Source organism: Scomber japonicus, chromosome 21 (genome assembly GCF_027409825.1).
Source record: "Scomber japonicus isolate fScoJap1 chromosome 21, fScoJap1.pri, whole genome shotgun sequence".
NCBI lineage: Eukaryota > Metazoa > Chordata > Actinopteri > Scombriformes > Scombridae > Scomber > Scomber japonicus.
Window position 1 is genome coordinate 17707082 of NC_070598.1, and position 135146 is coordinate 17842227.

Here is a 135146-nt window from a genome sequence, read left to right on the forward strand (position 1 = left end):
CGTCGTGTTTCACTGTGTACGACAACACAATAAGTGCTCAGAAGTGTGTGAAATGGAAGCAAAGTGTGTAATAGTTGGCATACTTTTCTGTGATGTATAACTTAACTGACACTTGTGGTGAATCTCACTCCGTCTGCCACTCCAAACAGGGATGGACCACAGTTCTCGGACTTGTAACGCTCCCAAGGGTGTTGTGGGAGTTATATGCCTTGTAAATACCTTAGACTTAGTTTCTTCAACTTCTTGAGGGTATCTGAATTTTGTTAAAAGCAGACCCTGCGGCTGGAAACTGTGCTGTACAGTATACTATGCAGTGGAAAAGTGTGGCACAGAGCACTTTGAATTATTCTTTTGAAAGATGTTGGTGGTGAATTTGACCAAAGCCTTTCAAATTTAAGGGACACTTTTCTGAACATAAATCAACTAAGACGGCACCATCTGTTCACTCAGTATTGGGATCAGAGGTAAAAAAGCAACAAAACCTGTTGTTAAACCTGGCCTGGTGCCAGACGTATTTATATCTTATTTATGTTGTTATTACGCATAATGGCCTGAACGGGCAAAATCTATAAATTATCCAGAGGCCTCTGATTCTTCAGCATTAAGCTAACTATCGATAAATTGGGTTGAGATGATGTGACATGGAATAAACTTTCCATTTTCTGATGATGAGACAACAATAAAGCTGTAAACTGTCACAACATTCCTATCTGCATGTTTGGACGCACTGAAGGGCTTGTTTTTCTGTATTTCCTCAGAAGCTTATAGTTACTCAATACCTCTCTTAGATGACCAGTCTCTGCTGTAAAGAGAATAGACGGGTACAAACAAACTACAGTAGAAGTTTGAACGGTGACTTGTATAACCAGGCACATATTTTTTTTGTCAGGACTCGATATGTGGAGGTTATTTCCGTGTTATTTTGGCTGAATGTTAATTGATGCTGGAGAAAGGGCCCGATGATTACGCTCTGTGAGGATTGAACGGCAGCTGAAGAGGGCCCCCGGAGCTCCAGATTAACTCCTTCGACTCCTCCTCAAGCAGGCCACAAAAATGTATACAGTAGTTTATTTACTGTATTTGCCGATTTTACATGTGGCACAAGCTAAATCACGATAGAAAATTATGCTTCAAAAAAATCTGATTGTATGCTGGTGTGCTCGGGTCATTTTTTCCCTCAAGGTTTCGTGTGTGCATGAGGAAGCGGGGGTTGTTTAATTTGGACTCTGAGATTAAGGATAATTAAAGGAATTATGAAGAACACTTCCCTTTACTGACCGCTTCTTCCTCTGTCAGATGTTGGTAGTTTTTTTTTCTTCCCTGTATGTTGCACTCGACAAGTCCTAACACTTATACACTGATGATTATTATCACTATGATTAACTTGGCTCGAGTAATATTATGTCTGACTACACTGAAGATCTGTTCAGTGATGAGTGTGATGCAGTTAACTCTATAGCCTGATTTAATGTAAAATAAAACTGGTTAAATGATATGACTGTTGTGTTTTTTTTTTATAGTTCTTTTACGATGAATCATGTGAGCTGGAGCATGAAAATGAACCTTTATGTATTGTTCATGTCCTGACTGATCACGTTATCTTCTCATTAGTCTCTAGTCTTAATTGTTAATGAAGTGTTCAGACAGAGTGTTATCTTTAGGTTTAACCCTTTTTGTTATGGAGAAAAAAACATTCACAATCACATCATATTATGGTCCAGTGTTACATAAAGCAGAACACAATGACCAAAATGACTTCAGTATTTACATAATTGTGTATCAGGTGCACCATTTCTTTTGTATATTCTGGGTCACTTAAGAAAAATAATACTGAAAGCCAAAAGAGTATAATTAGCAGTGTTTTTATTGCTTTCAAATGTAAAAATGGGTCAACTGTGACCTGAATACTGTATAAGAGTTAAAGCAAGAAAGAAATCTGTATTTATCTATCAAACCAGGAAGAAACAGAAAATGAATGATAACTGGATTTATATATCAGTCTTTCTAGTCTTCTGACCTCTCAAAGCACTTTACACTACATGCCAACATTCCCCCATTCACACATACTCACACAGCCTACAGGAGTCATTTGGGGTTCGGTATCTTGCTTAAGGACACATCAACATGTGAACTGGAGGAGCCGGGGATGAAATCGCAGATCTTCCTATCAGTGTAAGACCTGCTCTACCTCTGAGCCACAGCTGGGAAGACAAAACAGGAAGAAGACTATGTAATAAAAAGAAGAGCAAATAAAGCAAGCTTGTAAATTGCTTTACTTGTTAAACACACACTTATTGAATATTGCATACATACTTTATATTAGTAATATGTATAGTAATTCATCACATGGATAGTAGTAGTATCACAGCACACATTGCAGTTAAATCAGTACAAAATATTTTTCACTTACCAGAAATAACTTACCTATAGTCATATACTTCTCAAAGAACTACTGAGCTCACACTCACACTATACAGCACATTGCTTTTCACAAGATTTCTACTCTGCTCTAGACTGTATGTTCCAAATACATACAAGCATTTCTAGCTGTATAACTTCAGCTGTTTCCTCTATTCTTATAGTAGATATTTTGAATGTGAAAATGATGTAACACTGAAGCTGCAGTCTGACCATATCTGAGTGTGAAGTGCCGATTGTTCTCTCTGATGTGTTTGTAAAGCCCCCTCATTCTGTGATCTGCCACCTGGTCTGGAGATGAAGCTCTCCAAGAAGTACACAATCTATGATAACATAAGAATTAAAACTAAAAATACAACTGAGATATTCAACACTTCTCTTATCGAGCATGTGTATTAAGACTGAACATGTTAGTATGGTCAAATTAAAATGAAGTTTCTAGCTGAGGATAAATGTAAATGTAATACAGAGGGTGCAGCTGTGGATCAGATGGCAGATGACGCACTATGTGAAAGGCAGCTCATAAGAACGTACTGTACCTTTTACTGTCACATGGAGAGAGGTTATCACAGTGGTCTTAGTGAAGTGTGTGTGTGGCTGGCACTGCACCAGCCAAAAAAAAAGTGATCATGTAACAAATGAACAAATTTGAAAAAAACAATATCCAGGCATCACTAAGCTGACTAACCAGAATAATCTTTATGTTACCAATCTGTTTAGGGACAGGGCCTTCATAAAGACTATTTGCATAAGAAAGAGGAAGAAAAAGGTCAAGAGAGAGAGACAGAGAACAACATGTCCCGACAAAATCGAGTAGATAACTGAGCAGCTGATTGATGATGAGAAAAAATGAAATGTCAAGACACAAGATGATTATTCTTTTGTGAAAATAAAGATGTAAGATGAAATGGCTTGTGAGAAATACATACACAATACTTACAGTAGAAGAAAAGACAGACAGTCACATTACATGAAATACAGAATGCTCATTGATTAGAGCTAAAGCAGAACAGTCCAGTGCCTCATGCTTCTTAAGTTACATTCAGAATTTTTGAGCAACTAAAATGCAAAGATCAGACCAGTAAAGTTTGAATGAAGGTCTAAAGAAAACCTTTACCTTGGTCTCATGTCCATCTGCTCACATACTGATCAGTTATCACTGTGTTTATTGTGCTCATCCACAGACTAAGAGATCTGCTTTGAGTCACCTCTGACCTGTTTTCCCTACGTATTGTCTTTAGTTTATTTGTACAGACCAGTATGAATTATAATAATAAATAATAAAGGCTACAAGTCTTTTGTCAAAATCATATAATTAGCATGAACTGCAACCTGTATATTCTTGTATCTGACAGTGTAAATACAGAGCAGTGATCAGGCACACACTGTATGGTCAGGGCACGTGTTGTTCGTACTTAATGTACAGATCCAAATGTACTACTCAAGCTGTCCAACTAAATCAAAGACTGGCACTCAGCGGGAATGTCAGCGAGTTATCTTTGTCCTCAAGGACAAAGGAAAGTAGACAACGACGAGCAGAAAAGAAGGATCGGGTTACGCCTCATCGTCACGCTGAAGGATGCCAACAGCGATACACCACTCAACACGTCTGGACAAGATCAAACACGTTGCACTGGATGTCAAGTTCATTTGTCATTGCAACTATAAAAACTTTTTAAAAATATATTTTTTTATTTATCAATTAAATTATGTTTATTAACTTGTTTGTACTCATTTATCTGTTTGTTATGTTTGGTTCTATTATGTTTTATTCATTCAACCATATCTGGATGAAGGGATCACCTTGGATTGGACTCTGGTGAAGGGGGTGGGGGGGTGGAGGGGGGGGGGTCCTGATCTTCGCTAAGCCCCTCTCCAAATAGAAAGCTGCTCCTCAGACCCAGTTGGACAGGGGAGTGTAATGTGAGTGCAACAGTGCTCACAGAAATCACACAAGAGGAGAAGGGGAAAAAAGATTTAGAAAATAAAATAAAACAAGCAACAAACAAAATAAATAAAAAAGAAAGGAGAAAAAGAAGGAAATATAAATCAACAAAAAAATATACAATTCTGCACTGTCCCAGCTGTCCTGACCTGACCTGCCCCAGATCCACCTCAACACCTCTTTGTCCTCTTTGTGCAATAATTAGCGTTTTACCGATTGGGGACATGCCTAGTGTCTATCCCTGAAAATGAATGAACCTAATCCTAACCTTAACCATATCAATTTAATGCCTAAAACAAACCCTTACCCTAAACTGAACTTAAACCCAAATCTAACCTTAAAACCAGGTCTTAAGCCTTAGATTGCTCTTTGAAGTTGTGGAGACCAACATGCAAAATGTCCTCACAACACAGAAAATGTCTTCACAATGCTGGTTTTCAACAGAAATCAGTTCTCTGAAAGACAGAAATGCGTGCGCCGTGCACACAGAAACACACACACACACACACACACACACACACACACACACACACACACATACACACACACGCACACACACACGCACACACACACACACACACACACATACACACACTTACACACACACACACACACACGCACACATGCACACACGTACAACAATATAACATTTGTGTTGTTCTTGTTATTGTTGCAACTGTTTTTTTGGGTTTCTCCCTCCAGTCTTGTGTTGTGTCATACAGTATGTTTCTTCATGTTGGTCACTTTTATTGCACCATAATAAAATTAAATAAAATAGTGTGTAAAAAAACAATATAACTACAGTATAATGTGACTTTAAAAGTACATTGAATTCATGTATCATGTAACTCGTTTACGTAAAATATCACACTGTTAAAGTACAGCATATAACAACAATGATCAGATCATAAAAGCACAATTTTCATTCAATTTCATTAGCTGACATTACTGTAATAACTACTTAGCTTATTTTAGACAGTAATCATAGGACCCTGAAAGTGCTCCTGAAAACAGGTTGACATTTATCATGTTGGTGGTTGGTTGTTAACTTTTTGAACTGTTAAACCTGTCTTCTCCTATCGTACCTGTTTGTGACTGGGGAGCTAGATCAGGAATTGTTATAGATGCTGGCCCATACAGTTCTGTGATACACTGTTTGTGTGAATGAGCTCTACAAATACTGTAAACCTGACAAATAGTACAAGATTTAAAAATATTATAGAAAAGTAAGTTTATTAATATATATTGGAGGTGATTCTGAGCCTAATGCTTCCGGGGGTCTCCAGTCTGCACAGTGTGGAGTTAAAGAGAAGGTCTCAGGCTGCACAAAGACGTATAGAGAGGGCCAGTACCTGATGGCTCAAAACTGAGCTGTGGGCCTCTACTAACCCCCTATTTCTCCCATATATTAGTTATTACTCTGGGAATATAACCTAAAAAATGCACTATATAAGCACAGGACATTCTGAAGTAATAAAGACTACATTAACTCTGGATCCCTATACAAAATGGGATTAAAACTGGCAATCCAGTTTTAATCCAATACAGTATGATGTATCCCTCAAAGTCCTGAAACATGATCATTTTGACAGATGAGCTTACATCTTTTTTTTGGCCCTACCTTAAATGTCATATACAATCTAATATACTGTATGTGTTTAAATTGTAGTGATAATCATTACAGTTATCACCAATAAATTCTTTTGGTTGTATTCAAATCTGTATTCTCATCTTTAAATCACACAGAGAGTGATACGTTTTTAGCTAATTAAACATTTTAAATGGTATAATTACCAGTAATAAGTTTTTAGCTAATTAAACATTTTAAATGGTATAATTGCCAGTAATAAGAGATCTAGGGTGTACATAACTTTAAGTGGGGACTTTCTCTCTTGAGGAGAAAGTACATATTGACAAGCAAACCCACTTTAAATCAACAGCTGCTCCCTCCCAAACATATTCATGTACAGGCATGTGTAAGACTGACTGCAGAGAGACGAGCAAACAGCTGAGATCTGAGATGAGGACATAGTAAAGGAAGTGACCTCAAATCCCACTAGGTCAAAGTTAAACTCAAGGTGTGAATTTTTGCCTCTCCAAGAGATTCTCAAGTGGCGTATTAAGGTCTTGCAAAGAGATCTTTTTACTGATGCTCCAATTAGCACCTTGTTACTTGTCACTTTCCTTGAGCTGCGAAACCTCGACAGCTATCTTAACCTTTAAGGAAGGTGGTACTGGCGGGGTTAAGAAGATCAAAACCCTTCGACTCAACACTTTGTTAAACATGCGTTCTTCTTCAGCTGACTTTCTCTTGCCTCTGTTTGACGGATGTCTTTACATCTGGTTCAGTTTGGTTTTAGTATTATAGAAAATTACCTTTTCCTTAATTACTGCTGTTTTATTAATGACTACCAACGTTATTGTATATTTATGTGAGTGATCTTTAATGTGGGACCAGACAAAACAATATTTGGTAAAATATCTTTTACTATAAATATTTTACACATAATAACTGCTTTGAATAATAATCGGTAAGCACTTTTATTAAACTGAATAAACACTTAAGTAGCACCACTTCGTACATCACCATCTTAGGCCAGTTGAGACAGTTGCTCCTCCACATTTTGACTATAAATGTTTATTTATGTCCAAGCACCTGCTGTAGAACAATGAGAGGGCAAGGTCTGGCAATCAAACAAGCCTCACAAGTGTCATAAGAAATATTTCACAGGTTTATCTTTGTTCTCAAGGATAGACAAAAGGAACAGTTGACAGGATGGGTTCACTGTAGCTATTAGTCTCACGAGTGACAATGCATCATTGTGACCTTTTTGTCAGCAGGAGACAGGTGGATGTGCTGATATGTTCCATACCTTTGTGTTTCAAGAATTTGGTCAACAGAAAATATTTCACAAGACATACCTCAAGTTTTCGTGCAAACAAACTCAACAATCTCCCAAACAATGGTGTGTCCATATTCTTTTAAGGCCATATGGGCTAAAATAGAACAAAGGCTCAGAAATGTACATTGTTGACCTGGTGTCATCACACCATATGGTTCTCCTTATTGGGAGCGTGAGAACAAATGGTTATGATGTGAATGTGCTCCATGTCTTCCTTATAAGTCAAAGATGTAAACACCTCCACCTCTGAAATATCATACAGATCATCTGCTGGAAGATCTGAATAATTAATTTCTCTGCCTTGTAGGGTTGGACAACATCCTTTATAAAGGAAGCTGGAGGCCTGAGACACAGCATGTTACCAGCCAGACTGAGGGTGAGTACTGTGGAGGAGAATCTTTGTAGATTATTATATCCTATATTAATTCTATTGGTTTAACAGTACATATTGTGAGATTGTGAAGATTGGATGATAGTATTTTTTCTCTATAATCTGCAACAGGTAAATTACATCGGCTTGTGAAAGGGGTGAAAACAAAGGTAAAATTACATTGACAATCAATGTGGTTTAAATATAAATTATCATTTAACTGACAGCACAAAAAATGAATTGTAAATTATATTTTGTAAGCTTTCTATGAGGTTGTTCTTTTTACTGCACAGCTTTCAAGATGTCAGGTGACGCCCTCATGGCGGAGTTTGGGTCAGCAGCTCCCTTTCTCAGAAAGTCAGATAAGGAGCGTCTGGAGGCCCAGACACGACCCTTCGACATGAAGAGAATGTGCTTTGTACCCGATCCTGAGGTGGAGTACGTTAAAGCACAAATCACCAGCAGAGATGGCGACAAAGTCACCGTTGAGACTGAGTTTGCGAAAGTAAGTCAGGCAACCACGTACTGTGTAATGAAGGGAAAGTGATGATGTCACAGCAATCAAACAAAGTGGTTAGCTTATACTTATCTGACTTTCCTGTTTTAAACCCTTACAGACTGTTACCCATAAGGAGATAGACATCCACCCTCAGAACCCGCCAAAGTTTGATAAAATTGAGGACATGGCGATGTTCACCTTCCTCCATGAACCTGCTGTGCTGTTCAACCTCAAAGAGCGTTATGCAGCATGGATGATCTACGTGAGTGATGACCACAAGTCTTCTGATCTCTCCAGTGCCCGAAACCTTCAGTCCAATAACGAGGACATCTTTTATTTATCTTTGTCAACAGACCTACTCAGGGCTGTTCTGTGTGACTGTCAACCCCTACAAGTGGCTGCCAGTGTACGATCAGGTGGTGGTCAATGCCTACAGAGGAAAGAAGAGGACTGAAGCTCCTCCTCACATCTTCTCCATCTCTGACAATGCTTACCAATACATGCTGTCAGGTACGTTCACCTCATTGTGCACTTTGCTTTTTGGAGCGTGATGTTCTCTTTGACATTGTCTAAACATTTAAAGAAAAAAAAAAACTAATACTGTATTGTCTTAAATCCTGCAGACAGAGAAAACCAGTCTGTCCTTATTACGTGAGTTATTCACAAAAATCATATCTGTTTCTATTCTGAAGAACAATGATGCATTTTTTTTTTTTTACGAATATCTTCATGTTTACATATTCAGTGGTTTTCATTTGCAGTGGAGAATCTGGAGCAGGAAAGACTGTGAACACCAAGAGAGTCATCCAGTACTTTGCCAGCATTGCAGCAGTTGGTGGCAAGAAGGATGCTGCTCAGGAGAAAAAGGTTGGTTTATGTGTTCATTATGATAAACATAATAAATGGTGTTTTAATAGTTGGGCTTAAAGTTTGCATCCATTAAATCCACAGGGCACCCTGGAGGATCAAATCATCCAGGCTAACCCTGCTCTGGAGGCTTTTGGAAATGCCAAAACCATCAGAAATGACAACTCCTCCAGATTTGTAAGTGTCCTCATTAGACATGCAGAGACATAACGATTTTATATTCACAACATCTTACCAACATTTTTTTAATTACAGGGTAAATTCATTCGAATTCATTTTGGAGTCAGTGGCAAACTGTCTTCAGCTGATATTGAAACTTGTAAGTACACAGTACATAAATAATTGAATGTTAGGAAAAGTTCTTACAGGACAAGAACATACATCCAGGGAATGAACTCCAATACTCTGCAATATTAGTATTTCATGTATACTACTAATTTCAATTGTGTGCAATATACATATAATATACATATATATTTATTTCACTTTAATCTGTGCAATAAGAATATCATCTCTGGTATATTACCATTCAATACCAATATTACTCTTGTAAATAATGTAAATAATGTCACACACTTGTTATTTATTCTTCTTTATTGTTTTTCATATTGCTGCTCTTCTATTTTACTGTTCACATGCTGCTGTAATAATGCAAATTTCCCCATTGTGGGACTAATAAAGGAATATTTTATATCTTAATACCAATATGCTCTATGTTTTTTAGATCTGCTGGAGAAATCTCGAGTCACTTATCAGCTCAAGGCTGAGAGAGACTATCACATCTTCTACCAGATTCTGTCCCAAAAGAAACCAGAGCTGCTGGGTGAGAATCAATCATCCATTCATGTGTTCAAAGTAGACAGAAGACATGATGTTGAAAGAAATGTCATGTTTTACAATTAAATATATTTTATTTTTCAGAGATGCTGCTTATAACAACCAACCCCTATGACTACAGTTACATCTCCCAAGGAGAGATTTCTGTTCAATCAATTAATGATGCTGATGAGTTAATGGCAACTGATGTAAGGAATACATCAAATATTGAGGTAACCTACACTGTCACAGGCCCATGAATTCTAATAAAAAATGTGATCTATTAAAGGATGCTTTCGATGTCCTGGGCTTCACTCAAGAGGAGAAAAACGCCATTTACAAACTGACTGGATCCATCATGCACTTTGGAAACATGAAGTTTAAGCAGAAGCAGAGGGAGGAGCAGGCAGAGGCTGATGGCACTGAGGGTAAGTAAAGCTTCCAAATCTTTATCACTCTTAAAACTTTATAGTCATAAACTCTCTGAAAACTTTGTTGTATTGTTGCAGATATGGACAAGATTGCATATCTGATGGGCTTGAACTCTGCTGACGTGCTGAAGGGCCTGTGTCACCCAAGGGTCAAAGTCGGAAATGAGTGGGTCACCAAAGGTCAGAGTGTTCAGCAGGTGAGTCTTCTTACAAAGGGCTGTCAATGCAAATACATACTTAAGTAAGGCATAGTGCAAAAAAAATAAAATGTAATTTTTACATAACATTGTTTTTATTTAAAAAAAAAAAAAAAAGGTATACAACTCCATTGGTGCACTGTCCAAGTCAGTGTATGAGAAAATGTTCTTGTGGATGGTGGTGAGAATCAACCAATCTCTGGACACCAAGCAACCCCGCCAGTACTTCATCGGTGTGCTGGACATTGCTGGATTTGAGATCTTTGATGTGAGTGTCAGAGATAAATGACCACGCTGTATGAAATCAACTGTATCTTTAAAAGAATGAACAGTGAAACAAGAAAACTATTGTTTTCTCTCTCAAATGTTTCGTCAAACATACAGTTCAACACTTTCGAGCAACTGTGCATCAACTACACTAATGAGAAGCTGCAGCAGTTCTTCAACCACCATATGTTCGTACTGGAGCAAGAAGAGTACAAGAAAGAGGGCATTGTGTGGGAGTTCATTGACTTTGGTATGGACTTGGCAGCCTGCATTGAACTAATTGAGAAGGTTGGTGTTTTCAAACTTGCACATACTAGAAATTCTATTATTGTCTACTATACAATACGATATGATACAATATGATACGATATGATACTATACTATGTCCCTTTAGCCCATGGGCATCATGTCCATCCTTGAAGAGGAGTGCATGTTCCCCAAAGCCAGCGATGCAACATTCAAAGCCAAGTTGTATGACAACCATCTGGGTAAAAGTAACAACTTCCAGAAGCCCAGGATTGTTAAGGGGAGACCAGAGGCTCATTTCTCCCTGGTTCACTATGCTGGTACTGTTGATTACAACATCTCTAACTGGCTGGAGAAGAACAAAGACCCACTGAATGAGACAGTGGTTGGGCTCTTCCAGAAATCAACTCTGAAGGTGTTGTCCAATCTTTTCGCTAATTACGCTGGAGCAGATTCAGGTAAATTCATATATATAATATAACATTCTATTTAAGGGAACATAATATGCTTTTAGTTTGTCTGTGATTTATTTACTATTTACGATAATTCTGGAGGTCCATGTAATTTGAGATGAACTTATGTAAAAATTCTCTACTTTCTATCTCTACTTCCTCATCAAACTGATGTCAGCTTGTCTGTGCATGCTCTGCAACCTTTTTTGCTAAAGTTTTTGCTAAGGTTGTTTCATGGGTTGTTGTGTTGTCACTGCCCTATTTCATATTGGATTTCTAAAATATAGACTTGAAAATGTGTGAAATATGTTTTGCCTTAAAACATTTAAAATATGTTGAACATCATGATTCATCTGAATATGAATGATTAATGATGAACACTGGAAATCTTAAAATTACATACAGCCCAGGAAGGTGGCGGTAAGGGAGGCAAGGGAGGTGGAAAGAAGAAAGGTTCTTCCTTCCAGACTGTGTCTGCATTGCATAGGGTGAATGAACTTTACATTTTTTAAAAAAAATTCAAAGAGTGATAGGTCAAGACCCCATGGAGTTTGATGAATATCCTTTTACTCATACAGGAGAATCTGAACAAACTGATGACCAACCTCAGGTCAACTCACCCCCACTTTGTCCGCTGCCTCATCCCCAATGAGACTAAGACTCCTGGGGCGATGGAGAATCCTCTGGTCATGCACCAGCTGCGTTGTAACGGTGTGCTGGAAGGCATCAGGATCTGCAGGAAGGGATTCCCCAACAGGATCCAGTATGGAGACTTCAAACAAAGGCAAGAAATGTAGCCTCTCATAGTGATGATTAAGTAGAATGCATATGCACATTCATTCACTAATTGTAATGATACTATTGTATCATTTCAGATATCGCATTCTGAATCCCAATGTTATCCCAGAGGGCCAGTTCATGGACAACAAGAAAGCTGCAGAAAAACTGCTGGGCTCTCTGGACATTGACCATGAGCAGTATAAGCTGGGACACACAAAGGTTGGTTCTGTCATTACATAAACTAATATGAACAATGTTGAAAGCAGGTTTTTTTCTAGGGGGAAGTTACAAATTCTTTCAATACTAGGTGTTCTTCAAAGCTGGTCTGCTGGGTGTTCTTGAGGAGATGCGAGATGATCGTCTTGCTCTCATTATCACTGGAATTCAAGCGAGAGCCAGAGGATTACTTGCCAGAGTTGAGTTCCAGAAAATTGTTGAGCGCAGGTAGGAAAACAGTTGATTGATGAATGTTATTCACATAAATTGAGAGGCAAAAATTTACATTTAAGTCATGAATTGATTTCCACTCCCAGGGACGCCTTACTGGTGATCCAGTGGAACGTGCGTGCCTTCATGGGTGTCAAGAATTGGCCTTGGATGAAGATGTACTTCAAGATCAAACCTTTACTGAAATCAGCAGAGACTGAGAAGGAGATGGCAAACATGAAGGAGGAGTTCTTAAAGCTCAAAGAGGCTTATGCTAAATCTGAAGCCCGCAGGAAAGAGCTGGAAGAAAAGATGGTCACCCTTCTCCAAGAGAAGAATGACCTGCAGCTCCAAGTCCAATCTGTAAGATCAGTCTTTCAGTTCACCCAAATATTACACAGATTTATTCTAGTGTAACAATTTACAATATTATTTTTGGAATTGTTCTTTAGGAACAAGACAATCTTACAGATGCAGAGGAGCGCTGTGAGGGTCTGATCAAAAGTAAGATCCAGCTTGAGGCCAAATCCAAGGAGCTGACAGAGAGACTAGAAGATGAAGAGGAGATGAATGCAGAGCTGACTGCCAAGAAGAGAAAGCTGGAGGACGAGTGCTCAGAACTCAAGAAAGACATTGATGATCTGGAGCTGACTCTGGCTAAAGTGGAAAAGGAGAAGCATGCCACTGAGAACAAGGTAAGAAATTATTTTGACTTATGTTGACAGAACATCTTTTTAACCAGGTAAGTTATGCTAACTAAACAAAACAATATTCTAGGTTAAGAACATGACTGAAGAGATGGCAGCTTTGGATGAAATCATCGCTAAGCTGACTAAGGAGAAGAAAGCTCTTCAGGAGGCTCATCAGCAAACGCTGGACGATCTGCAGGGTGAGGAGGACAAAGTCAACACTCTGACCAAAGCCAAAACCAAGCTGGAGCAGCAAGTTGATGATGTGAGAATACATTTATATATATTCACCAGAATATAGAAATAATAAGTTCAAAGTCTATAGTATTTTAGTAAATCTGTTTTTTATGATTTAAAACAGCTGGAAGGTTCTCTAGAACAAGAGAAGAAGGTCAGGATGGATCTTGAGAGAGCGAAGAGGAAGCTTGAGGGAGATCTGAAGTTAAGTCAGGAAAGCATAATGGACCTGGAAAATGACAAGCAGCAACTTGAAGAGAAGCTGAAGAAGTAAGTCTTTGGGAAGAATGGGAAGAATACATTTCCCCAAAGGACAACTTGCTAAAGATATATATTTTTCTTGACAGGAAGGACTTTGAGATTAGCCAACTTCTCAGCAAGATTGAAGATGAACAAGCACTTGAGGCTCAACTTCAGAAGAAACTTAAGGAACTACAGGTATAACATTAAAACATGGCTGTCACATTGCTACTTCAAATGATCAAACTTATTTCTTAAACTCTTAACATACTTTCACATCTTAGGCTCGTATTGAAGAGCTGGAGGAAGAACTGGAGGCAGAGCGAGCTGCCCGAGCCAAGGTGGAGAAACAGAGGGCCGATTTGTCCAGAGAACTGGAGGAAATCAGTGAGAGGCTGGAGGAGGCTGGAGGAGCCACCGCTGCCCAGATTGAGATGAACAAGAAGAGAGAGGCTGAGTTTCAGAAGATGCGCAGAGACCTTGAAGAGGCCACACTGCAGCATGAAGCCACTGCTGCTGCACTGAGGAAGAAGAATGCAGACAGCGTGGCTGACCTGGGAGAGCAGATTGACAACCTGCAAAGAGTCAAACAGAAGCTGGAGAAAGAGAAGAGCGAGCTCAGATTGGAACTGGATGATGTGGTCTCCAACATGGAGCAGGTTTCCAAGTCCAAAGTGAGTATGACCAACAAAGGAACCCTGAATACTAAAAAGTATGCTGAAGTTTTAGGGATACCTTCATGGGATGTCCATGTGTTCAGAACTAATTACACATAACTAAAAGAGTGAAGATATTAAACATTATACCTGATAAAGATCAACATGTTAGTTTTGACACTGTAAACTTGCTAGCATGACGACTGCAGCATTAAGCTCAAAGCCTCACAAAGCAAATGTGTTTTATTTTCAGACAAACCTGGAGAAGATGTGTCGCACTCTTGAAGATCAATTGAGTGAATTGAGGACTAAAACTGATGAAAGTCAGCGCATCATCAATGATTTTACCATGCAGAAAGCAAAGCTTCAAACTGAAAATGGTAGGACACATCCTTAAATCTTTGAGATTGAATATATTACATTTTAAATGGTAGAATAATTTAAATCTTTCTTAACAAAAGGTGAGCTTTCGAGGCAGATGGAGGAGAAAGACTCTATGGTCTCCCAGCTGACCAGAGGGAAGCAGTCTTACACTCAGCAGATTGAAGACCTCAAGAGACAGCTAGAGGAAGAAGTCAAGGTATCTAAAATGGGCATAAATGCAGTATCCAGTTAGACTTTGGGTTAATTAGACAGTATCTTCAGTATCACAGCTTGTGTCTTTGCCTTCTAGGCTAAGAATGCACTTGCCCATGCAGTGCAGTCTGCTCGCCATGACTGTGATTTGTTAAGAGAGCAGTTTGAAGAAGAACAGGAGGCTAAAGCTGAGCTCCAACGTAGCATGTCCAAGGCCAACTCTGAAGTGGCTCAGTGGAGAACAAAGTACGAAACTGATGCCATCCAGAGGACGGAGGAGCTGGAAGAAGCAAAGTAAGAACCGTTGTGTGTCCTATTTGACTCTGATGACATGATTTTGAGGGTAACTGAGAATGAATGTAATATGTCAAATAGGAAGAAACTGGCCCAGCGTCTGCAGGATGCTGAGGAAGCTGTGGAAGCTGTTAATGCTAAATGTTCCTCCCTGGAGAAAACCAAACACAGGCTTCAGGGTGAGATTGAGGATCTCATGGTGGATGTAGAGAGATCCAATTCTGCTGCTGCAGCCCTGGACAAGAAACAAAGAAACTTTGACAAGGTAATTAACAGAGAATGACAGAATCAAGATTTTTAGGTATATTTAAAGTTTACAGCATAATTTAATATACAATTTAATCAGGTCCTTGCCGAGTGGAAGCAGAAGTATGAGGAGTCCCAGACTGAGCTGGAAAGTGCCCAGAAAGATGCTCGTTCTCTCAGCACTGAGCTCTTCAAACTGAAGAACTCATATGAAGAATCTCTGGATCATCTGGAGACAATGAAACGAGAAAACAAGAATCTCCAAGGTCGGAAGACACAATTAAAATATGATTGATCTTTTAACATAAATAGGGATAAGGAATGGTAAAATGAATCTATTGTCTGAACAGAGGAAATTTCTGACCTGACTGAGCAACTTGGTGAGGGAGGGAAGAGCATCCATGAGCTGGAGAAGATCCGTAAACAGTTGGAGCAGGAGAAGGCTGAGATACAAACTGCTCTGGAGGAAGCTGAGGTGAAAAATGTTGAATGTCTTCTTATCTATATGCCTATTTGTGATTCTTTTAAACAAGTGCTTAAGCTATAATGCTTTAAAAGAAAAATGATTTGCTGTTTTTAACAGGGTTCCCTTGAACATGAGGAAGGTAAGATCCTTAGAGCTCAGCTTGAGTACAACCAGGTGAAGGCTGACATAGAGCGTAAACTGGCAGAAAAGGATGAGGAGATGGAGCAGTCCAAGCGTAACAATCAGAGAGTGGTGGACGGTCTGCAGAGCTCACTGGAGGCTGAGACTCGCAGCAGAAATGAGGCTCTCAGGGTGAAGAAGAAGATGGAGGGAGACCTCAATGAGATGGAAATTCAACTGAGCCAGGCCAACAGGCAGGCAGCAGAGGCTCAGAAGCAGCTCAAGGGACTCCACAGTCATCTAAAGGTAGTACAAAGTCTTACGTTGATGGTAGCATTATAGGTGTTTTCTTTGTCCTTGTCCTGAATTTAATTTAATTAATTTGGTTGTTTCTTGACAGGACTCCCAGCTGCAGCTGGATGAAGCTCTCCGTGGCGGTGATGATCTGAAGGAGAACATCGCCATTGTGGAGAGACGTAACAATCTGCTGCAGGCTGAACTGGATGAGCTGAGGTCTCTGGTGGAGCAGACTGAGAGAGGTCGTAAACTGGCTGAGCAGGAACTGCTGGATGTCAGTGAGAGGGTTCAGCTGCTGCATTCTCAGGTATGTCTAAAGCTGTGACCACTATATGCTATTAATGCTGTTAATATTGAATACTAATGAATCCTCAATGATGATCTTTGTAGAACACCAGCCTGCTGAACCAGAAGAAGAAGCTGGAGGGAGACACATCCCAGCTTCAGAATGAGGTGGAGGAAGCTGTGCAGGAGTGCAGAAATGCTGAGGAAAAGGCAAAGAAGGCCATTACTGATGCTGCCATGATGGCAGAGGAACTGAAGAAGGAGCAGGACACCAGCGCTCACCTGGAACGCATGAAGAAGAACATGGAACAAACCATTAAAGACTTGCAACACCGTCTGGACGAAGCTGAGCAAATCGCCATGAAGGGTGGCAAGAAGCAAGTGCAGAAGCTGGAGTCCAGAGTAAGAGAGACCTATTTTTTCAGATGTTGTTAAGATACTTTATTTAGTTTCTGTGACACTGTGATCTTGTTTGTTTTTGTACTGCAGGTGAGGGAGCTAGAAGCTGAAGTGGAATCTGAGCAAAGGAAGAGTGGTGACTCTGTGAAGGGAGTCCGTAAATATGAGAGACGCATCAAGGAGCTTACTTATCAGGTCTATTATAAACATGTGCTCTCCACATTCAAATTAATTCTGTGTCATATATAAAAAGCAATGCATGACCCTGCCTATTAAACCCTGTTCAGACTGAAGAGGATCGTAAGAATCTGTCCCGCCTGCAGGACCTGGTAGACAAACTGCAGTTGAAAGTCAAATCTTACAAGAGATCTTCAGAAGAGGCTGTAAGTACAGGTGTATTTTGATATTAGATGTGCAAAGCGCCCGCCCCTTCTTTTAAAAATAAATAATCAAATTGAATGATTTAACAGGAGGAACAAGCTAACGGCTATATGACCAAGCTCCGTAAACTGCAACATGAACTGGATGAGTCAGAGGAAAGAGCTGACATTGCTGAGTCGCAGGTCAACAAGATGAAAACCAAAAGCCGTGATGCTTCATCCAAGGTCAGTGATGACAGCAATTTCAGTCATATTTCCATGTTTTTTCTTTAACTTTGTGTAATTGCAGTAATGCTTTGCTTTGTATATAGTAATCATATTGTAAATTAATTGACTGCAACCTAATGGTTTTCATTCATTGTCTCCTATACAGAAGGGGCTTGAAGGTGAATGAAGCTCTTGGCTGGAACCTTCAAAGACTCAAAGCTAAAACATATTAAAAATATGTAAACAAAATAAAGAGTGATGCATATCAAAAATCCAAACCTGTGTCGTGTTTTTCATATATCCTCATGTTTTGCTGGCAGATACAACAGTCCAAGCAAGTCAGGCGAACTTGAAATTTTAATTTGCCCAAGGATGTGAGGTTGAATGTTTTGTCCCTGTGTATGAGATCTACACCAGACAGCAACCCAACAGAGTGCTTGCTGGGAAAGGTTTCATGTCCTCATGACCCAGAAGAGAAAATAAATAGGTACTGACCAAGTGGATAACTCTGGGCTGGAAAAGTGAAGCCAAAATGATTTAAACCTGCTTTCTCTCTAATGGCCAGCAGGGGCAACTCCACTGGTTGCAAAAATAAGTCAGATTGTTCTGAAGTTTATGAGAAAATGACACTAAATCTCACTTGCCATGGGTCATAAACTGTAAAAAAAATGTTTTTGCCATTTTAAAGAAAACTATCTAAATTTGTTTACGTGATAATGCAGTTGTTGAGAGTGCCATTCACAGTGTTGTTGTCAAATCAACACATAGTATAGAAAATGGCAGCACCGGTAAGAGCCACTAGATGGAGACACAGCAACAACACACACAGAAATGTTTTACACTAAGATAAGTGACCCAATTTACAGACTTCATAGTGTCACATAATGGCAAGCTATAAAAGAATATACAAGTAGGCTATGCACTTTTCAGGTACTTTTACAATGATAATTCTAAGATTAATACAAATCTTATGAATTCTAAAAAACAAATATCAGATGATTATAAAATGATGAAAACACTGATGCATTAAAAAGAAAAGCAAAACAAAATGTGTATTATTTTCCCCGGAGAGATTGCATTAGGTACGTGAATTTAAAAAAAGATAATTTGCCATAAATGTGCTCGTTTGTTGTGGTGCTGATCAGTGATGAATTTAGGTCTGAAGACCTGTAACTTGGAGGGTCCAAACATCTACCAGCATCTCATGACATGAAGCATATTATATTATTCTGTATATAAATAATAAATACAGGACAAATCAAAACCCATTGAATTTGACAAGTCAAATACTATACATATTGTGTTTCTACCAATATCAACAGAAATGCATTTTATTCACCAATGAAAAAACTGCATTAAAGACTAATTTGAAATTTACTGAATGCAATGTACCTCTGAAAATATCCACATCCACACCCGTGACATTAATTATCACCAAACACATTGATTGACTATGATGACTTACCTTTCAACACACATTGCCAGATGGACAAACTAATTTCCAGGGTGTTTTTACATGTGGCATTAACCTCATCACACAAGAGTATAAGCTAGGTGATGAGTGTACATGTCATAGTGAGATAGCGTTCAGATCAGAGAATCTTATGGGGTCTCTTTTAAAAGTGATAAAACAAGCTGTAATTCCACATAAATGCATCTCACTGCATTGCTGTGACAGAGGGACACTCAGTGTCAGTAGGTTCAGAGATATGTCTCCCCTCTGCACACCTTAGACTTTAAGATTCCTTCATCTTTGCAGGATCAGTCTGATAATTGCTACTGTTCATATCCCTCGGTCAAGTCTTAGACTGTGGACAAAAAACCACAGCAGGAGAGACGTGACGAGTGTAAGGCAGCTGAGAATGAAACTCTCAACATGGATTGGTATGTTCCACCCTGGTAGCAAAACAATGCCCTCAAGGTTAGAACAGCATTTAGAGTAAGGTGTGGAGCTGTGATAGTTGAGTGATGAGGAGTGCAGGGTAAAGTGGTCAATAGATTGTCATACTTTCTTGGGTCATATTGGACCACATTATCACCTTGCAGAAAGACAGCACACTTTTGACAGCTCTCTTCAGCAAAGCAATGTTGGACAACTTCACCTCTCACACTGTTATCACCTCTTTCTTGGTGCCCCATCCTGCAGTGCTGATGAGATATTAGTGAGCCCTCAACTCACTCATAATTATCAACATTTGATTGAGAAAACATTAAATTAATCTAATTTATCTGTCCATGATTTCAGACCTTGTCCTTCTCCTGTCAACCAATTGTCCTCATTATGTTCCTACCTTTACCAGTCACCTGACCTTGCACCTGCACCTCATTATCCCATTGTCCAAAGAGTTTATACTAGACCTGCACAGTAGCCTTGTCATTTGTCACACTGCTATGTCTCCTAGTCATAGCAATTGCTTGAATCTGCCTGACCGAATAGTGATTTTGAACTATGCTAGTTTTATTTTTAGTCTTCTCCTTCCTGCCTTACCTGTTATACCTGCTGACAAAATAAACTCTTTTAATGTTCATGCTCTTTAAGTCTGCTTTTGGGCCAAGAGCAATATTTCCTCACCCACCCTTCCTCTTACTGTCACTATTGCCAGAAAAGTAATACTACAACTTTTGGTTGGATTCCTAATGTAACTGTGGCTATTACAATTGTTTCAAGTACCTATGGAACCCTTTAACTACTGCTAAAACCTCCATATGTAAGTCTGGCTTTTCTTTTTCCTGCTTGCTCCTTTCTGATCAATTATGGCTTTTGTGTCAGTTTTCTTTGGTCTTACTGTCTGGCCCTCTTACATTCTGTACATTTCTCTCTTACATTCCTTACATTTTTCCTGTCTTTTCTTACTTTTGTCCTCTCTTCTCTATTCCTGCGTTTCTGTCACTCATATAGTCATATGCATAGCTTCCACCCTGTGCCTATTGTTCTTTATCTGTCATTTTAGTTTTTCCTCTTTGCTTTTCCCTCTAATTTCCTCTAGCGCTTTTAGAGGACATACATTGATTAAATTGCAGCCTGTTTAGCCACTGCTGGTTGAAGGGCTCTTGCTCAATACTGGACCATTTTCAAAAAACATTGAACCCATTAGTCACTTAGACATAAAATGTGGGAGAACATGGTCTAGATTGAAAAAGACAGAAGTTTCTCTTTATGCAACAACTCTGTTGTAATCTACAAACTCCTGCCCATAACTACTGTATATTCTGTTGATGCACCAGGCCATTCAAGCTCACTTGTTTGACAGTTTATGCAACATCCACCTCCACATCCTCCGCCAACTCTACATGTTTCTCCACCCACCCTTCTCTCTCTTTTTTTCTCAGCTCTCCAACGTCATCTGCTTTCTTCTTCCGTCCTATTCCAAACAATCCACCTGTATGTACTTCATATGTGTGTTACATGCAGTGAACAGAAGCATCATTTGAATGACACGAGGATTCCTAGGTGAACAAGACAACATCAAAAGCTAACCCTTCAAACCGCTGTGCTGGACTGCTGGGCCTGCAGGGAAAGCTGAGTGTTGAAAGGGTCTTGTTATGCAATTCAAAGGTCTTGGAGGAGCAGATGCCATCTCTAACTACGTCTGAGATACATTAACACTTTGTAGGTGGCCTTGCACTTTGTATGGTGCAGAAATACTCTTGACAGGTGACACGATCCTTGTGGTGACTGCAGACACTTGTGAATTCCAACAATCCAATTATCACTTCTGAAAATATACAATATATAAAGATAAATGGGATTTTAATATAAAGTATATCTTTTCATTTTTTTCTCTACCAAACAATTTCTTATATATAGGACTGTAAAATCACCCTCTTCCCTTTCTCGTTTCTTTGTCTTTAAATTACATTTTCATATTACTGTGAATGGCTTTTATTCGATATCAGTTGAAAAACAGGGTCCAAACAGCTAGAATCATGTGTTCTGGAGGCAAGTGATCCTGGATTTACATTGTCAAAATATGACATTAGATTAAGTTTAGATGAGCTCAAGAACAAGTTAACAACAACAATAACTCAAGATAGCTAACTTAAGAGCTGTTGACACGATCAGTTGGTTTCACCTTTGAGTCTAAATGAAGATGGCATGACCACACAAGGTTGAAGGTGGAGGATTGTCAGACCAGATCATATGTGCAAAGGTCTTGGAGGAGTTCACACTTTGTTAAGAACCCCCTTTCTCAAATTATCACCTCACAGCAATCTGTACATTTTCTTTATACAATTAGTACTTGTGACAGGTAATTTGGTCTCATATGACACTTAACAGAAGAGGAAGTAATTAACCTAGACTCTTAAATATTGTGTAAGTTCACATTTAGTGGCAAAAGAAAGTTAAATAGAGACTGTTCATACTGCTTAGGGGGACAAATGACAAGCCAGATGAGTGTGGAGAGCTTACTTTCACTTAAGGTCAGAAAAAAGAATCCCAAAACAATTTCACAGATATATCTTTGTCCTCAAGGGTAAACCGAAGGAAACAATGTGAGGCCAACAATATGGAGTGTGGAGTTACAGTATGAAGTGGCAGTTTGTTTTAGTGGCAGTATATATGGCTGTGACCTCGCCTTGCTTAGGAACAGCTGCAGCTGTGATGATGTCCACACTCAACTTTCATCCTTATGTCCTGTCAACAGCAAAACATGGACACAAAAAACATATTAAATAAGTGGAAAATTGAAAGCCCACAGCATGTGAAGACTCATTTTTTAAAGTCCTTGTTATTGTAGGAATTTTCAGTAGGTGTGTTGCGATCACCTACTGAACTGACTATTGAAAAGGTGGTCAGAACTGCCTGGCACCAAAGTTTCTCCTGAGAGGAAATTGGTGTCCTGTATTTACTGTAGAAGCAGCATTGTTTTGTAACTGTGGTTTTGAATTTTGTGTGAGATGTGCTTGGGGAGTATGTGAGTGTGAGCCAGAGCCAGTAAGTGTGACGGTTGGCAGCTCTCACTGAAATCTAAGTTTGATATAATGTGTCACTGTGCCTTTGCAATCCATCTCAGTGTGCCAAAGACATTTGTAGTGGCTCTATGAACAGTCATGTGGTAATCTCCGAGCTCAAGGACAAAAGCAAGGAAACAATGTGCCATAAACACCTCTCAGTCCTCTGTGGTTTGTTTTCAAGACATTGTGTTAGTGAACCTTTTGGCTGACTTCTACTGGGAGTCTATAAATGGAAGAATAATAGATGCAGAACCGAGACTATACAGTAGGTAGCAAATATAATAAAACAAAGTGTTATTCTATTATCCATCTGAGAGTCAGGAGATCACTAAAGTCACTTGAATACATCTCCTGGGAATCATGAATATGTATGTAATGTATTCATCTTATAAGCAACATGTATATCTATAGCAAATGTTATAGCAATTCATGCGAAATATAAATATTTTACTCAGAACCACAAACCTCCTGGTGGTGTCAGAGGATCACCAGAGTGAGTTGGACTCATCCTCTGGAGACCAAATTGATGACATTTTATCCAGTAGTAGCTTTTTGTCCCTCTCTCAATCTCCAAAGACACTAGATCTGACTTTACCATACTAAAACTCAATGGCATCTTTCCTTGAAGTGGTAGTTCAGCAATTTGCGAAATAAGCTAAGCTAACCGACTTCCTATTCTTCCTGCTTCTTCCTATTTAACTGAAAAGAAAGTGAACAACTGTACAGTATTACCCAAAAAGTCAAACTAAGATCACCCTCAAAGCTTCCATGTGAGACATTAAACAACTGTTTACACAGGCTGTGTTCTCTGGTGATGAGTAAACTGATAATCTTCTTAATCATCAATAAATATTGACCTCTATCCAATTCAGCTTTTTAAACTCAACATGGCACACATACACATACATAATACAACTATGACCCAAAATATGCCTGTTGGTCCATCCGGCCATGACTGTTGAATCACTAGAACAGTACACCAAGGTCCCTGTCGTATGTAGAGAAGACAATGAAGCTTGATCATAAGTGTTGACGGCAGAAGGACACAAGACAGCTGGGAATGCCTCAGCACCCCCCTTGATGTAATGAGGAATGGTATGTTGGGTGCAGACAACCGACTGTCAACCCACAAGGTCATGGCGAATGTGTGAATTTGTTAAAGTCAAAGGGCTCATATGCTTCTTAAGAAGGTCTTCAGAAGGTCCACTCAATAAACACGTTGTTTAAGGATCTCATCTGTTAACTCGACAGCTATTAGACCTATTGACCCTCTACTATTAATAATGTATACATGCAGGAGATGATAACTGCTCTGTATGCACTAAATGTATTTACTGACAGTATGGAGGCTGAAACCTTTGAAAGCAGGCAGCTGTCACACACCATCTTTTATTATAAATGGAAAGAGGGTGGCTGAGATCCACTGGGAGGCAAACACAGACCAGATGAAGCAATTCAAGTGAAAAATTAACAAGTTTATCTTTGTCCTCCAGGATAATAGAAGACAGACAATGCTATTGTCTGTAGACACACAAGCAGTGCTTTCTGTTGTGGTGACAGACCACAATACGGACCACTAGACCACCAAATGTTTAAAATTGATCAACCTACATAATAAAATGCATTAGAAATTGCTGATAAACATTTACACAATAACTAAGTGGTTATGGTAATGACTAACTTTTATCCCTATTACGTATACATATGTGTTAACTATTACCACTTTACTTCCTTCTGTTTCACTCCTTTTGTTTATATATATATATATATATATTTTTTTTTTTAAATATATATATATATATATTTTAAGTGTGGCCTTTCAGTGGCATCTTCTGTATGAAACTGCTATATAAATTAAGTGTATTACTATTATTTCATATGACCAATTATTATATTAGTAAAACATATTTCTGTAGTTTGATGCCTTTTAAGTCACTCAAAGGACAACACTAAAATAGATGCTGATCTAAGACCAGCTCATAAGTTTCAATTGCACTGACCAATGGTTATATGGGACTTTTTATTGTCCACACCTTTATCTCCAAATACAGATGTTCCATTTTTTGATTAGGGTCCCTTGTTTTCTTTCTCTTTCCATATAGGGAGACTGTGTGTTGAGGCACTGCCTTCTGGCTGTGTATAAAAAGGGGCTCAGACAGGGGAGTGAAGATAGGCACACAACACCTGCAGGTAAGTACACATACATTTTATGCATTTAGCTGTTACATTGTGTAATAGAGACAAAGCTGGTTAGCTTTTTATCTTTTCTGTCTTCTATCAGTGAACCACCACATCAAATCAGTCTGAGGGGAGAGGAAGAGTAAACAGGTAATTGTCTCCATCCTGTTTGTTTTTTTTAAAGAAAATGAACATACTCAAAACAATTGTGGGACTTTGTTTGTTTTGTTTGTCTGCTGGTAGTTCCTAGAATATAAGCGTACTTAAATTAAAAAGATATGATATCCTGATAAGTTGATATGCACTGTAAAATAGTGGTTACAGTAGTTAATAGGTGACTCATAAACTTACAACATACTAGCACATAAACAAAACAAGTGGTACTCCAAAGAATATAAAATGAAAATGCTTTGAAATCACATCCTTGGTTCACAGCTTTCAAGATGTCAGGTGACGCCCTCATGGCGGAGTTTGGGACAGCAGCTCCCTTTCTGAGAAAGTCAGATAAGGAGCGTCTGGAGGCCCAGACACGACCCTTCGACATGAAGAGGATGTGCTTTGTACCCGACCCTGAGGTGGAGTACGTTAAAGCACAAATCACCAGCAGAGATGGCGACAAAGTCACCGTTGAGACTGAGTTTGGGAAAGTAAGTCAGGCAACCACATGTACTGTGTAATGAAGGGAAAGTGATGATGTCACAGCAATCAAACAAAGTGGTTAGCTTATACTTATCTGACTTTCCTGTTTTAAACCCTTACAGACTGCTACCCATAAGGAGATAGACATCCACCCTCAGAACCCGCCAAAGTTTGATAAAATTGAGGACATGGCGATGTTCACCTTCCTCCATGAACCTGCTGTGCTGTTCAACCTCAAAGAGCGTTATGCAGCATGGATGATCTACGTGAGTGATGACCACAAGTCTTCTGATCTCTCCAGTGCCCGAAACCTTCAGTCCAATAACGAGGACATCTTTTATTTATCTTTGTCAACAGACCTACTCAGGGCTGTTCTGTGTGACTGTCAACCCCTACAAGTGGCTGCCAGTGTACGATCAGTCGGTGGTCAATGCCTACAGAGGAAAGAAGAGGAGTGAAGCTCCTCCTCACATCTTCTCCATCTCTGACAATGCTTACCAATACATGCTGTCAGGTACGTTCACCTCATTGTGCACTTTGCTTTTTGGAGCGTGATGTTCTCTTTGACATTGTCTAAACGTTTAAATAAAAAAAATAATAATACTGTATTGTCTTAAATCCTGCAGACAGAGAAAACCAGTCTGTCCTTATTACGTGAGTTATTCACAAAAATCATATCTGTTTCTATTCTGAAGAACAATGATGCATTTTTTTTTTATTTTTTTTTACAAATATCTTCATGTTTACATATTCAGTGGTTTTCATTTGCAGTGGAGAATCTGGAGCAGGAAAGACTGTGAACACCAAGAGAGTCATCCAGTACTTTGCCAGCATTGCAGCAGCTGGTGGCAAGAAGGATGCTGCTCAGGAGAAAAAGGTTGGTTTATGTGTTCATTATAATAAACATAATAAATGGTGTTTTAATAGTTGGGCTTAAAGGTTGCATCCATTAAATCCACAGGGCACCCTGGAGGATCAAATCATCCAGGCTAACCCTGCTCTGGAGGCTTTTGGAAACGCCAAAACCATCAGAAATGACAACTCCTCCAGATTTGTAAGTGTCCTAATTACTCCATTTATTAAAGATGAAGACTTTGATTTTTCTGTATTATTCAGTAACACCTACATATGTTCTGCATGTCAGTGTTTATACTTCAAATTACAAAACAGTTCACAGTTCAATCAGGGCATTAGGGGCATTATGGGTATTATAATATGAGAGATATTTCAAAATAGCAGTTAGTGGTTCAATATAATTGTCCTTTTCTTGCCTGTTAAAGGGTAAATTCATTCGAATCCACTTTGGAGTGAGTGGGAAGTTGGCCTCTGCTGATATTGAGACATGTAAGTAGTTTGTGACATGTACTTCAATACTGTTGGTCTTGAGCTATTTTCACACATCACATCATGATTTGTTTATCAACCTAAGGTTGGCATGTCAATGTGTTTCAGTGTTTTAATAAAGTACCTAACTAACAGGTTGTAAGATAAAGTCATGTGGTAATGATTTTCAGATCTTCTGGAGAAATCTCGTGTCACTTATCAGCTCAAGGCTGAGAGAGACTACCACATCTTCTACCAGATTTTATCCCAAAAGAAACCAGAACTGCTTGGTGGGTGCTGATCAAAACATGGATTCGATCTGACCCTGAAGAAACACCATAGACACATATTAAATTTCTTCTTCTTCTTTTTTTTGGACAGAGATGCTGTTAATCACAAGCAACCCCTATGACTACTGCTTCATCTCCCAAGGAGAGATCAGCGTAACTTCCATCGATGATGGTGACGAGCTGATGGCTACTGATGTAAGTTAAGCAGAGAAGTTGTTACAAATTCTACAAATATATTTTTCATTACTGACTCAAATTTAATTTGGTCATTTAAGGATGCTTTTGATGTCCTGGGCTTCATCCAAGAGGAGAAGAATGGCATTTACAAGTTGACTGGTGCCATCATGCATTTCGGAAACATGAGATTCAAACAGAAGCAGAGGGAGGAGCAGGCAGAGGCTGATGGCACAGAGGGTAAAGGATTACGACAAGAAAATACAGTTTTAGTTTCTTAACTAAAACTGTATGACTATCGCCATCTTAAACACAAAACAATATAGTAAATTCTTCTTCTTAACAAAATCCTTCCACAGACACAGACAAAGTTGCATATCTGATGGGCTTGAACTCTGCTGACCTCATCAAGGGCCTCTGTCACCCAAGAGTGAAAGTAGGCAACGAGTGGGTCACCAAGGGTCAGAGTGTGCAGCAGGTAAATTTCAAAAGTGTTGCTGCATTTAAACCTTGTGGGAGTTCAGAATATAAACTACTTTATTCATGATTATCTAGGTGTACTACTCCATTGGTGCACTGTCCAAGTCAGTGTATGAGAAAATGTTCTTGTGGATGGTGGTGAGAATCAACCAATCTCTGGAAACCAAGCAACCCCGCCAGTACTTCATTGGTGTGCTGGACATTGCTGGATTTGAGATCTTTGATGTGAGTATAAAAAGTTTTATTCACTTGTGTGTATATAAAATATATTTTGTCTAACTTATTGTATTGCATCGTTTTTGCTTATTCCTCTCTTTATTTATTACCTGCTGTAAAGCACTTTGGTACACCAAAAGGACTGTTGTAAAGGGCTGTATAAATAAAGTACATTTACATTTACATTTACATGCTCTTCCTAGTATAACACCTTCGAGCAACTGTGCATCAACTACACTAATGAGAAGCTGCAGCAGTTCTTCAACCACCATATGTTTGTGCTGGAGCAAGAAGAGTACAAGAAAGAGGGCATTGTGTGGGAGTTCATTGACTTTGGTATGGACTTGGCAGCCTGCATTGAACTAATTGAGAAGGTTGGTGTTTTCAAACTTGCACATACTAGAAATTCTATTATTTTCTACTATACAATACGTTACGACACTATACTATGTCCCTTTAGCCCATGGGCATCATGTCCATCCTTGAAGAGGAGTGCATGTTCCCCAAAGCCAGCGATGCAACATTCAAAGCCAAGTTGTATGACAATCATCTGGGTAAAAGTGCCAACTTCCAGAAGCCCAGGATTGTTAAGGGGAAACCAGAGGCTCATTTCTCCCTGGTTCACTATGCTGGTACTGTTGATTACAACATCTCTAACTGGCTGGTGAAGAACAAAGACCCACTGAATGAGACAGTGGTTGGGCTCTTCCAGAAGTCAACTCTGAAGTTACTGTGTACACTGTTCGCGGGATATGCTGGTGCTGATTCAGGTAAAGGATATTGGGCCATTGTCATTGAATTTTCCATGATTATGCATATAAATGTTTCAGAAAATGTTATGTCATGTATATGTCTATAACTTCCACACAGCCCAGGAGGGGGGTGGAAAAAAGAAGAAAGGTTCCTCCTTCCAGACTGTCTCTGCCCTGCACAGGGTAAATTTAAATTGTGTCTTTTAGAGCCATATTCATCTGTTTTGGGAAAGAGATTAAACCCAGAACACATAAGTTGTGAAATCATACAGGAGGTATATGGAATTCATATAATTGACTGTCTACATTTACAGGAGAATCTGAACAAACTGATGACCAACCTCAGGTCAACTCACCCCCACTTTGTCCGCTGCCTCATCCCCAATGAGACTAAGACTCCTGGGGCGATGGAGAATCCTCTGGTCATGCACCAGCTGCGCTGTAACGGTGTGCTGGAAGGCATCAGGATCTGCAGGAAGGGATTCCCCAACAGGGTCCAGTATGGAGACTTCAAACAAAGGCAAGAAATGTAGCCTCTCATACTGATGATTAAGTAGAATGCATATGCACATTCATTCACTAATTGTAATGATACTATTGTATCGTTTCAGATATCGCATTCTGAACCCCAATGCTATCCCAGAGGGCCAGTTCATGGACAACAAGAAAGCTGCAGAAAAACTGCTGGGCTCTCTGGACATTGACCATGAGCAGTATAAGCTGGGACACACAAAGGTTGGTTCTGTCATTACATAAACTAATATAAACAGTGTTGAAAGATGAAAGCAGCCCTTTTTCTAGGGGGAAGTTAAAAACGTTTCTTTCAATACTAGGTGTTCTTCAAGGCTGGTCTGCTGGGTGTTCTTGAGGAGATGCGAGATGATCGTCTTGCTCTCATTATCACTGGACTTCAAGCACGATCCAGAGGATTACTTGCCAGAGTTGAGTTCCAGAAAATTGTTGAGCGCAGGTAGGAAAACAGTCATTGATGGATATTATTAACATAAATTGAGAGGTAAAAATTTACATTTAAGTCATGAATTGATTTCCACTCCCAGGGACGCCTTACTGGTGATCCAGTGGAACGTGCGTGCCTTCATGGGTGTCAAGAATTGGCCTTGGATGAAGATGTACTTCAAGATCAAACCTTTGCTGAAATCAGCAGAGACTGAGAAGGAGATGGCAAACATGAAGGAGGAGTTCTTAAAGCTCAAAGAGGCTTATGCTAAATCTGAAGCCCGCAGGAAAGAGCTGGAAGAAAAGATGGTCACCCTTGTCCAAGAGAAGAATGACCTGACGCTCCAAGTCCAATCTGTAAGATCAGTCTTTCAGTTCACCCAAATATTACACCGATTTATTCTAGTGTAATGATTTCCAATATCATTTTTTGGACTATCTTTAGGAACAAGACAATCTTACAGATGCAGAGGAGCGCTGTGAGGGTCTGATCAAAAGTAAGATCCAGCTTGAGGCCAAATCCAAGGAGCTGACAGAGAGACTAGAAGATGAAGAGGAGATGAATGCAGAGCTGACTTCCAAGAAGAGAAAGCTGGAGGATGAGTGCTCAGAACTCAAGAAAGACATTGATGATCTGGAGCTGACTCTGGCTAAAGTGGAAAAGGAGAAGCATGCCACTGAGAACAAGGTAAGAAATTATTTTGACTTGTGTTGATCAAACATATTTTGACCAGGTAAGTTATGCTAACTAAACAATATTTTAGGTTAAAAACCTGACTGAAGAGATGGCAGCTTTGGATGAAATCATTGCTAAGCTGACTAAGGAGAAGAAAGCTCTTCAGGAGGCTCATCAGCAAACGCTGGACGATCTGCAGAGTGAGGAGGACAAAGTCAACACTCTGACCAAGGCCAAAACCAAGCTGGAGCAGCAAGTTGATGATGTTAGTATGCCTTAATGTTATTTCTAACTAAATTTCAAGCAGTGGAGTCCAATGTTGTAAAGTAAATGTTTGGAATGCTTTGTTTGTTAGCTTGAAGGATCATTGGAACAAGAGAAGAAAGTAAGGATGGATCTGGAAAGAGCAAAGAGAAAACTGGAGGGGGACTTGAAGTTAACCCAAGAAAATGTAATGGATCTAGAAAATGACAAGCAGCAGCTGGAGGAAAAACTCAAAAAGTAGGCTAACATTTTGTATAAAGAAAAAATACTAGGTACAATATCGATGATGCTTTAACAACTGTTTACTGAGGTGAACCATTTTATCATTTAAATGTAGGAAAGACTTTGAAATCAGCCAGCAACTGAGTAAGATTGAAGACGAACAGGCCATGGGTGCTCAACTACAGAAAAAACTGAAGGAGTTACAGGTAAATGCACAAACTTAAACTTGTTATATCTCCATAATGTGAATGTGAATTCCTACTTAAAATTCATAATCCTATGATGAATTTGTCAAGGCCCGCATTGAAGAGCTGGAGGAAGAACTGGAGGCTGAGCGAGCTGCTCGAGCCAAGGTGGAGAAGCAGAGGGCCGATTTGTCCAGAGAACTGGAGGAGATCAGTGAGAGGTTGGAGGAGGCTGGAGGAGCCACCGCTGCCCAGATTGAGATGAACAAGAAGAGAGAGGCTGAGTTTCAGAAGATGCGCAGAGACCTTGAAGAGGCCACACTGCAGCATGAAGCCACTGCTGCTGCACTGAGGAAGAAGAATGCAGACAGCGTGGCTGACCTGGGCGAGCAGATTGACAACCTGCAAAGAGTCAAACAGAAGCTGGAGAAAGAGAAGAGCGAGCTCAGATTGGAACTGGATGATGTGGTCTCCAACATGGAGCAGGTTTCCAAGTCCAAAGTGAGTATGACCAACAAAGGAACCCTGAATACTAAAAAGTATGCTGAAGTTTTAGGGATACCTTCATGGGATGTCCATGTGTTCAGAACTAATTACACATAACTAAAAGAGTGAAGATATTAAACATTATACCTGATAAAGATCAACATGTTAGTATTGACACTGTAAACTTGCTAGCATGATGACTGCAGCATTAAGCTCAAAGCCTCACAAAGCAAATGTGTTTTATTTTCAGACAAATCTGGAGAAGATGTGTCGCACTCTTGAAGATCAAATGAGTGAATTGAGGACTAAAACTGATGAAAGCCAGCGCATCATCAATGATTTTACCATGCAGAAGGCAAAGCTTCAAACTGAGAATGGTAGGACCCGTCCTTAAACTTGCAGTGCGGAACTTTTACATATAAATGAATGTCTACTACATTCAAGCCCTTGCCAAATTACAGTAGTTCACACAATACTGTTATTCCCACACTGGCTATTTGGTTGTTAATGGTGCAGCTCATCTAGACTTTCCAAATGTTATAGGACTGAATAGATCAAATTCTAATAGTGAAATTTGCCATTTAGTAGGGGTTATGTGACACATAAAACAATGAATCCTCCATTTTAAAGCATCGACAGTAGGTTACAGCTAGTTGGGTACTGGCAATTGGACATGTCACAACAGAAAAACATCAGTTAACACTCTCGCACTCCAGCTTTAATTATGTGAGAATATATTTGCAATGTTTAAAATGGGAGGATAATTTCAATCTTTCTTAACAAAAGGTGAGCTTTCCAGGCAGATGGAGGAGAAAGACTCTTTGGTTTCCCAGCTGACCAGAGGGAAGCAGTCTTACACTCAGCAGGTTGAAGACCTCAAGAGGCAGCTAGAGGAGGAAGTCAAGGTATCTAAAATGAGTGCAAATGTATCCAGTGAGACATTAGGTTAATTTGATGGTATATTCATTACAGCTTGTGTCTTCACCTTCTAGGCTAAGAATGCACTTGCCCATGCAGTGCAGTCTTCTCGCCATGACTGTGATTTATTAAGAGAGCAGTTTGAGGAGGAACAGGAGGCCAAAGCTGAACTCCAACGCAGCATGTCCAAGGCCAACACTGAAGTGGCTCAGTGGAGAACAAAGTATGAAACTGATGCCATTCAGAGGACGGAGGAGCTGGAAGACGCAAAGTAAGGATTCAGTGAGATGTACCTAAACTATCCCCCATATTTCAGAAAGTTATATTACCATCGTTAACAAGACCCATCTTGAGACAGGACATGCCATGATATTCCCATTTTGTCCATAAGGAAATTAATTGATGTGTTCCTTTTTTTTGCTGCCAGGAAAAAACTTGCCCAACGCTTGCAGGATGCTGAAGAAGCTGTTGAAGCAGCTAATGCTAAATGTTCCTCCCTGGAGAAAACAAAACACAGGCTTCAGAGTGAGATTGAGGATCTCATGGTGGACGTGGAGAGATCCAATGCTGCTGCTGCAGCCCTGGATAAAAGACAAAGAAACTTTGACAAGGTAATTAACAGAGAATGACATAATCAAAATCCAGATATGTATCCACGAGAATAGAATAAAGGTCTGAATGTTTCAAGATGCCTAGGTATTTGTAAGGTTTATAATATATTCAATATACAATTTAACCAGGTCCTTGCTGAGTGGAAGCAGAAGTATGAGGAGTCCCAGACTGAGCTGGAAAGTGCCCAGAAAGAGGCTCGTTCTCTCAGCACTGAGCTCTTCAAACTGAAGAACTCATATGAAGAATCTCTGGATCATCTGGAGACCATGAAACGAGAAAACAAGAATCTCCAAGGTAGGAAGACACAATTAAAATATGATCGATCTTTTAACATAAATAGGGATAAAGAACGGTAAAATGAATCTATTGTCTGAACAGAGGAAATTTCTGACCTGACTGAGCAACTTGGTGAGGGAGGGAAGAGCATCCATGAGCTGGAGAAGAGCCGCAAACAGTTGGAGCAGGAGAAGGCTGAGATACAAACTGCTCTGGAGGAAGCTGAGGTGAGAAATGTTGAATGTCTTTTTATTTATATGCCTATTTGTGATTCTTTAAAAAAAGTGCTTAAGCTATAAAGCTTTAATGCTGTTTTTAACAGGGTTCCCTTGAACATGAGGAAGGTAAGATCCTTAGAGCTCAGCTTGAGTTCAACCAGGTGAAGGCTGACATCGAGCGCAAAATGGCAGAAAAGGATGAGGAGATGGAGCAGTCCAAGCGTAACCAGCAAAGAGTGGTGGACACTTTGCAGAGCTCCCTGGAGGCCGAGACTCGCAGCAGAAATGAGGCTCTCAGGGTGAAGAAGAAGATGGAGGGAGATCTCAATGAGATGGAGATTCAACTGAGCCAGGCCAACAGGCAGGCAGCAGAGGCTCAGAAGCAGCTCAAGGGACTCCACACTCATCTAAAGGTAGTACAGAGTCTTAAAGTGCATGATAGCATGATTTTGATTTTTTTGGGGCCCCTGTTATTAGCTAAAGAATTTGGTTGTTTCTTGACAGGACTCCCAGCTGCAGCTGGATGAAGCTCTCCGTGCCAGTGATGATCTGAAGGAGAACATCGCCATTGTGGAGAGACGTAACAATCTGCTGCAGGCTGAACTGGATGAGCTGAGGTCTCTGGTGGAGCAGACTGAGAGAGGTCGTAAACTGGCTGAGCAGGAACTGCTGGATGTCAGTGAGAGAGTTCAGCTACTGCATTCTCAGGTATGTCCAAAGCTGTGACCACTATATGCTATTAATGCTGTTAATATTGAATACTAATGAATCCTTAATGGTGATCTTTGTAGAACACCAGCCTGCTGAACCAGAAGAAGAAGCTGGAGGGAGACACATCCCAGCTTCAGAATGAGGTGGAGGAAGCTGTGCAGGAGTGCAGAAATGCTGAGGAAAAGGCAAAGAAGGCCATTACTGATGCTGCCATGATGGCAGAGGAACTGAAGAAGGAGCAGGACACCAGCGCTCACCTGGAACGCATGAAGAAGAACATGGAACAAACCATCAAAGACCTGCAACACCGTCTGGACGAAGCTGAGCAAATTGCCATGAAGGGTGGCAAGAAGCAGATCCAGAAGCTGGAGTCCAGGGTAAATACTTCTTATTTCCACTGAGTTACGATAAATAATTCATAGCCTTTAACAAACTTAAACATAAAAGCTTCGTCCTTAACTATTTTTCTGAAGGTGCGAGAGTTGGAAAATGAGGTGGAGATGGAGCAGAAGAAAAGCAGTGACTCTGTGAAAGGAATACGCAAGTATGAGAGACGCATCAAAGAGCTCACATACCAGGTATACTTTATAAGCACCATGACTCTGATAAACATCCATTAAAAGATGAAAGATTATTTTTGAACAAGCAAATATGAATTGTGTATTAATTTAACAGACGGAGGAGGACAAGAAGAATCTGAACCGCCTGCAGGACCTGGTGGATAAACTCCAACTGAAAGTCAAATCATACAAGCGGTCTTCAGAGGAGGCTGTAAGCTGAAACACTGCACCTTATTTTACCAAAATATACTCCATTTGCCTTTTGAATCAGTTCTTACCTACAGCCACATATTAAACACTAATTTTTATGTTTTAGGAGGAACAGTCCAATGGACATCTTGGCAAATTACGCAAGTTACAGCATGAGCTTGATGAAGCAGAGGAGAGGGCCGACATTGCAGAGTCCCAGGTCAACAAGATGAGAGCTAAGAGCCGTGACAGTGGCGCTAAGGTAATCAATCATAAAAGAATAGTATGAAATTGAGTGTGCACTGACACAGTGTTGCAATGCAATGCAAAGTATGTAACTTTAATGATTTTGCAGGAATAAAAAATACTTATCTCTAATTTTCTCATTGTACAGAAATCTCACGATGAAGAGTGAAGCCTCTAACGGGATCTTCATGAGTAGAGTGTAGTATCTTAGATTATTAATTCCCCGTGCAACATGAGTGGAACAGAGAATAAATGAGTTTTAAAATGCAGCACTGTGATCATGTCTCCTGTATTTTACACATTCAAACCTGGAGGACAGCCTGCAAAGATTTAAAAAGTGTTAAACAGACCAAAAAGCAATAAACAGCTGACACCACAAAGAAAGCAGAAGTCGGCACTGTGTGATATTAACTGTAAATTAAGACACATGCAACACCTGCTAACAGTAAAAACAGGACTGAATTATATCTGAGATGCTTTTAATGTTTCATCATTACAAGAGTGGAAGAGCTCCAACCTTTGCTCCTTGTCTGTGAAAGACAGTGCCCTGCACGGCTGGGCTGGTAGCTTGAACAGCTGATTACACAGCTGAGAATGAGCACCACCAACAGAAGCTTAAACTCAAAACAGCAGCACATGGATAGTTGAGACATATTAGAATTCCTGTAGTGTACTGTAAAAGCCTTTCAGATGCTGGTGAAGTGTAAATGACACTGGCATTATTTCTCATACTACAAACATAGACTATATATGTTGTACACCAGGTCACTACACATCATTTTCTATTCAGAAGTAAGTAAGAAAAAGAAACTTATATATAAAACCAGGCCACTGATCTATTACCAGTTGCCACAAATCAAAAAAGACCAAGACAATATAAAATATAACAGCAGATATAACTGAATAGCATGATATTTATCTTGTATATCAGTTGCATATCCTCGATTCTTCATTATCTTCCTAACTGAAACCATTAGAGGGCAGTATTATCTGGCACACTGTAAAGCAGTTGAGCACTAATGAATTGTCAAAGGATTTAAATTATTGTGAGTGGGTTTATAAAGGAAAACAGGAATAATAATGGAACGAAGGGGAAAAGAATTGCTTGGGGTTTCATGGTAACTTTTTAATGTCATATTAGTTTTTTCATGCTTTAAAGGGATTACAAGTGAGGGAAAAACAATTTAGTAAGAATACATTTGTAAAGACATACAGAATTATATTATCATTAACTTTTTACTGAATAAATAAATGCAATACCTGATGAATTAAGTTTATGGATGTCACCAATATCACATAAATACAAAGTAACAACTTGCTCTATGTGAAAAATGCCTTGAAAAAACTGTGATTAGCCCTATATAAATAAAAAATGGAATTGCATTAAATTAATACAATGGATTAAAGTCAGAAGTTAACCATAAGTTTTCTTATTTTATCTCAACAGCAAACGCTCCAATTTATGGTTTTACTTACCTTATTATACAATTTCAGAAGTCTGAAATATTGAGATGAGATCGTGCTTTAAATCAGAGTCCAAAGCAGATGTTCTTATTTGGTAACCTCTTTTGTTTCACTTTAAACAAACCCACTGGTGATGTACCTTGCACAGAACAAGTATGCACAAAACAGTCACCTAACCATGATCATGCTAAGTGATGCAACTCCCCACCAGAAGGCCAGAAAAGTTTAGTGAAAGCTGCTGTCGTCTGCATTTCTGGCTTTTATACTGCAGTGCCTGTGGTAAGAATGCAACATGTATTGAGATACAGAGAATAAAGACCTCTTAAATTTTGTAAAGTAGGTATTTTGAGGAAACACTATAAATAAAAATGCTAAAAATGTATGTTAAAACGGTTCCAATCTTATTATGTAGAATACAAATGTTGGCATGCAAGTCCATAGCAATGTTTTAAAATTATGGGTTTGGATGTGTTATTGCTGTAATTGGGAAAATAACATGTAGATTGTACATAAGAAAAACAGTTTTCAGTGTGATTTGCAAATAGCCTATTGCAGCCCTTAAGTATGGGCTTTCACAAAAAGTCTCTTTGCCACCTGTATACTTAGTTTACTGGCATTAAAAAGGCTTTAATCAGAGAACGCAGGGTGTCCTTTGTGAGACCATTGACTGGAGGAGGTTTAAGTGTTGTGCTGTTGCGGTGCGACGAGTGCTGCTAATGATGACATAAGATGGAAAAACAGATTCAAAGTCAGTGCTCTGAAAAATATGACATATGGTGTAAAGCAGCTATTCATTCCCACACAATGTCATGACTAACAGCACAAAGCTGATTATATTGTCTCAGTGGGAATGTCTCTCTGGTAAATATCCTAAAAAGAACAGAATGTTAAAGACAAAAACATACACATACAATATGCTCCACATATTTCATGACTCCATACACCCAGTTTAATGGATGTTTTATCTAACCATCACCAAAACACTTTATCTGTTGCCATAACTGAGAAACAAAAGGGAACACCCACTTGAATAATGTGAAACTTTTGAACAGCCCCACCTACACCAGACACTATTTGAAGTAGATAGTACTCTGAAGCGTTGTGATTAAAACAGTCAATCAAAAGCTAGCTCCAGACTGAAATGTGGCATCAAGCCAATACTCAACATACCTTTTCACTTATGACATGTAAATACTGTGATGGGAAACACTGTAATTAAATGACACTATGAGAAATGACAGAGTAATATGACATCAAGCAGTCAAAGCTGGGTGTAGCCAAGATTTCTAGCCCATTTGGTACATTGCTGAAGAAAAACCCCCCACTAATTTAACATAAATATTAATAAAAAAGAAACATGAGTTCTTGATGAAAATATTACATTTATTTATAAAATAGATATATTAAGAATTTAAGTTGACACTGTGCAAATATTTAGGGTAGCAAATAAGATCAGGCACTGTATAGAGCACTTTATGTTTGATAATAAATGTTAATTATGACATAAAATATTTTATCCCATCACGACAACATTGCCTGTTAAAAACAAGTGACTAAAAAAATGAACTGCTTAATGCTTACAACATTTATCACTATAAAGTAAAATCTTCAAACTTAGAACACAATTGCTCAAATTACCTCAGCACTTATTGTTAAATAGCAGTATGAAATGGAAAAACCTAAAGATAAGCGAAAATGTCAAAAACCAGAACTTACACAGTAGTTTGATCATTGAAACAACTACACATATGTACATCCGTCACTGATGCCATGCAACTGTCCAAAGTACAAGCGCTGAACATCCATTATTTATCCCTAAATAGCATACACATACACTTTACTGTACATACATACATTATAATATCATGCTTACTCAATGAATGTCTTTTTAACATGACAGTAACCACCAAATTAAAAAACGTATCATGCCGATAAATAACTGTCCCCATCAACCTCAGGTCTCCTTTGGTGACAATGAGAGAAAACAAAAATAGGGGACAAGCAGAGGCCACTTTACACAATGGATTATAGGCCATCTTTCTTCTTCTCTCCTATGTTCTTCTCCTTTGTCTAAATAATAAAGTTCAAGGATCAGAAAGACTTAAGAGAAGGAGCAATTGTTTTTCTGCTTTCACAATTCTGTCTCTTTTTCATCGTCTTCACCTGCTTCTAAGTAATATTCATCATCTGTTGTCGTGTCTGAGCCACTGTCTGAAGACTCCTCAAAGGTACTGAGGTTGGAGATGTAACCCCTGGAGGGCAAGCGACCTCTGGAGGACTGATTCTCCTGTGGGGGTGCTGATGAGCTGAGCAAGGGGAGGGGAGGGGAGGAATTGCTAGGTTTGGATATGCGTCTGGACACTGGTGACAGAGGAGGTGTTGGAGGTGGGGTTGGGGGACCGTCTGTATCCCATGCAAAGTAACAAGTATTCATCTTAGGACTCCAGGCTAGGGGGGATAGCTTTGAAGTTGTAGCACTTACAGGTGGAGAAGCGGAAGCCTCTGAGCTCCAATTTGCCAAGCGCCTGGTCAGTGATCGAGGAAGAGATCTCGATCTCATTTTACCAGGGTTACTAGAGAAATATGGCATTTGACAGTCACTGGTGGGTCCACAATCATATTCTGTTGTCCAATCAGGAGTAGAAAAACCATGATCAAAGTCCCTGCCAGTTCCTCCACAAGCCAAGGCAGATTCAGAGAGGTCACCCACACTCATGAACCTGGATCCAGTGGAGATGCGTCCTGGCCCTGAGGGTCGACTGGAGAGAACCGAACTCACAGAAAATGACCGCCCAGGCTCAATACCATACTTTAAGTCTGCATAGGAGGATGACAAGTGTTCCTTGTCTGGTCCTGGACCTACACTTGGAGGGCCTGTGGATGCTCGGCTTCTCCTTGATCCCCTCAGGCTGATCCCCTCTCCTGGCTCACGTGGTGAGGAAGATTCTCTGCGACGCTGCAACTTTGGGCTGTAGAAGACACTGTCGTCTGTTACCTCAGGTGAAGAAAATGGGGAGAGAGGGGAAAGTGAGGCGAAGGGAGAGAAGGGGCTCCTAAGGCTAGATGTGGATTTCATGCACTGAGCAGAATGCCCATCAGAGGGGTTAGAACTCCTACCAGGACTGGGATCTCTACAAGAGAGAAATTGGTTTGATGTTTGTTGTTTATGATCTGTCTTGTCGTACGTGTTTAAGTCAAACTGGTGAGTTGTGGGACTATGGATTGTCAAATGAGCTTGAGTTTTATTTTCAGACGTGTGTTCTGCATAAGCATTTTGATCTTCTTGGTCAGTTTCTGGAGTTAATTTGTCTGACCAAATGGAGAACTCATCTTCTGCCATTGTGTTTCCTATAGCCACAGATGGTATGAGAGTATATCTGTTTTGTGTCCATCTGTTCTCTTCTGTTCCCTTCTCATTTTTCTGCAGCACTTCCTCTCTCTCCTGCTCTTGCTCCTCTAGGGTTTTATCACTGTTGCTGATGTCCTTCATCCCACTGACAGGAGGTGTTTGGGAGCCCCGCTTCCATTTCCATGGAAATAAAGCATCATCATCAGACCGTTTAGTACTGAATGTTTGTCTCAGTTTGTTAAGGACCTGGTCCATTCTTTTATTAGTCTTGTTGGCCCTTTCCGAGTCTGACCTTGACAAACTGGAATTTGGTGTGCTGACACTTTTCTTCAGTACAAAACGGCTTCTCTTTGGGCTTTGTTCATTATTGCTCTCCACTGAAAAAAACCTGCTTTTACTCTCTTTCATTCTTCTGTTGCAGCGTTCGTCATCCAGAGACTGGCTCTCTGTTGAGCTGCTACCACTGGAGCTCTGGTTTGAATGACTGCATGGTTCACCTGCTGCTCCTTTACTCTGAGATGTGTGTGACTGTTGACTTAACTTGGTCTCCACAGACATTGGTGTGTTTACATTATGTTGCAAAGATACAGGTCCTGTGTTCTTTTGTGCAGCTGTATCTACTTTAGATTTAATGCTGTAAACCAGTGTCTCAGTTACACATGTTGAGTTGTATGCCTCATCATCCTGCAGAGACTTTGAGCTGATATGAACTCTGTTGTCAACAAGTAATATCTGGCCATTCTGGTGATCTTGGCTAATATTCTTGGAATGATTATTATTAACTTGACCTCTTTGTGAAACACCACACACCGAGCTCTCTTGCATAGCAATTTTGCTTTGAGGCAAGGACAAGGACAATGGCTGGGGTGAGTTGATAGGTGACGGGGTCAGTTCGGACAAAGGTATGGTCATATCTGCCGCTGGGTCGGTACGTAACAGAGGATGTGGGGGGTTATTTGACTGAGAGGGTCGTTGGAAGAGGGGTGATCTGGGTATTATATTCTTAGTTTCTCCTTGTGTTGACCTGGTAGACTTGAGAGTGGAATAAGGAGGGGAGCTGTACCGAAGCAAATAACCAGTTGAAAAGTCAGGAGGGAGGGAAAGAGGTGCAGGGAAACGGCACTGGGCTGTGCCAGACTCCACTGATTGCGTCCGCTCCTGTCTGGACAAAGCTGATTCTCTTCTTCCCTGGTCAAAAGTCATAGTGTCATTAGATCTTTGCTTGGTTCTTTCTCGCTCTCTGGATGTTAAATCAGAGTCCGATGATAAAGATCGATACTTCTCTCCTCTTCTAACCTCTATGTTAGAGGTTTTGGGTGTAGGATTGCAAAGCTGAGATGTATTTGTGGATGAACTGCTTGATCTTAGAAAGGAGAAGATAGATGGAGCCCTAATGCTTCGTGGAGATAGAGAGCTTGTTGGAGATGGATCTGGCTTCTCCAATGAGACAGGCTCAGAATGCTGCTGATCCACCGAATCCTCCCATGTTACTCGTCTCGCTCTCTTTCCCTCTGTCCGGGGGCTCTGTTTCTTAGGGTCACTTTCTAGGCTGCTAGAGATTGTCCTCCCTTCCTTAGTGTTGGAGGTTTCTGAGTAGATGGGGCTGGTTATGACTGGGGTGGCAGGGGGGGTTAGGAGAGGGGAGATGGTGATAGTGGTAGGAGAAGATGTGGCAGGAGTGATGGGAGGAGTAAGAAGGGATGGGTTGGGGGCAGTTTTGGCTTCAGGACGGCTACTGGTGGATACGCGGCTGTAGTTTGTTTTTGAGATAGTATCGACTGTGGGAATAGAACTAGATGCAGTTTTAGAGTGGAAAGGCTTGGGGATGGGGGCATAGTTTCTTTCAAAGCCAAGAGGTGAGGTGGCTGTTTGGAATTTATGTGTTTGTGAAGGAGAGATATTGTATGATGATGCATTTTGCATGTTGGTCTGAGAACAAACTGGGCTGGGATGGGATTGGAAAGAGGCACTGGTTCTAGTATTTTGGGTCAGGGGGAGACCATAGACAAATTTAGATGTAATAGTTTCACTGTTGAGAACATCAGTGGTCTCAAGAGAGAGAGATTGTTTGGTAAACTTTTGAGAGTCCCTGTTGTGAGAAGATACGGGGTTGTTGTTGGTTTTGAGTGGACAATGATTATTTTTGTATTTGATGCTGCTCTCAGTGGGTGTATTTGAGCTCTTGAGATTTAGCAAAGTAGGTGGTAATTCAGTTACATGTGCTGTAAATGAACTGTTGCTTACATCATGCTTGCTGAGATCTTTAGAGTGAATCACTGTTGTTTGCATGGCAGCTCTGTTAATTTTAGTACTGGGCGAAACATCAGGAAAACTATGTGGCTTCTGTAGTTCCCTGTTTAAATTGAAGCCATACTGCTGTTTGACAAGCCTGTCTGATTCATGGTCAAGTGGAAACGCAGTATTTCTTTGTTTGAGGTGGTGTGTTCCCCCTTGTGTCTTCATAACAAGGTTCATGTTACCTTTGCAAACTGACTCTGTTGTGTTGTTGTTTTCTCTGTTATTAGGCATTTGACTACTACATATTTGGTTGTCATTTGGACTTTGAGAGGCAAAGTCACTATTATCATTACAGGGTGGCACTAAGATTGGGTTTGGCTTGTTTTTGATGTTGGTTGTATTATTGAGGGTTGGAGGAGTACTGCCTTCTGGGGTAACTTGTTTCCACCAGCAAGTGGAGGTCAGGGTGGTCGTAGAACGAGATTTTAGGAGGGCAGAGGAGTCATATGGGGAATGTCCAGATGAAGACACTGAGCACTCTGTGAACATATTTGTACTTTTGTCTAAACCCCTCAAGCTCTGATGCCTTTCTGATGGTCCTCTACTTGGAAATGCCTGTTTGGAACATGAAAGACTGGACTGTGTCTTAATTATTGTTGGATGTTGTTGGGCATAGGGTGCTTCTCTTTCTTTGTAATTGGAAGATGGTGGGGAAAAGATAGGGCCAGTTTCAGTTGTCCTGTAAGACATGGATGACGTTGAGTGGAGGGGCTTAACCCTGTCTTGCTCATTATTATTAAGAAATGTTTGAGAGAGGTGTGTAGTAAACTGTTTTCCATCCCGATCATTGCTCAGAGGTGCAGGGCTTATCCCAGAGACGGTGGGGTTTGGATTAGAGCTCCTGCTATTGGAGTTGAATCTTCTTAGTGACAGAAGAAGACTACTGGTTGTTGGTTTTGAGCTTAAAGATGACAGTCCGCCTTGATGACCAGTTTGTAGACTCCTCTTTTGTTCGTTTGGATGAAGGGAGATGGGCGATACAGAGGATGCAGTTGTGGCTACGGGGCTCAATGCACCTGCATCTGTTCTTCTGTTGATCATCCTTCCAGAGTTTACATCCAAAGAGACAGAGTGAACCATTTTCCTCTTGGATTCATAGTCCAAGCTTACAGGACCACTCTTAGATGACCAGCCCACTGTGTTACTCCGGGTGCCAGGAAAAGGGACCCTTAGTTGGGCGTGGGATCCATCTGTGTACATCCTCTCCACACCATGTTGGTTTTGAGTCCCCTGAAAGCGTTCACGGGAACGGTTTGACTCAATGTTTGTCACATCTTGTAAACTCCCATGGGCTTCCAAATTCCCAGTCCCCTCAAATCTTTTGGTTCGTCGTAAACGGCCACTCCATTGTGGTGCAAGAACTGTTACCACAGTGGAAGACAACATGTTTACATTATGGTCCGACAGTTCCTCAAAATCAGTTTGGTTCTCAAGTCTCGTATAGTCCTTTATATCTAACTCAAATGATCCAGACCCAGTCCTTCTTGGTTGTGATGCACAAAGGGTTGTGCACAAGCCATTGTGTTCAAATAGTTCAAGGTCACTATTTGAGAGACTAGGAGTTATACTCAAGTCCCTGGTAGTTTCCAATCTATTAAAAACAATTGTGATAAAGTCTTCTTCCTTCTTGGCTGGAAATTGTGTCTTCTCTGGTAATGGAGAGTCACTGGCTACACCTACAAAGATGTCTGGTGGTGACGTTTGTTCATTAACCTGTAAAGAAAAGATGAATTAGTACAGATAACCAGATGTTGCATTGCACATAATTTGCAAATGTCAAAACAAGTGCTATTTATATTTTTCATAATTTGATATGGAAATAATGTTTTTAATTTACTTCAGCATATTTCTGAATTAATTTCGCCATCAAACACTTTATATGACTAGATTTCTATAGCCCAGATACTGAACAAGAGAATAACATAATTTAATCCTCCTCCGCTTCTCTCTCTTTTTCTCATACACACAGACATGCTCCTCTCAACCTCTCTCAACTTGAGCTTATCATACTGTATCATACCAATGCAAAATTCTTTGCATTGCAAAGTAAAATGCTTACTGGAATTTACAGCAAGTATGTAACGGTGGCCTGCTATGTAATTTCCAAACTGTGTGCTGGAACAAGCCTGAGTTTTGCTGCAGCTTCTGTTCCCATTGTGTAGCTATTTAAGAGATTCAGGCCTTGACAAACAGGTTATTTTGACAGACATGATTTCCAAGGACACATACACCCTGCCCCTTCTTTCTCTGACAACAGTAATCAATCTCAGATGCTTCCAAGAGTACGTAATGTACTACTTCATGCAGTTGTCAAAGGTTTCAGTAGCTTTGAACTTTATAGTATATCAAGTACAGTACTGTAAATTTGAATGGATTGGGATTATTTTGGTTTAATTTGCTTAAAATGTACAATTTAACATTTGTATTAGAGTTTTCAAAGTAAACCAGTATCTCATTTACATTATGATCACGGCGGATCCATACCTGAGAGCTGCTGTTCTCAGTCTCAGGCCTCTGTGGTTCAGTTAAACTGGTAGAACAGGAGAGAGGGGGAACATAAAAACATTACAGATAATAGTCAGGATAACACCTGTTGCTTAATTGTAGATAGTACATACTGTACAGTATGCATGCATTGGTTACCCTACAAAGGAACTAGAAGATTAACATCAACAAGGGTTACACAAATGTATCAGTTTTCTGGTTCACCAGTCAGCTCTTGGACTTCAGTCATACACCTCTGATATTATGGATATGACTACTGGGGTGCTTTATTGATTACATATTTGTTAAATAAAACAGGGTTGTACAAACATGTTTTCTGATAGTTATTGCTGTGCGTGTTATGCACAGCAAAAGTAAAAGTAAAATATGACAAAACAGTTAATTATCTAGGTTACATGTACAGGTTTGCTTTTGTTACACATTTAATGTTTGTGGGAACAGAGAATGTTCTCCCTGTGATATGTGATGAACTCTCCACTCATAATATGCACAGAAATGAAAATAAACAGTTTCATTGTTGAGATAAACCACAGTCAAATGTATTGCATTATCACAGCAATAAAACTTGATAGTGCAGGTAAATGGTGTGTTATGTCTGGTCTCGCAAAAGATGCATTCCATATGATTCCTGCTTTCCTGACATGTTTTGGTGTGAAACATTTGAGGGATCAGATGTCAACATTTGCCACAGCAATGCTGATCAACAAGACTTTCAGCATTCCTATCCTCTTTCTTTACTCAAGTTTTCTCAGTCACACCTCATACACATAGAAAAGCATTAGAAAATGGCAGCACATGGATCATGCACATACTGTACACACACAGTGCAAGATGTCTATATAAGGTCATGTTCAATGTTAAAAAAAGACAGCAGGTGAGCAGCAGGTGAGCAGCAGGTGAGTAGCAGGCAGTTTAAGGTGTGTGTCCAACCACTGAGGCCAGTTTGATCAATGGCCTCTATTGACAAGCCTATTTTAATCTCTGGGATACATTGCATCACACACAGGAATGCAAAAGCTTGAAGGGAAAATGTGCTCACTCACCACACACATGTCAAAACCAATCCTGATCATATCAAATTATACAAGGAAGTGGCAGCAACTCACAAATTCACATGTATTTCTCACTTAAGGAAGTACTGTAAAAAATAAATTGAAAAATCAGTCATTAACGGGTAAATGATTTGTGAGAGTTTATGACTCATTAACCGTGAGAAGGTGAAATAAAACTTCCTCAAATGGTGGTAAAAGATTCTTATCTTTATGAACTGGATTCCAAGGCGTGATGTATGTCATTCAAACTGATAATTGCAAGTTAACAAATATATACACTGTCAAGACACATGCTAACATACAACCCTCATAACATAATCAAGTCATACTCTTACGGGGTCACATCATTGGGCGCCCTTGCTTGTTTATACAAGCAACTGACTCTTCCAGACAGTATGTCACAGGGTGAAGTATACAGACAAGGTTCAGTGGTTCAGTTACTGTTTGACTAAATGTTGGAAGAGACGTGTGATTTAAGCGGCCCTGAGCATGGTGCTGCCAGACGTTCCTATTCCAGGCCTTAGAAACAACTCCTAACATGTTGTTCTCTGCAGCGAACTATGACACAAATATATAGAGAGAACAGCTCATTTTTGAGTAAGTACAGGTAATGGCGAGACTCATCAACAGGCTGCAAAAAAATATATCACATAACTGACAAATCAGGCCAGCAGTAGTATAGAGCAGGAGGTTGAATTATGGATTAGGACAAACAGTATTTAACCTTTACATACTGTTGAGGGTCAAATCCAACCATCCTTTTTCTTTTTCCATTTGAGAGCTGTTAAAAACATCTTATACACATATATGGACTTTTCCTAATGTGACCCACAGTATACAAAAATTGAAATAAAATGATTCTTTTTTTGTGTGCGCCTGATACACATTTTTATATATGCAAATGTACAAGTCTGATTTGTGTTCATTAAAAAAAAACTACAAAAAAAAAAATCAGCATTAAAAGATGTTGTATTCATCACATTCTATAAAATGTTCTCCTGGACCATAAAATAGTGATTGTGAATGTCTTGTTTTAACATAAGATTAATCAAACTTTTATTAATGACTGATGGGGAATTTATGAATTTGAATCAGTATACAGACTAATTATGAATCAAAATGTTAACAGTATGTGAAGGTTAAATCAACTGTAAATAGGTCAACATGTACTTCACTTGATTTGTTTCCTGGACAAAAAACTTCCTGGCTTTATTCCTTTCCTTGCTCACCTCTGTGGATTGTCAAGGCACGCATTGCTGGAGAGTTTCACAAAGACAGTGGAGGTCAATCTGGGTCTAATATGCTGCTGGATCTGAATCTTCGAGTCATCACATTGAACGGCCTCTTCTTTTCTTCGTTCACATATTAGTGCTGCAATAGATTCAGAATAGTTGATTGATTTCTGGCCACTGCTGCAAATCATCTTAATGTGTGCAGACATATTTCTTAGTATCTTAAATGTTGCGTGCAGCATGTTACGTAAGATGTGTGAGTGTTTTACCTTTGTGTGTTTCCTCCTGTCTTTTGGCCCACGGGTGAGAGTGCTGCCAAGTTGTGGTTTCATGACTCTCCTTCCTGCAAAGATAAGTAAATTAATAGACAGAAACTATGAGGACTGATTAATCATTTAGGTCTCTTAAAAAGCTAAAGATTGACTCGTGCCAGCCTCTCATATTTAAGGATGTCCCACATATCTGTATTCTATATCAGTGTACATGTGCATTGAATAGATTTTGATTTTTAACAGTTGGTTGGGTAAAAGAAAACAACTTAATTTGTCAGCTTGGACTCAAGGCCACTTGTAATCAGTGATTTTCCTTCTTTTGAGATTTTATAGATTTAATGATAATTGAAAAAAAAGATGAATCATTGTAACTTGTTTCTACCCAGGGAGGGTTTTTTTTTTAACAGCCTAAACCCTGACAGCGGCCCAGGTCAACCACAGTCTTGTAGCACCAGCTGCTGTACAGTCCCTATGGTGCATCTGGGAGAATTAGTGCCTCGAGGCAGGACCTATCAACAGCGTTAATGCTGTGGTAGATTTGTGGTAGATGGGGTTAACAGGGGTCTCGCTGTAGATACCTACAGCATATCTTTTGATTTATAGCTCTGTTTTTTTCACCTGCTGATATCAATCACAACACTAGACAGATATCTATCTATATCATGCTTTTCCTCTAATTGTTTTCCCCAAATACCCTCTATGTATATTTACAAGCTACTTTTCAGATCACTGTTGTATGCTTCAACATTTATAAATAGCTATATAAAATAACAGTATAAGCTCTACCATGACAACATTAAAATATTTCTTACAGTCACATGATATATGATGAACATACTCTAATTGGCCCATTTTGAATAATGAGTATTTTTAGTTCTGATGGTTTAAATACATTTTGCTTGTTGCGGTCAATTCTTGTGTACTTCAAGTAAGATTTTTAATACAGGACTTTTCATTGTAATGACGTACTTTTCATTGTGGTATTACTACTGTTACTTTGCTCTGTAGTCTTCATAGTTACACTGTTAAAGCACCTAACAATTATATAATGTATATAAATTCTTTTTTATCATCAAACTGGTGACCTTCAGTCCCAAGTAAAGCTGCAACTAAAAATCATCTTTATTATAAAACAGCCGATAAATTAATTTGTCCATAAAATGTTAGAAAATAGTGAAAAAGATTACATGTGCCATTCTCTTATAGTCTCATTTCTTGTAGACGGTAAACTAAAATGAATGCAATCAGAGGAAAATGCAACAATCATGCCTCCCTAATGTAATAAGTTCCACAGTGCTGGACTGATAAGCAATGGTTATGTAACATTCCAACGCTGCTCACTCCACACTTTCGCTTACAACGAGAGTACAGAGCTAACACACCCACTCACACAGCCACTAAAACATGCATATGCTCATTTACTGTTGCAACCCAATGCTGAACCCACGCCAGTGTGCCAACTGCCGAGCATGACAACACAACAGAGATGAGGCGGTTATCTAAATATATATATGTACGTGCCACTGCAAACTTTGTTCAATAAACAAAACAAATTAAATGACAGCAATTATCTTTGACAGGTCGGTCCAGTATCACTTTCTCGTTTATTATTTCAATTCAGCAGATTTTGTGAAGACAGAAAACACTGCTCATGAGTCAGAGGCTTTTACATAACCTGAAGCATTTCATGAAATCAAAAAGTAAAGCATTTTGATTTTTGTCTCCCAACCGTTCTTAATAACAAGAAGTATCATGCACAACACTATCTCTCCTTATCCGCCTTGCCCTCAGGATCTACTCATTATTACGCTAATATAAAAGCCTGACATGACATGACATGACATGAGGGGAAAGCAGGTATCAGAGAAGGGAGGAAGATTTTATGTTATTCAACAGCTATTCCAGTGCCAAGTCTAACATGCCTTCTATGATGATACTGGGTGTTTTTGATCCTAACTTTCCCACAGGCAAGAGGAGTGTGTCATGTCCCATAATATCATTACTAATAAACCTGTATGAAGTCATTTTAGGATAGTTTAACCAGTAAAACCATGCGTGGCTTGTAATGGTGGAGCATGATTTATCTTACAGCAATTGTTGGGACTGAGTACCTTATCTTTCATACAATCTACTTCCTGTACTGCTGATGTGCGGCTAAGAAGTAGCAATTAGTAGAGTCGAGAGTCGATCGACAGAAAATTAATTAGCTATAATCCTGATGGTCAAATAATAGTTTTTGTCAATATTTAAGCCAATATACCAGAAGTTGATGGTTTCAGTTTCTCAAATGTGGAGATTTGATGCTTTGTCTTTGTCATACATGATAGTAAACTTAATATTTGATCAACCCCCCCCCCCCACCCAAAAAAAAAAGAAAAAATAATTCACTAGTATTGCAGACAAAGAAAACCAGCAAATATTCACAAAATGGAAATTACCATTAAACATTAAAACAAAAACATTATGAGTATTTTTCTGAATCCAGCTGCTTCATAGATAAATACCACATACTGAATATTCTTGTGCAATTATTTCATTATTTATTGATAGATTACTTTCTTGAGAATAATAAACACCTATCAGAATTTCTCTGAGCTGAGGTGAACATAGTCAACAGATACTCAGGTTACTGTCAAAAACACACAACAAAACAGCAACTATTCATACTTGAGAACCTGATACCAGTGAATTTTGGGGCACATTTGCTTAGAAAATCACTTAAAGGCTTAATCGATTATCAGTATTGTTGGAAATTAATTTTCTGCCCATCAACTAATCGACTAATTGCTTCAGCTCTTTTTATTTGTTTTTATCAAACCCCAATTTTTACTCTTTCAAATAAGCTGAGCTACTCCACAAACTTTCCAGGTGCCTCCAAGTAACTCTAGGAAGGAAGGGAATCTGGACTAGAATAACATATCTGATCTATAACAATTTAATTAATGGATTTATTTCAGTGAAGCAAAAATAAAAACACAATTCCGAACATTCTCTGGTCCCAGCTTATGAAATAAGAGGATGTGCTGCTTTTCTTATTATAAAATGACCATCTTTGGATTCTTCACTGAGTCATTCAAAACAAACAATTTGTCACTGTCATCTTGGACTCAAGGAGATTGTGATGGTATTTTTCATTTTTTCAGTTTATTTGATAATAATAATTTTGGAGGAAAGAAATCTGTTTTATATGACTGCTTTTTAAAATGTGTCAGAAATTGAAGATCATAGGTAAGTACAAATTTAGTTGAAGTTGATTGTTATTTAAAAAATTCAATACTGAGAGTAAAATCCATATAATTCCACTTGATCTATACAGAGGCATCATACCTCTAATCCTGTGTTGACGAACATAATCAAACTGTTACCTTCAGTCTGTCTTGCGGCCGTGTAACATGCACGTTATCTGGCCTGAGTGAACGCTGTCTCAGTTTGTTTTGATGGTTTGAAAGCGGATGACTAATTGTTATCTTTGAAAGCCTCTTTGGGCTTCAGTATTGTGTGCAGAGTGTCTCATGCAAGCATGTTGGTGTATTCTTTACTTGAGGTCAGCCTGACTGTGGGTGTGTATTTGCCAGCTAATACTTACATAACCACAAGGATCTAGCCTCAACTAAGTGTGGGCGTGTACCCAACGCTGACAAACGAGGCCTAATGTTCCAACAGAAAATGATTTACACTTGTAACTTCTGTTCAAGATTCATCCAAAGAAAACTTAATGACTTCGCAATGTATACATGAGCGGTAACTAAAGGTGACAATGACAGTTTGAGACTTGTTCATTCAGTGTCTGTCAGACTTCCAGGAGAGCTGTTTATCTTTTAACCTATACATTAGATAAGTATACAGAAGATAGCTTTAGTAGGTATTAACAGGAGGATGTGCAGATAATCAACAGAGGTAGAGCTCCGGACATGCACAGACAGCAGCTTTGTGTACCAAATGTGGGCCTGGATGTGCATGTATGAGCTTGTCTGTTAAACCACTTAATCAAAATACAACTTCAATCTGATGATACCAGTTTAATGTAAGAGTGAACATTTACTCACACCAACAGGTTCAGGTATCTAAGTTACATGGATAGTGAATCGAATAGAGAACCCAGTCCACACCTACATAGAGAACCCAGTCCACACCTACATTCGAATTAGGACAGAGCAATAAATATTATATTGATACTGTGATATGAGATTAGATATTGTCTTAGATATGTTGGATATCACAATATGATGATATGGCATAAGTGTAGTCTTTTCCTAGGTTTAAAGGCTGCATTACAATAAAGTGATGTAATTATCTAAGCTTACAAGACTGTTTCTATTAATTGCCATTACACACTTAGGCTAGTCATTATATCCACATGATGATTACTTATCAGTAATCTCATTGTGTAATAGTGAAAGCACCAACAGTCATATTACAATATTGTTGCAATAGGCCTATTGAAATCGAGGTATTTGGTCAAAAAAATCGAGATATTTGATTTGATCCATATCACCCAGGCCTTGTTTGACATGTTCTTCTGACCATAAGGAATAGTTTAAAACCACAATTAACTTTCACTCAGGAGCAATAAATCAGTCTTTAAACTTGAAAGCAATAATTATTTGACTTTTATGGTTTTAATGATCAATATCATTCAAATATTAAGCATATTGACCAGCTCTGGTTGAAAGCCTGCTCTGGTATTTCCTATAGCTACTCAGCCTCTGAAAGGTAACAATCCTCACTGGCGCTACTTTTCATGAGTTGGGGAAAAGCCCACGTCTTACCAGACCTGGTTAAAAAATCGATTAACTTCCGCAAACCACGACCTATTAAAACAAGCCTTACACGAATCATTTTAATAGACACGACCAGAATGTATGTAAACACGTCCAATAAAACATATTTTAATCAAATATTTACTTTTATTCAAGTTATTCCCGTCTCCTTCAGCTGTCAAATACATTTTGGTGACCAGACCCCAGCTGTGAACCACATTTAAAATGCCAAATAACTGGAATATCTCAATGCCGAATTGCATTAAACTAAGTCATGAATGGTGAGCTGTTTTGGTTTTGCTATTCAACATGTAGAAGTTTCCAAACAAGCGTTGTTACTTTAAACACGCACATTTTTAAGTGGAGTCCGGCGCGGCTTTCCTCCCCTTCGTCAGATAAGTTTCCAGCAAGCGAATTAATGCATGAAAAGTGCTCGGCGACACTCACCAGCTCGATACAAAGTGTGACAAATATAGAATAATTACAAACAACGGTAGAAATGGGTGTTAAAGTGTGTTTGAACGTACCTTGCAGTCTGTGTCGGTTCTGCTTGTGCTGTGCTGTCCAGAGGCGTAGCTGTCTCTCCTCCTACAACTGAGAGCTCCTCCAACTCTCCTGCGTCATTTGTTGACATCCTATTTTAACCAGTTCAGTAAGCCTTCAACTTTCATGCTGTCGAGAAAATGCATCTTTAAAAATGTGGTGCGGAATTTAGACCCATTGAGCTGTAAACCAGCCGAGTAGTATGCGTCCGTGGTAATGTCACTGTCGAGGTCAAAGTTCAACACCGCCTGTCTGTCACACAGGTGAGCAGCAGGACAAGTGTGACCAATATGCTGCTGACTGTCTCTTTCTAGAGAAATGTCTCTTTTACTACTCCCTTCTTGGGAAATAGGATACAGTTCAGCTTCTCCTGCTGTTGCTTCTGACACATTCATTTTGTTTATGATCTTTCAAACACAGCTGTAAAAGAATGATATTCTGTTATGCGCAGAGGTACAATAATGCCCTGCTGGCTCATAATTAGTAAGTAATACGTTTTTCACAGTTGTTTTCTTAATAAATCACAAGTTCCACAATGTTCTAATGCAGAAAACTACAACTGAGTGAAATTATTTTAAGTAATCATGAACACTAAGTTCAGGTAGAGTAAACTGTGGTCTCAGGTGCCTGCAGATGTTTTTTAATTCTCCCTCAACCCTATATTCAGCAGTGCATGCAGTTCATCTGGTGGCTTTTATCTTTTCTGTCATCTAAAAACTTTTTTTAAAATTAAGATGGAAGGTCATATGTGTTTTGGTTGGCATGGTTAATTATGCTTATTAATTTACATAGATTCATGTTTTTATTTTGAGTGGAGTGGAGAAACACAGAAGGTAACTCTGCTTGTGTTCCTAAGAACAAAGACCACATGTCAGTAGTTTTCTCTTTTACTTTATGAAACAGCATAAACAACATTTTGTTTTGTTTTTTGTCCATTAGTCATCCACACCCTGGCTGGAACAGCTTTGGCTGGGTTTCCACAGGAAGAACAGCGCCCTCTTCCTGTTTTGACTGACTGTTTCAAACTTTTCAGGCATGAAGAAGGGATTTAAGTTCTTCTGGTGGTACGGTTTCACTGAAAATACTGCATAATCATAGGTATCAATCTCACTATAGGAATAAAACGTGGTTCTGCCCTAAAACAGTGCGAGAGATATTATACAAGAACTTAACAATGGGTTTTATAATTGGTCACAAGGTCTCTCTGTTCACATTGCAGCAATGAGGTCAAACAACTGAACAGGTCAGTGAGGAAATCAAAGCTGTGGGAGGAATGATTTGAAATGGGATGCTGGAAAACACTCACCTTTCCTATTACCACTCTCTAAGTATTTACCAGAAGTATTTCTCAATACTCCTACACTGTAGAGCAGTTTATTGTACAAACAGTATGACATGGGGCAAAGGCAAAATGCATTTATCCTAAAAAAGAACACCAATTTAACAAATAAATTCACAGTTACCAACTTTGCTAAAAAGTATATTGATCCACTTTGTAGACTGTAAGTTTTGTTTTTAAAAAATCAGATGCAGAGGTCTGAAATGATTCCCACTCATATTATATTCATATAATATAAAGCTATTCTGTAGTAATATCAGCCTGCAGTTTAATTAAACTTTCAAACACTTTGTCTATTTAATATGTAACTAATAACAGCCGTATAACAACCAGCTAATAAGTTAGAGAGAAACTGCTTTTTTTTTCTTTTTTTTTTTTACAGCCAGAGGCTCACAATTTAAAATACACTCAATCTTTGTATTTTATTCTTCATCTCTGTAGTTGATGTATAGAGATGAGACAAATGCATTTATTCATATCCAATGTTGGATTCATGTAGGCAAGGGATTTTCAGAGTCTGAGGTGTCTTTCCCTCGGAGAAAGCTTTGAGATGTCCCCTCAGCCTCCTTTTACTTGCTTAGTTTTGCTCAATTCCTGGATGGCTCATGATTATGTTATTTGATCCCACGAACAGCCAACAACTGAGCCTAACATTTATTTTTGGCCATTTATTAGTTTCTGACACTGGAAACTGGGAAAACAGTAAAATTCCCCAAAACTTCTGTATCTCTGAACATCTCTTTAACCAAATCACACATGTTTAGGCTATTCAGTGTAGTCTTCTTTTGATGACAAATGCAATATTGTATTTTTTCTCCACTTCCATTGACTGGACCTCCCCTGAAAGTGTTTCGAGCCCCCTGAGGAGGGTCGCCTCATACTTGAAATAACCCCCTCTAATGTAGACTTAGCTGACCGAGGTGCAATGCGAAATAATACCAGCAGAGGTCAGTATATCTTTACGGAAGACCTTTGGGATGAAAAACTGGTTCAGTCTTACAAATGAATGATACCTTCAGTACACAATAATTATTACACTATAATTGTGACGATATTGTAAAAAAAAAAAAAAAAAAAAAAAAAAAAATAAGGTAAAGACTTTGGTTCTATATTTATATGTTTACATATTCATTATAACATTGACAGACACGGTCAAAAAGAAGAAAACGCAGTTGTGGCCAATTATATTATTGCTGGATTCACATTATGCCTCTTTTGAACATATTTTATATGTCTGAGAATTTAATGGATTTTGCCAAGTTATTCTGAAAAGATATTCCAGTATCAGTGCTTTGAAGGAACTCTATCATGGTCCTCCTCCTCTCCCTCCTCTCACTCTTCTCCCTCCTCCTCCTCCTCCTCCTCCTCCCACAGAGGATGCAGGACGGTGTGAGTGGTCCTGAGCTCTGACTCCTGACGGCAGAGAAGTGGCCACGACCATCAGACAGGAATCACGCTCCGGGATTCGATTTCTTTTCTTTCTGGCGTTTCCCACCAAAATCCTTCACAGTTTGTTTTGCCTCGTGACAGCATGACGGGACTCAAAGTTGCACATTTGGGATAATTACAATAATGGTTCGCTTTAAATGTCCATTTCCACGGAGCTGCAGCTGAGGTTTCATTCAAAGTCGGACTGGATTTTTTAAGCGTGATGGATACAAATGAGTTCGCAGTACTGAAACTTTTTGTTGTTGGGATTTTGGGTGAGTATTATTGTCTTTTCTTTTTTTAAATTACAGAACACGTGTGGTTGACTGAAACCTTGCCCTACAATACCCACCTCCATCACCTATGCTGTCTGTGTGCGGTCATTATTGCCAGAAATGTCACAGCATTACACTGAAAACTACAACCCATGTTTCAGCTGGCTTTCCCACTATAGTCAGACATCATGCTACTCTATTAGTGCGCCCATAGGCTATTACTGTACATCCACCTTCGAGAATTACATGCAGTGCCTCTTTATCTCAAATGCACTTTGCTGTTCACACATTATGTGTCCCTCAGCACTGCCTGAGTGTGTCAGGATGCAAAGTGCACGTAATGAGCATGGTTAAAAAGCATCAGGAACATCAATCACATCTCATAGAGCATGCACTGAATGGAGAATATACCACAGCATCATGCCCCAGTGGACAGACCTGACCCATATATTGTGGCCAATGGGAATTTCTGGATCTGGCTCATTAACTGGTGGTGCAAGGGTGAAATCATGTATGAAATGATGTTTCATGGTGGAAGGTTGTAACTGATGGATTCATATACACACACACACACACACCAGTGTAATTGTTGTCATGATTTAGATGCTCCTAAGGGGGTATTCTAAGCTATAATCATTGTCAGGTGGAGGTAGTAGTAGTAGCACTATCAGAAAAGTAAGCGGTATTGCAGGCAGTGATAAAGAGGAATACAGATATTTATTTGGTTTGTGGTGCAGTGACTTTGTTAAGGAGCTGGGTAAGTGGACTAAGAGCTTTTTGAAAGCAGTTGCTGAGCTGATTCTGCTGACTGTGATTGAAATTACCTGGCCTCCTCCCATGTGCATACATGAGCCAGGTGATATGGGATTTCAATTTCAAGGTCTGTGGCTCAGTAAAACTTCAAAAGTCAGGCTCATAGAGGCAGAGTGTTGCTGTTTTCCTTGAGTCTCCACAGGGGTTAACGTGCCCAATTTGACTCAGGTGCAGAAAGATAAATGGCAGAAGCAGGGGTCCAATACAAAGAGTTAAGCTTACCACAGACAGGAGGATGTAGTCTATGTTTGGCCAAGACCTTCAGCCCGGACTCCCCTCTCTGTCTGGATCTCTGCCATGCTGTGGCCCTCGCAGTGCTGTATGGTCAAACAAAAAACTAGCGTCAAGATGAGTCTTTTCTGACTTGAAGCAGAGCTGTATGTCAATTCTAGTGTAATAGAAAAGGGGGACTGATCACAATGATGTGTGATCAAACATACTCTCATCAATGTTTTGTACATCCAAAAATGATAAATGCTATGATTTCACTGCAGCTGCCTCTATCAAATTGGTGCTGATATTCCCATGCTGTGATGCCCTGTAAAGACATGCAGCAGTAGTTTCCTGTGATAACTCTTGTCTAGACTCAAAGATTTTCCCATTAAGGGCCCTACTGGGAGGAAGAAAGTTCATGGCCAGATGCAGCGTTTTCAAAGAAAACCAGAACATAATGCAGTAAAATCACATTGAGTCACCCTGATTTGTTACTCTTAAAGCCAGTTTGGTTGATGCAGCAGAAACTAGAGTACAAGGTCCCCATCTGTACCACAGAAAAAGAGTGATTCCCACTGACTGCGAAGCATCTGCTTACCCCAATAAACAGCTATTCATACACTCTCACAGCAAGGGAAAAATGCCTTGGGGTTCTTCTGTTCCACTGCCATCTGAAAAAAGCACTGTTGTGAAAAAAAATGTTTTTAAGCTATTCTTGTAATATGTTATTCACAGAGCTGTGGGGAGATTTCAGCGTGTTGAGCTCTTTTCAGTCCATGAGACTGATGTCCATATGCTGGGCTGTTTTTTTTTTTAACCACATTGCTGTTGATATGCACGGTGGGGTTTATCACCTGCACATTCCAGGAATTAAATACGTTTCAAGTAATTAAGACAAGTAAGTTTTAAAATGCTAAAATAAAGGAAGACAAAAGGGACTATTTGCATTTTGAACAAATCCTCACGTTTAAGTTTACATTTGTGTCCTCATAGTTTGGATTTTTCAACCCAGATCCAGATCCAAGATCCAAAATTAAAAATGTCATGTGGAGAGGTGACATTTTTGAGAGACCTCAGTTTCTTGCTGCTTGAGCTTGATGCTAAAGCACATTCTCTGGTCTTCTCTGTATCTCCAAACATAAAAAGAACAGCTCAATATCATGAGAATATGTGAGAATCAGCATATACTGCAGGTTGTCATGCCAGGCTTGTCAAGCATGAGAGGCTGCTGGTGATTGGATGTCAACATCTCTCTCATACCTAAAGGAGTGAACATCTAGAGTTCATGCTTAGTGTAATAAAGCCAGTGGTTGCTGTTCCCCCAGGCATAGTTATGTTTCAGCCCTCTCTAAAGCCCAACTGCGGTGAGAGTATTTTAAGAGCATTATTAATCTTTCAGGGGCCTGTTAAAGATTCATGCACCAGAAGGGGCTTGAACTTTGTCTCTTTGCTCATCCTGCTCATATCAAAGTCTAAAATGCTGAGGTCCTGCTGACTCCAAGTCACTGTGCAGAGTACTGAGTGCGTTTCTGACTAAGCACCAGATGGTCAACAGATTGCAGAGGTGTTTTAAGCTTTATAGATGCTTCTATTAGCTCAGTGCTTATCTAATATGCCAAACATTAACTGGAGTCAGCTTCTCAAATATGACTATTTGCTGTTTCTTTTAGAGTCCTGTGACAGTAAACTGAGTATATTTGGGGCTGTTTGTTGGACAAAATAAGCAATTTACAATTTGTCAGCTTGACTCAGAAATTGTGATGGAAAGTGTCACATTTTTTTTGCCTTTATAGACCGAAGGATCACTTTATTACTGGAGAAAATAATCACCAAAATGAATCAATGAAAAGGTAATGAAAATAACTAATTATTCACAGCCTTACAACAAACTGTACAAGCACATCAAAAAAATCTCAGGAAGCAGCAAGAGGACAGATCAATTTGCGGGAGCCATCATATACTGGTCCTAGCTTCTCAAAGGAGCAGCAAGAGGGCAGAGTTGGAGCAGGATGGCAGCAAGTTGTCTCTTTCTATCAGAATATAGAGGTTCTGACAAAAGGTTGCTGACATTGTCCAATTTCCAATCACAGGACAGAATAAGTGGTATTGAGCACTATTAATCAGAATGTTTAATTGAATGTGTAACTCAAATGATGTCTGACGACTGACTGTAATTAATGATAGACGTTAGGCTGAAATTTGTTAATGATGACACCGTTCACAGAAGATAAAACATTTATAGCTGTGTGGCCAAAAAGTAATTTCCCAGTTCAAATGAGAACAGCAGACAAATCTTAATGAGCTGAAACTGTCAGGTGAGTTAAATAAACACTTTGGTATCCTTCTCATTTTATCAGTCTGTCTGTGGCTGTAATCCACTGTGCTCTGTTTGAATCATTTGTTGCTCCATACTTAAGCGTGCTGAGAACATTTAATTAACGCTCAGGGTGGTTTTTATACCTTGCCCTTTACTTTTACATTCAGAACCAGACCCTGCACTCACGTAGAAATTAAGAGGAAAGTCTTTTGTTAACATTTCTTCCTCACAGAAATAGTTTGCTATGGTCTGGTGTCAAAACATTACAGGGATGATTCATAAAGCTCTTGGGCAAGTTTTATGATCTTACAGTAGAGTGCTCAGTTCTTCTTGGATATAAATGACTTGTGTGGTACATGTTAGCTTGGCCCTGGGACTGGAGGCGGGGGAGGCAGTTAGTTCCTACCAAAACTTTCAGTAACTAAGTTGTTAGGAGATCTTGCTGCCCACCCACTGATACGCCTGTATTCAGTTGGTTTAGTTGAGATTTGGAGGTTTGTATGAACCCAGTGGCTTCAAACTGTAGGTTTGTTAAACCACAGTGTCTTGTTTTCTATTTCTACATGTGTTAAATAGAAGATTTGACCTGCAGGTTTGGAGGCTTTAAGAGTTATTTAAAAGCACATTTTCTGCTGAGGAGTTGATAAACTAGCCCAACACATTTAGTTTTATGGTTCAGCAGTCAGACAGTGTATTTATTCTCACATACTGTGGATCTACTATATCTCCTGGGTGATACAAGTTGAGGCACCAGCTGATAAACTTGAGACAGAATTTGATTTGTTTGTTTGTTTTAAATCAATAGAGTAAGAAAAAAGAGCAAAGAGACCTCCACAGAGGGGCTCTGCCAGTGTTTTTACAGCGCTGTCTCGTATTGGCCCCTAACAGCAATGTCAGCAGAGGTCTTAAATTCATTAATACCCCTTTAACACTCCTCTTTGTCCTCACAGCCTCTGACTCAGTGTTGCAATTTGAATTTGTAATTCTGTCAGATTGTCTCTGGGTTTTCTCCACATCACTAAAACGTTCCCTCTTTTCCCTCCACTGCTGTCTCTTCTCCTCCGCTCCTTTGTCTCACAGACAGGCAAATGAACAGCTTGTTGGCAGTGTCCTGAGTATCTCAGAGGCAGAGGTCTTTGGCACTGTCACTGGTCAGACAGCTGACAGGAATATAGCCAGATTTTGCTCAATTCCTTATTTGCAATCTGTCTCTAAAGGAAAAGGGCTTTAGGTCAATCTGAATTTGTACATTCGTTTGTTGTAATTCTTGCAGGATTAGACACCACTGAATATATTTTTACAGAAACTTGGAAATGAAACATCTCACCACTGATCCACTGCATGGCTTATATCACATTTGCTGGAGGAGGATATTACATGTGAACAGATTTGTCCATCTGTTCACAATACATAACCTTAACCTCCACTGCCTGATAATTTATCTGTTGATTTGTCCATCCATCACATCCCTGATGAGATTTTTTAGCGTTGGAGTTGATAATGCATTCCAGTGCTGTGCTCTGGTTTTTATCACACAGATTGTACCACAGACTATAATTAATGGGCAGAACAAGTTGACATATTTATCATTGATTGGCTGTGTGGGGCAGTGCATCATCAATGTTTCAGCAAGTTCGGACATTGAAGGACAAGTGGAGAAATGCATGTGTCCGTTTCAGTAAAGGAAGGTTGAGAATGGAAGTAAATGAATCACAGTATCCATTTCAGCATCAACACTCATTGAGACCACAGGATGTCAGGAATCCTGCATTTGTCATTGGTCCAAGTTGGAATTCAAACAGCTTATTTATCTAGGAAGAAAACGCCTATTTAAACTGAACTCCTGTCTTTACAGCTTTGTATTTTTCTGTGTAACTATGCAACTGTCACTGCTGTCTGAGGCATTTGGTGTTTTTCTAAAAGCCTACATAAAGTGGATAATTAATGCCTGCCATGATGTTATTCCAAACAACAAATGTTTGGGTTTTGTTGGATGCAAGTGTTCCAGTGGAGCTTGCTTTTGTGGTTTGTCAAAGGGGGGATAAAACAGAGTGGCTTCAGGCTGTTGTGGCTTTTATGTTTTAGGATTGAACACTTTGAGTTGAGGAGAAGTGAATGGGGAATACTGATGAAAGCCTGAATTGCACTGCCTCTATAATGCTGTTTTTCCAGTTGATTATCTTTGCTAACGAAGAATAATTGGAAATGCATAAAGTCCACTGAATCTGCCAATTCGCTGTATTATAACCGCATCCATGTTCCTTATCTATCACAAACAGCCTGCACTGTGAATCTGTATGAGCACTCAAACGTTCACGCCTGTATGCATAGACCTTTACACTAAAATTAGTGCTAAAAAATATGTTTTAGTGACTCGATTTCATTTAGATACTCCACGACAAACAAAATGTTTATGAGATTCTTTACTGCTGCAGCTTCAGTGCTCCCAAACAAGGTATGGTGGCTCATAGACAGATGGATTTGCTCCACAGGGGCCTATTCCACTGAAGCCTGCCTGTAATTTTCCTCTCCACATGGTCGATGGACTGCATTTATATAGAGATGTTATCCCCAGAGCCACACAAAGCCCTTAGCAGTACCTCTCATTCACCTACAGCATGCTGTCAACCCACCTACCTAGCAATCATCAGGTGACCCGCTGGACCACCTGAGCTGCTGTCGCACCATATGCATACAAATAGTGTAATAGGTTTTTAAAAAAATCTCTCCGGAAAGTCCCTCGTCATGGATTCTCTCTTCACTGCCACTGGCATTTTATTTCTGTCTGTCTCCGTCATGGTCATCCACTACTCCTCCTCTCCTCCTCCCCCTCTTCCTGCTTTTGTTTGCCAAGTACCCAGAGTTCCCCACATCTGTGTCATTCTCCAGTCTCTTCTTCCTCTCTCTCCTTCTTGACCCCTAGATTCCCCTACATGGAAGTCTCCACTTCGTTAGAAACAGGCTAAAAACTGACTTCCACTCAGACCTGAGGGAAAGGTAGCTCTCCTGTAATTGAAAAGGTGACACTCTTCTTCACTGTGATTAAATTTAGTCCTTGAGAGTCGATTGAAAGAGAATCAGCGGAAAGATGCACTTAACTATACCAACATAACGTTTGACTGGACTTTAATATACAATATTCACCATTCTCACTTTTCCGAACTTCAGAGTGGCTTTTTCTCCCAATCGCTCTCTTGTTCAGTCTCCTCCACTGCAGTTCTGAATTAATTTCGGTTCGCTTCACCTGGCACATCAGCTGGTAGGTGAATAATAAACACTCAGCAGTCAATCTCTGTGGCCTTTTCTCACTGTGAATCCCATAGGCTTATTTTTATGGGGACTGTGCGAGAACAGAAGCTGATCACATTTCCATTTTTGGTTTTCTCATCTACAGTGAGAAGTGATTGCTTTTGTCCATGCTTTGGTTGATTGATTGCTTTGGTGTCGATGGTTGACTGAGGAGAAATTAACATGTAGAAATAAAGACGCTCACAGGCATTGACAGATGACAAAACCAGCTTCAAAATTACATTTCCTAATCTTTAAATTTTTCATATTTGTTCGATACGAGCTTGTCAATGTTCTTGAAAATGTGTCAAATTAGAATTAACCAGGCAGATTGCTGTAGCACCGCAAAAAGAACATTATTGCTCCCTTTCATTTGCCATCCTCTGGAAATTAGTATTCAAGTGATAAATTAAGATTTGGATCCTGACTACAAAAAAGATTTCTCAGAAACTTCAGGAGTAGTTAGAAGGACAAAGAGTCTGAGACACAAAGAAAAGACGACTTTGTGATCTACTATTTTTCCTATCTGATCCAAGAATTTGCACCAGTATGTTTTCAGTCACCTCTACGCTAAAAATAAAGGTTCCTTTCGAGAGTGAGAGAGTAGAGAGAACAGTAGAAAAATAATGTAGCAGTATTTGCAGTGAATGTATAGTATCTATAGTTTACGATAGATGATATGAGTCCTTACAATCACTTAAAGCTGCAAAATAACAAACACTCAGAGTCCCCTGCAGCTCTATGGAGTATTTGAGCATATCATTGTTTCAGTTTTCCAGCCACAACAGGTTAATTGTTTTTAACCCACATTATTCTACCAGTGTACTTAAGCTTTCATTTAGTAGCTAAAGAGCCAGGTATTTCATTTGAGAGTTTGTTTCCCTCAAGAGACCAAACAGAGCTAAAAAGAGTGTGAATATTCAACTTAATTTCATCAGGTGTCCACAAATACAACTCAATGTGAATGCTATTGCTGAGTCTGCTGGATGTGTAAATTGGTAACTGTTTGCTAACACAATCTCCATTCAGGCACTGCAGCAGTTATTGTTTACAGTTCAATGTGCTGCCCCCAAATGGTCCAAAATGAATAAATGTTGCTTTAAATGTAAATGCATACATCTTGCTGTTAATACTTATCATTAAAAAAAAGTCTGATATCAACTTTCGATATAAAGGTGTATCGTGAGGAAAAACAGTCTGTAAATCCCTAAAAGAAGTCACTGCTTTTTTTAGTCGGGGTCACTGAAGAGTTTTATTACCCATAGTAAAGGCAGCTTTAGAGGCTTTTCAACCCAAAGGAAATATATCAAAGAAACACAATTCAAAGAAAATACATTTTGCGGAATAACAGTGAAAATCTTGCAATATCTGGGTAACAAAAGAAGAAATGTGAGATACTGAACTGGGACACAAAATGTAATCAGTGGTTTCAGTACTAAGATAATGGAACTTCGAAATCTTATGTTTGTTGAGCTAATAATTATAAATGGGTTTGTGCAGGAACCATAAATACAATATATCTTCAGTAATAGCTTATCATTATTTGAAATGCTGACCAATGTTTTAGACTAAGGGCATTAACACTGGGCAGAACTCTGCACTCGAGTCAATGCAAGATTTAGTTTCATTTGCTGTTGTAAAGAGAACTGTACAAATGATCACAAATAGATCAGGCACCGGAAATTTAATAAGAATTATGTTACATATTGTTACCCAAAAATTTGTTTTTTCCTCTCTTCTTTTCTCAGATAAACTAACAACAACATGTAACATTGCACCTTATGTGACCCTGACAGGTCAGTGTTTCTATCACAACAACATCCTCTCCTTCTTGTTCTGTCAGATTAGGGCTCCACACTCGCCAGTTATGTTTGCACTCAGCTTCAAGGTCATTCACTTTCCTGTCAGAGAGGTCTGTTGATGATTGGGATGACTGACAGTCTGTATCTGCCTGTCTGTCATACAGTTAGTGGAGGTCAAACTGCTGAAGTGCTTGTATAATCAATGCTATGGCTTCTATCTTCTTTATAGGGCATCACAGTGGCTCAGTGGTTAGCACCGGTGCCTCACAGCAAGAGGGAAGTGGACCGTCCCAGATCCTTTCTGTGTGGAGTTTGCATATTGTTCTATTCTGGTGTCCTCCCACCATCAAAGACATGTATGTTAGGTTAATACTCTGTCAGTGCCCCTGATCACTAGCACTGGCAAGAAGAACTGCCGTTTGAACATGGGTGCCCACTGCTCCTAGTGTAGAGGATGTGTCAAATGCAGAGGAGAAATCTAACTTCAACATATGTGGGTGCTGAGACATGACAATAAGGACATCTTTGATTTTGAATGAACAAATGGCAACATCCTATAGCAGGAAGAATATGCAAAACAGTTGTGCTAACAATGTGTTTAATACTACTGGTCACCTGATTTAGTTTATTCTGCCAGGGTTTATTCAGGGTTCACAACTAATTTAACAATGATAGCGTTGGATACATGTGAACCTTGAAGCAGTTACTTGACATTCATTTTAACTCTGCCTCTGCTTGTCTTAGTAAAAAGATCTTCCAGAGGATGAGTTAAAATATTCCTTAAAAGCAGGCCCTCCCTTAACTCCCTGTCTGCGTCACTGACCTCAGTCTGATAACCTCAGTCATTGTTTGACGAGCTGTGAATTCCCCTGGATCTGGTAGGAGAAAGAATACCAAAGTAGTCCATCCTTGGAAAAGCTGAATACGTTTTCTCTTGCTAAAAGATATTTAGATGACATTTCACCTTTCTTTTGTGTGACCTAAAAGGCATTATTTCAAGTCTTCAAATTTATGATTATAGATTTTTATGATTCTGATTTCTACAAAAATCTGAAAGTCAATACCTCACAAACCTCACAAACCTACTCTAAAATAAGGTGTCCATCCTGTTCCTTCCTTCCTGGCTTCAGACTCGCTTAGATGTCATCTGCATTGCTGAAATACAAACAAAACAAATGTTTCCCTTGGAGGCTTGTGTTCCCATTGATCTAGCTTGCCTCAGTTGTTTTTCTGCAGATGGTGAACACAGGGGACATCGTGGCTTAAAAACCCAAAAAAATAACATCTTCAAAGTAACTTGAAGGTGCAGAGGAAGGTCAGTATTTTATTCATGAAAGCTGACTGGCATTTGAAGATGAAATTGAGTTTGAAATGTGTTGAAACATGCAGTGTTTAGATTAGTCTCACATGTTCTCAGTCCTCACTGTGGTCGCATGTTCTGTAACACAGTGTTACCACAGCTGAGACACTCAACTGCTGAAAATGCTGTGAAGCTGATTTGTCTACGGCTTTTGACATAGTTAACCATGTCCACTTGGTTAATAAACTCTGCAATGTCGACTCATCTAGGCAAGCTGTAAAGTGGTTTGCCATCTGTCAGCTAGAGCTCAATGCGTTCAGGTGGTTAAGTGTTCCCCAGGGTCCCTTACTAGGTTCATTGCTACTTTCCATATATGTAATTCATATTCATATTTGTGATAAAGTATCTAATAGTTCTGATGATACTGTTATATATATGGCTTCACAAACCCTTGTACTCAGTGTGCCTTTGTTGTTATTCAGTCCTGTTTATATTATTATCTCATTTATATCACATGGAGCTGTAATGATAAGTCGATCGAAAGAAAATGTATTGGCTTTTTAGTACTTTTTCCTATTTTGATTATCGATTCATTGTCATTGTTCAGCTAAAAATACCAATTATTTGATGGTTCCATGTTTTTAAATGTGGGAATTTTCTGAATACTGTCAGTGTTACAATATAGTAAATTGAATATTATGGGATTTTGGACTGTTTGGATGAAACAAGAAATACAATATGTGCCGGTCAGTTTTCACTGTTTTGTTTCATACTGTATAAACACAATTTTTCAATGGGCTGATTCCTCCTTAGCTGTGTACATACATGGCCAGAAGTCAAAATTAGTATGGCCTGCATTCTCACAATGTTCTATAGATGGCTGTTTCCCAAGTTAGGATGAGTTAGACGAAAAATCTTCTTAAATAAGCTGCCACTATCTTCTTGAAGGATGTACAGAAGGGGAAATTGTCAGAGCTAATAACTGCCGGTGAATTCAAGTATGTAAGTTTCAAAAGACATGTAAAAATGACACCATTCGTCAACATGTTTGGTTTTAAATGTAAGGTTTTTATGTGTTTATGTTCATATTCATTTATGTATCTTTACAGCATATTTGCATTTTATTCTGATCATTTCTTTCAACATGAAAGCAACATTATCTGTCTGTAAAGAATAACTGACTGTTGGTTTATTCTGATGTTTAGAAAGCCAACTTCAGTTTTCTCTTCCTGTCTTCCTCACTCTTTCTGACCAACTGTATGTCCACCCTCTTCTCTCTTTTTTAATCGTTTTATCCATCTGCTTCTAAAAATCCCATCTAACTTTACTCAGGGGCTTCTGTGTAGAAAGACTGTGATAGAACACCTCCGATGGTGCAGCAGGAAAAGGAAGACACAAAAGGCCATTTGAGTTATTTCTCTTGTTAATTTTTTATTGCTGTAGGCAGAGATACACAGACAGACAAGACCTCCTTCATATCCTGTTTGGGACACAGTATTCCATTTTGCCTTGTGTTTAAACGAACAAAAGTATAATCAAATTAAACATGTAGCTGGCAGAGAAATGCAAAAAGCTTTCCTCCCTAATTAAATCTTACTATTACTTCTATCCCTCTTCTGAATCGCTCACTATAACTCACTACCTTCCTGTCCCTATAATGATGGGGAGGAAGGTAGAGGCTGTTACACAAGCCCTACTACTTCTGTGTGTGCTTCAGATCCATTTGGCCACTGCTGGCAATTCATCTACTTTCTTTCATTTTCCATTTCCTCTCATCTATATTCATCTTGCCAGAGCCTAAAAGGCACAGGATGACAGTGTGACAGCGTGCCAACTGATCCTCGGGCTGTCATGCTGTCCGTTCGCATGTAACTCTGACAAACACCTTGATTTAATTCACTTCTTGTTTCAAATAGCTCAGCTTGGCCCGTATAATTTACAGATTTAATGCTGTTTTAATGTAGCGATACGGCTATATTTCAGCTGACTCGACATTTCTATTTGAGTTCAGAAGGGTATGTTGGATTAAAGCTTCTCCTTATCCACTCATAAATTTGAAAAAGTGTGGGCGGTAATGGCATTACAACTGCTTAACGATTATTGCTTATAGGTACCAGCATTATGCTCCAGTGGAAGTTGTTTTTTTGTGGATTATTTATGGAGGCTTATCATTGCAGCCTGTTAGTGTCTTGCTAATTATAAACTCCTACATGCAGAGAATCTAATGAGTATCCTGCAGTATGGGTAATTCCCTCCTTTATACATTGAGGAACAAAATGAGACTTAATTATGCTGGTTATAATATGTCTGTGTTTTTCTGTGTTTGTGTCACTTATTATGCTATAGATAGCAGTTTTAGTTTATGTTCACATTAAAGTCTCCTTTGGACAAGACTTGCACAATTTTATTCAAAGACTAGAATTACATAAGCAATGAAATGTTAATTTGCCTGCATGATACTCTGCTTGCACTATGATGTTTAAGCCAGTTTCCCTTTTGAAAATGATAATTGATCTGATTACATCATGAAAAGCTGGGCTTGATTCAAGACAAACTCTAAGCCACGGTGGACAGGAAGGGCTTCATTTGAATAACTGTATGTGTGTGTCTGTATGTGTGGGACTTGTCTGTTGTTTCTCAGCAATAGTGGTCATAGCCCTTTGAACCTCAGTGAAGATGAACCTAAGCACTTCAGTGGTTCTTAAACTTTCTCACATCAAGCCCCACTAAACTGACACAAGTTAGGCCACTGACCCCCATGTGATAAGATTTTTGCTTTTATAACAGAAAGTGTATGAAACCCACAACAAAAATAGTAATATGTTCTATCATTGTGTTGCTTCTGGATTATAGTGAAAATAAATGATGCCTTAAGGACCCCTGGGTGTCAGGCAACCCCACATTGAGAACCACTAGGCTAGATGACTGAACAAATAGGAAAGCAACTGTCTGCATTTGATTGATGAGAGAACTAATGATTCAGCTTTCTATAGTACTAGAGATTAAATTGATGAGAGGTTGTGAATGAATTAATGAGAAACAAATTACCGGTTAGGACTTTAATTATCTGAAAACTGAAAATACTCCATGAAGCTCGTTAGTCATGTGTCTTGTGCCTCTTGTCGCAGCTCATTTGAAAACAGTTTTACCGAGAGCTACGGCAAATGGGCAGTCATGGCTTCAGTAAAGTGCAAAGACATTGCAACAACTCACAGTCTATAAGGTATTTGTGATAGCAGACACAGCGACAGACAAATTGTATTGCTGCTATTCATCCTCACAGTGGAGGAAAGATAAGAGGTGCTGTTGGAAGGCTGTTATTCGCAATTTGGTGGTGATTGTCCTGCTGTTATACTTGAGGTTTAGGGGCTCTGTGTTTATATGGACCAGATAAACAGATGCTGTACACATACACATGCTCTATGCACTTTAAAGCTACACGTATCAATACTTGTATTATATTATATTATTGTATTGTATTATATTAAATCAGTTGTATTTCCAGGTCTGTATTTATATACTTAACTGGAATATCTTTGCATTTCTTTTACAGTTCAAAAATATATTACATTTATACTGTCCCTTTGACTGTAACAAAGATGGAAATTGTGAGAGCTCCCTCAAACATCTCAATCACCCCCTGGTCTCAGTATAGGTCATAAATCCTGCCTCCTCCACATTAGTAGGACGTGAGCTAAACTAAAAAATAAAAGTTAATGATATAAAAATGAATCATGACGCCATGATTGTCAACTGTGACAGCTGCTCTCAAACCTCCACCAGGCAGTGTCCTGTGGGCCGTCATCTCGACTGTACTGCATAGAGTGTGGCTCCAAACATCACAAAAGCAGGATGGCAGCTCCTAGAAAAGAGATATTTTTTGCTTTGTATTTATATACAGCCATAGTTACACAAATATATTTATATATTTTTATATGTACTGGCTATTTATGTAACCCCTCAGTTCAGCTTTTACATACATTCACCTCAAGTGTTGGACCGTTGACCATGTTTAACACAGACATCTAGCAACATAACAGAAAATCACAAAAATCATGATATGTCCACTTTAGCAATGGATTAAATAACGATAATGATGATGTAATGATAAAGGTGTTTCCTGTAGTGACCAACAAACAGAACTATCACATTATCACTGTATGCTACCTGTGTAATATCCAATCATATATAGACAAAGTTAGCAACCAAAACAGATCTAAAAGGAGAGTGAATACTGGGTCAGGTGGTTAGAAATACAACTCCAAATGGATGCAGTGTTGCTCTGGATTTGTAATGTTTGCAAATGTTTGCTAATGCGCTTGCCTTAATAGTTTACATAACGCCACTGTGGTGTTTCCAGCCTTCTTCAGCGTTCTACTATCCAAATAATCATTTAATGCTGCTTTAAGAAGTTGGTTCAGTTCCCTGACCTGGTATTTTCTCTGCTATCTAAATCCAACATGGGTTATTTATTTGGCAAACTGTCACACACCGGGATGAGAGAGTTACCATAAGAGCAAGCTGCTATAATTTATACTCTGGCATGAATAGCTGTTAAACTGAAACAAAGCGCTCACACTCTCCCTGTATTCTCCCCAGTTCATAAAACGGGTAGAGTGAATTTCGTTTCAGAGCCCCCCCCCCCCCTCTTGCTGTCGCACAGAGCTCTTAGGGGAGTCCTGCAGCTAGATTGTTGTTACAGGTTATTTTCATCAGTTCCTCCCTCCTGCTTGTGTCTATTAATAACTAAAAAGACAAACAGTTTTGTACCACAGCTCTTTAGCAGGACTATTTGTCAACAACCTGTGAGAATCATACCCGAACAGTATAAATTTAATGTTAGTGAACTTGTTAAAGAAGCGTCAAGTGAAGAATGAACAGAACTAGGAATGCAATGATCAGATATTCACATTTCTGAATTTCTTTATTTCTTTTTATATTTGTTCAATTTATTCTCTGTACAGAATTTGCACAAATTATTTTAATGAAACCACCAAGAACACTCTGGGAACGGGCATTGTACTTTTAGATGATTTTCACATGCAAATGAGACAATTAGCCTATCACATAAAGAGCAAGACTTGAATTTGTTAATCTAACTGTTAATCTGTTTGGTAACTTGGTCGTGTAGTGTGATCATAAATCAGTAATGCAAGGCCAGTATCTCATCAAAATGTTAATTAAAAGAAATGAAATCAGTGACTACCACCTGTTTCTAGCCTACAGCTACACTGGTTGTGTATGTGTATTTGTAAGATATTGATCTCATTCCATCATTACTGTGATTATTATAAAAGATTTCAATAAAGATCCTAATTATCTAGCTTTTCCACTCTGCAGTTATTAAAAAACCGTAAGAAATATGTTGCACTGAATGACCTTTCAGTGATTTATCAGCAACCTGCTTCTTTCTATTGCTCGGTTTACTTGAAACAGTAACATTTTATCAGCTGTTGCACCCACATTATAGCACATAAAACGTCTTTACATAAGCTTTCTTTCACAATATTGTTGAAAGCTCCTACAGAGAACATGCTATTGTAAGTAGTTTGTTATCAAAGAGTGCAAATGGGATATTTGCTTTGTGCTGGGGCTTATGTGCTCGAGATGTATTGATGTTGGACGATATACATGAGATGTTATTTTTGGACTCGCCTGCATGAGGGAGAAATTAAATGCAAGAGGAGACCTGTGGGAACGGGAGGGCTGAAAGCCAAGTTTAGAAGCCAGAGATGGAGAACTTTCAAAGGGTGCAATTTTTAGGAGTGCTTTGTGATTTGCTGTATTAATTCGCAGACACAAAGGACACACGTTTTTGTGCTCTGGCTGCTCAGAGCATCTTAAGAAATTGTGAGAAACGATTTTCTGTCTGTGTGTACGTCTTTATGAATCTCTAATTCCCTTTGAAGAGAGGACAGGAAGTGGATTTAATACCTTGAGATAACCGTTCTGGGGAAAAATGAGTGTGGCTTTGACTTTATGACCTGTTCTTTGCTTGGGGATTCTTAGGCAGCGCCCTTAGCTGTCTCTCGATCTGGTCTAATAAAGCTGAGGTTGACTAGGTTGTCACTCTCTGAGCCCCTTTGTCCTGAAAAAGCTTGTCTCAGGATTCTGTGTCATCTTTTATTAGAAAAATATTTAATAGAAAAGCTTTTACTATATCTTTTATTTTTGTCAGTAAGGCAGGTTGAGGAATATGCTGCGATGCCAAAACATAACTGAACACGGAACATCACAGAATGACGTCTAACAGAATTTGATGGAGCTTTTTTCCTTTAAAGTATTAATCTAATTCAACTATATTTATAATTTGAGCACTTTTTTCCCTTTCTCTGACACTTTGCAGACTTTGGATCAATGAAAAGGAAAGTGTTCATCACACTCCTCAGAGTCCTCTTCATACTAGAAATATATTTCATCCCCTTTTAAAACTGAACTGACCTGAACTTTAAATGATGGAGTGTATTATGCCTCCTGAAAGGAAGCATATCATTTTTATGTAGTTAATCATTGCTTTGACCCGTCATTTGTTCTGTGGCGTTAAAATTGTGTAAAAAAAATCCATCCGATATTGAGTCCAAGATCTTAATAAAAGAGGGTGCGGTTGATTTGGCAGTAACTGGTGCGACTTTTTGAACTGAAGAAAACATTAACCAATGTTTTGTGTATTTCTTCGTCTTCCAATTTTTTGCAAGAAAGCAAAGTAGCATCCCAAAATGTCATACTATGTATTAAAGAATCTGCAGAATTGCCCCCCCCCCCACAAAAAAAAATCTTAATTTATTCTTGACAGGTTGAAACACCATCAAAGTACATCTGAAATTAAACTAGATGGTTCTAGGTATAATATCTAAAGTCCCCTCCAAAATATGTTTTTCTACTTGCTCCTACAGCTGAATGTTTGAGCGTCACTGTGCAGGATGATGAATGTGCAGAGTTTGACACTAGAAGGTTGTTTTCACATTGTGCTGAAAGTGGAAAGTTTCTCTGTGCTCATTGGAAAACCAATTTCAAGCTTTGGGCTTTACAAGCAGGATTTGGGACATCACAAATAGTCTTGAAGCCATTCGTGGTCCAATATTCAACTTACACAAGAGCGATGTGGAAACTTGAAGCCTGCAGTGCACATCAGTACGCTAGAAGTAGAAGACGTCTTGTATCAAACAGTTGAACTTTTATAATGAACAAAATTTGCATATTCATAGATTCTGGAAATTTTCATCAGGGAAAAGGAGCAGATGTCATTTTAATTTAGATTTTAATGTAACTTTTTTTTGTAGGAAAAACACATCAGACACACATTATTGTTTGAAGCAGACTATTTTTGCGTGTCTTAATTCATGTCTGGAGGGGATCGTTAAGATGAATACACTGGATTAAAAGTTTTCATCATGAAACAAACAATCCACTTCAAAACATCCCATATTTTCAAAGAGGGAAGTCTCTAAATTTAGCAGGCTAACTTGGTAACAGTGTTTGTCCTGCGGGGCGTCTTTCAAACTGATTATCTGCTTTGTAAGTGGGACTTCAGAGGGAGGTACACCTTTCCTGTGCAGCAGCATTTTAGCTTTGGTCATTGGTGAAACTCAGCTGTTCATTCGTACCGCTCAGCTGACCAAAAAAAGAAAGCTCTGTGCTTGAGTTCAGATCAGAGTTCAGGGTAGAGAACTTGAATTAAATGTTTATATGATGGATGTATTTTTATATAGAGGAATATCACTGGGATATACTTCTCTTCACATGCCATTTTTCATTCGGTTTCCCTCTCGCTGTTTTTATTTGTTTTTTCTTCCTCTCAACTTTGAGAAATACACTGAAAGAATAAAAGAAATAAGAAAAATGGAAGCATGGAGAAAATTGCAAAAACATAGTGCATGTCACAAATAATGGATTTCCCAGTTACCCCTCCCACCCATTTCCATCATGATAATGCACATACAAATGGATTATATAAACAAAGACACGATTATCCTGCTTACCTCTGATGCATCAGCAATAATCTGCTGACACCAATCAAAATAACATTCAGGTCTGTATGGCTGTTGTTCTCCTTGGCTGTTGGCTCTGCTCATATGCAAAAATGATATATATGGTTCAGAAAGCATTAGTACTGTATAGAACTGGGCACCTCTGTGGGGTTTTCCACTGTAGTACATTTTACCACAAACATGAGTGTTATTTTCATGTTTTGTACTGGAGAACAAACCGTTGATGAGGATTATTTTAACATTAAAAATTCAGAATACAAAGGTAAATTGGCCTTTTTGTTACCGTGTCTCTTTTATAATGGCAGTCTATGGGGAAGATGCTTTTTCACTGCAATACTATGAGTGGCTATGAGTGATGTTTTGAGCAATGGGTGTCCCCCCACCTTTAACCGCCATTTATTTATTTAATCAGTCATTTTTTCCCTCTCTACATTTGTGCATATGAGGTATTAGCATTCAGTGAAGTCAAAAATCAGCCCTGACATCCATGAACAGCATGTTACAATCCCGGAAGGGATTAGGGGATGACAAGCTGGGAGGGCTAAAGGTCAGAGAAATATGGAGCTGATGTGTGCATTAGAAAATGAAATTACTTGTTGTCATCCCAAATGTATCCAGCCATCTATCCGCTCTAACTGTCTTCCTTTATTTCTTTCTTTGCAGTCAATGCATGGATGATGAGAGGACTGTCAGGTAAGCATATCCGTAAATCCATTCCTTCCTTTGATATAAAAAAAGATTAAGTTTGAGACTCCTTGCTGCAGAAAAATATCAACAGAAGAATTAGATTGTTGAAATGAGACATTTCCAGTTTTTCAAAAACAAAGTGGATGGAAAACAAAATCACAACGGACAGCATGAAAATAAAAGTCACAGCTCTATGACAGAACATGATTGGAAAAAAGAAAAATGTCAAAATAATAAAAAGCATGCGGTATGCAGGCCATGAATAATGCAATAATACAAGTAAGACATTCATGAATCTTTGTCCTGTTTAATTTCAGCTACTCATTGCATGAATGTTTATTAGAGGTTACACACACAGAACAGGACACATGACCTATAAACGCTCCATTTTCTTCTTCTTTCTGTTCTCTTTAGCCACCGACACTTTCAACACAGAGCCCACTCCCCCCCGGCCCAGGAGAGCCTGCAATGAATCCCGTCTGCAGTGGGAGTTGGAGGTCTGTGGTGAAGACTTCAAGCGGGACATGGCTCACGTAGATCCACAGTACTGGTGTAACCTCACACACTTCATCAGGTACGACCATGTGTGGAGGTTTTACACTGACTGCATATTCATATTTAAGGGGTATCAATCTACTCATCATACTGGTTGCAAGAGAGCAGTCACTCACACACACACACACACACACACACACACACACACACACACACACACACACACACACACACACACAGACTCAATTCAGTTATAATCACATTTTGACGGATTTATCGCTGACTAACCTGATTTTGTATATTTCCAAAATGGATTATCAGCCATGACATACACTCCTACTCTTGCTTTATGTTAAGGAGATTTCAGGGCAACATAGGGAATAGCAGGGAATAGCTGTACCTATTTGCTTGTTTTTTTTAAATAGATGTTGGTGTCCTTTCCTAATAAATTAAATGCTTTTGGACTACAAAATTGGCCTGCAGCAGAGAAAAGCATCTCTTCCCCCTCAAAGTCCATAAATTCACCCTGCTGGCCCAAAATGATGTGTTGATGTCGAGAACGGTGGGGAGTCTCCTTCGCACACAGGATGTGACAAATCTTAAGAATAAACTTAAAACTCTCCTTACATTAGATGTCGAGTGCAGCTTTAATTTGACAGTGATGGAAGAGTAACCAAGTTATTAGGAAACTTCCCTTGAAGGAGTTTTTACGAGTTTTTACAGGTCACAATTAGTCATTTTGTTTAAGAACCTGTGGAAATCTGTGTAAGATAAAACACATCTGGACACTGAAAAGCACCCCACATTTTTAAGCTCTTATCTTCACCACTACTCTCCAGTAGTGTTGTCTTCCTGTCTAAGTGCTCTATATTTGTAGTTTTAGTTAAGAGGTTGTCAATCCTGCACTGTTGCTCTTTCTCACACACACTTGGATTGATAGAAAGGCTGTACTGTATTTCGTCTCAGTCTCCCGCAGCTGCTGTAATGACTGTGTGTGGGAGAACAGATGGAGGTTTGCTCCCCTAAACCCGAGCTGTTTCCAAGAGGCATCCGAGCCCCGACCACCCATCTATATCTATCTTTATCTAGCTTTTCACCTCATTCCTTCCTCTCAGCTTTGGCCCCTCACGTTCATCTTGTTTTTTGCCCCTTTAGTTTAACTGTAAAGCCAGTAGGGGAGGGAGACTGTGAGACTGGTTTCTTGCGCAATAACATGCACATGGGAGATAAAATCAACATCAATACGATCATATGAGTCACAGATTTCAGGAAAATATCCAAAAATTCTGGGAAGAGGAATCTCCAGTGTTACCCATCGGTCATATGCTCTCTCTGTTTTTCTTCTTCTTTCTAACTGATATTTGTCTCCAGGGTTAGGGTTAACACACAGTTTCACACAGATAAAATGAGCCACATCAAGAGTAACCTTTGCAACCCAACATGAGCCACATGAAGCCAGATGTTTGACTTTAGGCGCGATGACAGTCAGGGGAAACATCTGAGCTGCTAATGAATGCCTTTGATTTCCATTTACACAATAATTGACTGACATCTGTTGGTCAGTGGTGAGACCAATTCACTGTTATATATATGACCGTCAAGACTCATGTAAGATACTTCAGTCTTGAGTCCTAAAAATGTAGTAACCTATTCATGTTCTAAAGAGTCTTAAACAAGCTGTAAAGTTTTTTTCATCACTTTTAATGCAAAAAAGAAAAAGAAAAAGTAAGCACAACTGCATCGATGGCCAGTTCAATCAGGAGAGACATGTGAATTAATTAAATTATTTATTTACAGATAATATTGATTAATATTATGATTGATTAAGTATTGTCAAAAGTCTTTGGCGCTTAGACTCTACAGGGAGACTTCAGTCTGATCTGGGCTGATAAGGCTGATGAGGTTGATGCACTGATGAATCTGCACAAAGACTGGACGGTGATGGGAAGGTGGTGGTGGTGGTGGTGGTGGGGGGGGTGATAGGCTAACAATGAATGTGTTGTTGGTTAGATGTGACCAGCTGATGTGAACAGCTGATGCCTTACTTCACACCCAGCGGAATGACAGCAAAGAAATAATGAGTGAGCACATGTGTGGGATGGGAATGACCAATGGTTTGAAAATTCAAACTACAGATCTGAGCCTCTATTTGATTTAAGTCAAATTATTATTTGAAAACTATAATCAGTTATTTCTGATATATTCCACAAACAAAAACACTCTTGATTCCAGCTTGTCAAATATGAGGATTTGCTGCTGTTCTTCTTTTATATTGTTCTAAATAATGACTTCATTGACAAAAGTAATCATTAGGTACAGCTAGACAAAGTATTACTTCATTGGTGGAATGTTTGTTAGATTTGTTACTGTTGGAAATACACAGGATAAAAACACTTTGATAGAAAAAAACAACATCAAACTTTAGAGCCTTTGTACCAGAAATTATAGCATGAACAGTTTCTACTGAAAAACATGTGAAAACAAGAGCTACTGTTAACAACATAACAAAACAAATCATATAGTGTAGCTATGAGTGGGAACTTATCATTTACTCTACAACAGACATCCTTTATTTCAGACTGTATCAGTGCAGTGCAGTGTAGTCAGATGTCCATGTCTTTTCCCTCAGTCCCTCTACATTTACTGTATACTGTAAGATAATGTCACCTAAAATGTATTCAGATAGATCTACTGTAATATTTGTCTACTTTGTCTTTGAATATGATAATTAACTCTTTTAAATCTCTGTTGAGCCCAAATCAACTCACGAGTCACTGCAGTCAAACTCTGTAACTCTTTTTATTAACTGTTGTCAAGTCATGTCTGAAGTCACGAAATTTGTGACAGGACTCTGTTCGGAGTCCGAGTCAGATGACTTGAGGGCAGTGCTCTGCTGGCTGCACTCAGTGTCATAACCTCGTGGGATCGAGTGAGTTTCACAAGAGGAAACGACTTCAGCCAGCAGCAGGCAGTTTGGTTGTGTGTTTAATGAACAGGTGTACAAATGTGGTCCAGTAGTGTCTCTCTCTCACCGTGAGAAGCAAACATAGTTGTATCTTCTTTTCCATCCCTGCTGCTTTTAGAAGAAACCGCTTAACACAGGACTGTCCATCGTGACTATAAATAGTCAAGAGATCCTTTCATGTGCTGGCTCACTTGTTTTCGTCTGTACCTGAAGTGCAGGATGGGTGGTGTAATGTCCGGTCTCTGTTTATTTCACATTTACTTCATTAACCAGCAATACTTATAAAAAACTGCAATATATGGAGAGGATATGGACATAGAGAGTTTTATAGATAAACTACAATTTCTACATTTTGAGCATTTCAAATATGTACAGTGTGTGTATCCATTCATTATTTATTATATAATTGGTAGACATTAAAGTTTATAATATTCTGTCTTGTTTTGTGAGTAGATCAGATTGTAAAAAGTGCAAAATATCCCAAATGTCACCCAGATTTCCCAGAAGATGTGGCTACTGATGAAGCAAGATAACAGTGATAATGTGATACATCTTGTAAAAAGCATGTTTTATCATCTAGAATCATTAGAATTCAACCTATTTTAAGTTTGAAAGATACAGAAAGCATTTGACATGCTTTTATCTCGTCATGCCTGGATTACTCTAACAGCCTCTTAACATGCCTACCTAGAAAAATGTAGAGCAGCTTCCGGCAGTACAGAAGTCAGCTACCAGGCTGGCCATAGTAAACAAGTTTGACCACATGGTCCTGGCTTTACACTGGCTTCCTGTACTTTTTTGAATTGATTTCAAGGTTCTTTTATTACTTACAAGGCACTAAATGGTCTGACTCATTGTATCTCAGATCTTTTATCCCCCATACTGTATGTACGACCCTGCTTGCACTTTGATATCCTCAGGCCTTTTGTCTGTTCCAGACCCTCAGCTGAAGACTAACAGGCACAGAGCCCCGAGGCTCTGGAGCAGCCTGCCTGAAGACATAAGGCAGGCAGTTACAACTTTTAAATCTAAGCTCAAACCGTACTTTTATCACACCACCTTCCCTGATTTCACCTGATTCTAGTTTTTATTTTTATAGTTTTATAGGTTTTACTATTTCAATTTTTATGTGTCTTTTTTGGACTTTTGTTCTGTTATTGCTGTGTTAATGTGAAACACTGTGTAAGTTGCTATATAAGTTATCATTGTTATCATCATTATTATTATTATTATTATTATTATTATGTCCCTTTGTGGACTAAACAACAACAAATATGTCAAAATTACCATGACTACCTTCCTAAGAGCTCTGCCTGCATGAGTCCACATTTTCATTAGACAAATGATTCATTAGTTGTGCAATACTTAATTTACAAGACTGCAAAGGATACACTGAGTTTCTGCTTAACAGTTTACTTTGGAGCCTGGAGGAGGACGATAAGAAGGCGAGAGCAAATGAGAGAAAGGAAAAGAGGGAGAGCGAAGGCACAAGAGGGACCAGAGTGTGGTGAGAAGGATCAGGCTTGGAGAGTGAGGGGCCTCATGTTTAAACAAGCTGTGACCCCTGCAGAGCTTCCTCTATTTGACAAATGAGCCGTGCCTCCCTGCAGTGATAGCTGCTGGCCAAACATTCAGTCAACATGACTGTTATTGTTTGGAATGAGGCGGTACGAGCTTGTTGGATCACACGGCGAAGGGTATAGACCAACCACTAAGCTGTAGGCCTTGTTCCAGTGTGCCTATGCATGCATTTACACACTTCAATCATTTACCTCTAATAACATATTGATTTCCTGCCCTGAGTGGTTTACTGCTCCAGGAGCAGCCGGCCTTGATGTTATGTACAAAGAAACAGTGGAGCTGGTTTATCTGGCCAGTTTAATCAAATATATTCACTGTTTGGAATTATGTCCAGCATCTGTGTTGACCAGATGCTGCTCCGATGTCATCAGAGCATTTTCCTGTGGCATTTAATGGCACCTAACTGATCATTTAGATGACAGAAAGGCCTCATTTAAATGGATTATGTGGTCCACACAACTGGCAAGAGACTGTTAACTGCAACTGTTAGTGTGCCATCCATGGAGAGAGAGGACAGTCAGCATGTACAATCACTAGACCAACTGAGTAAATTGTTAGAATATTATTGTTTATTGATTATTGATTGACCTTCATGCAAGTCAGGTATTGGGGAGTACTAAAACATATGTGAATAAAGTTGAGATGCCTTGTGGGTAATGTAGGCACCAGGTTTAACAAGCAGGAAGAATGCATAGTCCGGCTGCCTCGGTTTTGATCCTTTTATCAGAACTGTTACATGAGTGCAATGCTAAATGCTATCAGCGGTAGATGATTTGTTCATTTTTTAATAGGGGGGATGGCCAAATGTGAAGGTTAACTGACTATATTATCATATAGTCCTAGTCTAAGTCTTGATATTATAATTGTGATCATAATCTTGATATAATAGAACTGCTGTTAGGCTAAATACATATTTTGTGTAGGCCTGTTCTTTTACTAGATGTGGACAATAAGCATCTTAATAATAGGTACTGAGGGAAGTTTTACTTATTGGCAAATACTAAAAAAGACACAAATGTTTTGCTATCAGCAGCTATAGTACACAACTATCATGTCTGTCTGCACTCAGAAACATTTACTTATGTGTATGTGTGTGTACACGGGGATTAAATTGACTGTGAACTGTCAAGCTATTTTTCACTCTCCCAGCTGATTGATTGCATTCAGTGGACAGTTTGAAAACCTGTTAACTGCTGTTTGTACATCTGGGAAACAACTTCAAAAGTCCCTGTAGTCCTACATGCTGCATTTTGATCACTTCTGCCTGAAAGCTGTTACATGCATCTCAAACATTGCCTCCACTGTCCCTGTCAGTTTTTCAAATCATTGCCATAAAGAAAGATGAACTCTGACTTTAAATTGATGAATAGCTTAATAAGTTAAACATGAATTTTACTTCTAAGGATCCTTATTTGATTTGCTTAGAACAAACTATTAACTTACAGCTATAAAAATCTCTGGTTGATAGTTTAAGTTTAGATGGCTTTTTCCTTCTCCCTGCATCTCCCTTTATTTATCTAAAATGCATTAGTGCAGAACTCTTTTTTCAGCTTCCACACTAACATATGAGCTTCCGCTGGTTTAATAATATAATGTTGCTGAGCTCAGACTTGACAGGAAGCTTTTCTCAGCAAAACACTTTTCTTATCACTGGCATCTGGTGCCTTTTTGCCCTGTATGCACTACACTATATATATACATCTATATATGCAGCATACACACATACACATACACATAAACACACACACACACACACACACACACACACACACACAATATCCCCTATAGACAGCCGCAGGGTTTATTTGATTTGGAGCACTTAAGCAAAGGTCTTTCAAAACAATGGCTACCACTTGACGTCAAAGGGTAACTTATATGTACTGTACAGGGCAATGGGTTAGGATGGTCCAATATATTGGTTGCCATAATGGCCTCTAACAGCTGGTAATGGTCACTGTTGACTAAAAGTGTGGTGAATACTAACAGCAGTGTACGTAATGTTCTAGATGTTATCTTGTGATTTAGAGATGGATTGTCAACACAAATGTTTATGTGTGTGTGGTTTTCTTCAGTTTTAACAATACGCTCACAACAGGCAGTGTGTTGTGGACTATTCTGGCCTCTGTTTCACCCCTCAGGCTACTACAGTACATGCTTCCCTCACCATCTGATTGGAACCATCTCTGCATGTTTCTTTCTGGGAGAAAGACAGTCGACAATGTTATTATAAATAGGACTGCATCTTCAAATTGCCTGTTTTATTCAACCAACTGTCCAAAACCCATAGATATTCAAATTTAAATGATATAAAACACAGCAGAGGAGTAAATTGTCACACTTGATAAGCTGAAACCAAAATAGCAGCCAATTAAGTCTTTCAGATTAGACTAGTTGTTTTAGCTTTGTTCATAATGGTCTTCACTTAAATTAACATTACAATTGAAATAAAGGGTAACAGTGAAGGGCTCTTTGTAGTACAAATACAAATACCACATTAGCTTTCATTAGTCTCTTGTGATTTTAAGTGGGGTTAGTGCATTCATAACAGAGCAGTGTGCAATGCATTTATAATTATTTTGTTTTGCCATCATTGTTATTTTCATGTCATCATAATGTGCAATGTGGGCCTCCCTCAGTGCTGTTAATGAGGGCAGAGGATCAAACTAGCAACCTCCCAGTAAGCGGCCCACTTCTCACTATGTTGACATCTTCACCCATCATGTTGTTGTCATCCACTGAACAAAAACATGCATTTTAGGAACTGTGCCTTCTCTGTAGTTTGAATATCTCAGATTGTCACAGTCCAGAGCTTCACTATGATGTAAACAGCATACTTCATATTCTGATTTGGAGCCAGTGTTAGCAGATTTGGAGACAATTTGACAGTTGCTCAATTCCCTGTTTGTCTGATGAGAATACCAATAGTTAGTGGATATATGTGAAAAGAAACTGGACCTGGAAGATTTAGGATTCAGGGTGGAGAAAGAGGGATTAGGGCTGGCTGAATGGATTCATCAAAGCAGAGCTCTAAGCCTGAAAAGCTCCATTAAGGCTCTGAACAGCCCTGAATGCCTGTTGCGACAGAAGACAGTAGTGGTCCAAAAAAGCGAGTAAAGGGCGCTATATAGCAAGTCACAATGATGGATTACTTGCAAACCTCTTATAAGAGCTACTAGATGACTTATACAAGCTAAACCATAGGAGGGTTTTAATGACTATGTGCCTTTCAAAGAGCCCACTGAAGGAAAAGTAAGGTAATTATTAGTCTCAATAGATGGGAAACTGCCATTTATCTTTCACGATATGCATCTTTCACGATATGCATAATAGGTAGTTGAACATTTTGAACCGTGTCCATGTTCTGGAAAGTGTGCTGACACTGATGAATAGCGAGATAGTAAATGAGATAAAAAGCTGAACATTTGACCCCAGGAAAAACTCTTCTAAAAAAGGAGTTAGAGATGATTTTCTTTTAATCCTGTCTTCTTCTCCCTTCTGTCTTTTTCCCCAGTGAGTATCACATCTTCACCCACTGCACAGAGTCAAAGTCCCACAGTGTCGACTGCTATTGGCCGAACCCGTTGGTGGAGAGCTTCATCATCCGCATACACAAGCACTTTTTCTCCAACTGCACCATGGATCAGGTGGTATGGGTGGATCCGCCGGACGAGACGCTAACCATCCTCATCCTCGTCCCTGTTTTTCTTACCTTGGCCATGATCGCCCTGGTGGTCTGGTGCAGTAAGAGGAGTGACATCCTGGCCTAGGAGGAAAGGAAGATTAAAGAGGATGAAGGAAGAGGGGAGAAGAGCTCAACTTCTCTACTAAAACAATACTGTACTCAATGAAGGAGTGTACAGAGGTTTTGGGAGATTGTTTCAGTTGGTCAAAATAATCCACAAATGGCAATACAAATCACCTACATGTCCTGTGAAAACCATACAGCTAGTCTCTAGTAATATAAAGTAGTACTTTTTAATTTAATATATTACATTTCCCCTGTTTCCAGTCTTTATGCTAAGCTAAGATAATTGGCTTCTAGCTGTAGGTTTATATTTAGCATACACATATGAGAGGTTTTGAGCTTCTAATCTACCTCTTGGCAAGAAGTCAAGTGGGTGTATTTTCAATATGTTTTTTTCCTGGTGAAAATGTTTTATTTGCCTGAAGCCACGGGGAGGAATATGTGCATCCAGGGCTTTATGTGTATCTATAAATACCAGAGAGAATGATTCAACCTAAGACAGAGGATTATGGTGGTTTGAGAATGTCACTTATCGGGTAACTTGACCAGCTGTACAGTGGACCTCCAAATCTCGGTGCATTCTTTAAAGCTCATGGATCCGGACCGTTGACCTCGAAGATTCTTGTCGGAGCACTGTATTGTCGCTGAAGGCCAAAGTATCCACCAAGCATCAGAGGCAGTGACTGAACTCTAAACTGATGGGAAATAGGGACTCCCAGAGCACGCTATTTGTTAAATATTTTAACATAATACTGTATGATGGCTTGGAAGGATAAAAAAGAAGCCAAATTTGGACAAAATATTGATTCTGTTGAGTTACTGAATGGACAGATGCCACTGGAAAGGATACACTGGTGTGTAACCCAAAGACAAGGCAACACTATGATTATTATATTTTGGGACGTGAATTTCTTGTGTGACTACCTGAGCCCCAAGGGACTGTTTTCTAACAGTGTAACTTATCAAATACTGTTGAATAAAATACTGTTAATACTCACAAAGAAGGATTCTCAATGGAAAAAAACATGAACTAAGCGACATTGAGACCTCACAATGTACAGTTATCCTTCTCTGTCTGTGCTGTCTACTGTATCTGCATTGCCTCTCCTGTCTTATTCAGACCAGTGGGAAATATACACTGATGCTTTGAAATTAATTCCTTTGAGGAAAGCCTTTAATGTACGCACTTCATTGGTTCTTTGTACCGCTGTCCTCACCAGCCACAAGGCAAACACAACTGAGCACTGCTTTTTTAAATTTTCATCCAAAGCATTAGATATCTTTCTGTTTGTCAGCACTCATTGCGCACAACGTGTCCCTCGCTATGGAAAATGAAACTCAGCAAAACATACCTTGATTAAATCTCAAGTCTCTCTGAGAATAATGGGTTGCTCTTTTTCATTATTATGCGAACAAAGAAAACACAGAAAACACTTTCCAACACATCTTTAAATTGATATGCAGTGGATTGTAGCTCATATCGTGAATCTTTTGAGTCGTCTTCAATCTGTTGTCTTCAGTTTCTTTGATTCATTGTCTGCCAAAAACTGCAGAGCAGCTTTTAGTCAATTATCATTTGCTTAAAGTGTTAATCTTGCTTAGGACTTGTAAACCACTTAAATTACAGGAAACACCAGAGAAAATACAAACCAAGGCAGACAGCCAGAATCGGGTTAGGTGCTCTCTTCAGCAAATTTGAAAATCACACAGTTAAATCACTGCATTAAATAATTATGACATTCTCTTTGGAATATTGTTATATTCACTGTAAACAAGGCTCTTCGTCTTGATACATTGCTCTCTGGAGTGATATAAAAGCTACCAACCAAATTTTAAATAATTTAAGATTACTATGCCTAGCAACTTTAGAGGAGACATATTCTTTGTGTGGTTTTCTGTAATTTATATACTGTTTTGATGTCAGATATCAAAAATTGAGGTTAATATATCTAGACATGCTCCTTACAAATCAAAAGTTGAGGCTTTAACCTGCTCTAGATGCTTGGTTTGCAGTATTATTATTTTTGCCTTTCTGACAAGCTGACGTCAGCTTGTCACACATACATGGTCGTTTGTCCTGTATAGCCTTGGTTGCTAAGGTTGTTGCTATATGTTTTCCATGTGTTGATCACGTTGTTGACTCTCATATTTCAGACCTGATTTTGGCTCAAACATGTACAGATGTATTTGAGGAGGTGACATTTTGAATAAAGAAAAAGTAGTGAAATATTACTACTATAGTTTGTTTCATGGTTTGTTGATGAGGTGTCCCAAACTGCTGGAAGTCTACAGAGGGGCGGCTTCTTGAAGTTAACTAATCACAACAGAGTGGGCTCATGAGGAGGGGCACCTTTAAAGAGACAGGCCTGTTTCAGACAGAGGCTGGACTGAGGGGATGCATAAAGAGCCAGTATAGGATAAATAAGTACATTTTAAGCCATAAATCATGCAGAGATATTTTAGTAGATACCCAGATTATAAATATAGACCTGTAAATGTGGATGTTGTGTCCCCTTTAAGGACCAAGAATAACCCTTCCCATTGCTTTGCCTCTGAAGACTTTAGACGTGACTCCCTAGGGAGTAATTCCAGTATATTGTTCTCCTCTCAACGACCTCATGAAGTGAATGAAGCATGCTGTCTGATTAAAAACCTCTCTTGAAGTCATTAAAAACAACCTCTCACACGCTCCGCATTCAATAAGTCTCATGAATCATCACAAGGTCTACAGGTGTTTCCTCCCATGGAACAAATCCGCTCGGAGTTCACCCGCTCTCAAGTTGTCCCGAAACTGCTCCACCCATCTGAGTGACTGAGTGGTCCCTTCTTACAAATAAAACCTGCCTGCTTATCTAATTCCTCTTCTTAATTCCTGTCATCTGTCATCTGAGAGGTGTGTAAATATGTGTGTGTGTATATAACCGACCATCCATCACTGTCATAAGGAAATGCAATCACCACCGCCCTACATCGTCATATCCTGAAGAGGCAGTGTAAATGTATAATTAGAAAATCTGCTTGCTCAATTTTTTACTGCACATACTAATTAAGGTCACAATCAAACTCAATGCTAGAACGGTGCTCACTGTCCCAGTTTGCTATCCCTAAATATGGTTCCATCTTAACACTGTTACTGAATATACAAAGGGAACTGGAGAACAGACCTTGTTACAGAAAAACTGGCACAGATACACAAAGGTGCTGACACATCCAGTCTCTGATCTAACCAATCTACACTGTGCTATAGGGGCGTGAAATTAAGCTTTTCTCAACTCCATTAAGCCATATATCAAACTCCATGGGCAGCAACAAATGCACATCTAAAGTGACATGGTGACACTGCTGTATATGATGAAAAGTGTCACATTTACTGATCTGTAAAACATCTATAATTAGTATTTTTTGTGATAACAATGTATGAAAAAGTGAAACACAGTTTGGAAGAGATAGCTTGTTAACTCAGCAACTGAAGTCCTGCAAGGTGTCCTTAAGTCACCAAGCCTCCAGCACTGCCTATTTCACAAGGACAGAGAGATGGATTTTGTTGTGCCACTTTCTGCCTTGGTGTAACAGAGCCATTGGAAGGCAACACAAGGAAAATATCCATTCAGTATGTTGGCATGATTAAAGAATTGCTGAATTAGCTGTTACCAGTTCATTTTTGCGATGTCCACCCATCGATATACACACAACTATCACTGCAGTACTTTGATGTGAAAGAAAAATATGATTCCCAGGCATGTTATAGAGTTATAGAGTTATAGGGAGTATATTTTTAGAAATGATTTCTGAGCAGTTTTAGATATGTTCATTTGAAATTCACATCAGAAAATGTGGGAAATTTAAGTCACTCTGGATCTAACAGTATGTGTATGATGTGTTTGGTGACAGAAAAAGGAGCTTTTACACAGGTTGTGCTTCAAGTCTCACTAAAAATATCAGACTATTAACCAAATGATATATAGCAAGAAATAATATAAGTATATTTCTAAAAAATGACAAAATATTCCTATAGTGTGTAAGCTTGAATCATACGCTTGATGACTCTGTTTGTTTGTTTCAATCTAAGTCCTGCCTGTGCTTTTCTCCTGTCCTTCCATGATGTGGAACACAGAGAGCGAACAACTTCTTTCACGCTCCACAGAAAATGTTCTCTTGGGAAATGCGTTGTTATTCTTAAGTCATGACACCTCAGAACACTGCGGTCCTGGGAGAGTTTACTCAGGCAAGTGTGTCTGTGCATGCATTCAAACTCAGTCATTATTCCTTTATTAAGACAACAGTTTTATCTCAAACTATACAAACATCCAGACAGTTGAATCCGTGACAGATCTCCTACGTGTCTGTTTAAACCTTTGAAACAATACAAGAAAACCTGGCCATGCAATTTCAAATCTTATCATTGCATCGTGTAAATAAACTCAGAGTCTAACAAAGCAGTCATCACTGTCAGTGGGTGACGGTCAATGATGTTGACATTGTTTGTCGACACTCAGTCTAATCTTCCAGTGGCTGGACTGTGAGGACCAAAGCTGGAAACGACAAAATCAATGACCACAAAACAATCGCAGCATCATTACTGACTACCTAAACAAACAAATGATGAGATATCAGGGAATATTTATTCCATCTGAAACTCTCCAGGAAATGGCAAGTGTGTTTTTGTTTCTAAGAGGCAAAACAACAGAGTTTAGAGACACAAACATAGGAGACAATAGTTCACTATACGGTGAGGCGAGATGTCGCAGTGCAGTTGCTCTCAAGGATGGCTTTTCACAACGCCTCCATGGCCAGCATCTTGGAGGCAGGAAGGATATTAAAGCTTTTTCCCAGAGTTGACAGAAGAATACAGGGAAGTGGGTTGACCCAGTGATTTTGACCAAAAGCAGTGCAGGAAGTGCGAGAGTGCCATGCTTCCATGCAGAGCTGCAGTGTTGTGACTGGTGAATTGCTGGCAAAGCACAAAGAGCTAACACTCAACTGCAACTTTTCAAGGTTGATTTCTGGCATTGTATTCTTGTTATTTTTTAAGCTACATTTTTGGCATCTTTACTTACTTAACAGTGTATGGCACGGTATGGATTTGGAATATGTGCAATGGAGGGCCAACAGTCTGCAGATTTCCCTTCCAGCCAATCACCTCAGCAGGTGATTTCAAGGATGAGTTGCTCTTCTCAGTCTGAAGGAGCACTAATCAGTGAATTCAGCTGGTGAAGCCTCTGGCTGGAAGAAAAGCCTGCAGACTGTTGGCCACTTATTGCACATGATTGCCTTATCTCTGTTATATAATATCTGATTAAAATTTTAAAATGAGGTAAGACAAAGAGGCCTGATTTCAGACATAACCACACTATGACTGATGTTTAAATATGTATTTAATCTAACTCTATCACACATGCACAAACACACTTGCAGCCCAGGGATGCATTCGTGTATGTGTATTTCTCTTGTGCAAATATTTTTCAAAGTAATGCATGTTCACAGTCTTCTCACTGGCTCTGCAGAGTATATTAAGAAATTATATTAGTATATAATATGATATATCAAAATAATGAAGTCATCATAGGCCATATGAGGAGAGACTCCTCTCTAGGAAATAAAAAGTTAATGCTGTTCTGAAAATTACTAATAATAATAACTTTATATAATTATAGCTCATACCAGGAATTCATCACTTCTTATTGTTATATTATAACAAAGCATGTGATGTTTGAGTGTTGCACACAATATATCGGAAAGATGTTTTAATGGGACACACATGTTTTGGTTTTGTACCCTGCTCTGTTGTCCTTCCTGATCCCAGCATACACTCATGCTGCAATCACGCTTTCAAAAATGGTTCTATTTATGATCTAATGTACACAGTGTGACTGATCTCTATAGAGGTCAAGTGGTATGTTTAGGTTTTGTGATTAATGGTAAAATTCTTGAGCAGGTCGTGCATGTCTGGAGGCCCAAGAGCGGACAGAAGACTCAGAGAGAGCTTTTCCTTCACACACACAAAACACACATAGGGTCTGTACTGTTGTACACACTCTGTGGTCTTTCCACATTTGTAAGGACATTGTAATGACTTGCTGAAATTCAATGAGGGCTTAAATGTTACATATCGAAACTTAACCACAGCCAAAACCATTACTAAGCTTGCATGATGGCCATCAGTGGGCCTGCTAAAAAAGTCAGTTCTCACAAGTAGCTGAACTAGACCTCACACAAACACATACATATATACACACACACTTTCCCACAGTAAAAAGCTCTGAAGCACATGACCCAAACAGGACATCCTCCCAATCTTTCACCCTCTAAAGTTCCCACTCTCCCCCTCCTCCACCCCCATAAACCACTCTTTCCCAGTTTTTAACTTTTTTGTGTGTTACTCTGACAGTTGAATGAGCTCACTGTGCTTTCTTACAGTAACATCACCTCCACCATGGCAGATTATTTAAGGTTTCCTGCAAGTCATTTTCTTTGATTTAGCTTGGAGACTTTCCAGGAACATTGGAAAGAATTTCTACCTGAATTCTGCAAACTCACTACATTCGCTTACGAGAAATCATAATGAGGAGGTCAGGTTGGGTCCTGTGTCTCATGTCTTGTTACCGTAGATTTAGTTTATCAAAACACGTGGTTAAAGGATAAGTTCCCTAAGTTTTTCAAGTCTGTCTCTTGAAACAGTACGCAAGTTCCCAAATGAACACAGACTCATGTTTTTCTTGCTGTAACCGTACCCCCTGTTCATACTGGCACATTAAGATCCCTTCATAATGCATTTTCAGTGCAAGTGATAGGGGATAAAATACACAATCGTCTGTCTGTGCAAAAATGTATTGAAGAATTTATCTGAAGCTACAGAAATATGAAGCTTCAGCTGTCCAAATTAGTCAAATCAATTTAACATCTTTCAAAGTTAGTGCCAGAGGAAAACACTGACACGAATAGGGGACTTTTACTATAAAGACTGTAATGGTGTAAGACATCCACTTTATTTGACTGATTCAGACAGCTGAAAATGATCTTCAGATAAATACATACTTTAAATATATTGTTGCTCAAAATGACGACTGTGGATTTGGTCCATAATCATGTGGGTGGGATGTTCTAATCCCCAAAAGTAATTAGGGTTCTTCCTCTGGGGACCGGGGATATTTGTGAAACATTTCGAAACAATTCATCAAATACTTGTTGAGACATTTCAATCTGGACCAAAAAAGTAGACTGCCTGCCATCTCTACAGCCCACACTGCTACTGTAGCATGGCTAAAACATTCATTGTGCCTTATCTGCCTGAACCAAATACTGTGGTAAAACAAAGAAAATATGTTGACAGTGAGCTTACAGCTTCTTGTAGAAAGGATTTGCCACTGCTCAAACATTGTAGACTACTGTAGCCACCTTCTTCAAATGAATCACGACAGATATTTCACTTTCTCCTGTGCTGTTCAGCTGAATGTGGAAGGTAGAAAAATGGTTATGTGCTTTTTAAATATGTATTGTTTAAGTCATTTTCATGGCTTAAAACTGACAAACATCACTAAATATTTGATTATGTTACTCAACTCCAGTTCAATTAACATTGTTGTAATGCATGCGGTATAGTTATAATAAAGAGAGAGATAATTGGGAGGGGGCTATCAATCTGTAAACTAATGTCAGTGTTATTTCCTTGTCTAGCTGGATAAGGCTAACACAGTGACATCCAGACTATTATTATCATCTACTATGATTGGGTTAGCTGATAATACACTTGAGAAATAAGTAAGAGTTCCCAGTTCCCGTTTGAATTGTCCTCGAATTGGGCCACACCACACTGATCATTCATTGACAGGTTGGACGGCTGCCACAGAGTGCTGTAACTTCACTTACTGCATAATGCTTCAGTTTTCAGTGAGGTTTTGTAGTTACTGCAATTTTTACGGTAGAGCAAGACTGAATTTAGACTATTTGTCACAAGATAGAAGAGACATTTAAAATCTTTATTTCAGTCATTAATCAGTTCTGACCAAAAATGTAGTTACTGTGATTTGGCATTTGCAGAGCAGTGTACTTGTTCCTCATCACCCAGTGTTGACATGTCCTTTTTATCCCTCTATAATCCTCTTTCCTGCCTTCACCTTTCTCATATTTTTCTTCCCCCTCTCCCCTACCTCCCCCGCCTCCTCCTCCTCCTTCTCCTTTTCCCCAGTGATCCGTTTGCCCTGGTCTGTCCAACTCCCTCCTTGCTGGCCAGATCACCATGCAGCTGGACTGTGTCACACACGCACACACGCACACACACACACACACACACACACACACACATACACACACACACACACACACACACACACACACACACACGCACAGTATGCTCAATCCGAGAAGCCATTACTAAACTCATTTGTGCCTCGAGATGAGCACAGACATCTTTGCAATAGTGTGTTTGCCACAAGTTGGGGTCCACTTTTGGACTTTATCCAAACTTTTGCAACATCTTGCATCAGTTTTCCAACAGCATCATTAACATGCTCTGGGGACTTCTTCCAGCAGTTTGTCTGGCTCTATTTCAACATTTATTCTTTACAACATCTTCTTTTTAAACTTGCTTTCGATTTTGCTGTTCTCACTTTTTATTCATTATCCCCCACAGAAAAGATGTGAAGGAGTTTGATAAAGTAACTCTTTATATATATATAAACCTTTTTGCTCTGCAGGAACCCATAATGTGTATTGACTAAGTTTCAGATGAATATTATAATGACTGCATCATTTACTGTTTTGTTTCTGCATCCCATTAACGCAGAAAGCAAAGTCTGCATGCATGTTAATGTAAAAGCTGAATTTGTAAATCCCAATCTGTCAAAATGAGATGAGATGAAGTTTAGTTTGAATGATTCCTTCTTTAAAAGTGGGTCATCACAGATGTAGGAATCGGAAGTGGATGGGGGGGGGGGGGGGGCATCAGAGAGAAGATGCTAAAGACAAATACACCGAGCTTATGCAGACTTCCTGTCAGTTTGAGAGAAAACTGTATTAAATCCTCTCATGACAGATTTACAGTCTGTCAGATGTTTGGAGTTTGCCAAAGCGTGAGCAAGTGTCCATCTTGTCACTCCTTTGCCGTGTTGATGTGACACCATAATCGCTCAGCTGAGAATATATCCTGCTTTTATAGTTGCTGTTGGGTAGTTGCTTTAGTAGGAAGAAGTTCCCTGGTGCATGGGAATGGTTGGATATTAGTGCATAAATTTACATAGCAGAGGCACCGTTATGCATTGTTACCTTTCGCTATTAAATTTACTGCAAGACTTGCATCTGTCTGTCAAATCTTCATGCAGGGATGGCAGCTTATGGAAATATAAGATAAGGGTTTTTTATAGAATCACTTATACAACTTACTTTCCCCCAAAAATACATATAAGGAAGAATGAAGATATTTCACTTTGTCTGCTAAGTTAGCCAAAATATAATGATCACAGAACGCTCAGAACTACAGGATCACTACAAGAAAAATAAGTAAGTAAGATGACTGGTGACATAAAAGTTGTCAGTAGGAAGCGTTTAATCTTTTTTTTTTAAATGGAGAAGCATCAGTGCAGTGTTTGTAACCTCAGAAGTCAGTTTCACTTTTCCGGTGACGCGTTTGTGCCTTGTCGTATTTTGGGTGTTGCATCCTGCTGCTGCGAGTACAAAAGTGGATTCAAAGGAGCCTTTTTCTAAAAGCAGAGTTCCCTTCAGCTCTGTTTTCCTGTTTACACCCATTCTCACACTTGTACACGCATGCTCCCTCTCTCTCTCTCTCTCTCTCTCTCTCTCTCTCTCTCTCACACACACTCACACGTTATCATTTTCAGCTTGAATAAAATAAAAATAAATCTCATGTGCATTCACACTAATCCGTCATACAGTTTATACTGTGTTACGTACTTTCTGTATTACACAGCCTACATGTCATTTTGCCTACTGTGACCTCCCACAATGCGCCAGTAAACCAGATGAACTGTCTCCAAACAGGATTTCCCATGACATCATAAGCGCCTGTATCTCCTGTTGTATGGAGCTTTATTAATTACACACGATGCGGATTCAAAAGTCACATTCAAAAGTCACATTTATTAGCACGTTGCTAAATAAGTAATTCATTCATGCACACACACACACACACACACACACACACACATTTACCTTTCTTCATCTGGCTTTAGGACAGACTGGATCAGAGGCGGAAGACAGAAATAGTATCTGAGGGAGGACATGGATTCAGACGAGTCATGCTGAACCCAGGAAAATAATCCCATTGCACCACATAAGGCTGTTACTTCCAGCTTTGAGGAGGGGTTTTCTCAGTTGAGGAGAAACTTTAAGAAGATTGCTTCAGTCTTTGTTACATAACCTCCCAGTGAAGGATGGGGTTGAACAGGTAAAAATAGAAAGTGAAGGCTGAGGATGAAAACCCCGGAGAGTCCTTTTTAACATTTTTATCAATGTTCTCTTACAATTTACCACCAAGGTGTACTTCTTGAGGTTGTTTACATAGAAAAGGGGAATCACAGAGAGTCGGTGTTCCAAGATCTAAAGATGAAATTCTTTCCTCTGATCAAAAGGCTTTTTTGCCCCCTGAACAATCTGTTTCTTCCAGTATCACATAGAAATAGCTGGATTAGTTATCCTGTCATGATAGATGTAATTATTGTGCAATTTTTTGTGTTACAATGCTCAATGCTGTTTATTCACAGACACACAGAAAACATAAAAAAAAATCTTTGCCCACATTTTTCCTCGTCGATGGATTTTTTTGTTAATAAAGTTTGAATGTTGAATGCTGCTGCTGCTGCAAATATAAAATGCATCACGCGTTATGGCAGAATTATGTGCCGACATAGCTGACAGCAGTCCTTTGAGGACATTAAATGTCAAAGCTTTTATGATTTGATTCATTCTTGCAACATCATTTATATATAATAGTTATGTTTTTTCTTATTCTAGGACCAGAACTGCAAAAAATGACAGTTCATAGATGTGCAAGGGACTTTTTAAAAATAAATGATTTAGTAAGTGAAGTCTAGTGGAGCACAGGGCAAACCACATCATCATCATCATATATGGAGTCTGACGTTAAGGTGAGGATTCAAAGAAAACTACACGTCCAACTGTCACTTCTCTGGGTGCTGCCTGTCTAATTACTGTCCAATAAAAACCTCATTAAACGCCTGTTACCAAGCAACCAGAGCAGTTATAGAGTGAAACAGTCACTATATGATGTTAAATACCACTTAGTGTCTGCGTGTGTGTATGTGTGTGTGTGTGTGTGTATGTGTGTGTGTGTGAGTGTAAGTGTGTGTAAGTGCGCTCAGAAAGCTCTTCAAACGTGTATTTAAAACGTGTTTTGCAGAATGAACCAGCAGCAGTTGTGAAGCAAAAATTATTTTCTTCTACTTGAAAGATTTTTCATACACAAACAAAGGTTTTCTTTCCATCCACTTGGCACATTAAATGAAAATGCGTTGTAGTTGAAATCAAAGCGAAAAAGTGCACTCAAACTTAAATAAAACAGACTGTCTGTTCTGTTGCTTTTAGATGTAATAGGGCTTTGTGCGTATGTGTGTGTGTGTGTGTGTGTGTGCATGTATCAGTGTCATCATGAGTTAAAATCAATGCAAGCAGCACCCTATGGCGTTTTCATTTAGTATCTTTATAAAGGCTTTAAGGGCTGCTTTGACAGACAGTCTGCTATGCTTACCATGTGTCACACACACAGAACAGGTTGCCATGACCTCCGAGAACTCACAGTATACAAAAACACATGCAAAACACAGTCTATATGATGAAAACATTGTGCTGTGAATGCACGTGAGAGCAGGTAGAACATCAGCTGGAGGTGTGCATACCGTATCAGCCTGGTGAGAGTGAAGGAGTGAAACCCCCCAGGAACACTGGTTCCATTTCTCCCACAGACCAACACATCCCCCGACCCCTCAGGGAGTCTGTCTGTATAACTGGCAACCCTTTCTATTGAGCCATCAACGCCGGGAGGAGGAGATACAATCGAATGTCACATAGGGCGAAGTTGTGGAAGGTGAATCTGTCCCTCCAGGATATCTCAAATGCCATGGCGGAAATTGAAATTCAACACATTCCTGTAGTAGAAGTGTACTTGTTAAAATATTCCCACAGTGGTTTGCATGGAAAAACACTGGTATGTAGTACATTTGTTTCTGTATGCATAAAACAGTTAATGTTTTGATGTGATTTGTTTTACAATATAGTGTGTTTTCTTATATTAGGTGCAGAGGGAATAATAAATCTGTGGGTTTTATATCTAATGTTCTCTGTTGGGAAGATTTTTTTAATAGAAATGTCTTCGTGCACTAGCTGAGTGTTTCTGTGTCTATTAGAGGAAGCAGAAATAAGTAATTAGGTTTTTTAATATCTTAGTAAAACATGTTTTTCAAACTATGCAGGATTTTTAAACAAGGTGGAGCAAGATGTTAAAATATTCCTTAAGTATTTTTGGAAAAACCTGTACTACTGTATGTCAACAGCTGCCATCACACACCATAATTTAGACCACCACTGTGACCTGAAACAAAATAGGTTACTGAATATGTCTATTTGTAAATTAATCGTTTAAATTAAATCATGTCAGTTTCAGTTCAGGGGCCACAATAGTGAGTGGAGTCCTCTTTGCTTGAAGAGTTGTCAGTCAGACAGAAATCCATCTCTGAGAGCTGTCATTCACCATGGCAACCGACGTCCCACTGCAACTTAGTTTGAGTGACATGCAGGACACATGGTCGTGGGTTTTGCAGGTAATGGTATTGATTGATTGGATACTGAGAGGATTACTGTGAAAATCCTCAGGGGTGCTCCCATGGCCAACAAATGCATTGACATGTGTGTGTGTGTGTGTGTGTGTGTGTGTGTGTGTGTGTGTGTGTGTGTGTGTGTGTGTGTGTGTGTGTGTGTGTGTTGGGATGAGGCTTGTTCAATTGGAGACCAAAGCCATGTCTATGCAATCTCCCTAAAAGTGACCATGCGTGTGTGTGTGTGTGTGTGTATGTGTGTGTGTGTTTGTTTGTGTGTGTGTGTGTGTGTGTGTGTGTGTGTAGACATTCAGGCATCATATCAGATGCACGTCCACACCTGCAAAGCAATCCCTAACATTTCTTGGACATTATTCCATTAAATGATCAAAACAAAGACATCAAAGTAATCCATTCAAGATCATCATTGTCACTTTATGCTAAATCATCCACTGTTACTCAGCAAAGTAAATGCTAAAGTGGTTGCAAGGAGCCAGTAATACAAAATAATTGAACACATGGACGATTTCGTAATGGAAGATATCATGGGTTGTTATGGATGATGGTTGTTGGCAGAGAGCCACATCCCCTTTTATTTTTTGTCTCAACAGCTGGGATCCTTTCTCGTTCTCCTTCACTGTGTGGTTGCATTAGTCAACATCTGTGAGAGAAAAAGACAGAAAGTACTCAACACTGTTTTGCAGACAGGTCAAGGACTGTGGACTGAGCTGCTGACCTTAAATATTTCTGAAAATACAAATACATACAAAAACAATTATAATACAAATGAAATTAGGGTACAAATAACATATCTACACAAAAAACATCAATTAAATATGTGGTTCTTTATCCCATAGCTGCTCCAATGGTGTACATTTGCATCATGTATTTTCCCACTGAACAAAACCTGACAGCTAAATGGCTTTACAGTGTTCATGACAAAGACATATCTATTTTCCCTCTCTGACACAGTGTGACGGCTAGGCCAGCACCTTGAATTATTGAGCAAACTCAGAGAAGACAACAAGCAGTAAAACTGTAAATCTGGACCATCTTTATTTGTCAACACTGTAAAATTAATTGTAAAAATAATTACACATCAAGGAATGAGTGACAATGACAGATAATACCCATGTCTCACAATCAGGAGATTTATCTACATTCTTTCGCTTCCAGCTCCTCCATTTGCCCTTGAAACAAAAGGTACCCTTACTGTAAACACTATTTTCAAATTATGTAAATTGCCTGATATATATTTTTCTTTTTCTTGCCCCCCAGAGCCTCAATAAATGTCTGCCACCTCAACATCTGGTGTTGTTGTATTTAATCGATCTCAGCATGTAAATGTATTTTCTCGGCTGTGTTCCTGCAATTAACATGAATACATCTGAGACCCATAATTGAACATAGTCACTTAGTTCTGCGATGAGTCACATTTGAGTGGCAGTATCTGAAAGACGTTTGTGATCTCTTCCTCCGTGGCCTCTAAATCCGTTTCATTGGTGTTTTTGTTTTTTTTTTTTACGTGCAGTTTTAAGGACGTATCATTGCTTCCATGAATCCACTTTCTGATGCCAACAGAACGATTTATGAAGCTTTTAGGAAGCTGCTTTAATCTCATTTAGTTTTGTACCGTGCAGTAATGTAAAGATGTGCATAAACAATGAGCAGCTTGGAAATCTTCACATGGATTCACAAGGCTGCACGATCAACCTTCAAGTGTGAATTCATTTACATGCTGACATTCAGAGTCAGGTTAGTTTGTATCAGAGCTACTTACAGTCTGCGTATTTCTGAGAAACATATAAAACATCTGTACCATCACTTAGCCTCACTGCATGGGCTGAGCACTATGACAGTGGCCTTGAGCTGCTTTCAACAATGACAGAAAATGGAAAGCTTCTTGCCCTCGCTTTGCCTTTCACGTCATAACAGACCTTAGACACCACAAACTGCTTTTATGGACAAGGTTCAGCATAAAATCCTCTTTATCGTGTTGGGAACAGGAAATAAGAGTGGAAAAATACAGCTGAAAGCCAGCAACATACTGTTGGATAAACACAGCTTCCTTTTGCCAGCATGTTGATTGGACTCTCCTCGTCCATTTGAGTAATAATGTCTGAAGGCATGACGCAGATCTTGTGAGGGCCAGAAGTCGCTGCTGCCATTGACCTCTTGTTGGTTATCTTTCATCCCTGTTTTAAGGTCCATTTATCATTTTAAAACTCAACAAGCAAGTAGATTGGTAAACACTGCTGTAGTAAAAGTATGTGTTGAAGAAACTGATTCAACAGGATTTCTGCTTCCTTTTTCACGATGTTGGTCCTGGTGAGTTATCTGGAAAGGAGTAAGCGACAACTGCTCCTGACATAACTACAGATTCCCATATTCTTCATACTTTTCAGCAAAGCAGTTTTATTTGATTTGTGTATTTTATTTACAATAAGCATACATTTTAGCATTTCATATCAGCACTGACAACATTCAAAGAGCTTCTATCTTGGCAAAAGGATGCTCTGTGGATGATTTACTGTAGGAAGGATTTGGATTTAGGATTTGCTCACTCCAATTCCCACTGTTTTATCTCAGTCATGTTAGAAATGAAAATCCATGTGCAACAAATATGTAGGAAAACTTTTATGGGGAAGACTATTTGTTGAGGAAAAATAATATTTCTTGCTCGTAATGTGCTGACATATAATGATAAGGTATGTGCTTTCATTTTATCTTGTATTTTAGCAGGAAAATGGTGCAAAATAATCAGTTTAGACGTATTTTGGCAGGTCTGAAGATTAGAAAAAGTTGAATGAGCTCAGCTACTACATTCTTACTCTTCTTCCCTCTCATTCGTATGTTTATACTTCATATTTGCTTCCTGTTTTAAATTCAGTGTAACACACCTTGTCTTCTAATCAGCACATACCGTTTTCCTGCCTGACATTCTTCTGAGCCAATTAGCTGCTGTGAAATTTGCTCCCTCCTGCTTCTAACACCACACCAGAAATTTTAAATGACGTGAATGATAGTATCAGAAAACAGTAAGGATGTGTATGTTTTTCCTGCTAGATCCCTCCCATCTTCATATCTTCTCTTTCCCTTTTTTTTACATCTAATCTCCAGTGCAAGTGTATTATTTGTTGTTGCACATCATCACATTTTTCCCATCAAGATTTTTTTCCCCCACTGCAGTCACTCCAGTGTTTCTCAAATAGAGATAGATTGCTTTTAAGATTAAGCATTATTTTTTTCAGAGGCCATATATAAGGCTACATTGATACATGGAAGGCTGAAACTCACAAATGTCCAGCTGTGTTTGGGCTGGAAATGGCTAAACACCAGCCCTCCTTCTTGGTAGCAGACAGATCCCTTGAATGTATCCCCATTCATTAAGAAACTTGACACTTTAAAACCAGGTGTAGATACTGTTGAAGTTTAACATAAGATCATTTATTAAATCACCCCTTTTCCACAAAGCTGGAGCCAGTGCTGGTTCAGAGCTAATCCAAGCACCTCTTATTACCTCCACCGGTAAGGAGCCACGCAATTGCGTCACTTTGAAGCACTTCCATGATTCACCAGTGAGAGGCAGCAACATGGCGCAAGGCATCTAGTCTGCTGGAAACAAAAAAGAAGAAGAAGAAGAAGAAGAAGAAGGCAGCTCTGGCAAAAAAAGAGATAAAAATAGTACTTTTAATCAACAAATCTTTAACCCTCTGTAAATGCCACGCTAGTCAGCTACTGAACGTTAGCCCAGCTAGGCAGCTAGTCCCCAGTCCGCTGACATAATCGGTTCTTGCTTTAGACCCGCAAAGAGTTGGTGCTTGCTCTGGCTCCTGTTCTGAGGCTCAGGGCTGGAGCTTTGGCGGTATAAAAGCAAAGAACCGGTGCTTAGACAGGCTCTGGCTCTGAACCAGCACCAGCTCCAGCTCGGTGGAAAAGGGGTATTGTCTATAAATAATAGTGTGTGGATGTCAGAGTCAGTGGTGTATGGTGAAGGATATGTGCATTTTGTAAGGTGCAGGAAAACAAAATCAGGCAACATAACCCAAATTAAAACAGGTGCCTGTGTGGAGAAGCAGAGAGAGAGAGAGAGAGAGCTGTTAGCTGCAGCCAATATTTTATAAAATGGGTACGCTGCGCCCCAGGTGTTCACAGTTTTGCTGATGACCTCCTGTAGGGACTGGACAGACAAACAGGTGAATGACAAAACAAACCCAAGATGACAGCAGGAGTCCCTCACATCCCCTCATAAACAACCTCTCTAGAATCTGGACTGAGATATCTCCAGGATGCAGCAAGGTTATATAAACAAACCTCCTTTCACTATAATCCCTCTCTCCCTGCTGCGCTCCGTGATGGGATTATGATGATGTGGTTCAGGTCAGGTGTCCATACATTTAGTAACCTGCATAAGAATGAGTCACTTTGTTCCTTTCAGTGTTTGAGGTCCACAGTTAATCTTCTCCAAACACGTCTTTAAGTATTGACAGGCTAGACACTACATTTGTACACCACAGGGAGGATGTCCAAACTCATTACAAACATTTCACATTTAACATATATATTCTGAAAGATATACAACATACTAAAGGTCTTTCTACTGAAGACTACTGGATTTAGCAGCTAATGGAAGGCTGGAATAGGCTGGAATGGCTAAATTGGAAATATATTTAGATATTTATTATGGATTTCAATCAATTAAAACATTTAATCACAATGAATCCCATGACTGCCCATAGTTAATAGCAAATAATCACACATTTTCTTTCTGTAAAGGGACATTTTTCAAGTGTTAATACAATTATCAAGTGCTGGAAGTGGATAAGTTATGCTTGCTTTATTTAAATGTATGAATTTAGTGATGGAAATCAATTAACATCACAGAACAGTGACAAATATGGTAAGAAACTCTCAGGTGGAACATTTAGCTTTTTAAAAATATGCCCAAGGCAAACTCAAGCTCACCACGCAACAAAAAGGTACTTTGCCCAGGTAAATGTTCCATTACTTCAGTGTTGGTGAAAGATTACTCCCTGGATGTAATTGTGTCCAACCTCACATTGGAAAAATAAAGACTCACAAAAACATCCCCTCATGCTTAGGGATAAACAGGATAATACAAAAGAAAACAAATAAATTGAGCAGGAAACAGTGGAGAAGGAGTATAAAAAAGAAAATGACATTTGCTCTTTGGTCATCATAGAGTTTATCTTCGATACGGTGGTTGCTCTCGATGGCAATTCAAGCGGAGTTGTCGGTTGCGATCCAAATTATTTCACACATACCCAAAATGTTAACTGGCCTGCAGGCTGTAGCCACACATGTTTTGTTGTTTGTTGTTTGCTTGTTGGTTTGTTCATGGGTTTTACTCACACTCAATCAAGCGTGGTGTTCTGCAAGCAGGATGATTCGGGGCTTACGAGACCCATCGCATTAGCATAAATGTTAGCTGTGTGTTTACATAACAAATGGTATTTTAGTCTAGATATGTTCTGGTGGTAACTGAGTTCACATCGGCAGTAACTAAAAAAATTATTTTGGTCTTGTCAACAGACTCTTCTGACAGGGCTTTGAAGCTAAACTTGTCATTCAAAATAGTCATTAACTTTGACAGCCCTAATATCTGTTCTACAGATGGTTAATAGATGGAATAAATTTGTAGGGAGGCACAGCCTTTTTCTTACAATAGTCATACGTTCTAGGATTGTGTGAATTTGGACAAGACGATCACAGGAATCGGTGTACCTTGCTGGCCCAGATTTTTCTGTTGGGGGACAAATCACCATTGCCTCAGGACAAGAGGCTTAATGTATGATTCAGTAAATGAGGCTCCTGCCTCCTCTGTGTGGTTCCAAGAAGTATCCTCATAAAATGCCACCTCAGAACTGGCAAGGAGAATTTTACTTGGATGTTGTGACAAAATCAGACAAGACATACCTAACATACCGTCTACTCTGTTGCTTGTTAGAGAACTACTTCTTGAATGGTAAGTCAACCTCCACTTTCTGAAACTGGCTAAACATTGGTGAGTTGGTGTTATTTGACAGGTCAACGTGCAGTCAGACAGAACTGAGGCAAATACAAGTAAAGAGTGAGTGAGTGAGTGAGTAAATTCAGCTTATTGGGGTGTTAATACTCATGTGACCTCACAATAATGCTCACAACAGCATCTGCCTTCTGACTTCACCAGATACTCACTACAACAATAAAACCGTATTATGACTCATATCTGGTGTCCTTATGCCAATTATTTACAACTGCAGTATGCACCAAGCCACATTTCAAATGTTCCAAACACAATAAGTATTACAGTTTTCTATAACATGCCAGGCATTTGCAGGACTTTAAGTGTCCTACACTGGATCCTAATTTATTTAGACACTTCCATACCCCCTGCCCCCTCTCTCCCTACAGTATTACAGTTCTTGGGAAGGATGTTTGGCGTTATCTAGTGTTTGGGCTTAAGGTCCTGTGGAGATTTGTTGTGTATACACACAGATAATGCTGTTTGGTTTGACCACTGTCCTGCATCCTGCCTGTGGATGACGAAATTAGAGGAATACAATGGATCCCCATGGATCGTCCTCAGGGGTCCCAAGCAGTCTGTTGTCTGCTCCTCTCCTGCTATGGAGCTCTTATGGGGCTGTGTCGGTGTGAGTTTATGTATGTACGGTTCATGTGGCCACATTGTGCGCTAGTTTCACATAATGCTGTTTTTAAATAGTAGTAGACTGTAGGGGTAAAAGGAAGGAAAGTGCAACAATGGGAAAACCCAGGGGTGGATATGGATCATCTGAGATTTCTTACAATAATACTTCTAAAAATACTGCAATAATACAACTAATAAAACGGTTTAGTACGAATAATATTATAGTCAACTGTGTCATCCTGTGGGGCCTTGAAACTAAAATACACAGCAGTTGACTAAAACAAATAGTAAATTAGACACAGTGGACTTTTACATGTACATATAAAAACATATAATTGGGCCACATTCATTCAAACTTACACACACACAGTTCTTTATCATTCCAAAATCAGTAAATTCAGTTTGACATTAACAGCTTCCCAGAAAATGGCTTCATCTCACTAAAGATAAAATGACCTTTTAACTGGAAGATTTAAATGGCAGTTTTAAAAGGTGATATTTAAGAGAAACTCTGAGGTTTGGACATCAACTGTGGATTAAACTGCAGCTTCATATAATGTTATTTGGATACACACAGGCTACAACATATATATTTTTTCTATTTAACGCTATACTGAAGATACCATCTCTAACCAGCTGTCTCTGTAATTTGTCTTCCTTCCACAGAATGTTTGACCTTCTTGTCAGTTCCCTGATTGTGACTTCTGCTGTGTGTTAAATTGATAGCTTGCATTTTTTTGGAGTGGGGTTGTATGAGGTGCTTATCCATATTCAGTGCATTACCTGCAGTAGATCTGGGTTGGCACCCCCTCAGTTTAGAGAAGCAAGCAGTAGTATGGGAACGGAAGCTAAGCAACGGACTGCTGTGGATGAGGACAGCAGCGAAACGTATTTTAGTCACCTAAAAAAGGCCCACCTGAAAAAAATCAATCCTTACTATGCCGTGCACTGTATTACACCACAGGACTTTCTGATCCAAACAGCTGAGTGTGGAATTTGTACGGTTGAGAAAATGTAGTGCCAAAGGAAAAGGTTGATGGCAAGGTAAAGAAGTGAAAATATTCTAAAAATAGCCCACACTCAAACTGATACTCATTTCTTTAAGTGGGCCTTTTTTACTTGCTAAAATACATTTGGCTGCTGGACCCGTCCACAGCAGTACTGCAGGCGTTGACCATGGATAAGAACCTCATACAACCCCATTTCCGAAAAAAATGCGTGCTATTCCTTAATGGTCTGCTGGCAGAGAGAGAGAGCTGTATGACAGCATGCAACAACTACAAGATAGATGTATATTTTAAACACATTTCATAAGAGGAGAAACTACACAAATAGCAGCTACAGACACTCTAAAGAGATGTGGTGTAGACATATGTCTGCAGTAGAACTCCAGGGAGTCCAGTAACCCTCTCTGTAGCCCCTTGAGCTTTTGCTCCATGCTGTTCACACAGAGAAATAAACAAAGTGCATGGAAACATCTGGACACGAACATGTTTTAGTTTATAGGATTCTTCCGAAGGTCGATCCTTGTTGCTCATTTTTCCAAAACGTCATGACGGAGACGTCCATTACACCCGCGGGGATCAGTGGAACAGCGCTACTCTTTAATCCAATGATTTTAAACATCATCTTACATGTTGCTTCAATCCAGAGCTGTGGGGATTATTGTGTTGTGAATAGGGAGATTTGCCAGAAAGATTATGACTCAGTGTTATTATGAGTCCAACACGACATTGTATATTATGAGATTTTTAGAGCACTAAGCTTGTGATAAAAGGGACTTATGGTGCTGAAATAATATCTGAAGACAACAACATTTGAAAATGATTTGAGATAATAGAAGTTAAAACTGTTCATTTGGTCTTCACATGGATATGTGCTCTTTTGCATTAAAAAATTACATATTTCTTCAGCGTGTGATCTTTATACTGTAATATTTATCTCTGGGATTCTCATGATGACACATCACAGATGTTCTGTTGTACTGAATTAGATTAGACTGCCAGGAAATGCATAGCACACTATGCCATAAAAATCCTAGACCACCCCACCCACACCTGCTATGTTATATCAATCTGAAACAAAATGCTGGTTAAACTAACTTGAAACAGCCTATAAACAGTCAAATATGAAGAATGAACTTTTATTTCATGGGGACAATACTTCCATTAGCCTAATCCATCGCTACACACTGTAAGTATACAGACAGTTACACATTTTTTGTGGACACTTGGCACTTTAATGTAGTATCCATTATTTTATTTCAAATAAAGCACACAGCTAGAGGAATAAGACATGTGTAATGGTCCAGATACTTACAGTCTCGACTGTATATAGACTACAGTAACAAATGGACTGTTGCACAAGTAAACTGTTATACAAGTCCATATACATCTGGGTGTTTTTGAAACTGAGGTTTTTATTCCTTCATTCTCAAAAAAAGAATAAATCCTGTCCATATAAGAGATTCATTTGAGGGAAGATGGGCCTGAAAAAAAGGTATTTCTGGTAGGGTTCCTGCAATGATGCATCAAGGACAGTGGGAATTTAGTGTGACAGCAAAGTGGAGTTATTCTTCAGTATCAAAGGTAGAGTGTTGGATTATGTAGCAGTTCCTCAATATACTAGAAGAGTAGTTTCAGTAATATGAAGTAATGTATTATGGACATTTCATTTTTTTTAGCCATGCTTGCAAGGATGGTGATTGGTTGGACAGTCGATCCACTGCTTGGGTCCAGACTGAAATACCTCACAGAAGTATTAGTTGATTATCATTAAATGTTTTTATGCACATTTTAAACACAACAGAACCATTGCCCTGATATGTATTTACATTTTTGAAGAGATGTTTGTCAGCTGTGGTATCAAGCCGACACAGGAACTTTGACCTGTTTCCTCCTTACACTATTATCCTATTGGTGATCTGGCTTTCTCTACAAGGTTTAGGCTCCTTGGTCTTCCCTCTGCCAGTTGTCTTCTTTGTGGTCAAGGTTGGTGTCAATGCTACACTCTATTAGGTACTGGATCTCTTACCTGAAGGCCGTGTCATCACTCAGCTCTCAGGGTTAAGGAGGGAAGATCAGGTCTTAAATTCTCTGAATCATGACCACAGTCTTTCTCTGACCTTAGTTAATTAGTTGTGGTTGCCTAAACTTACATTGGTGGTGGAAACAAATGGGTCTTGACAATCATCCTGTTTTTGCTTTGCAGCACACGTTCAATTCACTATCACAGAGTGGACTGCTGGTTTTTAATTCACCTTGCAGCTTTTTTTTAATGCCATAGCCATCCCCCACCCGTTACAATCACTCTTCACTTTATATCCACCTAGTAAAACTAATATTCTTTAAAGGACACAAAATCCCAGTAGAATAGGTGCAGAGAGCTCAAGCTGATACGAACATCCCCATGTCATTTCCCTTCCGACGCAATGACATTAAACTACATAATGCATTACAAGCTATAGCCTCAATGCAAAATAGGAGGCCACACATTGAGGTAGAGCAGGAGCCTTAATAATAACCTCCATGTAAAGAAACCGAGGAAAATATCACAGAGCTTTCTTTTTCTGCTGAGGGTAAGAAATATTACTGACTTACATATGAATCCCTGTGACTCCTCTTTGTACTGAAATAAATGACATGCACGGCAAAATGAAAGAAGAAGAAGATAAATAAATTGAATGGGATACACTCCCTGTGATGTGTATATGTGTGTTTGTATTCCTCTGTCAACCATGAAACCGCATCTGTGTATATGCAGGCTTCCCAGAGCTTTTAAAGAAGCTTTCTTGGAAATGTTGCCAGAGATGAGGCACTCATTTAAGGGAAGATGGAGGACTGAAGACACCCAAGGGATACAACAACAAACACGAGGCTGATGAGATGAGTAGGGAAGGGATCAAATATATGCAATAAGATCTTTATTTCAGTGGGAGGAAATGAACTAACAAGAACAAATTTGTGCTTGTCTGTAGGATGTGACGCATATCAACACAATATGCTACACACACAAATAAACACACACAAATCCTGGATAGTCTAAGTTTTTATGCAAGGCCAAGTGCCACTTGACCTTATTGCATTTGCAGCCCAGAAAAGCATTGGGTCTTCTTTCTTTTTTTGGTGTATCTGTGTATACATGTGTGTGTTTCTGTGTATCAAAATGGGTGCTGTGTTTATGTTCCCCTCATCTAACAACTCATTTTCTACATCCGCTCAGGGTCAGGGGCAGATGGAGTCAGAAAGGGATTTACAGGACCTGGCAGAGGTGTTCACAAATCATTTTTTGCAAGTCCAAGTCAAGTCTCAAGTCTCTGGTTAAGAGTCCAAGTCAAGTTTCAAGTCTCTCGCAAACACTAAATCAAATTCAAATTCTATAAGCTCTGTAAAATCCTCTATATAAGACAGTATTGATGATTGTTTCACTAGAATCTACAGCAATGTGATGTGGAAAAAATACAAAGGATTGTTTCAATTTCATAACTGTATTTTTCTTTAACAAGAGTTTTTTTTAACAATGCTGTAAAATACAATAAAAGAAATATATCGCACCAACAATGTATTTTGATAACAGGCTCTCCCTCCCTCCCTCCCCCTCTCTCTCTCTTTCTCTTGCTCTCTCCCTCTCTCTCTCTCTCGATATGTGACAAATATCCTTCTTGATATCTAGAATAGGCTGCTTGGGTATGACTCTTATAAAGCATTAAATGTGTAGGTGCTCCACTAATTATTTACACATAAAACGCCACTGGGTGACTGTACTGTAACTTAACTTAAGACAATGTCACAGAATAATCTTCTGGCACACCGTTATGAAATGTTAACGCCTGTCACATCATATGGCCAGCAGCAAGAATGTAACGTTAATAGTCGTTTGAGAGCTAATCGCTAATTTTAACGTCTTTCACATTAGCAAGTGACTGACCGGTCTGGGTGCGTTTTCAGATGCCGGATGAAGCTTGAAGTGGTTGAACCAAAATCTTGAATCTTCTTGTTGCACACTTTGCACACTGCTGTCCGTTTGTTGGCTGACTGCGTGAAGGCATTGTAGCCAAATGTAACGGTCCAAGGGACTCCTGTTGGGCTTCTTTCACTTGCCATTGTCTTGAAATCAGAGAACTTCTAATATAGTATACAGTAGTAGACAGGCTCTGCTCGAAATGCGAAATTACTGTCAGCCTCAGTCACAGCCAGAGATCACTTCCCAAATGCAAACAGAGAAGACGAATGACAGATAATAAATAATGAGAATATAAATAACATGAAAATAATGGTCATTTGCGAGTCTCCAGCCTCGAGTCCGAGTCAAGTCTGAAGTCTTTTGAGGTCGAGTCCGAGTCGAGTCTGAAGTCAATGTGTAGTGCGACTTAAGTGCGACTCGAGTACGAGTCGTAAGTCCGAGTCACCAACTCTGGGACCTGGACAGGTCAACAGTCTATGACAGGGGTCAAGACTCTGTGTGTGTGTCAGATCTTTTCAAGCTGTCAGTGCCTGCAGTCTTACGTGTTGTTATTGTTCACAATGATGAGTAGTAATTCATGATATAGGCCTAGTGAATATATCTGGGTGTTTTTGAAAATGAGGTTTTTATTCCTTCATTCTCAAAAAAAGAATAAATCCTGTCCATATAAGAGATTCATTTGAGGGAAGATGGGCCTGAAAAAAAGGTATGTCTGGTAGGGTTCCTGCAATGATGCATCAAGGACAGTGGGAATTTAGTGTGACAGCAAAGTGGAGTTATTCTTCAGTATCAAAGGTAGAGTTTTGGATTATGTAGCAGTTCCTCAATATACTAGAAGAGTAACTGTGAACATATAAAAAGTCCTGTTAGCGAGCACTGTTTTGGCCACGTCAACCATTGCACAAATACAAAGGAGATAGCCAACATGCTGAAGTCACAAGCCAAAAAACATCCTTGTATACATGAACTGAAAACTGAGTTCCTGAACATCTTAACGCAGTTTTCCAAAAGGTCCATTTTGAGTGACCTAAAACATAATTTACGTCTAGAAATGTTATGATGTAGAGAATTTTTAGTGCATTATTGTATAACTGGAAATGTACTATAGTCATGTTTGTGATGCTTTTAACACAATTTATAAGAACCGCAGTGATTTCTAAGTGTTCATAAAGCAAAACTATGACTTAATAAACTGATTTAGGTATGTTTGTTTAGCTTCTGTAAAATGAGAGTTGATGTAATTGTCTAATCAGTCTTTAGTTGTTAGGCTAGAATTTGACAAACTAGGGTAAAGGTTTCAGTTCAGGATAGTGGAAGCATCTCTCGCCATATTTGGCACAGAGGGCAGTTGTTTTTGCTCCAACAAGATATCACTGTCGAGTTCCTGACATGTCAAGTATGCATCAGTGATGGGAGGAGACCACTTGATAACCCCAGAAACACACTCACACTCTGTCAACTGTGCAGCATTTAGATTAGGAGGCTGTCTGTCTGATGCTGCTGTAGATCTCAGATGTCCTCTGCTGTCGCCCGAGGTGTCGTTCATCATACTTCTGACATCGGTTTTAGGCTTCTGTGGGAATCTTTGTTTATTAATTTATTTTTACCCATTTTCTTTAAAAAAAAAACCCCTACCAGAGTAGTTTAAACTTTTTGGATTGTATGTCTCCATGCAAGATTTACTGTATGTTTGTTGCAAAAAAAAGTGAAAAAAGAACAAAATGCTGCTGGTTATGCAACAAGTATAGTGAAAAAAACACATAGTTTAACATCCAGTTAATCTATAGAGCGTATTTGTAAATATGATTCTATATAAGTACTGGAGTTCCTTAACTACTCTCATAATTATCTAATGTAATGTGAAAATGATATGCAGTATAACACTAAGTTCCCAGATATTTCCTTTATTGTGTCTTTTAAAAAACAAACGAATACCTGATAAATGAGCCCAAAATATGAGCCAAAAACACTTCCCACGCACCTAGGTAACCTAACAGCAATTTAAGGCATTAAAACCCCAACACCTCTCTTTATTGTTTCTTTGGAAGCAAAGTTGCATTGGAGATTGATTAATGACTAATGGTTGGATATTACAGCAAGACAGTGTATTAGATGCCAAAACGGAAAAAGACACCATCCAGTTTTTTGTTGTCCCAAGAGCTTTTTGATTATATTATACATTTTACTGTGCTGAGTGGTTTCATTATGTGTGTTGATTGTTTAGTGTGTGCAGAGTTCCTGGAGCTGTTAATTTGGTCAGTTTCCACCTTAGGGTATCAACAATGTGTTGACTTTGCAGAGAGGGTTAGCGCCTGGTTCCTAATGTTGGGATGCTGGCCAGATGTTTTGCTGAAAGGACCTGGCGTCCCATGGTTTTGATTCATTGTTTGGATTTTCCTCACACTCGGACGGAAATTACTGTGAGGGATTGAAAGCCACTGAAAGTAGACGATAAGGCATTTCATACACTGGAATGAATTAAGGAGGACAAAAAGCAAATAATCTTTTCACTCAAAATCTCAAAATCAAAGCTGGGTACAAATATTCTCCCTTCTCTCCAGTTGTTTCAGAGCAATGTGGATGCACACGTTTAGGTCGGAGACTTGAAAATGGCGAAAGAAATCCAATTTGTAAGGTTATCATTCAGATTTTCACCTTATCATTCAGATTTTTGAGCCAGACTGGAGAGTGCTTCAGCTGACTAACTGCATACAGTATAATCATTGTTACTGTACAGTGACTGTAGGTTTCTCGTCCTCAAGGGCTAACAGGAAGAACTGACCTTTAAAGGGCTCAGCAGCCACATAAATCAAGGACAATTTGAAAGTCTTTGACATTTGAACTTTTAACAAGAACTCTTCCTTTTGATGAAATTGCCAAAGATAGATAGTGCACGTGTGTATACAACACGCTCAGCCCATGGTGTGAGTGCTGTTGTACTGTTTTTTCAGCTTGACGTGGCTTAAGATCAGTTCAGCATCAAACCTCCAGATGTGTTTCTGCTCCAAACAACACAGCAGGGTTGCCAGCACAGATGGGAAAACACAAAGAAAACAAAATATAAGGCAGTGTGTGCACACCTGTATGGGTGTGTGTGTTCCCATCTGACCTACTGAATGCTGCTTTCACTCAATTCCTGAGCTGCTGATATGAAATTTCAATGACTGCAAAAGTACTAGACACAAGATATGTGTAGATGGAGGAAAAGCCCTCACAATTAAACTGGATGCAGCTTTTGACGTGCATATATTCTTCACATAAATGCTGCACAGCCTTCACTGAAACTCAGGATACAAAATATGCAAAGATATGTATCATACAATATCCTGGTCTTAATGTTTGTGATGATATATCTTTGACTCACATCTAATTCCCATTCACTGCAGAAAGTCGAAGATTGACCTCCTTTGGCTTATGGCTGCCTGGGCTCTGAAAGTTTGTTGGATATGGTGAGATCGCTTGCTAACATTACCTAATTAGCATTAACACAAAGTTTTGATCAGATAATGGTAGTCATTCAAAAAGAAAAAAGACACTGGATCACCAAAATTACTACAATTAAGGCAGAGGCAGATATTAATATTTGTACCAAATGTCATGGCAGTCCACCCAATAGCCTCTACTGTGACTAAAAACAAAACAAAACAGAGCAACAAGCAATATTCAACATGCTGCACCATGTTAAATCTTCCATGTAATTACCATTGCATTATTTATCACCATATTTTGTTACAACGTGACTCAAAGAGATAGCAGTTTACATGACCAAGTGTCTTTCTAAGTAACTGAACTGAATATGGCCTCTAAAAACTAGGACAAGGGCTCGTGCTACATTTTTTGAAACTGGCTCGACTAACTCCAAAAACCTAAGCTGGATGCCACATTACTCATAAACATATATTTTCCCTCTACATTACCAAACGGGTTGACCATGTATCTGACATTTAATTGAACTCAATTAGGGCTCTGTTCATTTAATTCTGCCTGGTAATTGCAAGCTGTGTCAGTGACCAACATCATTCCGAGGAGATCTCCACTGTGGTAACGTCGCGCTTGAACAGTGCTACTACATTAAAGCTGCAAAGCTATTAACTGCACTGACCGCAGTCTAACCCCAAGGAAACAAAGGGAACGAGGATCAGCACTCATAACCCTATGATCAACATGCTTAATTACAGGACCCCTGACAATAAATGCCTTTGTTCCAGCAGATGGAAGACTACACTGAACAATTGTGGGATGTGAATGGCACGAAGAGACGGTTTCAACAGGCAAACACACTAAGTGCAGGTACAGACTAAATATACTTCAGGAGACCAGTGAGGCTCTGCAGGACTGTTTTGAAACCACAGATTGGGACATGCTCTGCCAACCACATGAGGATGACATAAATAACATCAATGACTGTATCATTGACCACATACATTTCTGTGAGGATACCACCATCCAATTCAGGACTGTACACTGCTTTCCCTATGATCAGACATGAATCAGCTGTGACCTAAAGGACCTACTGAATAAAAAGAAGAGAGCCTTCAGGTTGGGTGACAAGGATAGAGCTGAAAAGGGTACAGCAAGAAGTCCAGGTTAGGCTGAGGTAATGCAAGGACTTGCACAGACAGGGTCTGGGCATGAAGCAGATTACTGGCTTCAACATCAAAGACCAACAGCAGGGATGCAGCCTGGACATAGCCAATGAGCTGAATATGTTTTTTAACAGATTCAGTACAGGACTCCCTGCTGGGCCTTCACACATGGACTAGTCACACACTCTCAGACACTAGTTCAACCCCTGCCCCCCCCTCCCCACCTCCAACTGCTGAGCACCCCTGCCTGCATCCCTTCAACTATAGCCTCCACAGGGATAACCTAAAGTCCTGTGCTACCCAGCTGTCTGGTATCCTGCATCACATCTTCAACCTGAGTCTTATGCAGGAAAGGAGAGCAGTTCTTTGGATAACATTTTAATTAAGTACCAAAACATAAGTAAGTCAGCCCATCTGGCCTCAACAATTTCAGACCAGTTGTCCAAATGTCACATGTCATTAAAGACTTGTTCCAGTTCTTGTTCTGGCCCACATTGGACCACTGGTGATATCTTCTATTGACCCTCTTCAGTTTTCTAAACAGCTTCATGTTGGTGTGGCTTCATGTTAGTGCAGAATCATATTTTTTTTCTGTTTTCCAGTGCCTTTAATACCACCCAATCACTTCTACTGAGTGACAAGCTGCTCAGGATGGGTATCAGTGTGCCTACTGTCTCCTGGTTTGCTAACTATTGGTCAGATAAGCCCTAGATTGTGCAGCTGGGGAGCTCCTTGTCTGATGTTGTGGTCAGCAGCATCAGTACCAAAGGTGGTAGCAGGATCAACAAACTCATTCACAAGGCCAAAACTATCATTGGTTAAAACCCACAGACATATGAGTTGGCGAGGAATAGGAGGTCACTGAACAAATTGCTCTCCATCATTAACAATCCATCTCCACTCTGTCCATGACACACTACAGAGACAGAGGAGCTCATTTTCCAACAGACTCATTCAGCTCTGCTGTCATAAAGAATGATATAGGACATCATTCTTTCTGTTCACCATAACACTGCAGCTCACCTTTGTGTGACAGGTGAACATACCATTATGCTCCATATTGTCTTTCATCACTTATATTGTATGAATTAATTGTATTGATATTCATTGTCACTCAGCCTTGTTGTGTACCTGATTATTACTCTCTATCTATGTATCTATCTATCTATCTATCTATCTATCTATCTATCTATCTATCTATCTATCTATCTATCTATCTATCTATCTATCTATCTATCTATCTATCTATCTATCTATCTATCTATGTCTGCACATTTTCAAATGGGAAATAAATGAGTTTGATTAACATAACATTTCAGGAGGCAACAGGTGGCATTTGAAAGAAAAACCTTCATTAGACACATTTACAGGGGTCAAATTTAAAGAACCTGCTTAGTTCATTGTCTAATTTCAATGATTATTTAAGCATCAGCACCACACTAAATTGATATGCCATACATTTCATACCTTGTTGTGAATTAATTATGTACCTAAAGCAAATGTACTGTACTAGAGATGGTAATATAGATAAGAACATTGCACTGAAAATCACTCAGTACTTTTTTCTTCTAGTTTTCTACCAAACTGCAGACAAGCAGCCCGGGCAAATTGGATACTAAATTGCCCTTCACAAGTGTTATTATGGTTATTTGTCTATTTGTACCCTTTGCTAGACTATAGATAAGCAGGCAAATATGATGAATGTGCCTGAATTCATGTTTTTGCTAAATTAGTTGTTTTTTTGTTTTTAAATGGGGGACATTGACACCAGGGACACACTGATGAATATGATGAACAGTTCATCAACAAGACAAGCAAAACCCATCATCCCATTGTCCCAGGAGTTACATTTATATTGTACAATTTTTCAACTCATAATGTTTGTCCAATGCCAACATTTAGTGCCAATGCAAGAAACTCAGGCATGGCATGTTCACAGCATTCAGACCATGAAGTTTCTTTACCCATCCTGTATGCTGTGTGCTTATATTTATAAAGCCATAATTTTACATTAGTATTGAATGTAACTCCAGATTTTCTAGAATCATTTAATATTGACATTGGATTGCATTATTGTATTAGTGCCTTAACATTGATTTGAATATAACATTTCTCACAATCATATCAGGTTAAAGGGACTGTCCTCTGAAATTAATTTGTAATTCAAGATAAGGACATTATCTCATAAGTCCATCCATCAATTTTCTATACCTGTTCATTCTGTTCAGGGTCACAGGGTGCTGGAGCTTATATTAACTCATTAGTATATCATCAGATAAACTGAATGTAATTTAATATTACACAAGATCAAATACAAGGACAATTGAGTTACAGTAGGTCCTGCTTGGAAGACATAAACCAAAAATCTTTACCTTATTATTTAGTCCAGTAAAGTATGTCTTCCTGTCTGTTTCCATATGCAACTGTTTCTCCAAATTATTGTAAATGAGCATTCAACTGTAAGTTTATAAATAAGTAATCTTGACAGTGCAGCTGGCTTGCGAGCGGAGTGCTAGACTGATGCTGCATCAGTGAAACAAATTGTGATTCTTCACCATTAGCTTGTGACATTTATCATTCATGCACTGTCAGTGTCCTCTGTGCTGCTTGCTTATTGACTTATAGCTTGTTTGGGAAGCAAAGCTGCATGACACTAAAAGTTCAACAGCATGTTGACATGTAAGATAACTGAACAATGTCGCTGGTAAGATTAAAGGCTTGCTCTAAATGTCAGCATGGCTGAGATAATGGTTTATTTTATAGCTGACACTGATATACAGTATACAGTATCATAGGTTGTAACAGAATCTGGTCCAAATAAGATGAAACTTCTTTCTTTTGTCTAGTAAAGCATATATGCCCTGTTAATCACATGTCCAGTGTTCTCCTTTGAGACAAAATATGAAGAATCTGGGAGAAATGTTATGGTTTTACATTATTTCAACTAAATCTCCTGTTGTCCACTATAATGTGGTGTTCAATCACAGGCAGAGCAGACGGTCACACTAAGCCTGATAGCATCCTTCTACACAACACAAGAGCCACAGACTCTGAACAACAACTCACATTAGCTTCCTGCTAAAGTCTCTTTCTTATCTAGCTTACAAACATGTCAGTTAGCAGGCTGAATAGCTAATTAGCTGCTCAGCTGCTGCACATTAAACAGTATCTAAAGTTTGGGTAATTGCTCTTCAAAATCCCTGTTAATGACACACTGTCGCTACAACAGTTTCCTATGTCTCAGTTCTGTACAGTGTGGCACCAGTAGCTTGTCAACTAATGCCAATCAAAACAGCCTCCAACATGCTCACCCCCCGCTGGCTGAGGGGGGAAAAGAGCATTTCTGATTTCTCTGAAGATCTTTTTGTGTCATTCTAATATGCCAAGACAGATGATTAAATCTGATGTCATGGGTTTCAGTAGTGTGTTTGAGGGTGAGAGAAAAGGGAGAGGGAGAAAGCATTCACATATTCAAAGCCTTCCAGTTAATTAATGATTCATGTCCTCAGTCTTGTATGACAAGGGTGTGATGGACAATGCTGACCCAACCAGTCACCAGTTATGCATCCCATTTCTATCTCTTGAAATTAGGCACAGTATACTTGTGTCATGACCGGCTGTGCCTCTCCCTCATTGCTAGTTTTTCTACTGTTTACCCCTCCCCTGTGATTCTTGTTGGTTCCCAGTTAGTTTTCTCTGGTCCCAATGTCCTCCAAGATACATACTTACAAAATGTGTGCTCCAAGGACTCAAAACGCCTGTGAGACAGCCCTCATGCACTTGAGGATTTGACAGTGGGACAGCCCTAAACCCTCATGGACTTAGCGGGAACACGCCTTAAAGTTCTTGAGTGTGGACACTGGAATCGGGCCTCTCTCTCTCTCTATCTCTCTCTCTCTCTCTCTCTCTCTCTCTCTCTCTCTCTCTCTCTCTCTGTAACCCATCCACTTATCAAGCTCCTGTAGTATATATACCACAACTCTACACTCCAGTCTTTGTCAGATTGCTCAGTTTGCCAGCGTGCTTGATTACCCATCTGTGGTTTTTGCCCGCCTCGCCCAGCATCCTGCCAGTCTGCTTTCCAGCTGACAGCACAGCTCTCTGCCTGCCCCGCTCCACCATGGTTCAACTCCTCAGTGTGTTTACCAATATGACTCCTTCTGTTTTTTCTACTATATGTGTTTATGTATTTGTTTTGAGGAATATCAATCATACTGTATGGCATGCTTATTATCTCTACATTAATGCACATTATAGACTTCAATTAGTTTTTTGTGCTGTTAGTCCTTGCATAAAAATACCCTGCCAAGTTACAGTATTAGATTTTGATGTTTAGCAAATGGGATAACCTAACCATGCATCTGTTCATTTAAGCTTTAAGATTTAAGCACTTCTCCATTAGTGTTTGGATCTTTCAGAATAGCTGAGTCACAATGACCGTTATAACACTGAAGCAAATGTGTTTCTAAGGAGTCTGTGATACTCTTGTTAGCACTTAATGTCGCTAATGAAGAAACTTACTTGTAATTAGTTTGTGAGAGTGTAACACACGCTGAGTAATAGAGAGCTACACAGCCTTGTATGTGATTAAACTGAGGGGAATGAAACCTCAAAGGTCAAGGTCTGACACATAAACACTGACACACACACGCACACACACACACACACACACACACACACACAGACACACACACGCACTGCCCCTCTCATTCTATCATTGAATTCCTCTGGACCACTGAACTCTATCAAACCTCCTGTACTGTGTGTTACTACTCTAGATTAACGGACTTCTAGTTGAGGGACTCGTGTGTTATGGTTAGGATGAGTGTCAGAAATTGTTTTACATCAAACAAATCTCCTGCTCAGATTATTCGAGGCATTCTTGTTTAATGAGATACTGCTCAATGTAGAAAGTAGAGAAAGAGAGGAGGGGGAGGATGAAATGCAATGTTATTAGCAGTCGGAGTGCGCCATCGCCTGCAGAGCGCCCAAGAACACCCCATGGTGCAGAATTTGAATACTACAGTTATCATGAAAAACTGAGGTTTGCAACAGTTTTAAAAGACTCTTGTAATAAAAGTTATTCCACCCTGTGAATTTCACTCTAATAAAAGGTGGCTTGTTTGTTGCAGGTACGAGACTGTGTATGATGTCACAATCAATCTGGCAGTAAATGTAAAAGATCATCTCTCCTCTGAACACAAGGCAAGGCAAGGCAGTTTTATTTATATAGCGCATTTCATACACAATGGCAACTCAATGTGCTTTACATAAAACAGAAAAACATGCAATTTGAGAAACATTAAAACATACAATTAACCCCCCCCCCCCCCCCCCCCGTCCACACTAATAATAAAAACAAAGTACAGACAAATAGAAAGAGAGAAATAAAATGCTAGAATAGAGCATTAAATATAAGATTGCAGCATAAAATAATGATTAGCTTTAAAATCATTAAAAGGACATAGAGTGCAAATGAAAGATTAAAATGTAAAGTGCTTTAAAAGAGCTCAATCATAAGCACAGGAGAAGAGAAGTGTTTTTAACCTGGATTTAAAAATACAAAAATACAGGCTAAAGACCTGGCTCAATGGCCGAAGTAATATTGACTAAAACAGCTGTAAATTCAATATTCACTATATCTCATGTACATTGTGTTTAAACATAGAATTTATATCTGTAATGTTTTTCCGTGAATATATCCATATGATATTCATTTCTCCATTGAAGGAATGTTTTAGAGGGTCACACATTTCCCTTGCGGTCTTCCATTCCTGTGTTTGGAGAACTTTTCCTGCCAGCAACAGCATTTCAATGGACAAACAGGGTCCCATGAAGTGGGGACTGGACGCTGCTGTAGTTCCTCTTCCTGATTTAAGATGTTTTAAAAAATAAACATGCAGCTTTAAATCACTGTCATTTTATGTAAACTCACCATGAGAGGCTGGTTTTGATGTTTATTTTAAATCATTCTGCAGTTAGCTTCATGAGGAGAGCAGAGTGAAGACATTTGTTTTGTCCAGCTCTTAGGAATGGATACTTATTATAAGCTATATTATAGGTGAAACTGACATTCTTGCTGTGCTATAGGAGGCTAGTCCTAATTTGCAACAGATGCTGATTACTTTCCTTTCTCCACTCTGTTGCTTCCTCATTTATCTTTTCCATTTTCATCCTCTTCCCTCACTCTTCTCCACTTAAATGTTACATAATCTTTTTCTTGGGGCGGATAACACTAACTCTGACCTTACTCCCTGAAAAAAGAGCACTGGCGTGCATGCACAGTAAAAGCACAAAGACAAGAATATATACACTGTAACACAACATGCACTGGAAGTTTTAGATTTTTCTCAGCCTGGCCAGTGTCTTGGGAAACAGGAAGTTGACTAGAGGCTAGTGGCCGAGGTTCCCATTGAGAATTATGATATGTTTGTAGTGATATTTGTGTAACACGAGGCTGTGTGTCTCCATAAAACAGTAGGTGTCCTAGGACTTCATAAGATAGGGACCATGTCCATACTAAGCTGGCTAAAGTCCTGCTGTGTTTTTCACCCCTGAAATTTAAGCTTTTTCAAAACAACCAATTTGGCTATTTAGTGTGTCCAGGGAAAATGTAGCTTTGTAGAAACGCTGTCATATGAAAACAGATGTTGTTAGTAGCGTGGCATTTCATTGGAACATTAAAAAGAAACACAATGAGAACACCAACAATGGTAGTTAAAGGTAGTTGTCTAGTACTTTTCTCTCACTGAAGTTCTGCTTGCAATAAATGAAATGTCAGGCTGCAGAAACAGAAATGACATACTGTTTCTTCTTCGCCGCTTTTGTGTGGCTGACATTTGTTAAATAGCAACTGAGGCTGACGTCATCAGTTTTGCAGATATCTCATCATAAACTAAACTATTTGGAACATTTTTACCCGAAAAGTCAGGTTAATCACCAATGTGTTTGATTAGTCTTCCTGGGGTCTTGAATATCTGTTGCGAACTTCACAGCAATCCATCAATGATCACTGAAAACCAAAAATCGTCAGGCTTATGGTGGCGCTAAAGGACCAGTCAGGGTTTCATCCTCTGGGGACCATGAGTGTACAAATTGTAATTACGGCTATTTCAACCAGGACCAAAGTGGTGAATGGACAGGCTACTCTTGCCACCCACAGAGCCAAAGACAAACAAATCAAATCATAAATAAGGAAAATACAAAGTCAATGGGAGAAAGTATGAGTGAGAAGCTCATTAGAATTAAAATACAGGAGCTTAAAAGCAAAATCTAAAGAACTGCACTTTTCACAGCTCTGATGTGAAAACGTTTTTTCTCCTAATGTAATTTTCTCCCACTGGACAAGCTCAAAGCTCCCAGCTCTCTGTGGGGAAAAACAAAACCAATGACAGCAATTTACTGTTCGCTGCTTCTTTTTGAAGGAACAGACTCCGAGGAGTCAGCCAGTGTGTCTGCGTTTGTGTCTGCGTCCTTGAGAAAAGTTTTTTTTTCCTTTTTTTCTTTTTTTTGACAAGTGATGTGATGCTACACTGCTCCCTGAGAGTCTGAATTGTCCTCTGATTACTTTAACACAGCTGCTTTAATGGAGGAGATAGATTACAGATGGCTCGTAATGGATGTTTTTGTAGGCGTAAAGATCATCGGCTGTAATATTTGTCATCATTGTATCAATTCTTATGAAAGACATCAATCTCAACAGTATAAATGTGTGATTTGTTTATTTCGAGATGTGCCCTAGAGTAATGGACGACCGGAGGAAACAGAAACGCTTCTATGTTATAAATGCAAATTCTCACATTTATGCCGGGACTCATATTGCTGCATTCAATCATAACAGGCTGAATGTGTTGACACTGTTTATCTGTCTATGCCTTTTGATGCCTTGTTGGATGTGGATTTTTTTGGGGGGTTTTGGCTGAGGGGGGATTTAAATAGGTTTCAAAACTAAATGTAGAAAAAGAATTTAGATAGAAGTGAGTTGTTGTGACGATAACGCACTCATCACCTTATCTTCCCAACTGCTCTGACTTAACACCCCACCTCAAGTGGCAGCTGTGTGTGGGCCTCCATTTTTCATTATGTAATTATACATCCACCAGCTCAGTGACATTTCTTATGAACAGCTCAACACCTGCGGTGTCAGCCTACACAAGTGTAAGTGTGTGTGTGTGTGTTTGTGTGTGTGTCTGTGTGCGTGTCTCTGGGGGAAGACCAAATGCCATCAGAGGCCCAGTGAATCCACAGAGTAGGAATGACAGTCTGTCAAATGGCCTTTTCTTGTTCTAAGAGGAAGTAAAACCAGGGTGCAGCATCAGGGTGCAGGAAAAAGTTTTGAAGATTTCTTTCTTAAATTAATATCACACCATCTCTTACTTAACTCAGTTCTTTGTCAAAGTGCTTCTAAAAAACCTACAAGCTTTAAAAGACGAGACAAACACTGAAGGTGATGTTAACAAGCTGTACAGTCGACCTCTCCCGTCAGTCTGCACAGTTTCCTTTCTCATTATTTTTGTTATTTTGTCTCTTTGGTCTCACCAGGGTCTGTCTTATTTCCTCAGTGGCTGCTACCATCACACTGTTATTATTGTCAGTTATTCTATCCTCTGTTATTGAATTTCAATCTGAAAACTAAACTTATGTGTAATGATATTTACCTAAAAGTAAAAGAGGATAGCATTGTGGCACAGTTCTTGCCAGAGTTCTTAGATACACAATATTACATATTGAGAATTTTTGATGTTTGTTAGTTTTTTGGTAAATTAAATACTTATATTACTATATAATACTCATATGGCCATGCGAGTATTGTATCAAGCATCATGCATTATGGTGCTTTTTGTATTTGTACTACTTACTTACTTGTCTTCTGTTGCCTATATTTCTCTCTCCCACTTCAGTTTAAAATGCATTACGTTCTTTTATTATTTATTTTTCTTTTAATATAAGCTGCCCTATGGTTTCCCTTCTTGCTTTGTTGCTGTGTATTGTTCCGTTAAGGCACAAACCCATTTCCTGTGAAAGCGTCATACAAACACAAACACAAACACCACTCTTTTAAAAGTCCCAACCGGCTTTAACAGCTTCTTCACTACAGCATCTTATACTGTCACAGTTCCCATGTGCCGGTGCAGATGGAGTGAGGTCAGAATCTGCTGACCTGTATATAACTGTAAATGGTTTCCTCTCAGAGGTTGCCCTTTATTATTCTTCTCCAGTCAGATGTGTGCTGATTGGAAGGTACAGTAATGAGACTTAGTTTATGCTGCTGTGACCGCTACCCTCAACGCCCGCTGTTAAGGCATTGTGTTTATATGTGTGTGTGTGTGTGTGTGTGTGTGTGTGTGTGTGTGTGTGGAAGGAAGGAAGTAAAATAATGAGTTATGGGTTTAGCTTTACTAGTGCACCTGCTGGTTTCAGATGACCTTGCAGTGTGAACACACACATATGTCATAGAAGTGATACACATGGTTGCATGTGTCTATCAGTGTTAAGACAAGGAGTTGCCAGTTGTTGATATCAATGTATTAATTCATTCATCATATTGATGTATTTATATATAATTACAATGACATGCCTCATTTAATAAACTCACTCACTTTTTTTCCTTACCACTCTTCAGCTGAGATGACACATTCTCTATCTTGCGGCTGAAGCACAATCATATTTTGACTTGTCTGCAGCAGCAAGCATCAAACATTGCTTTTAGCTAACATTAAAGAACAAGAACCTTTTTTAAATCTGTTTTTTAAGGATTTTTTTCAGGCTTGTTACAGTATCCAACATACACAACAAGTCTTCAAAATGAATGTTATGTTATGTTATTTGACCATGTGTTACAGTCCCTCTAAAGGCAGTAATCTACAGGACAACATCATTTGTCTGTGCACTTCTAAACTGTTAAAAGTATATGTTTTATAATGAAGCAATGCTCTGGTTAGGGTCTGGTTAGGTTTAGGGAAAAGTCATGGTTTCAATTAAAATGATTACTTTGTTAAGGTCAGAGAAACATGTGGTGTGTGTTAGAGTTGCTCTTTAAATTTAGGCCACTTTGTTGTCACGACTACAATAAAAACCACAGGGTTAAGGTTAGGGGATGGTCGTAGTTACACTTTTTAAGAAACTGTCCAAACACGCAAATTCAAATTTCACTACTTTAAGCCCAGATTCCCAAAGAATGATGTCCATCAGGAGGGTTGTGTTGGCCAGTGAAATACATGAAAGAGCACATTCCTTTTGTTAACATCACTTTATTGTATTTTAGAAACACAACATCAAGACACACAAAAGTAAAAAATAAATAAATCAATAAATAAGAAAGAAAACAGGGTACAGAAGCCTTAATCACAGTAAAGTCATTCCATCTAAAGTACATATTTGGTGGACTACTTACCCGACCATCGCTGTGATGACAGGATTTTGATAAGCCTTCAAGCTTATGGAGTTTGCAAAAAGACTTGCAGGATCCCTTTTCATCACATCATCAGTGCCTGGAATAACGCCTTGTCCATTACATGAGGGTTTGTTTTCACACAGTGCTGCTCTTTTTCAACACCTGCTGATGTTGCTACAGGAAAAAGAGATTTTGAGAAAAAATGTGATAAGAATAGTTATTTTACTGTAAAAAATATACATATCTCATAAGAGGTTTGGTCAAAAATATTTCAACAATAATCCAATTTCATTCTAGAATAAAATCAGCAATGTGGATAATCTGAGGTTTGATTGTTCAATATTTTCATTTTACTGAATGTGAGGCTGCTGATGGTTAATTAATGGAAATATTTGTCTTATCTGATAACCCAAACCCACTATGAAACTGACCATCCATCACAAACTTTAACATGGCTGTTCTGACATTTTCAGAGCTGTGTTATCGAGGCTAAAATAGCTTCAGTTTGTGTCTTGGAAACACTTTTGTGCTTGACATGATCATGTAAGAAATATGAAAACAAGAAGGGAATATGGATGGATAGCAAAAATAGAGAATAATGAAAGGCATACAAGCAATATGGAACAAAGCAGAATTAATGAAAGCAGTGAGTAAATGTCATGAAAGGATTGATGAATGTGCGTGGGAGGGGAATAAGTGCAAGCTGAAAAAATGCAACGGTGTGTGATTACATAAAGATTTCCATCCAATCCATCCCGCTTTCTCCCTCAGCCTTTTTTTTTTTAATAACCATTCGTTCCCCCGGACACCTTGAAACATTTTTTTCTCAACACAGCTTGAATTATCCAGCCATTATCCACCAGCAGGGTATGAATACCATTTTGACAAATAGTCCAAGATGTAACCAAAGGAGTTCAGTCAGTCAGATGAGAAACTACAATGTCTCAAACTAGAAAAAACAAACAAAATATGAATGAAAGAACATTTAAAAAAAAAATGAAACAGCTCTCCTAAAAAGTGTGTTAAATTGAATGAACATAGATTAAATTAACATGTCAGTGTCAAACATTTTCACTGTCTGATTTGTATTATTCAAAGTAATGTTTCTTTCCCCTCTCCGCCTTTTTATCTCTGTGTAATTTTGTTTCCTCTCTTTAATTGGATTGGAACTGTCATCAGCCTTTATCTCTTTGTTTGACAAGGTGTGAAAAGAAATCCCTTCATCCATACACTCGCAGCAAAGATGAATATAATCTCTTAATGGCAGTAAGTGCAGTTGATTCTCGCTGTTATGCACACAGTAATGTGATGTGTGTAGTTATGACAAGGCAACAATGCTGCTAGCTGTGCTGGGCCCCTCTGTCATCCTTGATTCCTCTTCCCTGACTCTTTGTCCTTTTCTTAACATCTATAAATCTTCTGAACCTTTCTCTGTCTGCAGCTGGGTTTCCACTTAAGTGGCTCTTACAAATTGTGATGAATAGAAATGGACAAACTGCAAGTTTCCATAGTTTGTCCTCAAAATCCCAGCATGTCTTTTATGCTCCAAAAAAAGCAGGAATATATATATACAGTATGCATAAAATATTTATTTTAGCTATTATGTAACACTATGGCACAGTAGTCTAAATGTCTTAAAGGCATTTTGCAAGTGTTCCTGTGTTCAGGGTACATAGTCTGGATTAAATAAAGTGCAGATTAAATAAAGCATATACTTAAAACTCTCCCATGACTAGAAAATGCAAATCGTGCATGTTATCTCCCACAACAGCAAAGACATTACAGATGTGTTGTGCTCTAACATTTACTTATCTGTGTTTCTATTTCAGCCTCATTATAATGCTGAGGACATGATGGAGCTAATTTTGTCACAGTTCCCCTTATTATACATCATCCTCATTAGGAAGACCATTAAAATATAGTTGGAGGCAGTCAGTACTTGGTATACCATAATCACTGGAATGTCGTGTCTCTTCATATGGTTTGTTAAATAATGACACTATTTTCAAAATAGGTGCTTCAATCACATCAGGAAGAAGAATTATTGTTCTGCTAGACACGTTTAGCTTCTGTCATGATATAGCACAGTATACTGCAGCTACAGTGAGAAAGAATCAGAATATCCTTGTTTAAATGTAATAACCTGTGCATGAATATAAAGGAGTATGTTTGATTGTTTAAAGACATTCTTGTCCATTGTCCATTGCCTCAAGGCATCATTTAACACTGATTCATCATTTTAACATAGAAGTAAAGATGTATCAATTCACTGATGTAAGCACTGATGTGCGTCTGAATGATTGTTTGTTCTGACAAACTACACAGTCAGTGACTACAAATCTTTATACTGAACTGCATGAAACAATTCAAATTGGCATAGTGATGTTTTGCAATTCCCACCTCTGCTAATTATAGAACAAAGTTGCATCACACTTTGTTCATTTCTATTTTAACACTGATTTAACAGACATTATTTCCTTTTGTTTGTTTTTCTGGTCAAAGATTTGTACAGCAGCCAGATTAGCACAGATGGATCCAACTTTACTATCTGGCATGTGTGTTAATTGATTCGGAGCAGTAGCTGTGTTGGTTTGCTACTCTGCCTGCACTTTTGTTATTTCATCCTTTTTAGGCTGACTATCAAGTCACCACTTATGGAGCATTTATTATTGCAACTGTAATGCATGTTGGTGTGATCTGAGTAGAACGGCGAGAGTTTATTCCCTTAATTATAATGCACATACACATGCAAGCACTCTGCAAAATGTGCCTCTCCTCACACACCTGCTCCCATTTATAGCAGTTTGGTGTCTTGCTGCAAGCTTGACTGTCAAATACTCATTAAATACCATTTAAAAAATAAAGTCCACGGGATAGTGTTAACAGCAAGTAAGCTTTACTAGCTCAGACTCATCCCAGCTGACCCAGAGACTGTTGGGAGTGAAGGTCGGTTATTTCAGCCTAAGCAAAGCTTAATCTGTGCAATACAAACAAATACTATTAGGCCAGGATAATACATTTAAAACGAACTGCAAGTTGGGTTTTATGTAATCCTTCCCAGAAGGAACCTATTGTGAAGATGAGGAAACATCTGAGTCAATGCAACAGGAAGAAACAGGACTTTACAGTCTATTATTTCTTGGAAACAAAAAAACCCAAACCTTTGATCCAGATCACACTGAGCCATTACTCTGTGGGAGACCAATTACAGCAATTGTGCTGCCATAAAATATGTTTTATTGATTACATGTGAAGGATTGTTGGGAAAGCAATGCTTGCTTGAGATAAGGGAATGATGGGGAGAGTATGGACACATGTCTGAGACTTAAATTGATAAGGACAAAGAGGAATAAATATGTTTTTAAAGCTTAATTAAACAACTAACTTTAATTTAAAATAAGATGCTTTGGTGAGACTTTAATGAAATGAGATACTCTTTATTTTATGTTAAACCAATATATTTATGTATACCCAAAAAGACTAATATAATGTCCTGTCATGTATGTAAATGGAAGTGGACCAAAAGCTGAACATTGTACAGTTGTATAATGTATTGCATATTGCATAAGATGGTCTCAGGTGTATCTAACAAAGTGGTAATTCAGTGTGTAACAGAAATGTCCCTGAAAAATGTCATCCAGTGTGGTGTAGGATTCTAATCATGTGTCTTTAAAACCTGTGTCACCCTGCCTTAAGAAGTTGCTCTGCTTACCCACTTTAATGAATTTCATAAGTGTGACTATCAAAGCAGGTTTTGAAACCCCCCATAGCTGACTTGAATGAAAAATTAGTCATGTCATTTTTTTTTAGTAACAGTCAACATTTAACTTAATTAGTCAGAGGAAAGATTTTAATTGCATTTTTAATGTATTTTTCAACTGACCTTATATATCCATTGTATGTCTTTTATAGGCAGAACTTGGCTTCTAAAGCCTTCAAAGATTCATTTTTACTTTGATGTTATTTTCATCTTCATCTTCCAGCATGCTTACCAACATACGAGTGTATTTCAGGGATCAGCTGCATCATCTTGGTGTAAAGCTTTGAATCCATTATCTTCACACTGTGCAGCTGGATAACATGCTGGCCACAGGTGCAGACGGGGTCAGAAAGTTACTCAGCTTTGAAGCCTAGGTTGATCATCATTGTGTTAACTGCTGTGGATACATCTGTGTCATAATGCTCTAGATATAATAATGATCATGTGAGAGGAAGAACAATGGCAATCTTTATTTTGAAGCATGTAAAGATACTTAAGGTCACACACATTTATTGATAGCACATGTTCCATAACATGTCTCTCTGTCAGAGTGATGTCCTCGCATCATATGAGCTCTATTATCATATTTATCACTACACATTTTAAGAGGACACTTTGCTTTAATTGGATCATTGCAGCAGCAAACACAACATTATAGAATAATGATACAATATAATTCTATCTTTGTATGTATGGCACTTATACTCCATGTTGCATGCAATTTGAAAGTGGTTACTTAATTGGATAGTAGTGTTTAATATAATGTCACACTCGGATTTTGTTAATCTAGTCTATTTTTAATCCTGTTTATATGTACGACATAGAAGTCCTTTCATTCACTCTCCTTCATAAAGCCTTGTAGTGAAGGAGATGTTATCAGATGTGTTACAGCTTTAAACCACTTACCAAGTTATCTTCACTACAAAGTCATTGCTTTCACCTTGTGCCTGTACAGTGTGTAAAAGTGAATTCAGTATTGTTATGGAATATTATATTTGCATATAAAAGGTGACACAGCCTGACAGATCTACAGATATAGATATGAAGGATTTTTGAGAAGAAAAAAAAAGAGCAAGACAAAGCTTTCAATACAATTTTAACTTTACAAGAGTTCTCTAAGAATATACAAACCATAGTTGTTCCATAGTAACAAGACTTACAGTCTATTGCCACGCTAGCTGCTTTGAGGCTGTGCTTAATGGACACTTAAGCTAAATACTGAGGTTAGGATGCTAACATGCTCATAGTGAGAACGCTAACATGCTGATGTTTAGCAGGTATAATGTTTACCATGTTCTGTTAGCTTAGCAAGTTACTGTAGCATGCTAAAACTTTGCTAATTAGGACTAAGCAAGAAAACACAGCTGAGACTGATGAGGATGTCATTAGTTTTACAGATATTTGGACATAAACCAAAGTATTTGACAAATTCAATTTTAGATGTGTTGCACTGGATCAAAAGTTAGAGATCACCAAAGTTAACAGTTCACCCTGAGGGTGAGGTGAATGTCTGTGCCAAATACATATATATATGACAATTGTTGTCTAGATATTTCACTCAAAACCACAGTTATCAGAAAAAGTCATCAATGTTAGTATGGATTGATTTTCTTGGAACTATGAATGTCTTACAAAATAGTTTAAACAGCAATGTGCAAAGAGAGAATTTGTTCTTACACCAAAGATCCATAGAAATGTCATCATAATGCAAACACTTCATGAATATGCTGGAGTAATGCCTCAACAGTTATTCAGCTGTTGCTATGGGATACCAGTCACCCACAATACTCAATCAACTCCTTACAGGTTCATGGTGAATTAACAATCTAATCTTTCTTCTAATTTCAGTGCACACACTGATAATGAATTTGAATAAATTAAGAACATGTGTTTTGAATGTAATAGCCCCCTGGACACCAGCAGGGTCAAAATCTGTTAATGACTGGTGAAACAGAAAGCTGCCTTTTTATTTTGGTGTCTTAATTGTTTGCATGATTCTATATTTCTTTCACTTGCGTCAGAGCCTCACACAGTTCACAATCCCACACGTTCTCTCTTTGTGTGATTGAAACACATCAACACACATTTCAGCCTCCAGAGAACGGTCACCTGTGGGAGTGTAACATCCACTGAAGCTCGGCATAATTATGATAGATGCTTGGCAGTCCAAAACCCTGATGAAATTATTCCTCAGCTTTTCAAAATTACTCAACCTCACACTGCCTGCTGTCAGGAACACAATGCAAATGCCTTGTGATTAATGCACCGGGGCAACCCAGAGGCATCAGCAGAAATGCATATCATAATGAGAGCCATTTTTGATTTCACCTCCCTGTGCTTTGTATGACTGCAGCTCCATTTGTCTTCAGGTAAACTAATGTGTACCCTGCTACTCTAGTTAACACCTATGCCATCAGCGTAACAGTTAATTCCAGGTTATCTCAAATGGCTCTCAGTCCTGCACAACTTCAATTGGGTTAATTTCCGCTGCGAGATCTTTGGTATTGGCCTCAGAGGACACAAGCATTATAAAGCCAAGTAATTGGATTAAAGGGATTTTTGCTTGTTCCATTGAGACCACTGTTTTGCATTGCACAGTCAAAAACAAGAAGCATCAGGGGAGAGGATTACGAAAGAAGATGTTGCATAAAGGAGTGAAGGAGGAAGCACAGAAAGAAGAAGAAGAGGAGATGAAGAGGCAACAGGAGGGATCAGAAGACAGATGTGACAGGCAGAAAAGGGAAGGATGGATAGAGAAAACCAAAAGGGGGTGAAAAGGTAATTATGAGAATGAAAGAGTAAGTACAGTCGAGGTTGAGAAGACATTCCTCATTACTGTGATTGAATTGTAAGATGTGGAAAGAGGTACAAGTACAAAGACATAAAGGTTAATCCAGTCATTGATATTATATTATGCCGTTTGTTTGATGACATATTTATTGCAGAATTGATTTCCTGCAGCGACTGCCTGTGAAGAGCAAAATCTTAATGCTTGAAACAAAGTAGTAGGGGCAAGACGATATTAACTTTCAAATACGGGATGAAGATACACGTGTTGTGAGATGTGACAGTGTCAAGTGGGCGTCAATGTAGAATCATCTGTTTTGGAAAGTTACAAAAATTGACACAACCTCCTTTGAATTTCAACATTGTAAAGGTTTTGGGAGGGTTTTCAGGCACTGTTAAACAATCTGACAAGCACTTTGATGAAGCGTAGTGACACGTTTAATATGTATAATTATGAAAGGTCAAAGCGGTCCAACACTAGGGTTGGTAGAATACGAATGAATATGGTAAGCACAACAAAGAGAAGCTTTGAAAAAAGCTGTCACAACCTCATCTGTATCCATCCATACAATTAAGTGTCATCTTCAGCTTCACCCTTGGGCGCTTAATGTCCTATAATCTACCCAAACAAGAATAAATTGAGATTGTTTTGTATCACTTATTCATGCATTCAAATTACACTGCAGAGACAATTTTGAGAAAGAAAGAAGCTACCTGAAGATTGTTACCTGTTTAATAACAGCGTTCTGCTCGCCTCCTGGAAAAAAGGGCTGGATCATCATTTTTATGGAAACTCATGTAAATTTAAACTCTTAGCTGCATGTTTAGTTCCTGTTAACCATCCTCCAAAAACTAAAATGTGAATGTGTAAACATTAAGGTTGACATCTTGATATATTATATGAAGCTCAGTTAGAATAAGAATGCATGAAATCATATAATATTCCGTCCGGTGGCAGCCATGAATACAAACGCCCCTCCGTGAAATAAACCTTCATCTGTCCTTCATGAATGTACAATAGAATATAGATGTTGTAATACCATTTCTTTGCACAATGGGGACTGCACATTGACTACAACAGCAATGAATGTATGAAAACATGCTCACATTGTACGGTTGGGGACACATTCATGAACACTGAGGCTCAGCATGTGCAAGCTTCCTCCCCATGTTGCCGCTTAATCATTTCAAACCCCAGGCTCAGCATTGCATGGTCGACAGTGTAAATTGCGACTACACAAACACTCATCAAGAAGTCAAGCAGCTGCAAGACGAGGTGATGTTGGAATAATGTTGAGCTTTGTTTTTACAATTAAAAATACTCTCTGCTGTGAATAAAATGTGTACTTAAAAGGAAGAGCGAACTGAAAACGATGACCTGTAGGGCAAGAAGTGCAGCTGTCAACACATGCATACTGTGACAGCCCTCCCCACTCTGCATTTTTGTTTGCCTGCTTGTAACTGCCTATCTAGGCTGAGCTTCCAAGAAGACACACAGGTCTTTTTCATACACACGTGCTGGCTTGGCTTGATTGACTTGGCATGTCAGCCCAGCACGGCAGAGAGTTGCATCTCCATTACAACAGGGCAACCCACTTTAAGGTTTGTCTTTCACTGATGACACACTTGAATCTTAAGTTGAAAGCAGCAGGCTGTATGCATCATAGAGGTGACTAGCGGTCAAAGTCGTGCCTGAAAAGCGGTGAATAATCTCATTTAACCTACTATAAATTGTTCAAAGTAAAGGCCCTTGTTTGTTTGTCTGTGGAAAGCTTTTAATTTGAAGGAGAAGTAACTTAATGCAGCTCCAATAGGGCTGAAAGCAATCAGGAAACAGTAAAATAAAGCTATCTGATATCTGAAAGTAAAAACAGGGACACCAGAGAGAAACTAAACTTAAAACAGCAATGATACGTATAGAAACTACAAAAGTACTGAGAGCTGAAGTCCATATTTTAACTATGCAACTTCAACGACATGCACAAGGTGGTGGATCTTAGTATGATCTGCATTGGCGTCTCTATGTACATCTATTTTGGTTCACGTATGTGCAGCAGTGCAACGTGCAAACGGGCTGAGTGAAGGTAAATATAGATCAGCAAGTGTGGTGATTAATAAATACTACCAAATAGTTTAGTAACTGCACCACGATGTGTCTCAATTTTACAATGAGATGCTACTTTGGCTAAAAATAAAGTTGGAAAAGAGGCTAATGAGCCCTGATAACCCAACGTCTCCTTCATAAAAACATCTGAATATTGAGTTATAACCAGTCAGTCAAATATGTGCAGGAGTGTGTGTGGTTATACTATAGAAGCCTGGAGTTGTTTTCAGGCGATTTAATGAATGTAAACACAGTGTGTAACAGTGCTGTGTTCAGGCGCTTCACTTCTGAGAGGTTTTATCAGCACATCAGTCCTGCTGCCTTCAGCTGCTGCAGGGAGTTAATGAACTGAAGGAGAATCTTCTCATACAGTATAAAACAGCTGTGGACAGCAGATACTGTAAGAATCACCCACGTTTATTTATAGAGCAATGCAGACTGATTTACTGACTTCCCTGCTTTAACAACCTTAAATGTTGTTTTCTGTGTTGATTATGGTTGGAAAGTGTTCAATTGAAGTAAATTAGTCATATTTAAGTATGAATTTATTGTTGCAGCACGTCTGCAGCAAGTATTTAGTTTAATCTGGTTGATAAAGTCACCGAACAGCCGCAGATTAACATTGTGCCACAAACAGTTGTGGCACAAACAGTTATGGTTCTGAGAAAACCCCAACTGTCTTTGTGCTGCTTTATTTGACTGAACTCTTCACCTTTGTACCATGTGCTCTGCACTGGTCACCAAAACACCAAACAGAAGGGCAAAGCAAATATTACGCTCAGGAAAATACCAAATAGCTGGATCTCTGTGCGTTGGTTGGTTGTTGGCTCCACAAAAACACAGCCCAGAGACTTTTACAGTAAAAACAGGTCTCTCTCTGGTCTCCAGTATAGACATGAATTGAGTCTCACTGTGCTTATTTGATAGAGAAAAAGCAGTAAAAGGGGGGGGGTCATCGTGGGTTGGCAAGATGTCACCACAATCTGCTTGAAGGTGGGAGATACTCCGGAGATTATGGAAATGCAAATTACCCATCATGATTTGACTCAGCGTGGCCTAAAGTGCCAATGTAAAATCCCCAATGAAGGACTTCTGAGAGTCTCAGTCTCTTTCAGCCAAGACTACCGCAGGGCCTTCAGCTTTCTACTTTTGTTTAGTTTGCTGCATCAGCCAACAAACCTTATGCCATATTTTCATGCACCCACACAAGTCTGGTGTCTCTGCTTACAGTACATACCCCACCCAGTTAATCTGATTATATCCTTGTTAAATAAATTACTTTTTGACTGATATGTGTGTGTAGCCTTCTTTCTTGTTCTTATTGTGTAGAGGAAAGTCTTGTCAGTACTTGTGTTTCAACCCACTAACTGTTGTTATTTACTAGATGTCAATAGCTTCCCCTCGTATTTGCAGTGAGTGATGATAGTCATTTCCAAGCTGTCTGGACTGCAGTCATACTATAGTGCCTCCTTGTCATTTCCAATTTTAAGAGATTGATTTTGGGCAGTCCTGGAGTTCCAATCCAATTCCAGCTCTGAAGTAGATGTCAAAAGAAAGCGGTTTATCCACCACCACACTTCAGATATGACACGACTGTTTTTACCTACTGAGCTATTTCAACTTAATAACCGTTGCACTTCCACTAAACTTAAAACCAATCAATGTGTATAAGAACTTGCTTATGCTCAGAGCTGCAATGTTGTTCTTCTTGGAAGGTGTCCACTCAAACTGCTTTGGATTTAAAGGACCAGTGTGTAGGATTTAGTGGCATCTAGTGGTTAAATTGAAGACAGAATAGACCTACCATCACCCCCCTCCATGCATGTAGGTGTACCTATGGTGGTGAATAAGCATGAACGGCCCTCTCTAGAGTGAGTGTTTGAATTGTCCTGTCTGGATTACTGTAGAAACATAGCGGTGCAAGAAGGCATAGAAGCGTAGATATAAAGGTAATGAAAACACAACAATTCTTATCTTTAAGGTGATTATGAAGTAATTAAAATGCCCCTATTTATATTATATCGCATTTCTGCCAAGATGCCACACATTGGACTTTAATTGCAGCTTTTATTGATCAGCTCTTCAGATAAGTCGATTTCTCCATTGTTTCTGACTGAACTGACACCACTGCAGAGATTGCAGAAACTTTGCCAAATGAGCTTTGCGCAAGGACGGTCGAATAAACCCCCTCACATTAACACCCCCGCACACACACACACACACACACACACACACACACACACACACACACACACACACACACACACACACACACACACACTTCATGTCAGAAAAGAGAACAGATATTGACACTTTGGGGCCCTGAGAAGACTTTCACAGTTGTCAAAGAAGCTTGTGGCAGTCTCACCAAAGATTACACATCAACACACATGTTTCAACCACCATCAAAGCTGCACACAGTATAACTTTGAAGTCAACACATTGGAGGAGAGGAGGCAAGTTAATCTTACTTTCCAGGAAGGCGGTGAGAGCTACAAGCAGTGTAAAGCATGGAAATTGATATCGATCCTCTCATCAGACTCTGACAAGACAGCGAACAAGTGAATTTCCCCAAATGTTAAAAGATACATTTACTTGAACATTGAATAAATTGGAGAGATTTAGTGAGATTGATTGAATGATATGATCTCATGGTCTTTCCCCTATCCGGCTCATTTATTTGAAGTAGCATCCTGTAATACCCACATTAGTCTGTATTGATCTAACAGCCCTGTAATCAAATTTGTGATGGTAACCGTAGCCATGATTGAAACTGAGTGCTACTGGGACTATTCACATTTCATGTAATATGTAACATAATAACATGAATTTATCTTGGCACTGATTGTCCTAAGGGGTATATGCATCAATGTCAGGGAGCAGTTTCTGTAACATTTAGGAAATAAAGCTTGACTTGATATTTATGAAAGGTCAGTGTTCTTCCTTGTGATAAAACTAGTGAATTAAATGATTCAACAGACTGTATACTAGAGAGAAAACATGGTGCCAGTGGTTTAGCAGAGACACTTGGATGATGTCTCAACTCTCATCTCTTCCCAAAATCCCATTTTAATACTAGTCTGAGAATCACAACGGAAATAAGCTTTCTAGCCTTATTGTGTTTTATCCTATATAACGTTATAAGAATGTGTATGAGAGGCTGGCTTGTGCATGTTTTCTTTACAAAGTATCAAATAAAGTCAATCTGTACTTAGAGCATTCTCTTTTATTACTGATAGCAGTGTCATTACATGTCTGACTTCAGTCATCTCAGCAGTAAATACCAGCTCTAGCAGCAGCACCACTGTCCCCTTCTACTTCTTCTATTATTACTGCAGCTCATATTTTCAAATGGAGGTGTGCAGGAGCCACTTTAGATGGCTTTAGATTCACTCACTGCTCTGTCCTGATGTAAATCCAGGACTTTTTCCAAGGTTAGCACAAAAGATGAATTAACCACTGACCAAAGCCCGAGATGCATGTGTCTTTTTGGTGCTTTTGGCAGGGAAAGGGTTTGCAGAGGAAAGGTCAGGAGTCTGATTTATTTTAACTTGACAGATGAGAAGAAGTACAAAGACATTTATAGTGATACTCCATCTATCTATATTGGATCTTATACAACTATTCATAATTATAGGTCATGTAGTCATCAGACAAACCAATTATAAACATTAAAGGTGCTGTAAAAAAAAACAACACTTAAATGAGTGAACACTTTCTGCTCAGAAGCGAAAAAATTTATTAATTCAGTTGAAACTACATTAAAAGCTCAATTTTATCTTAACAGACATGGGCTGACCTCTGATGTCAATGATGACAACAAAGACGCTCATTTTAATGAAAGGCTATTGAGGTCATGCACTAATGGTTTCTAAGATTCTGCTTCCACACTCTAATGAAAGGTTTGATGTGTTTGCCTATATTTGCTTTAGATTTATATAGAGTTAAAAAGTTGAGCAGTTCCTTCAACATTGCCCTGTTAATTTCAAATTTTCCAAAAAGAAAACCCCTGACAGATTGTACCATGCCTTTAAGGACAAAGCCCTCCCTTCAGTGAATCTCTCTTTCATCTCCAACTACTTTCAACACGTTGGCTGATGGGAAGAAAAGAGCAGCTCCTCTTACAGGGCCAGACAGACGTAGACACACCACGATCTATCAGGAGCTAATTAGCA

The 135146-nt window shown here is 39.1% G+C and overlaps 4 protein-coding genes and 1 pseudogene across 4 annotated transcripts; 4 read left to right on the top strand and 1 right to left on the bottom strand.

Moving 5' to 3' along the window:
• Positions 1-7937: 7937 nt before the first annotated feature.
• On the top strand, positions 7938-16763 carry LOC128382257 (myosin-6-like; annotated as a pseudogene).
• Positions 16764-16963: 200 nt separating this feature from the next.
• LOC128382350 (myosin-7) lies at positions 16964-18175 on the top strand. Its single transcript, XM_053342348.1, has 5 exons — positions 16964-17125; positions 17213-17317; positions 17410-17505; positions 17593-17727; positions 18116-18175. Exons 1-5 carry the CDS (start codon positions 16964-16966, stop codon positions 18173-18175), a joined length of 558 nt encoding a protein of 185 aa, XP_053198323.1.
• Positions 18176-25286: 7111 nt separating this feature from the next.
• Positions 25287-35406, top strand: LOC128382256 (myosin-6-like). The gene is made up of 37 exons (XM_053342251.1): positions 25287-25490; positions 25605-25748; positions 25840-25996; positions 26109-26136; positions 26254-26359; positions 26444-26536; positions 26763-26826; positions 26997-27095; positions 27187-27290; positions 27371-27509; positions 27629-27747; positions 27825-27974; positions 28169-28339; positions 28426-28735; positions 28836-28900; positions 29032-29237; positions 29329-29452; positions 29551-29687; positions 29776-30031; positions 30120-30362; positions 30439-30615; positions 30706-30851; positions 30952-31042; positions 31133-31522; positions 31758-31884; positions 32294-32412; positions 32500-32696; positions 32853-33036; positions 33166-33331; positions 33416-33540; positions 33636-33944; positions 34036-34239; positions 34323-34619; positions 34716-34820; positions 34918-35013; positions 35119-35253; positions 35386-35406. The coding sequence occupies exons 1-37, from the start codon at positions 25287-25289 to the stop codon at positions 35404-35406; spliced, it is 5808 nt and encodes a 1935-aa protein (XP_053198226.1).
• A 2670-nt stretch (positions 35407-38076) lies between these two features.
• On the bottom strand, positions 38077-52905 carry zmp:0000000991 (mucin-16). The gene is made up of 5 exons (XM_053342494.1): positions 52697-52905; positions 47407-47480; positions 47135-47276; positions 44833-44878; positions 38077-44061 (listed from the first exon to the last, which is right to left on the bottom strand). The coding sequence occupies exons 1-5, from the start codon at positions 52801-52803 to the stop codon at positions 38833-38835; spliced, it is 5598 nt and encodes a 1865-aa protein (XP_053198469.1). The 5' UTR covers positions 52804-52905; the 3' UTR covers positions 38077-38832.
• Positions 52906-55496: 2591 nt separating this feature from the next.
• On the top strand, positions 55497-83181 carry LOC128382471 (receptor activity-modifying protein 3-like). The gene is made up of 4 exons (XM_053342462.1): positions 55497-55754; positions 74139-74168; positions 74577-74736; positions 82715-83181. Exons 1-4 carry the CDS (start codon positions 55703-55705, stop codon positions 82968-82970), a joined length of 498 nt encoding a protein of 165 aa, XP_053198437.1. The 5' UTR covers positions 55497-55702; the 3' UTR covers positions 82971-83181.
• The last annotated feature ends 51965 nt before the right edge of the window (positions 83182-135146 follow it).

What these genes read in the sequence shown, in the direction of transcription:
- LOC128382256 (XM_053342251.1), top strand. Translation starts at nt 25,287, where the DNA reads ATGTCAGGTGACGCCCTCATGGCGGAGTTTGGGACAGCAGCTCCCTTT. An exon ending in ATGCTGCTCAGGAGAAAAAG is followed by an intron (nt 26,360 to 26,443) that starts GTTGGTTTATGT and finishes TTAAATCCACAG; the next exon opens with GGCACCCTGGAGGATCAAAT. An exon ending in AGAAAACAAGAATCTCCAAG is followed by an intron (nt 33,332 to 33,415) that starts GTAGGAAGACAC and finishes TTGTCTGAACAG; the next exon opens with AGGAAATTTCTGACCTGACT.
- zmp:0000000991 (XM_053342494.1), bottom strand. Translation starts at nt 52,803, where the DNA reads ATGTCAACAAATGACGCAGGAGAGTTGGAGGAGCTCTCAGTTGTAGGA. An exon ending in GAACCGACACAGACTGCAAG is followed by an intron (nt 47,481 to 52,696) that starts GTACGTTCAAAC and finishes TTATCTTTGCAG; the next exon opens with GAAGGAGAGTCATGAAACCA. An exon ending in CTGAGAACAGCAGCTCTCAG is followed by an intron (nt 44,062 to 44,832) that starts GTATGGATCCGC and finishes TTTTCTTTACAG; the next exon opens with GTTAATGAACAAACGTCACC.
- LOC128382471 (XM_053342462.1), top strand. Translation starts at nt 55,703, where the DNA reads ATGGATACAAATGAGTTCGCAGTACTGAAACTTTTTGTTGTTGGGATT. An exon ending in GATGATGAGAGGACTGTCAG is followed by an intron (nt 74,169 to 74,576) that starts GTAAGCATATCC and finishes TGTTCTCTTTAG; the next exon opens with CCACCGACACTTTCAACACA. An exon ending in AACCTCACACACTTCATCAG is followed by an intron (nt 74,737 to 82,714) that starts GTACGACCATGT and finishes CTTTTTCCCCAG; the next exon opens with TGAGTATCACATCTTCACCC.
- LOC128382350 (XM_053342348.1), top strand. Translation starts at nt 16,964, where the DNA reads ATGGCAGAGGAACTGAAGAAGGAGCAGGACACCAGCGCTCACCTGGAA. An exon ending in TCAAGGAGCTTACTTATCAG is followed by an intron (nt 17,318 to 17,409) that starts GTCTATTATAAA and finishes AACCCTGTTCAG; the next exon opens with ACTGAAGAGGATCGTAAGAA. An exon ending in GCCGTGATGCTTCATCCAAG is followed by an intron (nt 17,728 to 18,115) that starts GTCAGTGATGAC and finishes CCTGTGTATGAG; the next exon opens with ATCTACACCAGACAGCAACC.